The sequence below is a fragment of the Camelus ferus genome, chromosome 14, assembly GCF_009834535.1.
Source record: "Camelus ferus isolate YT-003-E chromosome 14, BCGSAC_Cfer_1.0, whole genome shotgun sequence".
Lineage (NCBI taxonomy): Eukaryota > Metazoa > Chordata > Mammalia > Artiodactyla > Camelidae > Camelus > Camelus ferus.
Window position 1 is genome coordinate 38,828,079 of NC_045709.1, and position 144,179 is coordinate 38,972,257.

A 144,179-nucleotide genomic window follows, 5' to 3' on the forward strand; every position below is an offset into this window, starting at 1 on the left:
CGCCGTCAGTAAGTCATGTTGGCTTTGTGGAAAGAAGGATCCTGTAGGTCCCTTTCTAAGCTGTCCAATTAGAGTTTGCCAGCCAGAGATTGGCATCTGCGGTTCCGACCAACACGTGCACAAGTTGATGTAGTCAGGTAACCCTGGGTAGTGCTAGGTGACCCTGGGATACCCCCTCCCTAATTTAAATTATTCTAGGCACAGGTACAAGTTTTGGTTTAGATAAGTCCTTAATTATAGTTCTCAATTCAACTGAGGTCTAAGGTTTAAATTCCATAATTTCCTGAATACTTTGCTCATGGAAGAGAAGCATCTTTAGAGGTAAATGGCATTTAGGACTTTTTCTCCACACCCTCTCCAGCAGTTATCGTTTGTGGACTTTTGAATGATGGCCATTCTGACTGGTGTAAGGTGATACCTCATTGTAGCTTTGATTTGCGTTTCTCCGATAATTAGCGATATTGAGCATTTTTTTCATGTGCCTATTGGCCATTTGTATATCTTCATTGGAGAATTGCTTGTTTACATCTTCTGTTCATTTTTGGATTGGGTTGTTTGCTTTTTTGTTATTAAGTTGTATAAGCTGTTTATATATTCTGAAAATTAACCCTTTGTCAGTTACATCATTTGCATATATTTTCCCATTCTGTAGGTTGTCATTTTGTTTTGCTTATGGTTTCCTTTGCTGTGCAAAAGCTTGTAATTTTAATTAGGTAGTTTGTAGCTTTTGATCCCCATACTCATTTTGCCCACCCCTCACCCCCCCCATCTCTGGCAACCACCAATCTGTTCTCTGTAACTATGAGATTGGCTTTTATTGTTTGTTAGTTTTTAGATTCCACATGTAAGTGAGATCATATAGCAATTATCTTTTTCTGTCTGACTTATTTCACTTAGCATAATGCCATGCATCAGTGGTCCATCTATGTTGTCACAAATGGCACTTACTGTTTTTTTTAAGGTGCTTTTCAAATAAACAATTTTTTTCAAGTCAAATGTTCCTCAGAGTGGCCACAGAAGTCTCAGTCATCTGCTAAAGTTATGCCATTTACAGAGCACACATATTCGATGCAGGGGTTTTGACTACAAAGAGAAGATTTGGATTTATATGACCTCATGAGAGCTGGCAATGGTCGAGTGAAAATGGTGTGTGTACACTTCATGTCTTGGGTCCCCAATCTAAGGGTTGGCTACCTCTGCCCACAAACCCCCAAAATCTGCACCCTGGCAGCTGACAACCAGAGAAAACATGCTCTTAAGATCAAAGATAAACTCAAGAAAAAAGAATAAAACATGAAAGGAACTGATCAGGTTTTATTGGTATCCCACAGCAAAGTTTGTCCAAATGGACACTGGTCAGTGAGAGCCACAAACTCCCCTCTCAGTGGAGCTGGCTTGAACAACAGGTTTATAGGGTCTGTCTTGTCATCTTTTGCCTATTTTCTACCTGTGATTATGACAAATGGCATTTTTAGGTAGTAAAACACAAAATAGAGGCACAGAAGGGAACAAAAAGAAATGTTCTGATTCCACCAAGGATGCCAAACAGATTGGAACCAATAACAAAACCTGGGTACCTACTATGCTGAGAATAACTAATAAGGAACTGAACTCAAAGGGAGTGAACTTCAGACCTACTTCTGACTTATCACATGACAGACTTGTCAAGCCATGAGCAACAAGACAAAAGGAACTTCTAAGGGTTCTGCTCCTGGTAAGATGCTCAGGTCTGTTGCAATGGGCTGAACATACTGTATCTCGATGGAACTTCTCATAAAGCTGTGGAAATAAACAATAACCACTCAAACAAGAACAAGCAGAGGCTATTTATTCAGAGCTTGCCATAGCGAGGGTATCAGCCACCATCATTTGTATTTGGCAGAGAGTCAATGGCAAGTGGAAATGTGGGGAAAAATGTATGGTGGGGAAAAAGAGGAGGCTTCAAGTATGTTCTGACTGGAGATTGTTGGCATGGGAAAGGTGGAGGTGAGTTAGCTAGAACTGGGCATCTTGTGTGATTGGTTTGGGGGGCATATTTGGCTTTCTTTGGTTCATCCCGAGTTGGAAGTGGAGGCGATAGAGTAGCTGACACTCATGGGCCAAGCCCTGACTGTTCTAAACCTGTTCCTGTAGATGCTGTGGTTTGGTTTCCTGAATTGGTTGTTACCGACATTGTGGGTCAAGGTTCTGATGTCATATATTATCTTTCCACTGTCTGTACATTCAGTCTCTAAGTGGTTTTCACAGTAAAATTTTTAGGCCTATGGACACATAGTACAGAGCCATCAAAGGCAACATGTGCAAAATGAAATTCATCATTTTCATTAAATTTACCAACCTCAACGCATCTTATAAAACTGTAAACCTAGGAGTCAGTCTTCCTTTTTCTCCCATCTGTCTTATTACCCATATGTAATTGATTGCCAGCTCATATTAATTTCACATCTTTAACCTCTCTCCAATCTGTACCCTTACCTCCATTCCAAAGGTCACAGCCTATGCCCCAAGTCTCCATAATTTCTTCTAGGGGTTACTACTGTGGTCTTGGTTTTCATTGTTTTCCAATACATTCTCTAGTATTTCTGACAAAGTAACCTTTCTGAACCCACAAATCCCTGAATGACAGTAGGCCAGTGTCCAAAATCATTACTGTGGCTTATCAGTTCATACATAACCTGATCCCTAACCAGCTTTCCAATGTCATCTCTCCCTATTCCCACACTATGTTCCATCATGATGAACAAATTTAGTTCCCCATGTAAGCCATGTTTCTGTCTTCCATGCCTTTGTACGTGGTGCACACAAACTGGAACTCTTCTCTTGCTCCCTCTCACCTTCCTCACACACACAGTTTTTGCCTGGATAAACGGTCCTTCCCCTTGAAGAATGAGCTGAGGTATCACCTCTTCTGTTACGCCAGTCGCGGTTCCCCCCGGCTGAATGAGACTGCTCGCTTAAGTGCTACCATAGCAACACGCACATGCATCCAGCACAGTACTTACACCTTATGTTAATTTGCCCCTGTCCCACTTAGAATATTAATGTCTGGACAGCAGAGATTATTTTGCAGCGTCCTCTCCTTCACCACAGTGCCTGGCATGTAAGAGGTGCTTAATGTATTTTTGTTGAACGCATAAACGACCTAATGAAGTTACCGTCGCTTTGCCGGATAAGCCTTGGGTAAGTAAGTGCAACTTTGATTTCCTTCCCATTGTCGCACGTACCTTTCTTCAGGGGACAGCTTTCCCCAACATGGGGAGGCAAGCAGGATGTTCAGTTTTATTGTGTCCCTGGCATTTCCACTCAGTGCCCCTCAGAACCTTGTGGTCCCTCCTCACTCTTCCCAGCACCAACACGTGCTGACCACTGGCTCGTCAACCACTAGCACGCCAGGCAATAGATCCCTTGACTTAAAGATCTTTCTTCTCCAAAGGGAGAGCAGAAAAGGAAACCAAGTGGAGCATGCCTTATTTCTCCTCTCACTCTCTTGCCTTTCTACAGCAGGGTAACAATTTGGGAAGAAATAGCTTAACGTTCTTGACAACTTGGACTCCCCCAAGGGTCCCAGCAGGAAAGCGTCCAAGGGCAGCAGGAGTATCACAGATTCAGCTTGCCTCACTTTCCGTCCCTCTTCAGAGTCTCACCCTCCCCCACGGCTTGCCTTCTAGAGAGCTCTCTGTGAATCGCCCCACCCTTGGGAAAGTCATCCTTGTGCACAGGGCAACATCTTGGTCCCTGGATCTAATGCGTCACACTAGCATTTCATAATTTTAAAATATGGAGTGGAGGAGGAAGTCTGCCCTAGGGAATTACACATGGGCTTTTTTTTTTCCATTTTAGTTTTTTCAGCACAATGGTGTTTTAAGACATCTGCTGCGATGTCTCTGAGGAATGCATCACAGCATCCCATTTGTTTCAGAACTGCAGCTTGGCATTTTGTTTACTTAGCATTTACCTTGAGTGAAGACACTTGGGAACGGCTGCAGCGAGTCCGCATCCTTTACCCACGAAGGCGCATCAGGTAATTTCTCTGTTTGTATTTCACTCTTCTGCTTCCTGATGTTGTTTCACTTTGTCCCCAGGAAGTCAGTGAAAACGGGACGGAGCCTTGTGTCAGCCTTTCGCTGCGTTTTTCATGTATGTGCTCACTCTCTAAAAATGCAAATAAGGGCTGCTCCCTTAGAGGGTGTTCGTACAGTGAAAGACAAACAAAACAAACAAACAAACAAACCAGACCCACAACGGGCAGTGTTCTTCCCTGTCACACAGTCTGGAGATGGCGCATCCTTTTCAATATTCCCCCAGGTGGGCGAGCAGGCACACCTGTTTGCCTAGCAAAGAGGGAGCCTCTTCTTTGCTAGGGCCGAGCAGGCCCTGCGCGTTTCCCAAGGACAGTCTCACTTTTTGTTTTTCTGAGAAAGGACGGAGGTATAGTGTAACCCCCTGTTGAGACCGGAAATATTTTCATAAGCGCAAAGCGCCACCATATGCACCACAGCCTTGGTTCTTTCGTTACTCTGTAAATGCGCTCTGTTGCCCTTTAATGGGAGTTTCTGTTACCCTAAAAAGGCTTGTAACATTTAGGTAAGAGATATACTCATACGTGGAATCTAAAAAAAGAAGACACGAATGAACTCATCTACAAAACAGAAACAGACTCTCGCAGACATAGTAAACAATGGTTTACTTATGGTTACCGGGAGAGGGGAAAGGGAGTGGGAGGAACAAATCTGGGAGTTCGAGATTTGCAAATGTTAACAACATTACATTTAACTAGTTAACTAGTTAACTTTACATTTGATGTAATTAACAAATTACATTTAAAATATAATATTTGCAAATGTTAACTATATAGAAAAACCGATAAAAAATAAATTTTTTCTTTATAGCACAGGGAACTCTATTCAATGTCTTATAATAACCTTTAACGAAAAAGACTATGAAAACGAATATATGCATGTATATGTATGGCTGGGACATTATGCTGTACACCAGAAACTGACATATTGTAACTGACTGTACTTCAATTAAAAAAAAAAGCGAATTTCTCATGAGAGTAGGATGGAATTATTTAGTTCTCCTGCCTGGGGATGTGGTCGGTGAGGAGTGAGTCACGCTGGTAGTGGTCATTCATCTTCTTCTATCTGCATGAGGTTCATGGTCAGAGGCTAGATAACAATGTTTGAATAACCTCCAGTTGTATTCTGGGAAGAACATGGTGCGGCTGGATCATATTTTTCACTCTTAAAAAATTTTAAGGACACTTAGTGTGTTCTTTCTCCTTCTATTTTCATTTCACCATGTAAGCAACTTGCTTTGTGGTCCAACCATCTCAAGAGAAAAATGTAGCAGTTGGATGGAATTCCTGGCTTCTTCTCCCCATAAATTATTCTTATTAAGAAAAACTGCATTTGCAGGACAGAAAAAAATGGACTTCTCCTTAGGTTGGAAACAAACTCCTGGACATGAGAGAGAGAAATGATGGCGGATCTGGGAATAGTTGGTCTTTGTTCCTTCTTTGGGTGGTGCTCTTAGAATAACTCCTGGTAACTTGTGCAGAAACAACATAATAATGGAAAACACCACCTTCTCCTTACCTATCTCTCTGGGGGAAACCAAGAAAAACTTAGATGCAATTTCCTTTCGTTCATGGGAAGGGGGCTCAGATGCAAAATTACTTTTATTTAAAGAAGTGATAGAGCTGTGATATTTCTGGCACATAAAGTTAGGGAACTAATTGTAAACTTGCTTGCCACTTACTAATTCAGTAAAAAACCTGGGCAAGTTTCTTAACATCTTCCAATCTTGTGTATCTGTAAAATAGGAACAAGAAACTAACCTGGAAAAATTATTTTAAAAACTAAAGGAAAAAAGCTAATGTTTGTCAAGGACCAGCAGGATGTTATTAAATGTTGTCTCTTATTACATTATAACTTCTTTTTGTAATAAAGTGACAATTATGATTGTGTAATAGTTTGATAAAAGGCTTGTTTGATCTGGTGTGAACCTCCCATTACTATGCTGTCACCCTGCCTGAATACCCATTTACATTCTCTCCAAATTTTTAAAGCCATCAGTAGAGTTTTATTGAGTGAGAAGCTCGTTATTGTAGATAATGTCTCAAATAGGTAAAACTCACTTGGTGTTTAAGTCAAGAACATAGGTGACACCTACCACTTCTTTGAATGGCAAAGATTTACTCGTACTGAATTCTAATTTATTGCATGTGCATTTCAAATAAATTTATGAGAAATTCATTAAAACCCGTGAAAATGTCAACATAGAATTGTAATTATTGTACTTACTACACACTTGAAATGTCACAAAATATCAGGATTATATGAGCTAAACAAATTAAAGCGTCTTTAGGGAATAAACTCTTTCTAGTGCAAAGTTATATGTTCTTATTCCCTCAATGATTTGTTGTTCCATAAATGCTAATGGATGATGACACAGTAGCATTTTGTGAATTTAATTTTCTCTGTTTCTTTCCTCCGGGAGAGTGCATGAAAAGTATTCTTTAAATGATTCTTTTTTTCCACTCATCCAACTTTCTGTTAAAGCTACATTTGCCTTTAGAGAGATGCTCTAACCGCTAGTCCATAGTCTCTAAATCAGAGTTTTGTAACCAGTGATACCCAGGGCATGAAAAAGGGGTTATGAGTGTGCCTGGGAGGACTCCCTCCACCTTCAGGTTGATGGAGCAAGGGCTCCCTGGTCCCTCCAGCTAAATCAATTGCTTCCATCTATGCCAGTGTTCTGTATGTATATTATTATTATTGTCTGTATATGCCATGAAATAAAAACTAGAAAGTCTGGCAAACAAACAAGTAAATCACAATTTACTTTGAACTAATTAAAAAAAATCTCATTTAGCCCTTTTTGTGTATCTTTTCACATCTTAAAAATTTATAGAAATATTGTCTCCATGATTTTTTTCCATAGATTCAGATACATTTTTTTCCCTAGGAAAAATAAAAAGACAAAAACCTGACAGTGGGAGGCATCTTTCCTAAGAGTGAAACATTAATAAGAACAAAATAAGATAAGACCAATATAATTTCAAGATGTACTAAACTTAAAACCTAACTCTCACATGATTTTAATATATAATACATTATTTTTTATAATTATTCATACAATATTTTCCATTTATTACAATCTTTTCTTAGAATTAAATATTTTGGAAAAATTGCATGGAATATTGTAAACAATCTCATAATGACATTTTACACATTGATTTTCATTAGCTCTTACTCTGGTGTTTCTATATAAAGATAGTTTTATTTCAAATGGAGGCAATGGTCAAACAACATGGTAATTTGTGAAGGACAAGGATGAATACAGTCTTCTAAAAGAGCTTATTGAATGGGTTATAGGTTCAACTTCTGTGAGAATGACCCAAATAATCGTGGTTTAAATAAGATTATTTCTCTCACAGAAGAATTCAGGGCAAACATGATGGTTCTGAATGTCAGGGACCCACGCTCTTTTATCATGTACTATTTTTGTATCCTCAAGAAATTATTTTCACTTCATGATTCAAGTGTCTGTTCCAACTCCAGCCATCATGTCAATGATCTAGCTGTGGAAGTCAAGGACATAACAATTTGTTTTTATTGGTTAAACTTGAAGTTTCATACATCACTTTCTCTCGCAATCTGTTGGTCAGGATTTAGGCACATGGCCATGAAATGAAGGCTGGAAATGCAATCCAGCTAAAAATTTGATCACTATGAAAGGGGAAAAGGGACATTATAAAACAATTAGCAGTCTCAGCAGCAAAGGACTAATGTGGAAATGTCCCTACACGATCACATATGAGACAAAGGACATGTTTATTGTGGACCTTAGTGGACTTCGGTTTTACTGGAGGGCCAGTGGGAATACATGGATGTCACATATAGTGTGTTTTCCTTTAATCTAGGGTATGCTCCCAGGAAATAATTGTTTTTCATTCCAAGATATATTTTTGCATAATAAAATAAATAAAAGGCAAATAAGGCAGGCCTTTCTCCAAGAAAGTTACCTTCTATTAGAAAAAAGATAAAAATAGAAAAATGAATGTCATGTGTTAATTATAATAATGGAAACATGTATAACGTTTAGTGGTGGAATAATAGTGATTAAAACAATTACTTAGTTCAAAGAAAAATTTATCAAGGATAAACTTATCAAGGATACTTGAGCTGGATTTGAATGGATAAGCACTTGTGAATTTTTAACTGTTTCTTAGAGAGCAATTATACACAAATTCAGCTTATTAAGGAATCATTTCTCATCCTCACAGTCAAAAGATCAGGCAGTGAAATCTGGAGGAGATCCTAATTTTCTGCAGGGTTGCTGAAAGTTGGCTGTGAACCTCTATTGAAGATAATGGCTTGGTGGCATTGTCCTTTCTACACACAAAACTCTCTTCCAGATCTGGGTGGTAACTTGCTCTTGCTAGTTCTGGGGTCTGCCCTATCATTGTGGTTTCCCTCCCCTGCCAACTCTTTTTCTAAAAAAAATGTAGCCCCTTAATTAAGCCTCCCTTACGTTATTCAGTTTGATTGTGTCATTTATTTTCTACTTGAAACCTGATGGGTATACTGTTTAATTATGTATTGAAATAAGGTAAAATACACAATGAAAATATGGGAATAAATTGTATTTTATTCTAAAATACAAAAGCAATATCACAAATAAAAAAACAATCAGTTAATAATGCATGTGGAAGATATAAGGGTATGATTATAGTGAGATAATTTAGTATAGCATTCTTGGTCAAAGGCATATCATATTAGCTAAAATAAACACCTTGAGGATTGAATTGTTATAATATAAAAAATTGAATTAATATAGAGATATATAACTTTGGATTTATCTAGTATGTCCAATGAATTGAGCATATAATTTTAAATAATTATAAGACTCCTAAAGTTAATCAATATTGGAACATTGAGAGTCATTTCCAATTATTGTGTGGACAGTTTCTAATTTCAGTTCAATAAACCAAGAATTAAAATGACAAACAAACAAACAAAAAATGCAGTGACCTCGTACTTTATCAATAAATATAAATATTTTCACTGCTTTAAAGGAAGAGATTAAGCTAAATCAGAAATAATGGCTTATAGTCAACAACAATTAAGATATTGTTGTTCAAAACATATGCTGCAGTACTAGTGCAACACTCAAAGGTAAATTCATAATGAAAACATTTTTCATATGTTAGTGGAATAATGAGTATAAATAAGCTAAGCATTAAAATGAAGAATCAAGAGAAAATTTTAAAAAGCCGTGTAAGGGAAATATAAAGAAAAATTAAGTAAATAAAAATAGAAATGTACATTAAATGATGACTAATTCCAAGAGTTGACTTTTCTCAGATGTATGAAATATCAAGTAAAATAATATTTTCTGGGGAATCTAATCAATTTAGAGAGAAGTTGCAGAAAATTGTGAAAAATGTAAGGAGAACAGACTTAACAAGTCAGAGAAAATATAAAACATTTTTGAGTACTGTCTTAATATTGTTTTCAAAAGCATGTGTTATAATTAGTAAAAAATGTTTAAAAAATAAATTCTGGATGAATGGAAGAGTATAATTTAATTCTGGAGAAATATAAATTACCAAAATTGATTTAAGAAAAAAAATGTGGAAAAAAGATAGTATAAGTGTTTTAAATTATAATGTCTAAACAATTCCAGATTCTCTCTGGATTAGAAAGTTTATTAAAAACAGCAATTGCCTTAAGAAAGAACAGAAAGACAAGAAGATTATACAAAATAAAAGACAATCAAAATATCACATAAGTTAGGGGATTAGATAGCTTATTCCTGTGCTAGAAGATTTGAGGCCCTGGATGAAAAGGATCTTTTTTTTTCCTTTACAGAAAATAATGCGTGAAAGCTCATTTCTGAAAAGTTATTAATGATTTTCTTGTCAAAAACTTAATCTCCATCCAACTATTGTATATTTTCACTTCCGCTTCTGGTCATGATAGTGTAACAGAGAACAGATTTATCTTCTTACTGGAAAGGGGGTCCAAAGCAGATCCTGCCCATCTTTCTGAGCTAAGGAGTCAGAGATTGAATTTCAGGGAGGTTGAAGTGACTGGAATCTCAAGGTCAGATATCCAGAGAGGAGGCACCTCTTGACGTTTAAGGAAAAAAGGATACCAATAGATACAGATTCTTCCAGAGACTTGAAGAGTACGCAACATCCCGTAGCTTTTTTGATGAGATCAACATAACTTGGAAAACAAAACTTACAGGAACCCTCCTGACTAATGTCTGTTACAGTCATTTGACTCATGAACACTGATGCAACAATTCAAACTACAATACCAGTAAACTGAATCCAGCTACACATGATTCTACACGTGTGAAAGGCTGGTTGGCTGTATATTTTTTTCAGGAATGCAAAGTTTGTTCAATAGAAAGCATTCCCTACACAATTCCCGATAGTCCCTCTAATAACAAAACGACGGAGGAAAAAAAAAATACATCACAGCTGCTGAAATAGCTGCAGAGAAGCTTTTGAAAAAATTAAACATTTAGTCATGAAAATAATTTTTATAACATTAAGAATAGAAAGGAATATCATTAATATGATAAAGGGTATCCAAACAAACAAACAAAAAACCCCCAAATCCCTAAAGCCAGCACCGTACTTATTGGTAAAATGTTGATAGCTTTTAGTTTGGGAGTGAAAAGAGACAAGGATATTTACTATTGTCACTTATCTTTAGTATTGGATTGGAGGATCAGGAAAAGATTGTTCAATAGAAGAGAATAAGTCCTAAAAAAATTGATAATTTTGACTGCATTAAAGGTAGTGTCCTGCATTCCTTAAAATAATCCTTTAAGAAAGTGAATGGCAAGCCAAACAATAGAAGATATTTGCAACCCATGTAACTATAAATGTCCTAGAATTCATAAGTAATTCATAAACACTAATGAGGAAAAAAAAAATATCTGGTAGGAAAATGGGCAACATATTTGAACAGGCAATTTGTCAAAGAAAATACCCACATTGTGCAATAATTGCCCAACAGCGTACATAGTGCTATCTTATTAACAGTAATCGGGAAGCATTAAATAAAGCCACAGTGAGATTCCATTTCACCTCACCAGAATGGCTAAACTTTTAAAAAGCCAGAAAATGCCAAGATTTTTTTTTGCTGAAGATTGTGAAACAATAGGAACTTTCATACAGCTTTGGTGGAAGCGTAAATTGGTGCAACCATTTTGGAAACCGGTTTGACTTAATAATTAAGTTGAAGATGGGCATTCCTTATTATCCATAAATTCTAAACTTAGGAACCTTTCCAGCAGAGGGTAGGCACATTTGCCCCAGGAGACACGCACCCAAATCTCCAGAGTAGCATTACTCATAGCAGCTCCAAGGTGGAAATAATTTGAATGTCTATTGTAGAGTGAGCACGTAAATGGTGGCTTATAATTACAACGGCATATTATTCGGGAAAATGAATGAACTTAAGCTATAGGCAAAAACATGGAATAAAACAGGTATATAATATAAACATGTTGTTGAAAGAATCCAGAGTCAAAAAGTATATACTATGCTTTTCCATTTACATAAATTTCAAAACCATTGTGTTTAGAGATGTGTCCTTGTAAGTGTAAAGAAAAGGAAGAAAAGGAATAGAATAAAAGGGCTGTGGGAGAGGGTGTGTGTTGGGGGTTTCTGAAAGTTGCTGGCAGTATTCTATTTCTTCATCTGTTTACACGGGGGTTTACTTGATAATAATTCATTAACCAAAACATATCTTATGCACTGTTTTGTAGGCATGTCATAATGCACCATAAAAAGTTCAAAGTAAAAAAAAAAAATTGATGATTTCTAGTCTTGAGTTTACGTCAAATGAGAACTTAATTTGTCAAGTTAAAATAAGATGCTGAATGCTACAAAGTAGAACAAATCAATTAATTAATTTACTCCTTTGCCTTTGCATTGGAATTAGTTTTTTTTTTTAATCATAAACAGTGCTGAGTGTTTATACAAACACGTATATTCTCTTGTCTTTCGTTTTAAAAATGTCGTTGGAATTTGCTTTACAAGTAATTTTGTACTGCTTTTTTTTGAGGAGGTTTGTAAAAGTGGTCATTAATCCTTGCACCTTTTCCCCCTCAGAGTGTAAGAGAATTGGAGCCCTGAGAATGACAAGAGACTTCACTTTCTGCTGTTCCAATGGGAATGTGCTAAGACTTAAATTTACATTAATTTAAAGATGATTATCGTTATGTATTTGGTGGAGGGCACAAGGAAAGGAATCTAAAGTATGTTTTAATTTTTAACTTGGGTACTGATGGCATGAATGTTTGCTATTCTCTCTACTGTACATGTGTTTTGGACCCTGCTTCTTGTTTAAGGCTGTGGTGTCTTGAAAATCGCGGCGAATGTAAGGATTAAGCTCTGGTGCTTTATTTGTGAGGTGCAATTCTAGGAAATGAGGGTGAGGGCAATGGGAAGCGAGGCAGAGAAGGCTAGACGGGAACAGTGCGAGCTGATGCAGCATCGAGCTCGCTCGCTTTCATGATGTACTGCAAAGATACAGCTGGCTGCTGGGTGGGGGAGCCTGCTGTCCCTCACAGGCCACCTGCAGGCAGGGTCAACAGAGAAACTGTGCCTTGGAATACAACATTGAAGAGAAGGAGGAGGGGGGTTTACGCTGTTTTTCTCTCCTGTCTCCACTGGTTAAAGTTCACCGCATGAGGTGCCATGTCCCTTGCACGTCTAGGCTGCATTATTTTTCCCCTTTGATGGTGACTTGGGGAGGCAGATAATATTCTCATTGGTTTCACCTGGGTTCAAGCAGTCTTTGGAGAGCCACATCCTCCTAGACTAGGGTTGTTCGTGTGACTGCGGTTGAGTTGGAATGCCATGAGAACAACTGCTGAGAAGCAAATGGGGAGGTCCAGGGGGCAGGAGAGGCCCAGAGGATATTTGAGAAGAATATATTTTAAAACAGAAAAGTAAAATAAAACTGATGTCGTATGTACTTTATCGTATATATAAAAACTGATTTGAAATAAATTCAAATTTATTGTCTCTAGCACTCACCACTTTAAAATGTTTCCTTGCATGCTGATAAAAGAATTTCATCTTCTTGATTTCTATGCTAGGAAAAAGAAATAGTATTTTTGAGACAGAAAACAAATCAATTTATAGCTTCATATTGGCAGGGACAGAAATTAGTCCATAATCATCTCTTTGTGATAGTGTCTTTAAAATTTATGCTTGCTTTCAAAAGGATTGTATCATTTATTATTATTACTATATAAATTCTTTTGATATATTAACTGGAAACTTCCATTCATACTGCAAGTTACTTATTTTCAATCACGGTACTTCACTACTGTGGTCCCAATGTCGTTTCGAGAATAATTTCCTTATTTCCCATGATGTTAGTTTTAGTTTTTGTTAATGGAGAAAACTACAATGTCAAAAACACTTCTTTGGATTTAATGATGGTTGTAAATAAATTTGTAGTTTAAAAAAATCATACCACCAACCACAGAATTTTGAAAAGGAGCAGCATATAATACATAGACCCTCGACTCTCTTGCTTTTGTCTCACTCACTTGGTAAAACCAAAGCATTTGTCAAATTCAACTCTGCACCCTCTATGCCCAGACTGTAACCAGAGAAGAAGAAAGAAAAAGGCAAAGACAAAACAAAACAAAACGTGCTTGCTGATCTCACTTTAAATTTATGATCTCGAAACTAGTAGATTCTTCACGCTGCTTATTGATCATCATATATTTTCCTGATCGATTTCCTCTTTCTCGAGCCTCTTATTTTCTCCCCTCTCTCCACACTTGCAACGTGTCTTCCTGTCCTCATTATCAGCTCATAAATTATTTGCCTTCTTCATTGGAAAGATGGAAGCAGTCAGACAGAAATTTCCAAGAGCCCCAACCCCATCTACTCAGGTATCTCCAGCTGAGTTCCTGAAACAACGTTGTCTCATGTTATTAGGAATGAACCCTCCACACTCTTTGCTGGGGTCAGCTCCTGTTTTGTGCCCTCTCTCCTATTCTCCCTCATCAATCAAGGATATTAATCTAGAAATTTTCTCATCTCTTTCCTGCATCATCATTTTTTTCTGCTTTTCCTAGATTATTCCTATCAGCATGCAGGTATGATTTTTTTTTTTTACTACCATCATGAAATGATCTTCTCTTGACTCCATAGCTCATGTTGTCTTTTGCCATTTCCTCTTCATCTTTACCTTCACACACTGGTGTCTCAGGGTAAAGCAGTTGGACATCTTCTCTTTTCTACTCACACTTGCCACCTAAGTGATCTACTCCAGTCACCTGGCTTCACCTGTTTTCTAAATGTTGATGGCTTCCAGGTGCTGGATTCCAGAAACACATATGCAACTGTCTTTTCCACATTTCCACTTGATAACTGAAGACTTTCAAAGTTATTATCTTCTCTTTCTATTGCACCCACACCCAGTGTTGCAGAAAATCTTACCAGCTCTGCCTTCAAAATATATTCAGACTTTGACCTTCATGTTATCCCCACAGCTACACTCGGTCAAAGCTTTCGACATTTTTTTTATCAGTATTGTTGTAATATGCTTTGAATGATCTCTCTGCTTCTGCCTTGACCCCACACATCTCTTGTTAACACTGCAGACAGAACGATCCTGCTAACATGTCTATTTTCTTAAAATTCTTCCACTACTTTTTATCTCATTCAGAGTAAATGCCAAGGCCTTCATGCGACCTTCAAGGTCTGACAGGACCTAGCCCAGTGTTACCCTTCTGACTGCATTTTTTTGCTCATCTGTTGACATTCCTCAGTTACCCTTAATTTCCTGTCTGTCGCTCCTTAAATACAGCAGATCCTCTGAACCTCGGGCCTTTTACTTGCTGTTCCTTCTGCGTATAGGGTCTTCCTCCTTACTGCAACAAATTACAAAGATTATGTCTTTACAATATAAATGAAACTCCATGTGTTTACATTTTAATACCAACTTCTACATTACTTATGGGATGAAGAAGAAATCAAAATGGAAATGAAAGTATGTTCAGTAATGAAAATGTTGTAGGCACTTCTTATCAAGATGTATAGGGCATAAATTAAGTATATACAGGGGAAATTATAGCCTTAACTACTTTATTAAAAGACGTTGGAGACTATAAATGAAATATTCAAGGAGAAATGTTACGAGAAGAGAAGGCCTCTAAAACGTCAGAAGAAAAGAAATAATAAAAATGAAAAAGAAATAATGAAAAAGGAAACAGACAAATGATACAGAAAAATCAGCAAGCCAATCTGGTTCATTGAGCAAATTAGCAAAATCTACAAACTTCAGAAAAGATTAATTAAGAAAATTGAAAGTGCAAATAAACAATGTTAGCAGCAAGGGTACAACTGCAGATGTTGTAGATTTTGAAAGATATTATTACAATGAAATTTTGCCAAACATTGGAAAACTCAAATGAAGTGAACAACTTCTACGAAAAATGGAAGCAAAATGGAATTAAGAGGAAATATGAACTATATAAATCATATAAAAATGAATAAAATCTAACTAGTAGTTAAGATGCAACGCTTCTCAAAAAAACATCAGACCCAGGTTTTGTGTGGGTAACACTTCTTTAAAGCAAATATGTTTGATTTTGTACATAATATTCCAGAAAAATTTATTGGCTAATGTATGTACTTTATCACAAAACTAAGCACATAAAGTGAGAAAAATGACATCTACAGGCTGATCTCACTTAATAATACAGGTATAAAAACCCCAAACAAAATACAAACAAATCAAATCCAGCAAAGTATAAAAATATGATACATTTTATCAAGTTGTGTTTATTTTTTAATGCAAAGATGGTTGTCCATAACACAACTTATTCATGTAATTCACATTAAAATGAAATCCATAGAATAAATATCGTTAGATGTGAAGAAAACATTCAGTAAAACTCAATATCCATTCATGAGAAGAATTCATAGAAAATGATAAAATATATACAAAAACTACAATAAATATTATATTTTATGATGAAACATTGAAAGCATTTTCCCAAAAAATAAGAACATGGTCTAAGATGGCCACTATACTTTCTCTTCTATTTTTACCTTGAGTTTCAAAACAGGACTATTAAAAGAAGATAATGCAAGGGAATAAGAATGGAAAAAAGTAAGCCAAAGTATTCATTAACCAATGATATGATTGTGCTTATAGAAAACAGAGGACTCTTAAGTAAAACTATCAGAATTTTAGAAGAGATTTTTAGCAATGTTGTTTGAATAAAAAAACAATAAATAAAAAAAATAAACAATAAATAAAACAATAAATAAAAAAGCATTTTTATTTCTACACATTTGTAAAATACAATTAGAAAACATAATTTGAAAAGGGAAATAATTTACAATAGCTAAAATAATGTGCAGTATTTAAGAATAAGCATAGCCAAATATATACAGGGATTTCATGCATAAAACAATAAACTTTTAAGAATATTTAAGAAAAAATAAATATGAATACTTTCCAAGTACGAGGATTCAAAGACTAGGTAGTGTAAACATGTTAACTGATCCCCAAATTGATCTACTGATTCAATGTAATTTCATATAAAATTTCAAAAATTTCATACAAAATTTTAGTTGTTATGTGAATATCTGTGTTTGTGGAAATGAACACATCGACCCCAAATTTCTTTCACATAATAACAAACTAAAAAAGAAAGATTTATAAAAATGTTTTAGTATTTAGTAGACACATTAATTAATGCAAGATATTAGTGATCTTAAAGGAAGACCAAGCCAATAAAGAAACTTGAACTCTATCAGAAGGTCTATTGGAAATTCAATGAGAGAAAGACTGAGTTTTCAATAATCAAAATGGAATAAATACATAATAAAAGAAAATGAATCACTAACTCATGCCATGACCATAAAAGAAAAGAAATAATTCCACTTAGGTTCAACATGAAAAATAGAAATATAATATTTTAAAAGATAGCAAAAGACAATATTTTATTGCCTTTTGGGTAGGGATGGGTTTATTACAGACAGAAGTAGAAAACACAAAGAAAAAGATTGATAACTTTGACACTATTAAAACGAAGAACTTCTGGTCTTCAGGAGATAACATAACGGCAGTAAAATAATAAGTCATGGAAGGGCAGAGAGTATTTGTGACAAATATTCAAAAAAGACTCAGTATCTAAGGCACAAACAACCCTAAGGGTCAATAAGAAAAAAAACCTCCCCTACTTTCTAAGTCACTAAAGGGAGCAAAGATTTGAACAGGGGATTTCACAAAAGAGAAGATAGAAAAGGCTAATAAATATACCACATCATGGGTACCCTCCCTGACAATATCACAATATAATAATATCTGATACTCACCAGACTGAAGAAAAGAATGTCTGACCATGTAGAAGTTGGCATCTGGTACAGGGGGACGTGGATGATGCTATCGGGGAGGCTCACACAGGCGGTTTCAAACACACCTGTTATGTCTCCTAAGCTGAAAAAGAGGAAAGCAGGTGTTTTTAAAAATGATTCACTATTCTTTGCACATATATTATAAATATCACTTTTTATGTATTCAGTACTTAATAAAAATACTGAAAAGAAAAATTATCACCAAAGCTGAAGAGGATTTGTAGAAATATTGAAATCCTTAACACTCTAGATTCAAATACGTCAAATCAATGAGATAAATGGTAAAATTTCCCAGGAAATCAGAGGGAATCCCTTTATGTTCCCCAGGCAATGATTTGATTTCGGCACTACTGTAGGTGCACATTGATTACCATGGGGGAAACAAACAGGTTTTCTCATGAGTTCTCTAACATTTTCTCTGTCCTCTCTCTCCCCACCCCCTAATTTTAAATGTTCAGAAAATTCCAATACTATTTTAAATTTAACGAAAGAGATTTTAGAAACTGAGTGCTGAAGAAGGAGAATGAAGGGCAGAGAAACTCAGGTGCGATAGTATAAAACACCTCCACTTGATAGAGTAAGACTGTTTCCTAGCAATGCAAGGTTATATTTCATGACGTCATTTTGAACGTTATTATTAATTAATTTTTTAACAAAAACAAAACACATTTGCGATTGGGGGAGGCAATATTACTTAATGGTAAATATCGTATTGTTGGGAGTCAGACAGATATTAGACTTAGATTCTACCTTGAGCATTAATGAACTGCTAGCAAGAACAAAGTATTTAACATCTTTAAGAATCTTATTTTAATAGTCTCAGTTTCCTCATTGGCTACATGGGCTAAATATTACCTACATCCGAGGACTGGAATGAGTTTACAATGACAGTACTTATGAAGAATGTTGCACAGAAGCTGACACTTTGTAAGCACTCAGTAAGTGAAACCATAATAATTCTATGTGCTTTCACATTCTGAATTTAAAGGATTAAAAAAGCAGCAATTGGCAACTCCTAATTAAACACCAGTTCTGGCAAGGATTATCAATTTGCGTAAAGACTATTAGCTTTGGTAGGAGACTGGATATTTCAAAGATGCCAAAGAAAAACCGCAGAGACAATGTTCTAGTTCCAAAGGGGAGAAGTAATTGAAGGAATCAGACTATCATGCCCTAAATGCTGTGGTTAATCTTAGTGTCACCAATGGCGGGTCATCCAGATGTCTCCTGATGTGATGCTGTGTACTGCGTCATCTGTGAGGCATTCTGAACCCACCAACCAATTAGAACAAAATTCAAGAAAAAAGAATAAGCTAAATTCCTCTGTGGCACCTCTAGGAGGTGAAAAACTCTTCAGTATAACTGGCAAGATCTCCTCAACAAATCAGTGCTGTAAAGAAAAATAACAGAAATGGAAAGTATGTTAGATTTAGAAAGAAGAGATACAAAGTCTGTGAAAAAAAAAAAAGATGCCAATGTGGGTCCTGGGTCAGATAAACCAACTGTAATGAGTGTTTCTGGGTCAGCTGGGGGCATTCGAATATGGATTGTATGTAAGGTAAGATGAAAAGTTATTGATAAGGAAACGTAGAGATCAAATAATGGAAAAAATCTATATGTAGGGGGTGTGTGAGTGTGATACAAAATATTTGGAAAGTTTTACGCTAGTCTAAAGTATGTGTGTGATGATCTATGGATGGTAGAAACTTGGCATTTTCGTTTTCTTAATATTGTTTATCTGAATTTTCTTACTTTGTACATTGCACACAGACTGCATTTAGATAGTAAAAAGATGTGGCCTTTGTAATTAAGCAAATTTTGAGATTTTTTTTGAGAGAAATATCATTTTAAACAATGTATTAAGGCACTTCTTTGGCAGTGTGTTGACACTGCATAAGTTAAGAATCATTTAAATTGAATTCCTAGGCTTGGGTGAATGTGAAAATCTCCTTTTTCCTAACTGGGTACCTGCTGGCCCTTAAGCTTCTGCTGTTGTTGGTTACTTGAGTCCCATCTGGGCCATCCTGAGAATACAGGTAAGGGTACAGTAGAGAGAGTAATAAGCACCATTGTTTCCAATTACTAATGAAATTACAATTTTACCAAGATTTCTCTAGAGAACATATTTAGTCTGACATTTAAATAATTAAATAAAGTCGAACTGCGCTGTAAATTGTTTTTATGTAAATCAGCTAACAATGAATGGTATTTTTTCATAAAGTCATTACCAGGAAATGGTAAACGGTCTAACTTGTCATGATTCTTCAGAATGTATTTGCTAAAATGCTGCTCTTAGAGGATCACAAAGCAACCTCATATTTGTAATGTTGTGAATTACACTTTCCTACAGTTTGTTCTTTTTCTTCTGACTGTTTATTTACTGATTTGTTGAAGTGCAGCATCCCTGACCTTTGTGTGCATTCTGGCCATTCTGAATTGCTTCCTATGAACAGCTGGTAAACATTCCAATTTTTTTCCCCTAAAATTACCGTTGAAGAGTAGGTACAGAATTCCAGGATGGGGTCCTGATGTGGTTTTGATTTGCATTTCCCTGAATTTAAGCGTCTTTTCATATACCTGTTGGCCACTTTTATGTCTTCTTTGGAGAAACGTTTATTCAATTCCTTTGCCCATTTTTATATCAGGTTATTTGTGTTTTTTACTGTTACATTCTAGGAGTTTCTTATTTACTTTAGATATTAACCTCTTATCAGAAATACAGTTTGCTAATATTTTCACCCTTCCAGAGGTCTTTCCTTTGCTATGTAGAAATTGTAGAGCTATTTGAAAGAAACTGGTAAAATGCAAAAGGTTTAAAGGAGTGTTTATTGCTTGGTTATTATTATTATTTGTGTTTTACATGACTGTTTCAGAATATTGATCAAGCCTCCCTCGCTCCATTTTTTAACAGATAAGCCCTTGTCATCCACCCTTTTCATCTTCCTTGCTCTGTTTCCTAAGACAGTTGTTCTCAGACTTGAATGTGCATCATCACCTGGAAGGCTTGTTAAAACCCAGATTGCTGAGTCTCATCCCCAGATTCAATAGATAGGTGGGGCCCAATAATTTTTTTTTTTTCAGTTTTCCAGGTAATGCTATCAGGTGCCAATCTGATGCCCAGGCTGCGAGAACCACTGCTTTTGGAGGGGAAAAAAATCAAAAGCCATTTACCCCAACCACTAGACTCCAGCTCATGGCCTATCTCTTCGCTGTTTCATTCTCTAATCCCAAATGACATTTTTCAACATCCAAGTTCTGATCTATCAGAACTCTTGGACTCAGTAGGGGTGACCCCCTCTCCAGGCACATCTACCATGAGTGAAAGTCCCTGTTCCAGGGCACAACTCCCGGACACTCCGAAGTGTCAGATCCAGCTCTTCTGCACATTTTCTTGTGTCTCCTTTCTCCACAGCTGTTGAAACGCTTTCTGCTTTGGGAATGACGACACTGTGCATCCCAGCCTTTTTTGGCTAAGGTCAAGCTCCTCTCAGCAGACCAAAGGTGACTCCTTTCCATCACGTGCTAATCAGGGCTCCTGCCAGCATTTTCGACTTCCTGGTGGGCCTGCCCCATCTCCAGCCTTGGAAGGCTCCAAGGTGAGCCTTCTGCTTGCAGGGCTCCTACAGAAAGTTCTGTGGCTTTGTGCAGCTGGCTCCCTGGTAGAGTGTGTACAAATCCAATGGCCAGGTCCTCCCTCTCAGCACTCGTTCCATTTATCCCTCATTGGTTCCCTGGATTATTTTCTGTAGCTTTGCAGAACGTGTTTCCTTTCTTTAAGACCTCACTCCCATTGATCTCTCATCTTTAATTTAATTTAGCTGTGTCTCTATATATTTATTCTTCCCTCAATTTTCAGAGGAAGATATACCCCACTCTCCAAAGTTTTCTGATGTTTCAAACAGATGTCATGTTCTTTGGCTCTTATGTCTTCATACTTATAAATGAACTTGTTTGACTTGTCTCTTAACTGCCTTTCCCTTTAATTTTTCCTGCCCTCTCCTAATCTTCCCTGTTCCCAAACTTGGACTTCTTTCCTTCTGCTTTGAAAGGTGTCTCAATCTCCTCTATAAAAGTGAAATTCTTTACTGCATCCTATTACCCGTCCCTAATAGAATACCATTTATGTTTGCTACCAATCAGGGTCTTATTCAGTTCAGCTCATGAATTTCCTCACATCTTTCCTCCTAAATTTTTGATAATTTTTTAAAATATATTTTTATTGAAACATAGTCAGTTTACAATGTTGTGTTAATTTCTGGTGTACAGCACAATACTTCAGTCGTATAGGAACATACATATATTCATTTTCATCTTCTTTTTAACCATAAGTTACTACAAGATATTGACTATACTTCCCTGTGATATACAGTATAAACTTGTTGTTTATCTAGTTTATGTTTATTACTTAGTATCTGCAAATCTCAGACTCTCAATTTATCCCTTTTCATCCCCTTCCCCTCCTGGTGACCATAAGTTTGTTTTCTATGTCTGTGAGTCTGTTTCTGTTTTGTAAATAAGTTTGTCTTTTTTTTTCTTTCTTTTTTTTTTTTTTTTTTAGATTCCACATATAAGTGATATCATATGGTATTTTTCTTTCTCTTTCTGGCTTACTTCACTTAGAATGACAATCTCCAGGTCCATCCATGCTGCTGCAAATGGCATTATTTAATGCAATCCCTATCAAATTACCTAGGACATTTTTCACAGAATTCAAACAAATAATTCTAAAATTTATATAGAATCACAAAAGACCCAGAATTGCCAAAGCATTACTGAAGAGAAAGAATGAAGCTGGAGGAATAAACCTCCTGGACTTCAGACAATATTACAGAGCTACAGTAATCAAAACAGCATAGTACTGGTACAAAAACAGACATATGGATCAATGGAACAAGACAGAGAGCCCAGAAATGAACCCACAAACTTTTGGTCAGTTAATCTTTTTGGTAATTGGAATGGGGATCCAGTCACTCCACAAAACCATGTTTTCACTTAGTCAAAACAGACTCCATCTCTCCTCTCTTCCTGTCCCTCCTGCCCTGAATGCCTGTTCTCAGCACTGATTCTCCTGGATTTCTTGGCTGCAATCATATCTATTTACTTTTTCATTCTTTAAAAAAAAGATATTATTTTCCTGACACCTGAGATACCATAGTCTGCTTTCTAGTTCTGTGTATTTCTCGCTGGTTCACTTTTCTTCCTCTGACCTAAACTGTTCTTCTCTCCGTCACCTCCTAGCACAAGCTTAATCTTTGCCTCCCACGTGTCCATTACTCTTTGGAGGTTATAACCATCTTGGCTAGACTTTCGACCCAAATTCTCACCTTTGGTCCCAAACCCTGGCACCTCTAATTACTTATTGAACTTTTCCTTTGAAAATGTTAAAAGCTTTGTTTTTTCCTATCAAATAAATTCCCCTTCTTATCTTCTCTCCTTTTTTTTTATTGTTAAGAGCAGCACCATTCACAGTGTCAATATCTTGCACTTTTTTTTTTTTTTTGACTCCTTGCTGACCTGTACCTGCCACAGGCTGCTGATAACCAGGCTCATTTAGCACTTTGGAATCTCTAAACCTTTCTTTCCAACATTTACTACCTAAGCTTTCATGAACTTGTGTTTGGTTTTCTCTCTTGATTACCTAACAAGAAACACAATACATTTTTCTTTCCAATAGCTGTTTAAATTTCTTGTCACCCTGCTTATATCATGACATTAAATTCTAAAAATCTATAATGACTCCTTGTCCCTCCTGGTGATCAAGTCCATCAGTCTTTGGTCAAAGCACAAATCAATGGGCCACCCTTGCTTGCTGAGTGTCCCCAGTCCGCCCAAAAACTATACCTGTGGTCAGGATTATTGCCTCACAGGTCCCATGTACTTGTATCTGACTTCCAGGTTTTGCTTACGCCACCTGCCTTAAATTAATCTGCCTCTTTTCTCCGTTTTTTCAGGCTTTTCTTTAATCATCCAAATGCCTGTGCTTCTGTTAAAAAGAATGCTCCTTTCTCCTGAAGCCTTTACTTATAACTGCAGCCCACGGCTATTGTTCTGCTACTCAATTTCCATAACCCTCTTAGAGGCTAGCATTTAATTATGTACTCAATTGAACCCCTTTTAAAGATTTCATATATGTATATCAATTTCCCAGTGAAATGTAAGTACCATATTCTTGAGCTCTATCCACAGTGAGTATGCATTGAGGGAGTACTCTATGGCTTGGCTTGTTCCCCTAGCTTTGTGCTGCATAACAAAAGGGGCCTATAATCGATTACTTTGCTATTATTTAGAAAGATAGAAGGGTTTACTTCCTGACTCCCCATAGGCTTCATGCATGTGCAAATTTGCATGATTGACTTTTTAAACTACAAAGTACTAGGTAATCATTATTTGTAGTTGGTTCTTAGCTTAACACTATAATATAGATCAACATCCTTATTATCAGAAACTCAGCCTAAAGAATTAAATAAGTTGCCTCAAGGCACAAAAATCCATGTCATAGATTTTGTGGACTTTTTTTTTTTTTTTAAACTAGAGCTGCAGTCTGGTTCTTCAGTCTCTGACTTCAGCACCTGGGGCCTAAGCAGACCTTAATAATCATGTCTCAGCACAAACTTTCTTCATTACATTCGAATAAAATATGTAATATTTTAAACCACTAGCTCAAAAGAACAAAGAAAGAAAAATTTTGATTGCTTAGAATAGCACATACCGTTAATAGTATATTTGATAATTTTATTGAAATAAAAATAATCTAACCTAGAGATGTCTGAAAACAGAATATTACTCAATAGTACAAGCCATGTCTGTTTAGAACTTTTTAAAAAATAACTTTTATAGATTAAACTTTTAAGTGGTAAGAGACACTAACTTATTAATGAAGATGGAGTGAAATAAAACTAAATGTCATAATCTTTATTTTTCTGATACATAAGGTAGTTAAGTTTATGAATGACTAATGACCAGGGAGTATTTTATTACACTTTTGTTAAAATGATCAGAGGTCTAAGGATATATTGTTCTCTTCCCCATGTTCTAAATAAGAAGTACATAAAGATACTTCTGGAAAGACCTGAAATCCTGCCACTGACTTGTCATGGCCACTGGATGTCACTAAGACCAATAACATGGATGTGAGCCAAAATGTTCATGAGAGACTTAAATACCAGTATTTCATTTTATTTTAAATGTATTTTATTCTCCAAGATGGGAAAATTTGAAATCGTATAAGATACAGTTGATTTATGAAGAGAGAGAGACAGCAAGTATACTCTAGATTACTAGTGGAAGTACAAAACTAAAATGCTGAAGGGAAAAGGGAGATGTGAGTTATGACAAATCTCAGTGTGATGTGAATGAACAGGTTTCACTCTAGTGGTGCAACCATTTGTCTTAGTTGATGCAGATATGACTTGAACTGAGCATCCAAGTCACCCTGCTGAAGGAAGAAGCCAGATATAAATTGCACCTTGTACTGAAACCAAGCAGGGCCGTGCAGGGTCCTCCTGGGGACAAAAATCCCTCTGTGTCCCTGGTTTCTTGGGTTTTTTTGCTTGTTTGTTTTTGCTTTCTTTAAAAAAGCTTTAGTCCCCTAGGCCGTTCCTGAGTTCCAAAGAGCAGGCTCAAGGAGTTACTAATTAGGGAAGTGAGGGAATGCAAAACAAAGGGAAAGCAGTTAAGCCAGAGAGCTTGAACAATAGTTCCCTGATGAAGAGTGCTGGTTCCCCCTCAAGGGATATACCTCACAGTCTGATGGATATCTTTGAGTTGTTACCCTCCCCAGATGGAGGATGGGGACCGCATGGGGACTACATGCTGACCACAAGCACCTAGACTCCAGACTGGTTGAAACTAGAAGGTCGATGATTGAGATTCCTGAAACACCATCCCGATTTCCACCAGCAACCAATCAGAAGAAAGCCATGCACCCTACAGTCCTCACCCCACATGTTGCCTTTAAAACCCTCCCCCTGAGAGCCACGGGGACTTGTGGTCTTTTGAGCGTGGGCTGCCTGTATGTCTTGCTTGGCGCTGTGCAGATAAACACTGTACTTTCCTCCCCCACAACCAGGTGTCAGTAAATTGGCTTTGCTGCGTGGTAGGTGAGGGGACTCAAGTTTGGTTCAGTAACAGTGTCAGTTATCTGGATTCTTGATCTCTTGAACAGGGTTAAGTCGTTTTCAGTTGGTGTCTGTTATGGGTTGAATTGTGTCCACCCCTAAAACTCATAGATGTTGAAGTCTTAACCCCTGATACCTCAGAATGTGATCTTATTTGGTGATAGGGTCTTTATAGATGTGATGAAGTTAAAATGAAGTCAGTAGGGGGGACTTAATCCAATATAACTAGTGTCATTATAAATGGGAAATATGGATACAGAGCCGTGCACCGAGGGAAGACCATTTGAAGAGACACAAGAGGGAAATGGTCACCTACGAGCCAAGGAGAGAGTCCTGGAACAGATCCTTGCCTCTCAGCCCTCAGAAGGAACCATTTCATTTTCATCACAACTTTATAAGTAAAAGCTATTCTGTTCTTCATTTAGGTAAACTTAGAGATAAGTGAACTATAAAAGGGAAACTATACCCCAATCCAAAACCCATACTTTTTTCATGACCACAATGCTTAACTATTTTTCTTTACTATTAGGCTTAAAATTAAAAGGATTTATATTTTATGAATAACATTATTTCTAATCATACTGACAATACTAAAGGACTTTTTCCCTTGTGTTTCTAATTTTAATACGAATAGAAACAAGAAACAATAGATCTAAAACAATAAATCTAAGCCATAATCAAATAGAGATATTATTGCCCAAAGAAAATTGCAAACATTTACACCATATAGAAGATATTTTCCAAATTTTGGCAACAGTAATTATTTGGATTCATAAAATTTCAATAGATCGGCCATGAAAATGGTAGAACACTTTTTAAAATCAGATACACAGTAACGAGAAAGTTAGTTGGTAGAAGTTGTTAGTATAATTGGGCTTTATTCTTTGAGCTTGCCAGATTCATGCCTGATGGTGGGGAAAGATACAATGATGCATGGGAAAAAAATTGTGTACTGTCATAGGATATGTAAATACACCATTATTATTCCTCATGTGATAGACTAAAAACCTCTATACAAAATTGAATATTAACAACAACAAATAAATATTCTCGTGTGCTTTGGGGATTCCATTACAAAAACAAACGTGCTCCTAATTTCCCGTATTATACTTACTAAAAAAAGATTGAGATAACACAGGAAACGCAAACTGTTGTGCCTTTGCAATCTCGCTGCCTACTATGCCACCTGTTACTAATGCTGATGCCAACTAGCGAAGTTTATGCCAATGCCCAATCCACCTCCGAGACTGTTCTTGCAATCATTGCAAATTTGAAAGCATCTGTGAGCTCTTTCTTTTAACGTTTGGGCTAAAAAGTTGCATTAGCAATGGACTTGAGCACCTAGGTCAATGGACTCGTATAGGTATATGTTTTTGCATTTCTACAAAGTTTTTCCAGTAACACTTAAAAATCCTAAACGGAACATGGACAATTTTGTTCATCTTCATTTGGCCCCTAAATTTTCATTAATGATACTTGGTCTGTGGTTAGATTTCAAAACTTTGCAGTTGAAAAGTAGATTCATACATCTAACTTGTTCCAAACCTACTTAAAAGTTTTCTAAATGAATTGAGTCTCAAGAAAACATTTTCTTTTAAATTTTGCATCTATGTTGACCAAATTGGTTTATCTCTTTTAAAAGAAATGATTTGACTTTGAAACTTTGAAGCAAAAGCATATCTGTTTTAAAACTATACCCAAGTTGGTTAAATTTATTAACTCTTATGCTACTTAATTAATGTTGGTATAATTACATCAAATTCAAAGAGAGATTGCATACATTAAAAGGCAACTCTAGATTTATCAATATCAACATCAACAAAACATTCTTAAGATTTTTCTGGTATATATATTTTCTGTACACACAACATTTCATGAATAAAACTATTAAAACTCAGTTCTGCTTAGAGTCATACATTGTTTTAAGGCAGCAGGTAACACTAACTTTGAAAGTATATGATAATATTTCTATTTTATTAAATAATTTTTAAAACTATACTATACATATTAGAAACATAAAATATGTATTTAATTAGAAACAATAGCTTGCTTAAGTAATCCAAGAAACACATTGAAAGCATAGAATATATTCTATTTGAGAAAGAATTTTACTTCTAATCTATTTTACTAACAAGTCTTAAACATATCTGGCACTAGGGGTGAAAAATGACAATAAATAGCAAATGTTGATTAGATTATCTGTCATAAACTTTATGGGTGGAACTAAGGGCAATTTGTGATTTTTAAAGAACTTTATAAACTCAGCCTTGTGTCTACATTTTTGAACAATTCATTCTAATTATATTTTGTGGGGGGAGATGATAAAGGGTTAGTGGTAAACATGACATGTTAAACTCTTTTTTTTTTCCTGTTTCAGAAACAAGATAAAAAGGACAGTCTAAACTTTTGTATTTATGTTTTCACAAAAGTTAAACTCAGTCTTCAGATCAGACGTGACAATTTCAGCTGAAGTGATTTTCTTACGGACGGATTGGCACTTGTCTATCGTGTTACTACGAAACTTCCTAATCGTAGGTTTTTCTTCAAAATACCAATAGTAAAATTAACAGCCTAATACTATTGGTGAGATGCCAACTTAAGGATATATAATAGTCTGGAAATCAATATTTACTAGATCCATCTGAATGTTGAGAAAAAAAAATAACTCAAGCTATAACTAAATGACAGCTAATGTTCATCCAGATTTTAACAAGTATCTGGATGTTTGGTGTCATGTATGAAAGTTCCAGATGGTTGACAAGACTTCTCATTTTTCATCTGGATGTTTTATCCCAAGGGTTTCATTCAGTTCTAATGTTCATTCATGGAGACAATTTGTGGCAGACACATAACTTTCAGGGATATTCTTTTTTTCTATTAACAGGACGTGAGTCATATTTGGGCATGCCGTTGTTCAGAAGATTAAAACAACATTAGTAGGAATTAAATTACTTGGCTATTTGAGTTCCTTGGTAACCACTATTAAACTTAACTGTGCCTTACCAGGAGCTCAAAATACCAGTTAACTCCATTTCAAGTAATATTCAGAGTCTGAAAGATCGTGGGCACTCAGTGAATGTTTAATAATTGTATACAGATAAATAATTGAAGATAGTTTCCATGGAAAACATCTATCATAGGTAAAGTCCACAGATGAGAGATTAAAGAGAGGAAACTTAAAAAAAAGAAAATTAATAAGATGTATGAAGGAAGTTTAATATTTGAACCACTCAGTAATATGCAGAGATGCTTTTTAGTCTGATTTGTGTGCTTTGTCTGTCTGGCCATGCTAAATAAACATCAGCTATCTCTGTTGGCTTTGTGCTGTGAAGCAGCAGACATGGCATGAAATACAACAATCTGGGGGTTTTCCATTTTACCTTCTGGAGTGCTGGCTGACAGCAACTGGATGGGGATCTTTATTTTTTTAAAACATGACATGAAATGTTAACAGTTTATAAATATTGTTTTTCATGGGAATAGGAGTGATTGAAAGGCAGCTCTCTTTTATGTCAAAAGCTATTAAACTGGGGATGTGTTAATAAACAAGCTCCAATTCTAACAAAATTTAGAATGCTTGTGTAGACGTGCTCAGGGAGGTTACTGAATGTATGCTGGCATTGGGAAGCCAGGTTCTGGGCAAGCCATTCAGTATTTCCAAGCATCAGTTTCCTTGTCATCTCTAACACGTACTTAGAAGTACATGTGCTAAGGAATATACAACTTAAGCTGGTCAAATGTGTGTGAAAGTTCTTTAAACAAACCCACCTTTCAAGCATAAGATGTCGGTCATTAATATGGAAGATCGTAGAACTTTCTGCACTAGAGATTCCACCTAATTTCCCTTCAGACTAAGACTGTGATGACACGTAGAGGAACTTAATAATCCATTGGTCTCTTCCACCTCCGTGTCAATAGCCCAGACATGCTGATAGGCAAGCGTCAACTTCCCGGGAATGGCAGCCAATGGTGAGGCTGCTGACTGGCAGATCTTTCCAGCCAAAGGCAAACTCATGGGACGAGTCACAGTAATTGGCTCTTACTGGATGCTTAGCCACTCATCTCACAATTTTCTGTTTTGTTAGTGAATCATCAACACCTCTTGTTAGCTCCCAAGGTTTGGTGTTGCCTATCGGCAGCCAAGAAATCCCACATTTCAATTACTTTGGCTGTTAATGCACCACATATGTTTTTGGCATTGCGAACTGAGGCAAGGAAAAAGTACAAGTTGGGCTGTGATGAAATCAACACTGCAGAGAGGAGCAGTGGATGGCTTTTTATTTGAATTTACACAATTTATAAATTTATAATTGTGATCATCAAAATCACTGATTTTCTTGTCGGTGGGATGTGCAGCAAACGCAAGTTGCTATTTAAGGACATTTAATCCACATACATTCGAAAAATTCACAATTTTTTAGAAGTGACAGTGGATTTTACCTTTTGTTTCTGGAAACAAAAAATAGTAGAACACAATAATCCAATCCTTGGAGACTGAAGAATGAATGCAAAAAATAATCTGCCTCTGGTACTTGCTAGCAGCAAGGAGAAAAATTTGTGAAATAATGCAACTGATAAATATTAACCAAGATGATTTTGTTTTAAAATGACTAGGTTTGGTAGTCAAGAAAATGACATTTTTAAATGAGCTCATCTTTATTAATAGTGGTTAATTAAAAAAAAGAGAAAACAATGACACTGGTAAACTATAAAATTTTTCATTTCTGAAGAAACGGTTGAATTGTCCTAGTAAAATCCACGAAATTAACTTAATTGGAAAAGTGGGAATCAATATGGACCCTTTCTCTCTTCCGCACCCCAAACCACATACAATCTACTCTGGGTTTATTCGTGTTTGCCTCTTTAAGAGCTCACATCCTTTGTTTTCCTCTTCACCGTATCTCTATTGACGAATTCACATGCTCATCTTCTATCTTCAGGGCTCATCAATAATCTGAGTGCCATCCTTGATCTCCTGGATTGTCCATTATATCCAATCTTTCCTCACAAATCATTTGCTTTCAATTTTCCCATTGTCTCAGCACTGGGGAGCTGGCAGACTAATCCTTCCATGATTTTGCCCAGACGTCTTTTTCAGTAATATTATTTGCTGCCCCCCCCCCTTTTTCTATGCAACCTTGTCATCTGTCACCTCTCCCTGTGACCTTCTGTGCACCAATCAAGTGGAAACACTTGCATTTCCTCTTGCCTGCCGGGCCCTTTTGTGGTCTGTGTTTAGCTTGCTCCTCTGAGGTGGAGCTGTTCTTTCAGTCCCATTCACCTGGTGAACACAAACTCTAAGGTCATCTCTGTAAAACAGCCTTTCCTGATCCCCTACTTCCTCATAGGAAGAAGCAGCCCGTATTCCTCTGCCGTGTGCGCTATTGTATTTTCTGTACATGTTTGTTTTAGTTTCTGTCCTGTACTTTCAGTAAGTACATATTTATTGGATGTTCGCCATATGCAGTAGACTATCTCATACATCTTTGTATTCCTGGCCATTGAGCACAGCCCCTGGCATACAGTAGGTAAGAGGAAAGTGACACTTGAACTGAGTAGGGAATGGTGACAACTGTTCTCTAGTCACAAAAGAAGTTGTGACATGAGAAGACGTTCTACGCAAATGAGGGCTTTATAATGGAAGTGAGCTTGGCTGGGAAGTTCCGAGTAGGGAAATTCTTTCTGGATATGGGGATCCTGAGGTTGAAAAGTAAGATTACTGTTGGAATGTTAGGCAGAAGCCAGGTCATGGAACAATTTGTTTATGTTGGAAATTGTACAGATTTGTTTCTGTAGGTTAGGCAGAGGATTTTCCGAGTATGTGAGTGCTACGACCTGAAACCTTTTTGAGATATCAGTGTGGTGGATATATTTCAAGTGGGCATGTTGGAGAGAGAATGTGGAGAAGCAGAGTGATGCAGAGACAGAAGGTAAGAGGCAGCCTGATCAGAGAGGAGCCCACTGCAGGATTGCATAAGAGATTATGCTGGAAGTGGGTAATGGCAATGGAAATGGGGAAAAAAGTGGGGTATTTAAAAGACAGGCACAAATTCATGTCCAGGTGTATGCTTTGTTATGCTAATGGGAGAAGAGAAACCTTAGCCCACTGGACTGAAGGAAGAATTTTCTATAAGCTTGAAAGTAATGGAGGAATGGCAGGTTTGGGTAAGTATGTAGATTGGGTTTGAAGAATGTTGACTTATGGGCCCACCAACCGGGCATATCTAGTGGGCAGTCAAGTTTTGTTCTGCGATCCTAAGAATGATCTGGAGTTTAAAGAGAAGAGAGACTTAGCAGTCTATAGACTGAATCGATGTACATGGGAAAAGTTGCCTAAGGATCACTTGAAATGTGAGAAGGGAAGCGAGTTGAAAGAGACTTGTAGAATATATTTAGAGGCAAAGAGAAGAGAGACCAAGATGGGGACTGGGAAGTCCCTCTCCCTGCAAAGCTGAGAACTCCAGAAATTATTGATTTTAATAAACCAAGAAAATAAATATTTTAAAATAAAGATGTGGTCTGTACTGCCGAAGAATGCAGAGAAAGTAAGAAAAGAAAAAATATTAAAGTTTGACCATCAGACTTCTTGTGATTTTAGGGCAGTTTCAGGGGAGCAGTTGGGCTTCGGTTCCTATGTAACAGGTAGATGTTCAAGTGGATGTCAGGTACCAGGACATATGGCAAATGTTCACTTTCTAAAAATGCTGCTGCAAATTAAAGGAGAAATGGGGGTGATGGTGAGGGACTTGAGGTGTGTTGAAGGAGGCATATGTAAGATCAAGTGAGAGCTTCTTCTCTTGACCACATTGTTGGGTCCCTTGCCTTGTTTCTTAACTGCCTGTTTTCTGTCTAATTTGTGGCTCTCTATTCCTAAAGGTAGGACAGATTATTTTCATGTTCGGTCTTCTTTCTTTCTCTACTAGCTCATCTTCCAGAGACTTTCCAAACCCATGGCTTACTTTAATATTAACTTCAATTTTTATAAAATCTTTTATTTCAAATTCTAATTCTTAACCTTAGGCTGCTTCTGTTTCATAGTATGAACATTTCCTCTCAGATAAACTTTTGGTAGTACCAATTTAGCATTTGTAAAACAGAACTCACCATTTCTCCCCAGGATACTTGACCCACTGCCTGCGTCACTTTTCTGGTATTGGAACGGAAATCGGCCACCCATTTTGTGTCAGGTCACCAGGTTCTATCTGTGCTTTGCACTCTGTTCCATCTGTCCCACTTTTTTCTTTTTCTATTGTCACTGTCTTCCTTAGCTTCTTATCATTTTTGCTGGGATACTGACAGCAATCGCAAAAAAATAATCTGAAAGATTTGCTGGTCTCTGATGCGTTATTTTGGTTATACCTGTTCCTTAATGAATAACCCTGAATGTAGACTATCCACAGTCCTATGTATGTTAAGATTGGCCTTTCAAAACGTTAATTAAATCCAGTGTTGGAAGGGGATTTCATAAGTAACTTAAGAAAGACTCATAACTTGTAGGCAGAGAATTAGGCCCTGGGAGAGCAACGATAATTCAGGCTTTAAATAAGCATCTGTTTAAAAGAAAATCAGTTGACTTAGTTCACAGGGTCACTTACCTGTGGTCACGTTACAAGGGACAAAGAAACATGAAAATTTCCCTTTCACTGGGAACCAGATGTATCCCGTTCGGTTAGGTCATCCGAAGCCGCTAGACTATCCTCACTGTCAAAAAAAGGGTGGGGACAGGGTGCTAAGGTTTGTGACTGTGAGTATCTGGCTCTTCAGTCCTTTTAAATTCCTCGTCACGGTCCCCATGCTCTGAATTCAGCTTTCAGAAATAGCTGGCCAAACAAGCCGCTGTCTAGTTCCAGCCGCTTCCCCATTCCTACTACTGCCTTTGACCTTGACCTGTGTCTCCATCCTGATGTCCTTTAGACTTGAACTGCGATGTTTTTCTTTCTTGGACCTTTAGCTTGAAAGCCTTTGACTTGAACTGTAGGATTGCCCCTGCCTGGGTCTCCAGCCTGCTGGCCTACCTTAATCATATGAGCTGATTTCTTAGAATAATTTATTTAAAAAGTTTTCTTAAAATACAATCTATGTATGTATGTATGTGTGTGTGTGTATGTATCTGTCATCCATCTGTCTATCTATTATTTATCTATCATCTATCTTTCTATCATGTATCTATTCTATTGGTTCCTTTTCTCTGGCGAACCCTGAAAAATACACTAAGCAAGAAATGTTGCCTCCCACCCATTGTGTGCGGGGGAGGGGTGTCCCATTTTTCTAATCTAATTTGTTCCAAAACAATGGTCACAAGATAAAGCATGGGAGTCAAGAACCTTTGGTATTGACATTTGCAGTATTTTATTCTTTGGCCTGGCCTTTTCTCATCCGTCTTGCACATTGCAGCCAGAGGGTCTTTCTAAAAGCACAAATATGATGGCATTACCTTCTCTTGTGAAATTTTTTAATAACGACACATAACCTTACCAAAAAGCCAAATTCATCTGTATGGCTTATCTGGCCTTTTGTAGTTGGACTGCTTTGTGCCTCTCTGCTTCCCCCCCCCAGCCCGTGGTCCAGCAGTGGGGAACCACTTGTGGTGTTCCACCTCCTCCGAGCCTGTCTTCCTCCTGTAAATCTTTAATCTCTAAGCTGTTGCTTCTGCTTGGAATACTCACCCCTAATTTTTCTGGCGAGCACCTACCTATCTTTGAAGTCACATCTCAAATACTCCAGATGACCTCATTTCCTACTTGTTTTGGCTAGCATTGAGTATTTCCTATTCTGTGCCCTCACAGAGAAGTTTCAGGCGGCCAGGCTTCATGATATCTTGATATCTCTGCTGCCCTGTCTCTCCATATTCAAGGCTACACCCTGTACTAGAAGTGAGGACCAGTGCTTGTTTCCCACAGCCTCAGGACACAACATGCACACCAGTCTGAGCCAAGGCTATTTATGAAAAATGGTACGCTTCCCTAATCAGTGGGAAACAGACCATACACCACTGAATCGGGCAATGGTTTTTTTTAAATCAGGCAATGATTTTAACAAAGGCAGATGGGTAAGTCTGTATGTATTTAACAATACAGATGAAATAGCAAGAGACCATGTTTCAACTGGAAAAAAGGAGAATTTGGTCATGTTGAGAGAGGGCTGTTTGATGTAACATCGGAGTTCAGGGTGAGTTGCCAGCATCATGGGAGACTCTAGACTTAGTGTTCCTTATCTTTCTTGTAGAGGAAACAATTTAATTAGAAGTTTGGAGTCATCTGTACATTATTCATTTGGAGGCTTTGTAAGGCTCCCTTTCATTTTTGTGTTAATAAATACTTTTCACTAAGAAAATGAAAGCTCTCTTAAGGGAAGGGAACATTGTCTGAAAAGAAGGATAATGGGAGAAATGTTTGTTGACTAAATGAAGGAAAGGATGGAAGCAGATAATAAAAGCTTAACTAACCAGCTTTCAGTTGATTGCAGTAGGAATCGAAAATCAGTCATTTCAATCAGTAATTGAAAATTGAACCTCAGTGACCCCCAAGGTGTCGATAATTGAAGGAATGGACTTTCCTGTCTCCTATTGATTGTCCCCTATTGTCCCGCCAGCCCGGGAGGCACTGTAAGTTATCTGGCTTGACCTTGCCAACCAGTATAAGAGGTAAATATTACCTTCCTTTTATGGATAAGAGAAATCAGGCTCAGAGGAGACAGGTGATTGTTCAAAGTCTCACACCTAATAATAGCCCAGCTCCAAATCTCATGCTCTTTCCGGCCTGTATTTAAAGACTGGCTGCTTCTGAATAAAGCCCTTCGCTCAAGTTTAATCGATCCACTTACTGCCTCTTAATGCTCCAGGCCTTCAGCCTTCTGTGTTTGTGATTCCCTACTTTCCTCTGCCATATCTTTTCTCCTCCATCCTCCAGCACTTCAGTAAAATCCTTTTTATGAAACGGCTTAGCTTTAGTCCAGGTTTTCTCAAGCTTAGCACTACTGACATTTGGGGCCAGATAATTCTTTTTTCGTGGGGAAGGGTCCTGTGCATTATAGGATGTTTAGCAGCATCCCTGCATCTATGAACGGGACACCAGTTGTGACAGCCAAAAATATTGCTAATCTTGCCTCGCTCAGCCTCTCCAGGGCGGCCACCTGCCCTAAGCTGAGAACTGGGGCGCTAATATAGTCTTTCCTACAAGTTTGCAAATCTCTCTGAGGCCTCAGCCTTTTATAGGTAATCTCTATATTTGCAATTAAACACATACTTCCTGCAGACAGACCTCTCTTCCCTGATTTTCTTTATATTATCAGTCCTACGTTGCTATTTAACTTTTCCTGTGCAGAGCTCTCTCTTCCACTTCTCTACAAGTTTCTTTAAAGTAGAAATGAAACCCTCGCTGAATCTTAATAAGTCTCTATGTTTTGCACAGAACACAGATCGGCTAATCGGAGTATTTTGTGGCATGGAAATTTGAATTAACTAATGATGTGAAAGTATTTGAAACACCTAATGACTAATGATGCCCAGCAGCAGCGCAAGTCCCAGTTGTCAAGTCACCTGGGAGGAAAATGACAAATGCCATCGACTGTTGAGTTTCATGCACCAAGTTGATTTCTTGCACAATACCACCAAAATTGGATTTCTACATAGTTTCTCTATTATATTGGAAAAGGCAGGAGATTTTAAACAATGAGGCGAATTAATTAAATCATGAGATAGTATATATACTCTCGTTCAAGAGCAAAGTCACTGCTTGCCAGAGGAGGTGTGGAAGACTTTTCGTCAAACTGCAATGTTTTTACCTGACTGGAGAACACATTAACCTTTTCCACGTTTCCACAGATGTGAAAAACAGGCAGATTCTACATCTCTCAGGAGCCTGGGCCCATGGCCCATTTTAGGAATCTTGGGTTTAGGTTGTGATTGTGATTTTGTAGTCATATACAGTCACTTTAAGTTTTGTTAAGATGGTAAATATTCCTTCAGGTCAGGAATAGAAGATCTCTATCAAGTTTATCTTATTAAAAAATTCTTAAACTGTGATAAAAATATATAGAATGTAAGATTTGTCATCTTAGGCATTTTAAGTGTACAGTTCTATGCTGCTAAGTACATTCACGTTCTTGTGCAGTCAATCTCCAGAATGCTTTTCACCTGGTGGAACTGAAATTCTGTCCCCAGTAAACAACTTACCCCTCCCCCTTCTGCCCAGCCCATGACAACCACCATCCTACTTCCTGTCTCTATGAATCTGACTACTCTAGACACCTCGTATAAGAGGGACCATACAAGATTTGTCCTATTGTGACTAGATTATTTTATTTAGCATTATATCCTCAAGGTTCATCCATGTTGTAGAATATGTCAGAATCTCCCTCTGCTTTAAAGCTAAGTTATATTCCGTTATATGTATATATCACATTTTGTTTTTCCATTCATCTGTTGATGGACACTTGGGTTACTTCCACCTTTTGGCTACTGTGAATGATGCTGATGTAAACATTGGTGCCTACATATCTATGAGACTCTGCTTTCATTTGCTTTGGGCATCTATCTTGAAGTGGAATTGCTGTGTTGTACGGTAGTTCTATTTTGAATTTGTTAAGGAACCATCATACTGTTTTCCGTAGAAACTGCGCCAATTTACATTGCTACCAGCAACGCACAAGGGTTGTGGTTCCCCACATCCTCACCCACAAACCAGCTATTTTCTGGCTTTTGTTAGTAGCCATCAATGAGTGGTATCCTTGATGATGAGTGATGACTTGAACATCTGCTGATTTGATTAAGCTTTCTTGTGCTTTTTGGGCATTTGTAGATCTTTTTGGAGAAATGTCTCTTCAAATCTTGCCCGTTTTTCAATTGAGTTGTTTGTATTCTGTTGTTTAGTTGTAGGAACTCTTTACATATTCTGCATAGTACCCTCTTAGCAGATATATAATTTGCAAATATTTTCTCCCATTCTTTAGGTTGCCTTTTTTCTCTATTGATTGTATCCTTTGATGCATATAACTTTAATTTTGATGGAGTCCGATTTATCTCTATACATTTGTTGCCTATATTTTTGGTGTCAGATCCAATAAATCATTTAAATCCGATGTCATGAAGAACTTCTACTTAAGTTTATCTTCCTCACAGAACCTAGAACTCATGAATTACTTCCATTTTGTTTGACCAAATGATTTAAATGTTAACTACCAACCAAATCTTCATAAAGTCTCTTCACGTCAATTGCACCAACTCTATAGACACTCACGTTGTATGAGCTGGGGGAGGGTGCGCTCTCTTTTTCTCTCAGTCTTTCATGCTCCACTCTGGCTTTTGTGCTCACTTGTGTGCTACATACTCTTTTATTCCTTTAATATCAGCCTGTGAGTAAAAATAAGATAATTGTACTAATTTCCTAACATTTTCTGAGGACTAAATGAAGAAGAACTGTATGAGTAACTTTGGCAACACTTGGCAATAGTAATTGCTCATGAATGGTGGTGATTAACTATTGACTAAAAAGAAATCAGGCTTGCGGGACCTAGAATGTCCTTAAAACTTGCAATGCTGATACTAAACATTTGGGTGACACTGTTGGAATGGAACCCTGTAAGGATCTTACACTCTTTTTGGGAAGATAACTTTAGATTCAAATGTGTGCTTAAAGAGAAGCATGATCATCAGTGTGTAAAGCAAATGCTGATGTCGGCCAGAGTTCCGAGGAGAGAGAGGTTACCATGGAATTGAACAGGAAGATGAGGCTTCATGGGGAAGATGAGCTCGAGCATCGTTGTGATGGACAGTTGAATTTAGCTGACAGAAGAAGAAAAGGACATGCCAAGACAGGGAACACTAGAAGGATGGCTAGTCTATCAATTTGCCTTCAGAGTGTGGAAGTCCTTTAACATCACGCTGTGGGTCTTCTACTTTCTCTTATAAACCAGGGTTGGCAAACTCGTTAACTTGTTCTGTAAGAGGCTAGACAGGAAATATTTTGGGCTCTGCGGCCACAAACGTTCTCTGTCACAGATCTTCTTTGCTTTTTTTTTTTTTCAACAACACTTTAAAAATGTGAAGCCCATTTTTAGATCTCGAGCTGTGCAAAATCAGGCCACAGGCGGATTGGGTATAGTTTGCTGACCGCAAGTCTCTATCAGAGATTTTTTGAACAGTTATTTGACACGATCAGAGATATATTCTAGGAAAATGGCTGGGGGCACTGTGCATTACCTTACACATCTTTTCTACCTGGATTTTGTATCTTCAGAGAAAACATGTTTTACAAATTAAACTTGAAGGACAAAGCTTTATATTTTCTGGCTGTGTATACAGAGCAGAGAATTCTATCACCAAGAAGATTACAGGATGTAAGTTCTGTAGGATAACATTTTCATTGCATCTCCCTTCTTGCTAGCTACAGTTGGCATCATAATTGCTATTAATAGCATTACAAATGGGTACATTGTAGGCACTTAATGGCTACTTTAAGAAGTGAATTTAGGAGGTGAAAATGCTTTATGGACTCTATAATAAAGAAGTTTTATCGCAGCTAGTTAAGAAACAAATGTTATGAGAAGAGCAGATTCTTCTAGTATGTATCATAAAGTATGACAGCCTTTATGCTAGCAACTTAATCCCACAAGCTTCATGTGTTTGCGTTTAAAGGTATTTCCATCAAAATGATGATATGGAACCAGAGGCGTATATTGTCCCTTTACAGAGCTCTTTATCAATCAATGATTACCAGGGAGATCTGGGTCAGCTTTTACAGGAAGACTGATTACATGTTTTGTTATATGAACAAGATTAAGTTTCTTCACCTTTATTTTTATTTTATTATTTTTTATTGAAGTATAGTCAGCTACAATGTGTCAGTTTCTGGTGTACAGCATAATGTCTCAGTCATGCATATACATACATAAATTTGTTTTCATATTCTTTTTCATTAAAAGTTATTACAAGATAGTGAATATAATTCCCTGTGCTATACAGAAGAAATTTTTTTAAAATCTATTTTGTATATAGTGGTTAATGTTTGCAAATCTCATCTTTTAATGTAGTATAGGAAAACCCAAGTGCTTTGAGTTTGAGATAATTAATTTTATCCATCAAATTGGCTAGGCTATAGTACCCAATAGTTAAATATTATTCTAGTTGTTTCTGTGATGGTATTTTTAGACGAGATTATGTCAATTATATATTACATATAGTTGGTTCTGTTTCTCTGGAGAACCCTAATACAGAGTGCATTTGTGTGTGTGTGTGTGTGTGTGGTATCTGACTTAGGGGGTAAGTTCTATCGTATATTGACATAAACATAATTAACTTTTGGCAATGGAGGGGCGAGCTGACAGGTAAGCAGGTATTTCTCAGAGTGACTGGAATCAAAGTCTGCTACTTGCATGCTCTCGAATGCGGTATGTATTAAGCAACTGGTCAAAGAAAACAAATATTGGTTTCAAATATGAGCCCTGAAAATTAAAGTCATCTGAACAGATGCTGGAGTATGACGGGCTGTGATGGATATGATGTCAGGTGTCCCTCATGGAGGGTAACTGAGCAGTGTGCTCTCTGAGGGGCAGTGCAGGGGGTTATTCACTGGTAGACTGATGGTTAGTGACTCTTCCAAGCCATTAACTACACCTGAAAATTTTTACTCTTTGGGACACATTAGCCATTACCAAGGGCAAGGGTTCTTTATCCATGATACAAAATTTTGGACTAGATTGGAGGGCATTCAGTTAAGTTCAACCAACACTTACTGAGTGACTACCATGTGCTGCTACTTGGCACTGTGCACAGGTGAATAAGGGACAGTCCTTTCAAGACTATAGTTTCATGATGGCTGTTAAGCCCTTAAGAAATGTCTACATTAGAGTAAATGCGTAGTATAAACAGCCTAAATTCATAAGTACCTTTCTCAGAATAAGGGACATTTCATCTTAATCTCAGATTCTTTTTCTTTTCCCATTTTTAAGAAATTGAAGTGTAGTCAGTTTACAATGTTGTGTCAATTTCTGGTGTACAGCATAATGTTTCAGTCACACATTTACATACATATATTTGTTTTCATAGACTCTTTAACAGAGTTTATAAAAGAAAGACGCTGGAGGTTGAACATCACTGGCATGTTCTGGGGGAAGAGTTCAGGACTCGTATGTTTTCATGAAGAAGGCAGACGAGCAAAGACTTGGAGGAATGGCGTGTTTGGAGAGGAAGACATGTGACGGGATCCACTGTGAGACATTAGACAGATGAGGATGAAACTGGGTCCCAGAAATTGCGACGCAATGAAGGAGCAGAAGTATGAGGTCTGAGGTGCTGCCAAGATGCTTGCCTTATTTGTAGTCTTCTCTGCACTCCTTCGAGTAGTTTGACTAAGCCGTTATTTGATGCTTCATAAGTACCTAAATTAAAACTAATATTACGAAAGTGAAGGCTTCAGTTTTGTGCTATTTCTTTCATTCTAAACTGTTACCGAGGGTATACTTTCCCAGTGTTCGCTCTCCCTGCTTCTTATGTTTTATAGATTTTATTTTTCTGTTAAAGCAACTAAATTTCACTGATAGGGTCTGAAACACTTAAGGGATTTTTAAACCATGGAAGTATCTTTTGCACAATCTCCCTGAGAAAAGTAACACCATCTTGGCATTTTATATTGTGGGAAGAGGAGAAATTTTATTTGTTCGAACACTGAAGCAGACAAAGAACCCATTGGCTCTTACTCCAATCCTAAAATAAACTGTACTGCTATTTGAACCATGGGTACAATTACCTGTTTTCTACTTCTATTCAGAGGGAATTCAAATAATTGTGAAGAAAAATATTGAACGTCAAAGTGCATTTGCCTTTGCAGAAATTGTGGTGTTATTAATGAGGATCTGCAAATAACCACAATTCTGCACTGCTCAACATTCATAAATAGCTACTGGTTAAATCAAGGGAGCAATTTCTGCTTTCATTATATCTTGCATGTGAAGTGTGCATGTTATCTCAACATCAAAGTGTGTATAGAGCTACCAAAGGAAGGAATCTGATGATGGCGGTATTTTGAGCCACAAGTTATCATGTAATAGATCACTTAGTGGCCTGGCAGTGTTCCAACCAGGCAGTTGCCTTTTATGCTGCAAACAAAGGTTGTTCTTTTGCCCATGTTTGAAATCCACACTGATAGACATGATTAGTTCTACTAGGCTGCTGGCTGATTTTAAGTAGATGAGTATTTGGATTAATATTGTGAATACACACACGTGTATATATGTACATATGTGTGTGTATACATATGTATATAATTTTTAAAAATCGGTGAATAACTTGCAGGTAACAGTACTTACCTGGCTGTATTCAGAAATCTAGTTGTTGGGTGGTGGGGCTGGTTCTCCTTGTATGAATCAAATATTGATTACTTCTGTTAAATTCTCCCCTTTTAACATTATTTATGTTTTGCTGTTTTAAGCTTGAAATTGGCAGACTCGCTGTCATTACTTAAAATGGCTCTGCTCTTGGCTTAGGTTACAGTAGTTGCAAGTTCCTGCAAATATATGCAACCTCAAATGGTTTCAGCATGTAATTTGTTGTTAGATTCTTGATATTACCAAACTTTGAAGTTGAGTGTGATCTCGGATGTGGCGACTTTAATTCTAACTGGAACCCCCCATTTACAAACACTAGTTTTTAATTCTGATTTTCTTTTTCTCTCTTTTAATCTGTGCTCATTGTTTTGCTGCCTTCATTGCCACTCACGGCGTGTTGAGCTGTTGCTGGAGGCATGAGCTGCAGATCATTGAATAATGTAATTAGAGTCTGTTGGCTGGGCTCTCAACTCCTACTGCAGGCTGTATCTTGCAAAAGTGGTGACTCATGTGTACGGTGTAGCACAGTTGGCTACAGAAAGATCAACATCTGATCTGTTAAAAGTAAAGATGCTTAAAACTGGAGCTTAGGTTTCTGGTAAAATTCAAATTTGTTAAGTTCTGTTAAGTCTGTATAATCATATAAGAAGTGACAAATTATAGAACTGTATGATGTCTTCACACTTTGGTATTATATAATTGTTTAGATGATTATAAAGAGCAAGGAAAATTTTGATAATAAAAGGTATATGGGTGTTTGGGACAAAGTTGTACCCTAGAAATTCTTGGTAAGTTTTATGGAAGTCTTTTGGGCTACTCTGGATAGATTGGCAAGAAGGATTCTGAATTCTACTGCTTTTCTTTACATATTTCATGAACATTCACTGCTTGCAAAATTTTAGACATATAATTATTTCTCTGCTCCTTACGGATAACTTTGGGATGATACAAGGTTTATACTTTTTTTCCAATGGATTTCCACTCATTATCTAACCTGAAACTGTGTAGAATAAACTATAAGCTATATTGAAACAAGAAATATATCCATTTAAGAGGTTGAAGTGGGTAGCCTTTAAGGAGAGTAGAGTAAATTATAATATTTATATTGTAAATATTTAAATATATAAGTTACAGATTAGATGGCCTAATTTTAAGACTGATAGAAATGTATGTAAATTATCCCTAAGGAGGAATCAGCCAAGGGGTCTAGTCAGTATTAATAGTGACAATAAGATGCAATCTAGTTATAAGACGACTAAGATTTTACTTGTTATTTAAATGAAGTTTTTCATGATGTAGAGTGATACAGATATTTTAATATCCAATCCAACTTGCCACCTGCAGGTAACAACAGAAATAGAAACATCATGCTCTGTGTGCCAGACCTTCAGTATTCTTTAGATGTTCTATTTTTTGATGGAGAACTTTTTTTCATTGACCCCCTGTGACGTATTTCTGTGTAGATATATTGTTATATAGACATGTACTTTTATCTTGTGGATTCTACTTTTCAGGTCTTTTAATCCATCCTTCATCCCCGCCTCTGTTGGAATCACATGCCACTGCTGTTTAGTGTGCTCCCGATGTGGGTCTGGTCTGCTCCTTGTCTTCTAATAACAGTATCGAGGGTAATGGATTGAATGGAAAGATACTAAAACCAGCTTGAATCGGTATCTTGAAATATTATTTTTTTTTTCTTTTTAACTGGAGATTTAGTTTATTCATTATGATTGATGGTATATTTAAAGTTATATCTAACTAAAATTTTAGTTTGTTCTATTTACCGTTTTTATGCTTTTCACACTCCAAATATTCTTTACTTTTTAAGAGTCTTGGTACAGTGTGGTCTACTGATACAAACCAGTGGATTCAAAATGTTATAACTTCTAAGGAATCCTGTGATGCAGGCTATCCAATGGCTTAATAGTTTTATGTTAGAGAAAGCACAGAAAAATCTAGGATTTATTAGGCTGAGTGAATTTAGTTAGAACAGCTTTGGAGCTGATTTTAACACCTAAGTTACACTTCTAAGGTTGTGATATAAAAAGGTGGACTGAGAAAATTTAAAGAACTTGATTTCAATGAGATTGTCTAAGATTGGCTCAAAGAAAATCAGGGTGCATTAAGTGGAAATTCTAGCGAGAAAGAATGAAATAAAATTCAAATGATAAAAAAAGACCTTGAAGTAGACAGCTGGTATATCCTTTAGTATTCCAAGGTTGAAATCTAAAGTACTTTAAAATTAGCAACATCAGTCTAATATTATTCAAAAGAAAGGGAATAGAGGAAATTTATAAAACTTTTTGGAAAATGGTGCAGGCAGCTAGACTAGAATAAGGGATGCATGAATCTTCACTTTGGGTGTAGGATGAGGCAATCAGGAGGAACACATGTTTGATTCGGTAAAGATTGAAGCTCAAATATATATTCTCTTAAAATGAGACAAGTAAATGTTATTTTGGAGTTTTTCCGTATCACAGGCCTTTATATGTGACTATAAGCTCTGCCTGCATGGCCCAGTGCATGTAATAATTGGGCTTCATTTCTTGATTTTAGCTCTTCCATCTCTGAGAACATTTCTTTCTTCGCTCTGGTTCAGGGATTTTTCTCTTGAGATTCTGCTTCTCTTTCAGACATATTACATTCCATGGCAATTTCATATGGTCTTGATATGTTTGCTTTTCTGAGGAAAGGTCCTTAGCTTTTCGTCAGCTTCTCAGAGGGATCCAGGTGTCCCTTTATAAAACTCTGAAGGATATAAAACAGATAAACAACAAGGACCTACTGTATAGCACAGGGAACTATATTCAATTTCTTGTAGTCATTTATAATGGAAAAGAATCTGAAAAGAAAAAATATATATGTATGTATTTGTATAACTGAATCACTTTGCTATACACCTGAAACTAACATTGTGAATCAACCACACTTTAATAGAAAAAAACAAACAAACAACAAACAACTGCCCCATCCCCCAAAAAACTCTGCAGGATAGGATAGAGATAGAATGTCCAAGTTTGTCCATGCCTCTAAAACCAATCCTTTTTATTAACTGATTTTCTGTTTTTATCTGGCTCTTAAGAAATTCAGCCAACTTTCTTAATGGCTTCCCAATCTTTCGGGACTTACTTCTCCAAAGAATGATTATTCTCAATTCTACATATATATTTGAATCACCTGGGAGACTTAGAAAAAGAAGTATGGTTCCTGGGTCCCCTGCCCAGAGATTCTGAATAAATTAGTGTGTGGGGAGTGGCAAGGGGGTGGGGACAATATTGTATATTTTTAAAAAGCTTCCTTAGATAATTCTAAAGTGTAACCAGGCTGGAGAGCCACTGACCTAAAATGTTATGGAGCTTTACATTTTAATTAATCATGGTAAACTGGGAACAATTTTGAAAATTAGCATGAAAATGTCTTTCTTTGCTGCTTGTGGTGATCAGATTTGATTATGAAGATAAAGGGGGAAAAAATGAGTAGATCAGGCTGTTATTTACATATTCCAGTGGTTAACATCTGCCTAATGTTATGTCACCTCCAAATTCACGGTAAAGTCCTGTTAATACGAGGAACTGTATCTTTTCCTTAATAAATCCTGGGCAAACAATTAACATAAATACAGATTACAGAAATTTGACTGTTTGAAAGCATTTAACCAAAGTGTAAATATTGAATCATGCATGTTATTCATGAAACAGTCATCAATAAAACATAGCCCTCCCCATTTCTTCCTAAAGAGTCTGGCTAGCTTGCAAATTAGGTCATTGACAAATCTTTTCCAACTATGCTGAGATTTTAAAATAACATATTTCTAGATTTTGTAAGTAAGTTTCTCAAAATGCAGGTACATGTATAAATTCCTCCAGTTTTAGTGTTGTAGCCTAAAGCCCCTCCATCCAGGCTTATACAAAAATCTGTATTTATTTTTTTCCATTTAATTAACATGGCTTCCTGCTTTATGAAGAGTATGTTTTCTTCCTCCTCACCCCTTTCTCCATCTCTCTTTGATTTCTAAATCAAGATTCAAACCAAGTCTTATTCATTGATGAACTAAATAAACTGTTCTCTAGCAAAGAGGCTGCTTTCTAATTAGCTGTAGAATATAATTAGCACGTTCTCCGGGCCAGTAAGAACTGGGTTTAGAGAGGTCAGCAACGGATAATGTGCACAATATTAGTGGTAGGCAGAAGTGTGGGTGGAGGAATGGGGTAAAGGAAGGGTATCCTTGCGTCAAGGGGACAAGATTGTCAGGATCTAAGTGAGGAAATTTCTGACAAGTTAGTCACTTGTCCTATTAGATATGTTAAAGGTTCAATTTTCAGTTTGCAAGTCTACCAGACCAAAAAGAACCACGCAGGATTCTGCATCAGTAATCATGTATTATGGCAATTAGTCCATGAAGTACAGAGCTGCCATAGATGCAAAGCATCTTAGCTGAAAACCAGAATCTTGGCTCTAAGTCAAGGTTTAATTTTTGATAAAAGCCTGCAGTTGGCTTCAGCGTTGGTCTAGCACCAGGACACCGTGGACCCGTGATAAAATGATATTACTTCTTAATAAGAAACTAGACCATGAAATAGTTTAACTCTACCTCATTTTCATGAAGTTCCAATTTATCTAATCCGATTGCAGACACATATATGCGGATCAAAATGAAGATCTAAGAGCCTTTTGAGCTATTTTTAAGATCCGAAATAGAAAGCAGCGTATTAGATTTGATTTTGAAATAAAAATACATTACCTACAAATAGAGCAAAAAGTGTCATTTTTGAGTAAATCCTCTGAGAAATCTCTCATGAACAGAGATGGGAATCTAAAAAGGGGGCACTGCGGTGCTGTATGAAAGTAATCCCCAAGGCCCTTGGAGCCCATTCTACTTGACCTTTCTACCAGTTCACAAATGAGAAAGTAACAGTTATTATAAATGCTTTAAAAATATTCAGAATCGCCTAGCGTTCAAAGTATAATAGTTTTATCAATATATGTTACAAAGCTTTATTAACTCCAGTTCTACTAGTGTGGAATTTATGAAAATACATTTATTCAATTCTTACTACAAAATTTGTGAATTAAGGATAAGCAAGAGGCATTGTCCAGATGTATATATATGCATATATATAAATTTTTAAATATATATATATTCCTAAATACATATTCCAAATATATATACACCCATATATGTATATGTATATTTAGTTTTAATTAGAAGACAGGTAAGGCAGAGAATCATAATTCTAATTTTCTGCACAGTCAATTCGGGGTTATTCAGACTGATAGATTCAGAACTGACTCAATGTAAAAATGTTTGAAAGAACTGACCATGTTTATCTTGAAGAAGAAAGGACTCAGTATGAATATAATAGATATCTTCAAATATTTGAAGGCCTTTCATATGGAAAGAGTTCTCAGGCAGAACTAAGCTTGGTGATAGGTTAAAGCAGACTCAGAATGAACAACCCATTCTAATCAATGTGGGCTCAAGATCTAGGCTGCTTGAGTTTGTTCTTCATTTTTCCATTTATTAGCTGCACAACCTTGGAAAAACTACTTTATTTCTCTATATCTGACATGTCCAAACCATAAAATGGGGCTGAAATGACCAGGAGTAGGGTCTTTGGGAACACTCAAGTGTACCCAGCTCTTGATCAGCCTTTGGGTAAGTGTTACTCTATTTTCCCATTGTGTATTTTAACTTAATCACTTATAAAATGAGACAAATCTCATCCCAGAGAATTAAAGGGATTGACCAAAGATTGCTCTCCATGTCCTGTCATTCTTCTTGTCTGAGTGTCCTATGGGGGTTGGTGCTTGGACTTGAAGTATTTCCCCAAAGATATGTGGAGTCCTAAACCACAGGAAATGTGAGTGTAACTTAGTGGGAAATACGATCTTTGAAGATGTCATGAAGTTCAGATGAAGGCATTAGGGTGGACCCTAATCCAATATGACTGGTGTCTTTTTAAGAAGGAAATTTGGGTGGAGGCTCAGGAGAACACCATGTAGAGACACAGAGACATCAGGAGAGGAATGTCATATGAAGACAGAGACAGGAAAGGAGAGGACCATGTGATGATGGAGGCGGGGATTAAAGTGCTGCAGTGGTAAGCCAAGGCAGACCAAGGATTGCTGACGACGGCCAGGAGCTAGAAGAGGCCAGGAGGATCTCTCCCGGGCAAGGTTCAGAGGGAGCCTGGCCCCGCTGACACTTTACTTTTGCACTTCTGGTCTCCAGATCTCTAAGACGACACATTTCTGTACTTTTAAGCTACCCAGCTTGAGGTATTTTGCTGTGGAAACCCTAGAAAACTAATCGAGGGGTATTTAATAAATTCCATGTCACTGGAAGGATTTGTATCAAGACTAATAGAACCATTAGTGAAGAATGTTATGGGGAAGAGTCCTGCCCTATGTGGAAAATAGACTAAATCTAGTCAATGCAACATATTTTTATTGAATACCCATAATTAGGGATAGAATAATGAGAAATCACTGGCCTTGTCCTTAATTATTTCGTAGTTTAGATCACGTGTAAGATTTGTATAACTCTAAAACATTTGTATTATTTTATGGTAATTTTAATGTATGTGCTGTTGAAGTGAGCCCTATTTTATAATAATTAAAGTGTTTTAAATATGGAAAATCAAGCAACTTTTCAAATTGCAGATAAATTTAATAATAAAAATGTATAAGGAATGCCTAACAGAATGAGTTTGCTTATCAAGATAGAATTTTGATCCTAAAATGAAATGTCAGGTTATTGAAGATGACTGTGTGATATATAACTTCTGTATTTTTTTTCCAGTACCAAAAGGGAGTCCCTTCTAATACAAAGTTTGATACATGCATGTGACTATGAGATAACATCTGTAATATATTAAGTAATGCTTAAGGTATGCACACAGTTTATGCTTATACAAACATATTATTTAACTTTATTTAAATAAAAGATTAATATTTTCAAACTCTATTAGCTAGGAAGTATACCTGTAATAATTGGGAAAGGTTTAGAATTTGAGTTTTAGAAAACTAACCATTGTGGACAACCCATGCTTTCACTGGTTCCATGTAAATTGTTTCATTTTTCAATTTTTATCATGAAAATTTCAAAATATACACAAGATTAGAATAATGTAATCTATCCCCATGTAACCATCACTCCGCTTCAACGCTCAGCACTGTGAAGTATTTTAAATAGCCACTTTCATGATTCAAGGACCATGAGCCCAGAATCAAAACGATCAAACTCATTTCAATAGATTTGTTAATACTTGGGATAGTCTCACACCGAGAACAGCGACAGGCTCATGGCTGAGTCAATATTTTTGCATTAATGATATTGCTGTTTTATAATCCAGGTCAGGTTTGCTTGCATTTTAGTTTATTTTTTTTTTATCATGTTTTGCATTTTAAGAATTCATTTTAGAAAGTTAGGGGAAAGACTGTAGAGAAGCTACTGTTGTGATTATCTTCAAAGATTACTCAGCAAGGTGAAAGGTGCGTTGTCTTCTTTAGGCAGGCACTTAATCAAGTGGTTAAAATGCAGGGGGACTTTCTAAAGGGTCATTCTTTTAAAAGTCTTTTGCCCCTTCAAACTGAAAAAAAATCTGAAAAAAGTATATATTTGGGATTGTAATGGTTTAAAAAATAATTATATTCACCATTTTCCTCTACCATAAAATTGTTTTTCATGCTGCATGGTTTTCCATTGTGTGAACTATTCCTTGTTCAGCCTTTTCCCTGCTGTTGGCCGTTCATGGTCATTTCTGGTCTGAGCTGTCATACAGAATACTGCTCTGAGAGTCCCTGTATATGATCTTTAATTGCATTCCTAATTATTTCCTTAAGACATATACCTGCAGGTGTAATTATATTGATAAGGATCCTAAAACATAATGCTAAATTTCTTTCTAGAAAGATTACACTACTTTAACCTTCAACCACCACAAATCCTCAACAGCAACAGGTGTTATTTTTAAAAAATCTAATTTAAAGGGAAAAACTTGTACTTCTGTATACTTTCGCTTACAGTTTTAGAACACTAGTAAGGTAGAGTATACTTTTTTCATGTAAACAGAGCATTTGTATTTTATACTATGTATTCACTTTTTAGTTTCTTTGCCTGTTTTTCTTCGAAGGTTTTTTAAAAAAAATTATTTATAAGCAATATTTAGATAATAAAGGTTCGCCTAACGGGTTATTCTGGAGATATTAATTATGAGTAGAGAGTATCATCATCAAATTAATATTCAGTAGAATTAACTGTCCCTGTGACTCCCTTGTATGAATTATCTCATTAATTCTCTGAGGCGGATGAATATTGGAGCCGCCTCTTCAATGTCTGTGTCACCCCCACCCCCACCCCCTCCCCCGGCTGCTAAGTGCTTGGGTGTCGGGCTTCCACTGCACGGGCAGCCCCAGGTGTCTCACTCACACTGATCTCATTCTTCTTGCTGGTGATTGGTCAGCGTTCCAGGTCTGAGCCAATCAGGGCATTGCGCTGATGGCGGAAACCAATTTTGGAGGAAGCAGGTGAATCCATTTGGCAATTGAGATGTGAGAGGAAGTTCTCTGGAGGCAGTGGGCACTGCTTCCCGGCTCATAAGGGAGTGGCATACTGAGAGATCATTCCCTTTCCCCTGGACGCTGCGTCCATGGATGTAAAGTCTGCACAGGGTTAGTGATCTAACGCGGAGCCTGAGGATAACGCCCGTGCAGAGAGGAGAGCGGAGCCGGGACGATAGCAGGGACCCAAGACGGAGTCACGGAGGTCATCACCAGAGTCTGCGCTACAGCTGGACTCCCAGGTACCAGAGCTATTTTCCTCGGTGTTTAAGCTTGAGTTGAATTTTCTGTTAATTACAAAGAAAGTATCCCAAGCAATACCTATTCCTATTACCTATTAAATGCAATCCAGATTTTTACCTCGCCTGTCCTATCTCCTGCTCTTTCCTGATTTACTCCCTGTACACTAGCCACATGAGAGTACTTACTTCCAGTTTTATTGTTTAAAATGTTGTTTCTCAAACATGAACTTATAAAAGCTTAATTTTTCTTGAAGTTCAAGCTATACTCTTACCTCCTCTATAGGGCACTCCATGGTAACTTCAGCTGAAATGAATCACATGCACCGGTAAATTATTACACCATTCATCATGTTGCTTTCTCATTTGTTTACCTGATGTTTATTCTATACGCTCTAATTCTCACATTTATCACATGCTTTCTCATGCAGTTGATTTCCCTCCTGTCTTTTCTACAAGACTGTTGGCTCCTTGAGGACAGCTGTTGTATTTTTCTATTTTAACGTCTCATATAGAGCATAGCAACGCACAAATGTATTTTATTCCTTATTGGTCAGGGGTTGCCATAATATTTTCAAAACCTTCTGTGATCTGAGTATAGTTGTTCTCTTTCATTTGTAAAGGTGAAGGAAGTAGAGTCATCTCCTGAAACTAACCAGCAAATCCGCGGTTCTCTTGTAAATATAGTTTATAAACTGGAGGCTTAACGACTAGAAGGACAAGCTTGAATCTGAGCGAGTCCCACTGTATCCATAATACCTTGAGCACTACTTACCATGTAGTCAGCTGTCAGTAAATGTTACATGGATATATGTATGAGGCCTCCAAGGAGGAAAAAGTAGCAAGAACTTTGAGAATCACTGAAACGATATTAATTAGATGAGCAGATTTAAATGAGTTCTGACTTGCTTAAATAACAAAGCAAAACCTGCGTGATTTAGAGCTGTAAGTAATTTCATGGGGTCTGTAGCCCAGGAAATACATCTTATTTAAAAATTCACAAGTGGTGGCGTTCCAGGTCTTTTGAGTGAACTCCTGAAGAATTACGCAAGACTGATTTTTAATGAACGCTTTTTAGGTGCCAAGCACTGTGCTCCGATGCTCATACATTTTATGGAGACAACTGAATGTCTGAGAGCTTAATCGTGTGACAGGGTTACATGGCCAGGAAGTAACAGAGCCGGGGCCGCAATTCAATCTGTCAACCTTTAAGAACCCTGCCTCTTCCACTGCGTGCTTATATCAACTGAGCAACTGCCAAGCAATCTGTGGTGATGTCTGGTGTTTTGTGTAGTTTCCTGAGGGCAGAGGGAAGGGGCGTCAGTCATGTCAGGCCTCTCCTCCTAACACTCGGTGATCTTCAGCCCCTTAACTCATTCTTCATTCATTCAGTCTGTAGTTGCCAAGAGGCCCTCGTGTGCTAAGGGCTGGTCTGTGTGTTATGCATCCAAAATGATGAAAGCACGCTGTCTTCTCTGAAGATGCTCACAGAGAATAAGGAGGCAGATGTGGCTGTAAGCTGCTAATGTAGGAATCCCGAAGTCCATTCTTCTCTCTCTCTCTCTGTTAAGGCCCTATAATCTTTTATCGTAAGCTACCCCATTATTCCTGTCTTTCCTGTTCATCCCAAAATCTTCAGGTGGTTAAGTACTAAACTGACTTCGACAGTCCTATCTCTCTCCTGCATCCTATGCACCATTTCCAACTGGATGACCCACCAACACTTTGACATTTCCAAAACGTCAAAAAGCAACACCTGAGCCCAGCCCTCATCCCCCCCAAACCCAAACCTGTCCCTTCCTGGTCTTTTACATCTGCTATGAATAACTCATTTCTTTTTTGCATCTCAGAATAAGTCAGCCTACTTATTCAGTGGCTTAGGCGAAACTCTGCCCTTCCGGATATCTCTCTTTCTCATCTGAGCCACATCTACACAGCAAATCGTGTGGACGTGACCTTCAGATTATATTACCATCTTCACCACCACAAATCTAATCCTGACTGGACCGAGGCCACAGCATCAGCATCCTGTCCCCTTCCCCTTCAGCTCCTGGTGCCTGAGGTCTTCTCCTCCTAAAGACTAAAGCAGTTCTTGAAAAACAACAGGAAAACAACAACAACAGAAACAACCAGAAAGAGTCAGAGTCAGGTTATATTATTTTAGCTCCAAATGATGTAACTGTATTTTATTTTACTTCAAATATAATCCAAAACCCTTACCTTGTTTGAAAGGTCCTTCCTAATCTGACCCCAGGCTACCATCTAATCTCCTCTCCTCTCACTCTTTTTCTTGCTTCCTCAGCTCCAAAATGGGCTTTCTTGCTAACCCTTGAACAGGTCAAGCTTCAACCTTTATCTGGACCTCTGCCTGGAGTGATATCCCCTGATAGCCATCACTTCCTGACTTCATTTAGACCTCAGTGCAAAGATCAGCTGCTTAAATATTTCCATGAACACCCTATTGACAACATAATACCTCACCTTACACCTTATCTGTATATTCTGCTTTATTCTTCTGAGTAGTTATCACCACCTAGAAGGTATATTTGAAAAATTAAAAAAAATTTTCTGTCTCCCTCTACTAAAATGTGTTTCTTAAGAAAAGAGGCTGTGATGATTAGTTTTGTGTGTCAACTTGGAAAGGTTATAGTACCCAGCAATTCAATTAAACATGAATCTAGGTGTGGCTTTGAAGGTATTTTGTGGGTATGGTTTACATTTATAATCAGTTGACTTGAAAGGAGACTAACCTCCAAGAACAGGGTGGGCCTCATCCAATCAGTTGATGGTCCTTAAGCAAAACTGAGGCTTCCCTAGGAAGATGAAATTCAACCTGTGGACCTGAGTTTCAGCTTCTCCTCAAGAGTTTCCAGCCTTATCTGTAGATTTAGGACTTGTCAGCCCCCTCGATTGTGTAAAACCAATTTCTTGAAATAAATCTCACCGTCCGTCTGTGTGTCTATCTATGTATCTATCTATCTAAATAATACATACATCTGTATGTACATGATATGTATAGTCATACTTAATATGTTTTGTATTTATAGAGATGCATGTATTTAAATTAAACATAAATATTCATTATATGTAAAATACAAATGAACACATATTTATGCAAATCTTTGTTGTGTGTATCCTACTGGTTCTGGTTCTGTTTCCCTGTAGCTTCCTGACTAATGCAGAGACTGCTGAATGTTTTTGCCTCTTCAGATCTGTCTCTGCTCCTCCTTGCTGTACTGTGGCCCTGCGTGGACCTGTACTGACTGCTGCCCTGAGTGGCTCCCTCACCTGGTTGGAGTTGGCTGATGGGAACCAGCAGGAGAAATTGAGAGGAAGCTGACAGGCTATATATTCACCAGATTCACTCCCAGCTGGTCACTGCAAACTGACAGTGACCCTTTCCTAAAGGCCATGTTTCTTGTCAGACAGCCCTTTTCCTGTGTCTTCTCCTGGGTGCTGATAACTGCTCCCTCCCACTGTCCCTTCCAGCCTAGAGATACTTACTGCTTCCCCATTATTGCTAGCTTCCGGGTATTGCGTTATCCTTTGCTGACTTCCTTAAAACCTGCTCACGTCTTTGCAGTCTTTTCATTATACTCTCCCCTCTCACCCTGCTTAGATAAGCCATGTGTTCCCTGCTGGGACTGTACATGAGATAGAAGCTTTATCTTCTTTTTTTCTTTCTTGCAACATTATCCCCAGTATCTCGACTAGTAGGATCTCTATCAATATTTGCTGAATTGATGACTGAATGAGCACATAGGCTTCTTTTTAGTCACTGTCTCGTAAGTATATTTTACTATCTCAGAAGCACCCGTGTTTGCTTCCTCTTACCCCACCTAGAACATCAGTCCTCTCTCTCTCCACCTGTGTATCCAACTACGAAGATCTAGTTTAAATTTGAACTTCTTCAGGAAAACACTCCCAATTATTCCAATAGCCAGGACTGACCTTTCATCTCTTCTGATTTCTCACTCAATGTGGAGTCAGTCTATAAAAAAGAACCACGTGCTACTCATACCTGGTCTTACACTGCTGGTTTTTATTTTCTCTGTCTTGTTCCCGCCTCCCAAGGTGACTTAAGTTTCTTGAGGACAATGATGAGTTTTCATCCATTTTTTCCCACAACCTGAGTAATGCTGACTGTTCCTTTAATTAAAGCTCAGAATAACATCCTCGGATTTGATTTCTAGGGACATGGAATCACTGGAATTTTCCCTGTTGATTTTGTGGAACTAGTTCCTTCCTCATAGTGTGGTGAGAATTTTAAAATCTATATACATCTTGGGTATAAACACTGAATTTTATTTTAGGATTAGTGCTGCATAAGAAAACTTTCTAAGGCCAACTTCAGTCTCACCTGTGGCTGCACATGGTTCTGTAAGAAACAAAACAATGACATTAACAGCAAGGATTCATTGCATTATCTCTCATTTAACGCATGGAATATTTCTTTATAAGAATTTTGGAGGCTACATGGCTTGGCGCTTAGAGCAAAGGGTTGTGATCTGGATTTCTGACTTGAACTGAGCCCCTGCATTTTGATGGGATCCCAGAGAAGTCATTTAATCTTTTCTGTATGCCTGTCCATTAAGTAAGAAAGCCTGAGTACCTTACAAAGCAAGACTCTCCTCTACAAACAAAACAAGACAAAACTAAGCATACTCTGGCTCAGTTAACAAATCTTGCTTCATTAAACTTCTAATAAAACTAAAGCCTTTAAGAGCTAACAGTTATGGCATTAAGATGGTAGTGTCGAAACTTACCAGATAAACAAAATAGGCAGTCTTAACTGTAAGCCCATGTTTACAGTGAGTAAATATGCCCAGAGGAAACGCCCTTCTTGTTCGTGTGCCTAGCTCTTTTCCCCTGTAAACAATAAAACCCCTCCTCCTCTGAAATCATCGAAGCACTGAGCGCGCGGGGCTGAGCTGCTCTGTAACGTGCTTTAAAGGAGAGCAAATGTGCTTTGTCAAATAGCCAGTGGTCGCCTCTTTCCTTTTATAAAGATCAACTTGGGCCGATTAGAAAACTGGAGAAAGGGAACTTTTAAAAGCAAGATGAGGACATTAAAACCAATATTGTAGAGAAGCAAGCGGAAAGCATTAGACTGGCGTTATTGATTGTTCAGCCTGAAAAAAATATGGTAATTATCCTGCAAATAGCAGGAGAAATGAACCGGATCGTCTACTGTGTCTCTTCGAGTGCTGCGATCTTATCTAACTGTCTCAGGGTAATAAAGATGTGAGTGGTACTTTCAGATGGATTTGGAGAGGTCTGTATCTATGATGCTTGACTCATTAAGGCTTTCAAAAATCAGCACGCAAATTCTGTCTCAGCCACAGAGCTTCCAAAACCAACACACCTGGCCTCTTTCCTTATGCCTTATAATTTAATGGAGTACAGGAAGTGCAACCTAGTCATGTTTTTGAATATCTTTATAACTTTTTGAAAGCAGTCTACTCACATAAGTTATATTTTACCTGACATTCAAATTTAATAGCAGCATCTCCCCATCTATACTGTTACCTTCTCCCTGATTGTCACCCATATAAGGATTTGAAATTCTCAGAAAAAAAGACTATGTATTCCCAAACACCATACTTACATTTCAAAATTTTGCAGTGTCTTTCTGAAACTCTCACGTTATTATCTGATTCGGTGTCATTCTGCTAAAACGGTGTACCACTAATAGGTAACAGCGATACTGTGACATTTTTCACTTGCAAAATGTTTTAAGATGTTCAAAGAAGATATCACAAAGCACTAACCTTCGATACAAATTTCCCCCTGTAGTTCCTTCCACAGAAAGCAATCTTGTTCAGGAGCCTGTTAACAGCACACTTTTTTTTTTTTTTACATGAAGAGGTAAAGCCAACTGTTGGAAACTAATCTGTATTGGAAACAATAGGGAATGTATATTACTGGGATAAAACAAAGCATTACTTAAATTTTAGTAAGAGAGATCACCAATTCACCTTATTTCCAGAGTCATCTGAGACATACAATATCTAGCTTGAGAAAGGATGACTTGGAATCAAAGATAAGAAAAGATAGGTGAAAGAAAACTAGTAGATGAGAGCCGCAGAATGATATGGAAAATTCTCCTGAGCTGTAGGGCATTTAGCCTGACAGCCCTGCTACGTCCTTCCCGAATACACACATCCTCACTGGGAATGTGGCATTTTATGCACACGCACGCGTGCAGTCAGCATAAAAGAACAAACATGTCTTAGAGAAGATTCATCTTACAGAGATAATATTCATGGGGAAGGAGGTGAGTGAAAACACACCACAAATCACCTTTTTGTAGTTCTATGAATGAAAAAGACCCCTCCCCCAATATTGTCTCCTGAGATTAAGGGATTTCCCCTCCTCCCATTCCTTACCTTTAAATGCCTATCATTTAATTTAGGAAGTGAACGAATACACTTTTGAGAAAAATCTAAGATTAGTTTAAAAAAATTTTTTTTTAATTGAAGTGTAGTTGATTTGCAATGTTAGTTTCAGGTGTACAGCAAAGCGATTCAGTTATACATATATGTACATATATATATTTTTTTTCCAAATTCTTTCCCATCACATGTTATTATAAGGTATTGAATGTAGTTCCCTGTGCTGTACAGTAGGTCCTTGTTTATCTATTTTGTTTATAGTGATGTGTATCTGTTAATCCCAAACTCCTAATCTATCCCTCCCCTGCCCTTTCCCCTTTGGTAGCCATAGTTGGTTTTCTAAGGTCAGTTTTGTTTATGATATAGTGATTCTTATGGAATGACATATTGTATTATGCCCTTTCTGTAAAGGATACAATACTTTTCACTTGTGTCATAGTAACTCACTATGGATGTTTTCCCTTCGGTTGTGTTTCCTTCCTGTATCGTTTTAGCACGAAGCGTGCTGCAGTGTACAGGGGAGGGAGGGACAGAGCAGTCTCCTGCCCTGCGTCTGTTCACTGCCCAGGCTGGCGTTTCTGCCTCTGTCTGTGAAACGGACTGGGCTCGAGGTCTGTCGTGCAGGGTGCAGGGGAGCCCTGCAGGGGGTAACCAAGCAGCTGGATGGTTACGCCTAACCACTCACAGGCACCTCCTGGTGCAAATGCAGTCTCTGCCAAAGTCTGCGGTCAGGCGTCTTGTATCTAAGCTACATTGTCCCGAACGCTAGGACCAGTTATGGCCGAAGCAATGGAGCTCCCTGTTGTAACGCATGCCTGTTCCGGAGGCCTCTCCCTCTGCATGGATCCTGCCTCTGTGTCATTCACTTTAAATAATTCAGGAACCATTCCATTGTGTAAGACTTATTGCCAATTGAAATGAAGATGTACCCTTGGAGCCGAACACTTTTAAGAATTATGATTTTAGTATCATGTTCTGGGCTCTGGCCATGAAGGATGCTTTATGACAAAAGAAAAGGTGGAAGTTTAAAAAAAAATTACTCCTAAACTAAAATTATGAACCATTCTGGAGAAAGTTAGTAATAGGAAAATTACAAACAACACAGAAAAGGCTATGTTTCAAGCAAATTAGCATCTTTGCCTTTGTGTGACTATCTGGATAATTGTGTCAAACTCCAGCCAAAGTTAATCACTAGCAACATAGTCATCCTGAGTTTTCATGATTACTTTCACTATAGTAATTGCTTGTCAAATGTCAAAACCAATCTGGCTTATACGGGGACTTTCTGCTCTCATGTGCAACTTTTCTTTCGTTATATTAATTTTCAGACATGCTCATTTAGATCCACAAATAGCTTAATTCATTCCAAAATTATACTCTTGAGATTCTTTTCTCTGAGCCTCCTAAAAGGTCTCCTTTCTGCTAATTCAATCTCCCCAAAGCATTTTCACAATCAACAAATATGAATCATGCTATAACATTTTGCTAAATCTAATAATCTACATTTTCTCAGTCTTGGATATCACTCACCTGCAATTACCCCACTGAAATGGACTTTGGTAATTCTTACAGAACCAGATAACCAGATTATGTGAATTAAAGTTGGAAGGCAGAGGCCATGTGGTGTGAGATACAGGACATAGCTATTTAAGAGATAACATCTTAGACGCCGAGTTTTCTGAAGCTCTCTCTAAACCTTTAGAAAACGAAGATACATGAATTACTTATTCTGTGGATTATATGACAATGTTGAAAAAATTCTGATCTCAGGATATTTGCATGTAGACTTCTTTCCTAACGAGCTATTTGTGTATGGCAATTTCTCCCAGATGTTATTTTAAAAATCATAACATTTCATAGAACAGAATAGTTCTTAGAAGAAGCCAATGAATGTACTTCTTGTCATATCATTATCCGTGCTTATTGCCATTTATTTAAAGAGTTGCTGAATTCTAGAATATTTTGTTTATAAAATATAGAGAAATCCACTCTCTAAACTAAATATTTCATAGTCACCATATTTGATGAGGGGAAAACCCTCTTGTATTTTCTCGTAAATGAATGTGATGCTACAATAAATCACATAATACTAAAAGAAGCAAATTGGGTTTTGATTTGGAATTCTGTCTTCTTAAATGTTCAAAGGGTGAATAATGACAACTTAAAACATTCTCTTTCACTGCTTGAATTCTTGCTTCCTGGGATTTTGTTGAGGTTGCTGGCTTTTTGTGTTGAAAAAGCTTGATCTGGACTTTGTATTGAAGAGCTCAGTCTATAATGAAATGCAGAAACATGACAATTCAAAGATAATTCAAAATATCCTAGTAAAGAACAGATTTGATACAAACAAACAGCAAGGTTGAAAGGTGGTGTGCATTTTTAGAAATATGTTTCAGTCATCCACTCAACGTTAGACATTTCTTAAACACTATCCCCCTACTGTGCTCTGTAGGCTTGGGGGATAAAAAAGATTAAGAAAAATGGGCCTCTGCCCGGATGGAGTTCAGCTTCTAAGGCAGTGTCTCAGAAGGCGAGTCCTTTGCATTAGTATCACCAGGGACGCTTGTTTAAAATGTGGGTTTTTGGCTTTCCTCTCTACAGCTTCAAACAGTAGAGTCAATACATTTAAACAAACTCCCTTGACAATTCATTTGTGCCCCAGTTTGAAGGAAAGCATTGAAAAGACCACGAATACTGCTGAGGTAGCAGTCAGAAGTACAGCCCACAACTCCGACAGACAGGTGATGTTGGGACCACTGCTCTGCCTTTCTTCACATCAAATTTGTATTCCCTAAAATGAGTGTGAAAGAGCTGACTTAGAGCGTATCTAAGATTCCTTTCACCATCAATGTTCCCTCTCAGGGAAAGGATGATACTGTGGATGGTACCCCATCCTGGGTACTCCAGTACCTGGCTCCCCTCTTCCTTGCAGCGTTATAGCTTGCTGTTATGACCTCTGAAAAGAGACAGCAAAAATTACAAAGAGAATGAAAAGAATCATATAAGACTCACTGACTTGTGAGTTTCAAAAGGCTACGTGCAGGCAAAAGACATAGATTTAGAAGACTGTAAAATGAATGAATCAGAGCCATTTTTCCCTTGAACTTCCTAGATCGGATGAAGATTTTATGTGCTCATAGGAGAGAGACCAGATTACTCAGATTAAATCACAGTACTAGGGTCTCATGGGATAACATTTGGTTATAGAAAAATGATGTTATTTCATATGTCTTGCTTCTGTGCCCTGGGATTCATGTCTCAGTGTACATTATAAATGTGTTTGCTTGCAAACTCCTCCTCCTCCTTCTAGACCCAGGTGAAGAGTTCACATTTTGGTGAGATCTTCTCATTCGCTTCTGTCAATCCACATTTTCCTCCTATATTCCCACTGCACCTTGTACCTGTTTCTATTATAATTTGTGTTTCATTTTATGACCACTGTTGCCCAGGTGTCTGAGTTGCTGTGAGTCTCCGAGATCCTCTTTCAGGATCTGCAGTCTAGCTTTTTGCTGTGTGTTCTCACTAATACCGTGGATTACCACGGAGTTAAACTGCTCAGCAGACATGCCTGGGGTGTATTCCCATAGACTGTACAAGGTGTTTTGTGCTACTGGAGAGAGGAAGTGAATCTTTTATAAAATGAAAACAAGGGAAGAATGAGACAAGTTGGGATGTGGAGGAAACTAATGAAGAAAAGATGGGAAAACATTACTTAGCTTCTAAGCAGCCAGAGTGAACAGACAGAAGTATTGAACTGAAAAATTCTCATTTGATAAATGATGCCAAATCACTAGAAGTAGCCAATATGTCTTATTCCTGAACTCAGAAAAATGTATTATGTGCATTATAAGTGCGATGGATGTTCATAGTAAACCCTCATCATGTATAAACAACCATAAATGAAATCATGGGCAGGATAGCATCACTATTTCACGTACTTCTCCAGGGAAAAGGCAAGGTACAGTTTTTCATTGTAGTTCTGAGAAGACATTTTTGTGTGGGAAGAGTTAATGTAATATATTAAGCGCATATCTCTTTCTCATGATCTGAGCTGATAAAAAGGTGAAAATTAGAGCATCTCAGGAAATAAATGGCTAGTCTATCTTTATCTGGAGCAGCGATTGTCTCCATGAGTTTTCTGATGGGAATTGGTCAAGTGTAGATGTTCTGTCTTACTGATTGCAAGGCAACCCACACGCTTTAGAATTTAGGCAAGGCTGACATTTGATAAAATAATTAAAGAGCCGAACTAGAGTTTCTTATCCTTGGAGGTCTGCTGTAGGAATACCTTCAGGCAAGGCTAAGACTTTTCTCAGAAAGCCTTTTCAGAGAAGCACAAATGCTCTAAAACAATGCAAAAGTGTTTCCCATATTAAGAAGAGACAAGATGAATTTAGTTAAGGAGATGGAGGTTCCAGAGGTTACCAGGAGGCTGCCTTTATCATGATTGTGACCTTGAGAGGTTTCATTACTTGTCATGATTGCATCATTCATGAGTCTATGAATCAGGTTTCTTATTCATTAAATTCTGTGCACAGTAAATTTCTGTGTGCTCGAAGTTTTGCACACAAATTCATGTTCTTTGGTTTCATGCATTTTTTTCCTCAAAATTATTTATGGTTCCTACAACCACAAGGTTATATATTAAATATTTGGCTCATTAAAAAAACATTCATATGCTTATTGTTTTGGCAAATATTGAAAGTGTTTATTCTTTCTTTTAGCCATGAATGAAGAGGTTCAATAAGATAACTATGACAAAGATCCTAGTGATAGAAATTTAGACAAATACAAAGATATCAAAAATATTTTCAGGATAGTTTTTAACAGTATCCCAATTCTTAAACTGAAGATACTTATAAGCAAACAAAAATAAAGTCATATTTTTGTCAAAGTTAAGATTTCTTGATAAAGAGGGTTAAAAGATACATAGACTCTTTCATGAAAATGTATTAAATGTTTTATTAAAATAATACATGGTTTGGTGAATTCCCACTCTCTACACACTCACACCCTCTCCCACCAGGAGTGTCCAGTGCCAGAGTGCTACATTTATTGCATTTGACACATTGACACATCATTATATCTGATAAAAGGTTAATGTCTAAATTATATAAAGAAATCACACAACTCAATATCAAACAACTAAAAATCTAACTAAAAATAGGTAGAGGGCCTGAACAGACATTTCTCCAAAGAAGACACAGCTGGCCAACAGGTACATGAAAAAGTGGTCAACATTACTAATCATTAGGGAAATGTAAATCAAAACCACAATGAGATGTCATCTCAATCCTGCCAGAATGGCTGTTATGAAAAAAAAGATAAGTAATAAATATTGGTGAGGTTGTGGAACCCTGGTTGACTGTTGGTGGGAATGTCAGTTTGTGCAGACACTACGGAAAACAGTATAGAGGTTCCTCAAAATTTAAAAAAATAGAACTACTGTATGATCCAGCAATTCCTTTTCTGGGTGTTTTCCCAAGGAAAATACAAACACTATTTGAAAGATAAATGCACTCTGTGTTCACTGCAGCATCATTTACAATAGCCAAGAGATAGAAGCAACCTAAGTGTTCACTGATAATGAATGAATAAAGAAGAAGTGGTATATATACACAATGGAATATTACTCAGCCATAAAAAGAATGAAATCTTGCCATTTGTGACAACATGGATGAACCAGGAGGATGTTGTGTTGAGTGAAATAAGTCCCCCAGAGAAAGACAAATACCATATGATTTTAGTTATATGTGCAATCTAAACAATAAAACAAATGTACAAACAAAACAAATCAGAAGTAGACTTACAGATACAGGAACAAAATGGCAATTGCCAGGGGGGAAGAGGGTGGGATGCTGGGTGAATAGATGAAAAGGATGAAGAGATAGATACAAGCTTCCAGCTACAAAATAAGTCATGGGAATATAATATACAGCATAAGGAGTGTAGTCAATAATACTGTAATAATTTTGTTTGGTGACAAATGGTTACTGGACTTGGGGTGATCATTTCATAATGTATTTGATTGTTGGCTTATGCTGTACAACTGATTTTAACATAATATTGTATATCAAATATGTTTCAATTAAAAAGATAAGGGAAAAGATTAAGGAAGATTGAAAAGAAAATGAATTTAAAAGTACTAATTTATTTCTCTAAATGGTGGGGGAGAACATTTGCAGTTTATAGTGAAGATTTGTGTGGACTTTTGAACATAAGTCTTTATCTTTACCTCAAATGTCATTTGGCTTGGGACTGTGGGCATAGAAGCAACATCCTGTTAGGTATTCTTTACTATTTCTAGGAAAAGTGGCTCATCTTGGGTAGTGTTTCACAAGAGAAATAACTTAATAAACAAACAAATTAAAATGACTGCTTTCTTTCCCCCAAAAGAAATTCCTCACTTGGAAATGAGAAGTGATTGCAAAAATATTAGAAATATATATTGTATATATGCATATTGCATATATATGTATATTTATTAATATGTTAAAGTTTAAAAAGTTTCCCAGTCCTTTATATCAGTTGATCCATATTGACTTGCTTTTAGGTAATAAATATTTTTGCTTGAAGTGACATCAGTTCATCACCATATTAGAACATTTTTTTGAACTATCATTCATACTTTCTCCTTGAAGATTCAAGATCATGAAATGTGTGGACCTTATCAGTTTAAATGGTTATTTAATTGAATTAGTAATTCAACAGCAGATTGTGCAAGAGGAAATCAGTACCACTGTTGATCATTACTTGATTTTCAGTCATAAACTAGGAAGGGACAGCTTTATTGATGTGGATGCTTCCAAAAATTTCCTTGTGATAATTTTTTTTTTGTAATTTCTTCACCATTTTGAAACTGAATGTCTTCAAATGAGAGTTGCTAAATAAATCACCGTTCTAGAAAAAACTAAAACCCAAATGTCTCAATTTTCTAATTTTGGTCCATATCTCTTGAATAATATAAAGGAAAGTGAGCCTACTGCCATGTGGCTGGGAAGTTTTTATAGCATCTTAGAGAATCAAGCAGTGTGCTGTGCCAAGCTCATCCAGTTTCATGGCAGTAAGTCAGTGGGTGTGGTCAGAAAGCCTGGTAGGAGTGAAAAGAGCCCAAAATAAGACAGCTCCCATCCCCTGAACACTGAGCCTATGTTCTCATTTTGAACAACCAGATCCAATGGCATAACTAACTACCAGACACGCTGTCCAGCCTTCTCCGATTCTTCTCTGAGCCACTGGCCCCTGTTACTGAAGAAAAACACAATTAAAGCTGTTCCAGCACAGATTCACAGTTGGTCACAACACAACCCATGTGATCATGTCTGTGAAAATAGCCAAATCCAGTTAAGCAAATGCTTTTTCTGATTTCAAGGAAAGTGTTTTTTCTTAGGTAATATTTCCCAAGAGAAGTAATTTGAAAACCAAAAACAGACAAGTAACCCTCCTGCCCCAAACCCAAATTCTTCACCCTGTAGCTAATGATACTGATAAATATAAGAAATATCTATTGTTAATATACAACATATGCAAGTACAATGTTCGCAGGTGGATGTGTGCTACACAATCGATACTTGACCTGCTTCACTTGCTCATCAGGACAAAATTAATTTATCCAATATATTTTTTTTCCTGAGAAAATGACAAAATATTAAGCTGTGCTGCTTTTAAAGATCTTATTCATTTAATTAGCTCATTAACCACTATTTTATTTTGCAGCTCTGTATTTTGGGAGCTAAGGAAGAGGATATTTTAGCTCGCTTTTGTTGCATAGCAAACCACCTCAAACATTAGTGGCTTAAAACAGCAGCATTTTTTGTCCTCAGTTCTGTGGGTCAGCTGGGAGGTTTTGATCTGGGCCAGCCTGTTTGGGGCTGGATCACACAGGAGGCCTCCCTCGTAAGTCTGTACCTTAGCTGATACAGCGGGGCCTTTCCTCACATGTTTATCATTCTTGAGGAACGCAGTCTGGGCCAGCTGACGTGGTGACAAAGGCGTTCCCAGCAGCAGAGAAAGAGCCAGCCCCAAAATGCAAGCCGTCTTCATCCCTCTGCTTGAGCCACATCTGTTAAGTCCTCACCAACCATCACAAGTCACATGACTGAGCCTACATTCAAACGGCAGGGAAATAGACTCCAGCTCTTGACTGGAATGAGTGAAAAATACAGTGGCTAGGTTTTTATTATTGTTGTTTTTAAAGAATCTATCACAGAGAAACCTTGCGTAAGAGACAAAGAGATGAGAAGTTACACTTCAATTTTTCTTTTCCGTAAACACATAGGAGTTTTTGTAAATGGAATTGACATCGCTTTGGGTTGGGTGGAAGGATGGGGGAGTTCTCTGAGCTGCAGCTGTACACAGAGATTCCTGGGAATCTGAAATCTAGTGAAGATCAGGGAGTTGGCTCCTGAATTAGAACTTTAAATTGCTGCAGTTAAGAAGAGAGACCTCTTCCCCACTCAGTCCCACCCTGTAGAAACGATGTCTTCAAGACATGGAGTTGCCCTTGGCATCCAGCATCGAGCTGGGCTTCCAGTGGATTCCCAGAGGCCCTTGCTGCAAACCCCAGGAGCTGCATCTTCTGGTCTTTACCTAACTGCCGACTGTTCCATCCAAATAACTCAGTGCTGCTAAATCCGTAACTCCTACCTGAGCTGGCCACGCAGATCGGGAGGTTGTTGGGAATGCTTCCGCAGTGGTCCGCTCTTTCTAGGAAGGTGACAAGAAAGAGCAGCAACTTGGCCAGGGAGCGCTCTGCATCCTCAAGCCTCTCCACTACTCAGCCTTCCCTTGGCCAGACAGTGATGGGAGTAGTAGAGAAGGAAAGTGTCCTGGGTTCTAGGTCTTCTGTGCCTTGATACGTCTCCAAAAGCTATACAAATGCTTGTTCTATCCACATGCTTACATATATATATATATATATATATATATATAATTTATAGAGGTAGATACAGTTACTCTTGTTTCTACTGGAAAGTGACACTGGGTTGGTCGGGTACAAACTGGTTAGAACAAGATATAAATAGAAATCAGGTTTTAGGGCTGCAGGTGTGTGAGAGGTCTAGAAAACCTGGATTACAGCCATTAAAAAGGAGCGGTATCAGTTTTATTGTGGCTTTACTTTGGGTGAGAGGCTTTAGTTACACACACCCATTTATTCCTCCCGATAAACCAGAGTGGTAGGTGTGACCTTAATGGTACTCGTGAGGCAGTAGGCTTGGGTTTTGATGGGGCAAAAAGCAGCCACAAGGAGACTTTTGCACATAAGCGTCCAGCTCTGCCTGTTCATCCATCTGTGGTTTTCTTTCCTGGGGTGTGGCTGTTAGACCCTGCAGCCCCAGACTCAGAAGTGCCTCAGTTCCAAAGGACAAACTGCTGGGTGTAATGCTCTTCCTAGACTTTTCACTGTGGTTATCATAAATTGATCATAAATAAACAACCAGTTCTTTGGTACAATGACCAAGTTTCTCATTCTAGTACCCCGGGTTCTACTTTGCTCCCTTGAACCTGTTTTAATGCTTTTGTATAATCTGTCTGGTCCTCTGATCCCTCCATGACTGGAGTCCTCCTCACCTCCCTGAGCCCCAGCATTGAAGCTGAGGTCCAGTTACTTGCTGTCAGACTTGATTCCTTCTGCTTGCTTGTCCTGGATTCTGAAGATACCCAGCTCCTTTTCTCCGATACTCTCTTCAGGAATTCCAGGACATCCTGCGTGTAGGATCGCCCTTTACTCAAACTGTTGTCCTGGACTATCACTGTTCATCATATTTATTGCCAGATATCATCAGTGTGTTTTGTCTATAGGATGGGTCTCTTTCCGCATCAATTTCAAGTTCAAAATTTGATCAATTCTCCTATCACCTCCCTCATTCTCGGGCCTGGGTTGGAGGTTCGGAGGAGTGGGTCTGGCTGGTTCCAGGTGTGAGGTTTGCCCCGTCTGTCTGTATTACTGCACTTAACCTCTAAGATGGGTGCTGTCAAGGTATGTACAAGCACTGCATTTGTGTCTTCACCATTTAGATGCAGAGAAATGTTGATGAAACCAGAGAAGTGTATTTTACAGGGAGGTGCTATTCATGGAAAACATTCAGAATGTTGAAAGAACAAAGGAATTTGTTCTGAATCATGAAAGAGAAAACATGTCTTTTTGAAAAGGTATGCACTAACCCTGTAAAGAAGGTGTTTCTTTGCTCTTTTAATAGCTCAGATCGAGTATTTACAATAAACCCAACTAATTACAAAACTTTAGGGGATTCTAGCCATTAATGAGCTTGTATTTTATTTCATTAATTTTACATAAATGCCTTTTTGGATCACTCATGACCTAGAAAAGTGGTCCAAGGTATTTACAAATTGGATAGATCACTTGCACACTATTAAAATGATCAATGTTGCCTTGACTTCTTTACTTGTTCCCATGACTACCATATAAATTTCCCAGCAATCATTTAAACGGCCGCATAAAATTTTAGATGATTTCCTTTGGAAGGGTAAGAGACCTTGAATTAATAGGACCACTCTCCTGGATGTTTAGGGTAAAAAAGGAATTATTCCCTCTCTTCCTTGAAATGGGAAGACTTTTCACCATCCTTCTGTCTTACACACAGTCTTATTAAGGAATAGCAATTGTAGTTTGTCTTGTTTGGATACTTTTTTTTTTTAAACCTTATAAGGATGGGCAAAAATGCTGAATTCTCTAAATGCAGAGAGATCTATTGCAGATTTCACTGAGAAAAATTATAATTATGACCTTCTACCTGGTTTTACAGTTATCATATTTTAAATAAATTAGCCAGCCAAATGGCACTGCAAATTTTACTTTTCATTTTGTAGTTACTTCTTTAAAAAGCTTATGTAAGCAGTTTAATGGGTCCACAATTTTCTCCAAAGTGTGAATATAAAAATGAGTTTTTAAATTAGAAATTCTAGTTCTATAGTGTAATTTCATTAAAACAAACAAACAAAAAACTCTATAAAAGTAAGAAATTAATTTCTCCTGAAAATTAAACATTAAACAATTAAGATCTGCCTTTTTGTAAATAGTCCAATATTTGAATGAAAATTTAGATCACTCACAAGTTTTTAGAATCTGAAAAAATGTTCTTGTAATGAAAACTTTTACTATTTGAGTAAAATTTCTGTAGAAAAATCTCTATTCAAAAATACTTTTCTGAATGTTACATGCACTACATTTAAAAATAAGATAAAAAGGCATAAAAGAATAAGAAGAATAAAAACAATATCACTCAAGTCAATATTGGACTAGATTACGTATAATTATAATTAGCCTCTAATTTCAACTATATTAGAATAAACAGAACCCAAATGAACATCAACACTTCTGCAGAGCTTATTGATGCTAAAATCTCCGACACTATAAATATTTAGGCAATAAACAATGTCTGTTTTGTCTCGAATTTTATTTTATACCACAGTCCAGAAGATATACAGTTATATGCCTATATATTTCCCAAGGCAGCCAGCTGCAACTCCTGAGGCCACATATAATATTAATTCAGTTTAGCCTCCTGAATTTCAGGTAATTTTGATGCAGACCACATATTATATTATTTTATGTTTACAGTTTTAGTCAAAGGATTAAATGATTTATTTCTGAAATAGCTGTTTATCTCTAACCTTTTCAAAACTGAACATCTTTTTTTCTACTTACATGGCAAATGCAAAGTGAGCTGGCCTGTACATTTGTAGAATCATATTACTTGCTATTGATGTTACCATAGAGTATAACATACTTTCTTCTATGAGAAAAAAAATGAGGTATTTATTTAATTTGAATAGTTTATCTTTATTTTAGCAAGCATACTTTGCGATTTCAAACATATTATTGGAAAAATTAATCCAAGAGGACCAATCATATTTTGAAAACCAAAACACAAAATGAGTTCTTTTCCTGTTTTTCTAATTGATAGGAGATAAATTACAAGAGTAAAATGTAAACTTTTCACTCAGTTTTTCTGTTTGCATTGAGAAATATGTATTTTCTGATCCCGGAGTTGGGAAACATATCCTGTGTTAGGGTTAGTCTGATGGGAGAAAGGGAGTGAGGATAATTTGAAGAGAATTGGAGAGGTTATTGGTTAAGATATCTCAACTTACACTCAGATTCTGCAGTCAGATATTTACTTATTTTTAATGGTTCCCCTATAAAATACTTAAGACTGAATTTTTTTATCAGTCTTTTAGAGGAAGCCATTGAGACTGATTATTTTTACTAGAAGATGTAAGCCATTCATCAAGATTCAATCTCTGAGCCGTTGTGAAAAGGTACTCATAGATTGAGGGTTGTATATTTTAGGACTCTGGGTGCAAATAATAGAAAAAAATGATGTAATTAAAAAAAAAAACTGAAAGAATCTGTCGCTAGGCTTGAGGCATAGCTCATTAATCTCCGTGTCAAGAGTGCAGCTAGACCGGGAAGCAAGACCTCAGATGCTGTGAAGGTTTCCTCTGCCTCCTTTCTCTCAGCATCTCTCTGTATTTTGGCTTCTGTTTCTCTCCCTGAAGACCTTAGTTCTGATGGTAGGATGAAGGCTGTTACTCACAGTCTTAGAATTTTAAGATCATGGGCTCAATGTAACAGAAAGATTGGCTTCAAAAGATCATCCCCAATTCCAGTTTCTCTGGGAAGACCAGCTGATTGTCCCATCTTGGATCCGGGGTCCATCCCTGGTTAATTAGAAAAAGCCTGGTCCCAGAGTAGGGAGTACCCACTCTCACTGGAGAGAGATGGGGTGTGGTTACCAGAAATAAGTACCTCTCCCTGATTGGACAGATGCCCCAGGGTGTTTCTCCTATAAGAACTGTGGGTCAGAGTAGGAAAAAATTGGTGGGGCACTGAATATAAATTTTATATACTTGACATTTTTTTTTTTTCTGGAATCAGTGTTTGTTTTTGCTCATCTTTTCCCAGATTTCTCTCATTTCTTGTATTTTGAACTCAGCTAAGGGAGAAGGTCTTTGACTCTTATTACAGTGGCATCCATTACAGGGAGGAGTTGCCCCAATTTTTTTTTTTTTTTAATAAGCAGGAACAGACTTACACATAGTGAGGGAGGATTAGCAGAAGGAAGTCAAGCCTTGGAGTCTGAAGACCTATATTCAGTTTTGTTTATGCCACTTACTAGCTGTGGCCATTACCAAGTTACTTAGTTTCTGTATTGGTCCAGATGGCTCCGATGGGAAATAGTGACAAATAACTTGGCAAATTTCAACTGTCCTTCTCCCTCCTTACATGTTCACTGGGTGTCAGTTGCATCATGTCACCCTCAAGCCGAGACTCACTATCTGTAACGTGTCAATAATTATCACAGAGGGAGGAAGAGCTCTGGAGGATCATTTGGCATCAATTAAATCTTGTAAGGCATTGCCTAGAAATAATTAGATGGCCTTACTTTGCTAGAAAGAGGACCCGGAACTACAACCCAATCATGTATTTAGAAGGCAGAGAATTGCAACTGTGAACAGCATGAATGACTAATACAACTTTTCTGAGATTCAGTTTCTTCACAAAGGAAGTAAAAATGTTGGGAATAAAATGAGATCATGTGTATAAAATACCTGTGCCTTGTACATAATACCTTTAATAAAAGGCAGTTATTAATTTCATCAATTATCATCATTAGGATACTTAAGCTCAGGGAGATCTAGGTATATTCTAATGCATTACAAAAAGAATCCAGGAGACTCAGGGGTCTGTAATCCATGGCTCATAGGCCAAGTTTGGCCCACTGGTAGTTTTTGTAAATAAAGTTTTATTGAATTACAGTCAGGCCCATTCATTGTGTACTGTCAATGGCTATCTTCACTCTAAAATGGCAGCACTGATTTGCAGCAACAAAGACCACATGAACTACAAACATTTACAGTTTGTACATCTTCCCGTCAGAGAAAAATTTTATAGCTCCTTGTCCTAAGGCAATAGCAGGCAGTAAACAAGTTACCTGTCTCAGTTGTGTGTTTCCTTGAAGGTGGAGCCTGAGACAAAGACCCGGATGTAAGTGGTTTATATAGGAGGTGATCCAGGAAGCCGGGGAGGAAAAGGAGCAGGGGAGATGGCCCAGGGATGAAGTTAGCCTGAGGGTGGGTAACCCAGGTAGCTGCTTTTTCTCATGCAGTATTTCCTTGGTTCCACCAGGTTGTCCTGAGAAGTAGACAGAATGTTTACCTGAATTTCCCAAATTGCCAACCTGAAGGGTAGAAGCATTCACCCACTGGCTCCTGTCCCTCAACAGTTAGGGGTTGCCACTGGGTGTATTAACAAGTACTTCGGGGTGTTTGCCTGTGGGATCAGTGGACCCCATGGTGTTGGGGAATGTTCTGGGCAGAAAGCAGAAGACACATGGAGCTTGCTTGAGATGAGTGGCCACTGGTGGGAACTTGTGTTGTGCTGTCCATCAGCTGAGGCTGAAATCAGAGTTGGAACTGGGGGACATTGGCAGGGAGCCAGAGGGCTCTCTTGCATCATCTGGTACCATAAAGAAGTCCCTCTTCTCTCAGTTCTCATTTGGCTCTTGAGTAAATTCTGTTGACCGTAGTTATAATGTGCAAAGTAAGGAGTAGTGTGCAGAGGAGCTATGAGAAAAGATAATTTCATCACCAGCATTGCACTGATGCCTACAATCTTTGTCTAAGAGGGTAATAAAAACAAGTGCTCAGAAGGTGGTAAGCGATGAAAAAGGTCATTTACCATTTCTAGTGGCTTTTTTTTTCTGTAAAGAATAAGGTAGTGCCTATCAGATAATAACTATTATACACTCTGATCCTCTTCGGTCTGATAGCAATGCCACTGATAAAACATTTCCTGTTTATCTCTGTTGGGGGTGTATGCTGCTGAAATCCGAGAGGGTATCCATTACAGAGCAGATACCATCAACTCTTGCCTAAATTTGTATTGCAACCGAAACTAGTAATTTTCAAGTACATGAGTTTAAAATAAGAAGTAAAACCATTGGAAATCAAACTGGGGATGAGTGTTATGAATAAAGGAAAACCCAACTGAAGAGCTCATTCATAGTTCATGGGAGGAGACGAAGTACTTTTCTTTCGCCATCGTACAATCTCAGTGAAGGAGGCAACATGAAGCCGTAAGTCTGAGTCAGATTACTGAAAGCATTTATCTGCTACATAAGGCTCATTAGCAATTAAAAAGTACCTTGTTCTTAAAATAAAAGGAGCAGCGTAAGGAAAAAATCACTTTTTTCTGTACTTCTGGATTTTAAGGGCTATTGTCTTGCAGTTGACTGAACTTCCGTTAAGACTTTGAAATCATACTGTACTAGATAAGCTATAGTGTGAGACAAAAATGCTTTTCTTTTCACAATAATTTTGTTTAAAAAGTTATTCCCCAATTGTCTTTGTGGGGGAAGAAGGAAATATGACTAGACACATAATTTAAAGAAGATAATAATGCTTTATAAGAGCTGGCATGAACGGATTATAATATTAAACCTTTATCTGTACAAGGACAAGCCACAATTTTTGGGGGACTATTTAAGATTTTATTTTATTTTATTTATTTTTTGGTAACCTTCATATTTTTAGTTTTCAACAGATTTTTTAAAATGAATGCATGAGTATGCAGTTTAAGATGATGCCCGATGTCAAGGGAACCCTGTGCAGTTCTTCCAGAGAGCTCTCTGGTTAAGAATTCTTACCCTACTTAAGCACACCCCCGTGCCACCCATGTTGGTCTCCTTGCCAGGTCTAGGCACCATGCCCTTTGCAGACCTGTACATCTCTTCCCCTCCAACATGCATACCTGCCCGTATTTCAAGGTTCTAGGTCAAGTCCACTTTTCTAGGAGGCCCTTCCACCACAGGTCCTGGCTACACTAGAGGTGAATGCATATTGCTTTTGATATGTATTCATTCAGTAGATCATCTAGTCCCCAAATCTAGAATTCTTTGTGCAAGAACTTGACTTCTACCTAATACTTCTCATGTGTTTACATTTTCCTTTATTTTTTCACTTTTTTTTCTTTTTTGGGGTTGGGGAGGTGATTGGGTTTATTTATTTACTTATTTATTTTAATGGAGGTACTGGCGATTGAACCCAGGACCTCGTGCATGCTAGGCATGCACCTACCACTAGAGCTATATTGTCCCCCCACGTTTTCTTCCTTTAAATTGATCCAAGTCACTGGAAGGGAGCAACCATTTCTTGTATACATTTCTGTCCCCTCACTCAACCTGTTGCTAGGTTGAATGCTTGTGTTGGCTTCCTATACCCTGTGTGTATGCTAACTAGTCAAGAGTTATTTTTAATGACTGCATTGATCATCTCTACATTGCCACAGTTGCCATGTTAACACAAGTCTAAAAGTGCCTTTGTCCTATATTCATGTGCAATTAAACAAAAAGTGTCATTTTTGTTCTTTCACTTATAAGATGATAAAATTGTCTTCTGAAACAGACAAATATGCATATTTTCCTCTCAGTTTATCTTGACTGTTTCTTAAACTCCAGCTATGCTCATCTTTTTCATAGAGAAGCTAAGTAGAAAGCAGTGTTCCTCAAATTGGCTGCATCTAAAAAAATCTTTGTACATACTTATTTAAAATACAGATTGCCCATCACCATCCCAGACCTACTGAATTATTGACTTTGGAAGAAAAGGGTCCTGGAATCTGAATTTCTATCAAGTAATTGTTGGTTCTTACACGCCTACAAATTTGAAGTACATTTGCATATGGAAAACTCTGAGGAATTTTTTTTAATTTTCTTTTTTTAATTGAAATGTAGTGGATTTATAATGTATTAACTTCTGGTATACAGCATAGTGATTCATTTATACATATACATTACTTTTCATATTTATTTTCATTATATGAAGATTTCTTTTTAAACACTCAAGTGGACACAGTAATGCCCAACTTATGGAGTCACAGTGGGGATTGGAAGAGGTAAACGTGACTAGATATTACACCTAGGAGAGCCCACAGTCCATAGAAAACTATAGTTGAGATTTTCCTATTCTTACCATACTATTTTACAAAATCTTATTTTGACAATTCAAGAACACAACAAGTAAATCAATATACACTTCCTTTAGAAAGCCCCAGCCTCATGGTGGTTCTATCACTCTCTGCGTTTATTGACTTATTCCCGCCTCTGCTTCAGTTTCATTTTTTTGGTGAAGCTGGTTTCAGTTGGATTTCTAGGACTTCCCATGGCGTAAGGTAGAGAGCAGTTCCAGAGGAGGCTTGTGGGGGTGCCCTCTCTTTACTTTTAGGAATTTTAGCATCAAACTAATGTTACTCTGTCAACACTACAAATTAAATTTTGCATACACTTTCATCATCCCTATAACTTGAAAATTATTTTTAATGAGTTCTTCTGGGACTTGTAAAAGGAATCAGTCCCCCTTCCCCCCCTCCCACCTGTCATCTTTTCACCTGTCAGGGCTATCTAAGATTAACATCCTGATTTGAGTGACATTCTTACCTGCCAAACTATTTTATATTCAAACAGATATTTACAGCAGATGTTCCAGTTATTTATGGATTTCTGTGAAATCTCTAAAAGATCTGGCCTCCACCTATTTTCTTGCAGAGAGCAAGGTTTTGTTTTTATTTTTGTTAAGCTTCCTGAGGAGTTTCTTATTTCAAGTCCACTAATTATAGACACGGGGTTTAATATAAGACATGGATTTTGTTCATGTAGGTAACTTAATTAACCATGATGAATTGAATGAGCTAAACATTTTCTGTACCCTAGGAGGCTCAGTTGATTTTTATCAATTTAATTCTCAAATGTAAAGTAGAACTTTAAAACAGTTCCTGTATTTCTCAGAGTTATGTATATATATCTCACTTGGCAAGAACCAACAAATAAACTTGTCCATGTATGTGGCTATGGATCTAAGTATCTCTGTATCTGTCATTTATCTATTTTAGCATATGCAAGAATGCTGAACAAAAAGAATATAACACAATGATAATATATTTGTTATTTAAAAAATGTTTTGACCTTTTCTTGCCCTTGTTCCCTAGAAATTATTTAAATCTAAATCCTTTGAGTACAATTTTGTACTTCCTTTATAATGATTTAAGTATACTCAAGAAAAACTACAAAGCCAGTCTCCTGATTATACTGAAGTTTGCTTGTGAAAAACATTACAGCTTTCCCTTCATGATTTATCCAGTCAAACTGTCAGAAAGAGTTATTCAAGTACCAAATGTGTATTGCTTTTTCATTTTAAAGTACGGTTGACAGAATTTAGCATTGTTTTCCAAGGGTTCTTGTAATAGGGAAGAACAAATCTGACTCCATATTAGCTCTGTTTCTTTCTTTCTTTTTTTTTTTTTTTTTTCCTTTTTTTTTTGGCTTAAAACAAGAGAAATTTATCCTCTCATAGTTCTGGAAGCTAGAAGTCTGAAATCAAGGTGTCAACAGGGCCCTGCTTCCTTTGAAGACTCCTGGGAAGAATTTGTCCTTGGCTCCGCCTAATGTCTGGGGGCCTCAGTAATCCTTGAGGTTTCTTGGCTTGTAACTTCATGCCAGTCTCTTCGACTCCACCATCACATGGTCTTCATTCCTCTGTGTGTTTGATCTCTTTCTTTTACTTTAACCTTTGTATTCTACTGCTTTTGCTACAAGTTAATCATAAAAGGGATGTTGCCTATAAGCTTAAATTATACACACTGGCCCATGTCTGGGAACCTTGCCTCCCAGACAAGGAGTGTGAAGCTAAAATACCTTTGTTTAGCTCACAGGAAATATTCTGCCCAGACCCACCTGTGAATGACTGCAGGAAGGAAGAAATTAACACATCCCCTTCAGAGACTGACTGGAACCAGGAAATGTTCTACTTTACTCCCTCCCTCTTCAGTATAAAAGAAGCCTGAATTCTAACTCAGGCAAGATAGTTCTTTGGGACACTAGTCCACCATCTTCTCTGTCTGCTGGCTTTCCAAATAAAGTTGCCCCAACAACTCATCCCTCAACTTCCTACAGTGAGCAGTATGAGTTTGGACTTGGTAACATTCTAGGATTGTGATCCAAGGCCATGGATAGAACTAACTATTTTCCTGATACCATTTTGCAAATTTGCTCTCAAGCCAGTAACTCCTAACACTCTCAGTGTACCCTGAGGCATCCATGACTCTGATAGTTCATGTGGAAGCGAACGTGAATTCTGGGAAATTTGCTGAGCCTTTGAAGAATGCCTTTGAACTATTAGTAAACATTAGAAACCCTGGATGACAAAAGTAGAATCTGATTCAGTTCTGAAAAATGCAGTGTGTGGCTCCATCTGTAGTGTTGCTAAGAATCTTCCTCAAACCCTTATGATCTTATTATCTGCCTGATAAATGATGCAAGATTGGAAAAAGATAGGGACAGCTGTATCATGGGAAAACCTAGTTAATTTAGTGGGAAAAGACTTAGTTGACTAGGTTTCAAAGGTTATGCAAAGCTATATAGAAAAGATTCTGCTTGGCTCATATACTCCCAGTAAATAGAACATTGTAATTATTTGAAGGCTTGGTAGGTTTAAGTTTGGGCAATTTCTTTATTTGTCTGATTTAGTTAGGTCATATTTTATATTTTGGTGAAAATACCTACTTGACATAAAGCCTGAACAAGAGAATGTAAGTCTAGCTGTCAGTACACTGCCTACCACCTAGTAATGAATGGATACTGTTATATGATAGCAGTGCTTATTCTTTTGAAAGATATTTCACCCAACAGAAGAGAATGGAACATATTAAAAGAAATGCTTTGATGGGAATGTTTTGCTGGATATATTCAGTTTTTACTTTTTAAGATGCTGCCATAGGTCTCAGCCCCCAAGTGATTTGTTACCTTAGAACTTGCCTCTTTAGTCATTTTTACTCATGTGCCTTAATAAAATGTCATGGAAGCTCTCAGTTTCACAAAAAAAAAAAAAAAAATCTCAAGAGGCCCATTATTGTTCCCAGACTTTCCAGGTGAGGGGGAAAAAGAAAAACATAGAAATGTGAAGAGAAATATAAAAATTATTATAGCTTTGGTTTAATGTAGATCATCTTATTATTTTAAATTAATATGTTAATACACACCAAGACACATTTTAGGACATAATCTAAGTGATACAAATATTAAAAAATTCAGTGCCTTCACATATCTACTTACATGCTTATATTTTTCCTTAAAATTTAGTGTTAGGCTGAGTAAATTTTAATCAAGAGCAGTTAGTCATACTGATGCAAGGCCTAATAAAGAACTGAAATAAAATCATACTGCTTCTATTGACATCACTTCTGATGGCAAAGAAGAGTAATAAAAGAAAAATCACTATTAGGTTCTGGGACAGTTTCCCAGTTAAGATAAAGGCCATCAATGTAATTTTTTCACAACTAGTTTCCATCACGTTTTTAGACTAGTGATGAAATCATGTGTTGCATTTAAAATTGATTAAACGGAGAGCTTTATCCTTAAAATGTGGTGATGGTCACATCACCTTTTAAATTATTTCCAGTAGAAGCAGTCTGTATATAGCCTACAATAGGCAAACAATAAAAAAATTGTAGACTGACTAACTCATACTTTTTATCAAAAGAATAAGATAACTATCATGAAACCAGAATAAATGCTAAGAAAACTGGTTGGAAGAAACGAATTAAGTTTATTTTCATTGTTTTTATTTCATATTTCTCTTCCTTTTTCCTTTTGAGCATTTTTTAATGGCAGCCAGACACCATACAGAATAACTCAAGCTGTTTCCAGTGTTTCACTATACAAAGGAACAAAGTTTAACCTTAAAGGATTTTAATATTTATTTTCTGAATTATTTATTCTATAATGATCTGTAATGATTCTAGTCTTTGCCCAAATGTTAAGTTCATATCCTCTCAGGTTTCAATAAAATGAAACAAAATATCACAGAGGACATTTAAAATATTTTATGGTTTGATCATGGGAAGAATATGGAGAGGATTTCACAATGCCAACCAAACACTGCAGGATGTGAAATATTTTTAAAGCTATAGAGCAGGAAAATATTAAATAAGTGAATAAAGTTTACTAGAAAATAGAAAGGTTTAAAGCTATTAATGTGAATTAATATGTCAAGGTCAAGTCAGGACCACCCCTACATTTCCCTCACAGAAATTTCCACACCCCTTATTCGGCACATAACTCCAAAGAAAAGAAAAGCAGGGAAAAAAGAAAAGAGGCTAGTTACTTATTTACGACTTATGTATGGAAACAGGGAGCAAAGAAACTGAGAAAAGGAACTGAAGTTCTTCAGTTTAAAAATTATATTTACACTTTAGGTGAGGCATAAGAACACCAACTTGAACGCCAATGATGATGGAGGATAATCTATTTGGAAAGGATATTCAGGGAGAAAAGTGAGGTAATTTGGATTATTATAAGCATCTCCAAGTCTTTGGTTCAATTATCCAATGAGAAAAATAGAGGAATTTTCAAGATAAATGTTTATTACTGGACTCCAAGTTATAGATTACATTTTCCTAGGACAGTTTATCTCTATATTAAAAGTACAGAATATGGTAATAAGTAAATGATAGGAATTAGGATGTGGTTACAGGTTAAAGTATATGATATTAAATTGTGTTCACATAACTCCTAGACCAGAACAAAATCACGTAAGTGGCATATATTTCTCATGTGTGGTGGTCATTAGGGCTGTTAATAATGGCTCTGGTTCCCATTCTGAGCATAAGGGAGAATTCCATTTTGTCTCTCCTTTTGAAGTTGGATATGGTCATGTGACTGTGTTAGCTAATGAAATGGGAGAGTGTTGTATATCATTTTGAGATGGAAGCTTAAAAAAACTGCAGGATCTCCATGTTCCCTTCCCTAACACTGCCATTTTAGAAGGACATGTAAAGATGGAAACCCTGTCATCCTAGGTACATGAGTCACTGAAGAATGGACTCTCCCACAGAGCAATCATGTAAGTTTCCAATCTCTTTAGGTTGTAGACAGAATGAGAAATTGATGTAACCTATATTGTAGGGTGGTTGTGAGAATCAAAGATAACTCGCCTTTGTCACTTGCCATGATGTCCAATAAGTGTTCACTATTAGAATTACTGTTAAAAATGAAAACAAATGTAAAATGTTTAAAGCTTTCTCTGGAAGTTTTACATTTTGTTTCCTAAATGATAATTTTTAAAAGTGAAGCATTTTATTTATCATATTCATTTTGTGACTTTTTTTTCCTTTTTCTTACATTGTTGCTTGATTCCAAAAAATATTAGCTTTCAAAAGTCACAGAGTTTCCAACATAGGCTTAACATAGAAACCATACAGATAACCTCACTAGACAGGAAACAAGGTATAAGGCACAAATGTGCATGCTTGTACGATTCATCCAGGAGTGACTAGCAAAAAGGGCAAAGAAGAGAATTATAGTGGGTTAGCCTCTGGCTGTCCAAGGGGTTTATGGTATTCTAGGAAGTGAGAAGTGAGTGGTCAAGAATTATGTTTCCAGCACTACGAGAAGAGCAAGGGAGTTATTTGCTGAGGTCTTGAAATTCAAATCTACTTGTACCTCAGAATCATTCAAAAATATGGTAAAATAGACAAGGTCATCACTCTAGAAGAGCTTTGGCTGTGAACTTTACAACTGATAAGAAAAGAGTTACCAATTCCTGGAAAGCAGTACACAAAGTAAGACACAATGTAAGCCAAGAAGGGCAAGTTCCTTTTTTTTTTTAGTAAATCATTTTTGTCTACACTGTAGACTTTGGACGAGGCTCAAGGATTGGCTGGAGAATGCATTTCATAAGGAAGTTGCTGTAAATAAAGTCTTTCATCCAGGCTTTTGTTGTTGTTGTTGTTAAGGCAGTGAAATGCAAAATGGGGCACTTAAATCAATTTGTTGGCATATCATTGATTAATGAGGACAGTATGACTTAGATAAATTAAATGGTGACAATATATAATAAAGCTATTTTAAAAATTAAAAAATTTAAAAATATTATTGAAATATAGTTGGTTTACAATGTTTGTGTTAGTTTCTGGTGTACAGCATAGTGATTCATTTATATATATATACACATATATTTTCCTTTTCATATTCTTTTTCATTATAGGCTATTACAAGGTATTAAATATAGATAGTTCCCTGTGCTATACAGTAGGACCTTGTTGTTTATCTATTTTAAACATAGTAGTTTGTATCTCCAAATCCCAAATTCCCAGTTTATCCTCTCACTGCCCCCTCCCTCTTTCCCCTCTGGTACCAGTTTGTTTTCTATGTCTGTGAGTCTGTTTCTGTTTTGTAAATAAGTTCATTTGTCCCAGTTTTTTAGAATCCGCATATAAATGATATAATATTGTATTTTTCTTTCTCTTTCTGGCTTACTTCACTTAGTATGACAATCTCTAGGTCCATCCATGTTGCTGCCAATGGCATTATTTTATTCTTTTTTATGGTTAAGTAGTATTCCATTGCATATATATATATATATATATATATATATATATATATATATATAACCTCTTCTTTATACAATCATCTGTTGTTGGATATTTAGGTTGCTTATACAAGACGAAGACACAATCAAAAAAGAGAGTTATAGACCAAACTCTTTGACAAACATAGATGCAAAAATTCTCAACAAAATATTCGCAAACCAAATCCAACAATGCATAAAAAAGGTTATACACTATCCCAGGGACACGAGGATGGTTTACCATATGCAAATCAATCCATATGATACACCACATCAACAAAAGAAAGGACAAAAACCACATGATCATCTCAATAGATGCAGAAAAAGCATTTGATAAAATTCAATAATCATTCATGATAAAAACTCTTACCGCAATGGGTTTTAGAGCGAACATATCTTCACATTACTTTTAAAGTGAGGTTTTGTAAAATGCAGGATGCTCAGAAGTTATTTTAAGAGTCATTTCTGTCTTAATATTTAGAGCAGCCTCGTAAATTTTTCTCAAATTTTTCCATTCCATACAAACATTTTATCAGCTCACTTAGCCAGTGGAGAGTAATCTGTTAAACAAGAGGAATAAAACCACTATTTTATTTTGTTTGTTGCACATATAGTTCCTCTCCTGTGACTGTTCTGAGAAGAAAGCAGGACCTGATTCACTTTGGCACTGAACCCAAGTCCTCAGCTGCCTTTTTCTCTACTCTGCTGTTTCTCTGCTTACCTCACTAATAAAGCAAATTTACTAAAGTGGGCTGCAGGCAATAGCTTTAGAGTGTTAAAGGCAACCACTGAGGTGGCCCAAATATGAAAGAACCAGGCTTTTTCTACCTTAAAAATCAGCACTTTGGACCTCTGCTATGAAACAGTCTTTTGGCATTCTGGAAACTTCTGGCACACAGTTCAACAGCTTAGGGCCAACCTTGCTTTTCATAGTGATTCAGCAGAAGGACGATTATCTCTAAACCTTCACTCAGCTTACAATTCAAATGTACACTTGATTGAAAATAATATATCTGGAAAGAACTTTGAAAGGACTTTGGGGCTTCTGAAGACCTTTACATAAGGTATTTTATTTAAACCTTACAACAGTATTGTTCTTTCAACATTATTACCTCGATGTACATAAAAATAATTAATGTTCAGAGAGGTTAAGTGAATTGTTCACGCAGGTATAAACTGAAGGATCCCAGGCTTTAACATAACTCAACATCGAATTTTCTACATATTCTCCAATACTAAATTTCCCCTTCACTGCATTACTGTCTGACAGAAACAGAACTGGAGCCACAAACAAGATTTAAAATTTTTCCTGGAGCCACATTACAAAAGGGAAAAAGTACTCAGTGGAATTAATTTAATGATATATATATTTTACTTGATCCCAAATATCAAAAATATCATCATTTCAATATGTAATCAATTTAAAAATTGGTAATGAAATGTTGCATGCTTTTTTTCTGTTGTTGTACCATATCTTTGAAACTCAGGTTGTACTTAAATTGCATCTCAGTTAGGATGCTAAATATTCGTGAGAAATGCTTAGCTTGTATATAACATGTAAAATTTACTGTCGAAAAGCAGATTCACATACCTGACTTTTTTCTGAGCATACTTAAATGTTTTCCAACAATGGCATTCAGTGTTAGTTTTCAAATTTAAATTTTATTTAAAGGCTTTGTTCTGCAGTCATACTAGCCATGTGTGATGTGCTCGGAAGTCACATGTGACTGCCATAAAGACAGAGACATTAGAGTGTCTGATTGCGGGTTAGCAGTTGAGTTTATAGTCACATTCATACTGTTAATTTCATCTTTCACGTACATCAGTGATCAAGAAAGAGATAACATGTTAAAGGTGGGTAATTGCATGTTCAGATAGACTGAACTTCTTTCTTCTTTTTCAGATAACTTTTTACAGACTGAGCTTTTCACAGAAACACTCTGACCTAAACGGAAAAAAAAAAGCGCATTCCTTTCTAGGTCAACTAAACAAACAATATTTAAGAAAATACAACTCATTCCCTTTACCCCTCAATCAAAATCCTGGCTTTTGGCAGCCACTTCATAAATTTTTGTTGAAGGTGAATGTAGTTTGCCTCTCCCTCGGCACCACTGCACCCTTTTGTAGCTGCTTCCCTCAGTGAAGGTAGTATTGATAAGAATCTTTGTGAAATGATGGAATGTGACAAAATAGTGAGGTAGGTGAAATTTGCCTTGCAAGTTGGAATAAACTTTCCCTTGCCTGTGTCTCCTCCTCTGTGCTAACTCCTTCACCACTTAAAATGCCCCGTTTCCTTCCTGCCTTAGTCATGAATTCAGATAATTTTGTCCTAAAGTGTCCGTCCTCTTTCTTTTCTTCATTTGACTCACACTATGATTTGTTTCTCTCAAGGAAGAATGTTATAAACTCTTCCTAAGGGATGATTGTCACCTTTCCTAGAGATACTAAACATGAGATGAGAATTTCAGGTCGCAGCAGCCTAGCAAGAATATATTTGGGGGTGAGAAGAGAGGTGTGAAGTTATAACACTTTGTGAGGAACTCCTCCCTGCCCTCCACAGGAAGGCTTCCGCCAGCTTCTAGCGCACAAACTTTAATACAGAAAAAATTGCTTCTCTTTCTTCTCTGAGTTTTAATATTGAAAAATTAAGTTACATCAGTTGTTAAGAAGCCAGCCCAAAGGGCATCACCTTTGGTTCATAAAATTAAATTTGTATATCCATCTCCAGAAGGCAATGCTCTAATATCCCATAGGTTTGGGTTCTAGGATGCCCCTTTAGAATTCACTCCGCCCAGAGAGGGTTGTCCTTCTTTGTGGATACATGTCTTTAAAAATCCATGACAACTCATGCCTAGCTATTGGATAGTCCAAGATCCACTGGGAAGGACTTCCCCTTAATTAGCAGTTATAGCCTTCTGCCAACAATACACTAAGTAAGTTTATAAAAGGGCTGGGGTTGCCAGAAATTGCTGAGTTTCAAATATTATGAAATATTCTGTCTAGGCTGTGGAGCCAGTGTACCATTTCTGGGAAATTATTGGCAAACTATTATGGCTACTTGGAGTCAGTCTAGGAGGATAGCTAAACTCTTCTTGAAAATTGTGCTTATTAACTATTTGAATAGTTACGGAGGATTTATTTATAAAAACAGACGTCAGATATCAAGAATAATGCCATATTGAACTAAGTTTAAGAAAAAGAACACAGCTATTTTCTTTCAATTCCCCAGTGTTTCCGTCAGAGATAATCACTACCTGGATTGTGCTTTAATCATTATCGTATACCTTGTTTTTCTGTATGGTTTTGCTTTATATGTTTATTTCCCTAATTGATATATGACTTAGTTTTCTAAGTGGTTGAACCTTATATAAATGAAATTATACTGTACATTTGTTTGCAATTCACTTAGGTTTTTATTCAAGAATATTTTCTTTTTTATAACTTTAATTGCCTTCTAGTAACTTCCTTCAAATTATTCTAATATGCTGTGACCGTGGCTAATTTAAGCCTTTATGGAATTGTAAGAAAACTGACATTCTTTTACTGCTGCTGTCACTGATTTTTTTAATTCATCAAAATCTAAGGCTAATCAGTATCATTAACCTCGTAAATGAACACAAGAACTGAAAAATCTTTTTCCTTGCCATGAACTTTCTGGATTTATATACTCTTTTTTTGTTTCATACTCTCTTTTGTATTTACAAAATCCTCAAGACGTAGCTACTAACATTATAAAAAGTTAATCTCTGTTTAATCTTACTTACATGTTTATTGCCATTTGGTTTTTTTCATGTCTTCTTGTGAATCAAAATATTTCATGTTGGGTCACTTCCTTTTTTCCTGAAGTGCAGCTCTTAGAATTTTTTTTCAGGGTATCTACCTTGAGGTTGATGAATGTTTTCTTTCAGTACATTGATGATATTATTTCACTGTATTCTTCCCGTAGTTGCTGTTGACAAATTAGCTGTCAGTCTAAATACCCTCCCTTGAAGCAATCTGTGTTTTTCTGTTTGACTATTTTATGATTTTCTCTTTTAGTCTGTGTTCTTCACTGTCATTATGGAGTGGTGGGATATAGATTTTTTAAATTTATCCTATTTGGAATACATTAGCTTTCTTGAATCTATATTGGGGATTTTCAGCTTTTATCAAAAATTTTTGTCATTACTACTCAAACTGTTTCTGCTTTTTTCTCTTTGTTCTCTCCTTATGCGATTGCAATGGAATCCAAGTTGGACTTCGTCACTTGGTCCGTGTCTTTCAAACTCTATTTTTTTAATCTACGTCTTTGTATTTCTGTGTCGCCTGTTTTTGGCTATAAATTGGACTTTACTAATCTTTTAATCTCATTCATTGACCTTTTAATGTCTATTTTAATATTTTTTTATTTCTAAAGCTTCTATTTGTTTATATTTCAAATATATTTGTAATTAATTTTTTCCCTTTTGTTTCTTTGTCATCCTATCAAATTATTACTTTAAACTTTTTAATTATATTATTTCTTTAAATCGTGTAAAGCACAATTACATGGTATTTTACGCTTGACAATTTCAACATGTCAAGTCTTTTGAAGGTCTGATATTGTTGTCCCTCATGGTGTCTTGTTTCCTTGTTTGCTGGTTTTTTTGACTGAAAGCTCCAATTTATTGACATGTTTTTGTGTTCAGTGTTGAGAATTTATATGAAAGTTTTTCCTCTGGTAATGATTTATCTTTGTTCCTTCCAGAGGTCTGAGGCATGTCCAGTCCATGACCACTTTAAACCAAACTCCGAACTTGCAGCTTTTTGAACTACCTTGGTTGTAAACTGAGGGAAGGCACATTTATGGTTACAAATTCCCAGCAAATAGCATCTCCAACTCAGCATTAAGTTTTCACTTGGCCAGTTTTCTGAAAATCTTCCATAGCAGACATTTGGGGTCCAGGATTGTTTCTAATTCATCTTAATTCATCTTTAAATCAAAGGTGTTTGAGTTCCCAGGAATATCTGGAAGTTTTCTAGTAGCCTCTCTGCCTGGGATGTTTCTTGGGCTTTTCTTCAGGCATCCATTTCCATAAAGCCGATGAAAACTAAAGCTACATTTCTCTTGGTCAGCAAAATCTTTCTCTCTTTTTGTAAGTAAGCGCTAGTGCTCTGCTTAATTATCTGAGATACAGCTTCCACTTTCTTTTTAACCTGTTTGTATTTCTCAGTGCTTTCGTCAGTTCATTAACGTGTTTTAAAAGATTCAAAAAATATTTTATTCAGCATTTTTAGTTGTTTTCCATGACAGGAGCAGACAAAGTATCTAATCCACCATTACTCTTGGAAACACAGTTTTAATTTTGTGGGATTTGTGGCAATACTATATGTATATTTCAGTTATTCAAACTCTTATGTTATTGGCATGATTAATATTTAATTTGTTTAGAACAATATTTAGAACCTATTACTAAGACAGACACATTTCTTTCTGATTATTCCAGTTGTTCTTTTATCATTGCTGTGAGCAATGGATCCTCCTGAAATGTGACTTCACACGACAATTTTCTGTATTTGTCTTCTGTGATTCACTAACAGCTTGTTTGATTTTCATAACAGAAAATAATTCTCTCCATATGCCAAAAGACAACTCATATAAATAAGCCTGGTTCATGGTTTATCAACTTGATTACATCAGTTATTTGAAAATACAGGGGTTTATACTATGGTTTTAGAAATAAATTGCTTTCTCTAGTGTCATTTATATTTTACTGGAAAACAAACATATAATTTGTAATGCTGTGGCATCAAACTAATAGAACAAGGAGGTATTTATCCCTCTATTTTGTCAAAAAGTCAAATGCATAACAAATCAGTGTTAATGATAAAGTGTTTCTCACGCATTGTAAGGATCAAAGTATATGCAGCGACTTCATCAAGGCAAGGCCATTGTCACCGGTCATAGGGTCATGATATAGAATGGAGAACGCTTTTGTGTTTGCACCTGTAATGTCTATTTAAGTTAGCTATTTCTGCCACATAATTCATATCAAGGGAGTGCGAAAGCCTTTCCAAAATCAGAACACAGAGTGTATGTTGATGAACTGTTTTTTATAAAAGTTATACACTCTTGCCTTTCCTTGTAGAGCCTATGACGACTAAAGAAGTTATCCTATTGGCTTTTTCCACAAAGAATATGAACAATAGGAACCCAAATGTCAAACATATGTACCTGGTTAGAAACAGATACTGCATATCTGAGTCAGATATTGCTGTAGTTTTGAAATTAAGAAGTTCAGAAATCTCTACGTAAGATTCTCTGATGGTTGTCATTACAGGTGACTGATAAAAAAACATGCATCCATTTCTGCAGTGGTTCTTTTCCATGAAGACTCTCCTCCTAGTGTATATTTTATATTTTATTGAGCCTAATTCTTTCCACAAATGGACAAACAGGAAGAAATGGTTGTGTAGTTCATTTGTTGCACATAACATAACTTCAGTGAAAACGGTTATTCAACTGAGAATCTTTTTATAGATTAATATATTCTTTTTTATTGAAGTATAATTGATTTATAATATTGTTAGTTTTAGGTACAGCGCAGTGTTTCAGTATTTTTGCAGATTATTCTCCATTATAGGTTATACAGGATCATGGCTATGATTCCCTGTGGTATACAGTGTATCCCTGTTGCTTATATATTTTATGTATAGTAGTTTGTATCTAGTTAATCCCATACCTCTAACTTATTCCTCCCCCATTCCTCCCTCCCGTCTGGTAACCATAAGTTTGTTTTCTGTATCTGTGAGTCTGTTTCTGTTTTGCTATACATTCATTTGTGTTATTTTTTAGAGTCTACATAGAGGAGATATCATACAGTATTTGTCTTTCTCTTTCTGTCTTATTTCACCAAGCATAATATTCTCTAGATCTTTTCACGTTGCTGCAAGTAGCAGTGTTTCATTCTTTTTTATGGTTAATATTCCATCGTGTGTGTATGTGTATGTATATATATCACGTCTTCTTATAATTATCTGTTGATGGACACTTGGGATTATTCCATGTGAATATTCTTATTGTAAAAAACAAACACCAAAGCAAAGCCAAACCAAAAACTTAAAAAATAATTAAGCCAGTCAGATTCATTATAGCCTTATGAGTACTATGTTCTTAAAAAGTACAAGAAGTCCTGCATAACTGTTCAAATTCTGTACCAGTTTGAACTGTTTAATCTAACATAGTCTATGAGATAATAATGAAATAAGTAAACACACAGTTTATTTCAACGAGGATCTAATGCCTCTCACCCCTCTTCCATCCCAGTCTTGAATCCATCATGCAATACTAGCTTTTCTTGAAATTTTCTTGGAATGGCTTTTTGGTATATAGAGACCATTTTAACTCCCTCATTGTTATTGGTTTTTCTTCCTAAATTATTTCTTAGTAATTGTCATAGGGATCACAATTAGCATCTTATTTATAAAAATCGAGTTAGAATTAACATCAACTTAATTTTAGGGTATACAGAAACTTTGTTCCTTTCTAGCTCCATTGCTCTTCCACTGTTTAGTGACTTTCTAAACTAATTCTATGAAGTTTATATTCTTTGTCAGTATGGCCACTGAAGTCTCTGATCAGTTAGTTTAGCAGTCAACTAATGAGTCAACAGATTTCCTTATAAATCCAGAATCAGTAAGTCTCCCAGTCTTTGCTAAGGGCTCTGTGTGAATGTTAGGGTTGCCTTCGTGAAAAAATAATAAAGAGAAATCTCAATTAAATAGAGTTGGGAGACCAGAATAGGGATCTCTCATATTCTGCGATGATAGCAGAGTCCAACAGAAAGAAGAAAGACTCCTCTTCTTTCCTGGCAAGGACTCAGCCAATGAAAATCCAGGGACTCTTTGCCTACTCTAGCCTCCAAACTACTCCCCCTCCCCATCTATGGAAGAATTCTTCTTCCCTTGCTGTTTGGGGACTTGCATGTGGCTCACTGTGACTGTAGACCCCAAACTGCAATTCTCTGCTGATCCCAAATAAACTCATCTTTGCTGAAGAAATATCTGGCAGTCTGTTTGTTTCAGGTTAACACCTTCTACACTCAGCTGACAGTTAACACCTCTGCCTTAGTCTTCACTTCCTGCCTGTGAAGAGGTTCAAGTTCAGGCAGGGACTAGAGAGAACAAAGGGTCTTCTCAGATCTTTCTTGAACACAAGCACAGCTCTGAGCATATGTACAGTCTTATCTACGCAAATGACCCTCTGGATTTCCAGGAATATGTTGGAACTTTTCAAAGAGCTTGTGGACATCTTATTCCTCAGCTTTTTAAATGTTTGGTCACTTTGCTGTTTGCTCCAATTGTGATCCACCCTCTTCAGGCAGTACTGAAGTTAAACAATAGCCTGTATTTGTTTTTGATAAATGCTTCCAGGGAAAAAGCTTTTTTTGTACTGTAGGAGTTCTAACTCAGGTCAAATGAAGACAGCCTTACAAGTAAGGTCTTCCAGGAAACCACCAGACCAAATGACAATTCTCTGGGAATGGAGCATAGAAGAAGCTCAGTGCTATCCCATCCCCTCCAGTGACTGCTATTGCTGATGGTTTTCACCATGATAGGGGCTGTTGGTTTTCAAGGCTGCAGTGGAACTGGGTAGCTGGGAATGGGACTTGAGTAAGTTAAAATGCCACTAAATTCATTGCTCTTACTAGGATTCAGTTGTTTTCCTTGAATAAACACTCTCTGGATTGCTGCAAACCTTGGGTTAATTTCCAAAGTCCCAAAAAGGTTAATTCTTACATTTTTTTTTCCTATTGTCTCACTGCTTTGATGGAGGTCATAATTTCTCAATGTCCAAACTCTATTCTTTCACCACTGTCCTCGTCCTAACTTTAATGCTATTCAACAATTTAGAATAGAAAATTTTATACTTGTTTTAGAAAATCATTTATGGATTCTCAAGTCTTAGTTTTTGTATGTCTGACAGAACAACAAAAACAAAAAAAGTTTATTTTAAATGTATCTTTTCCTTCCTTCCAAAATTGGCATGAAGTATAGGAATTATTGTGTATAAAGTAAACTCAGAGTGATAAATTCTTTTTCTTTTTTTGGGTAGATGTGGTTGGGTTTAATGCTTGAAGTAGGGTGATAATGGCAAGGGTGTATTCAAACCTTATTCCTTAAAAAAACTGTAAACAGAATCCTTGACCTTTTCCTTCTCTTCTAATTGCTAGATTTTCCTAACTTTTAATAACACACACAAGACCAATCATGTCTGCTGAAATAACTTTAAGTTGGCCAGTCTGAATTTTAGAGAATTATCTTTTCAAGATTCATGTACAGCATTTAATTGCTTAAAACAGTAGTTATACAGAAAAAATCTGGAAAAGATTTTGGTTCAAGACAGGGCAGAAATAGAACTATTGAGTTGACTTCCTCCATTTTTTTTTTTTTTTGCCAGATTTACTTTAAATTTGCACATGAGCCCTTCTCAAAGTTGCTTCATGTGAAACTAAATACGGGAGGAGACCCAAATTGGTCTTCTTTATTCCTCAGATGAAAAGAGAGCCCTGTATGTGAAGAGAAGAATACTGATCTTAAAGTAATACGTGCTGCTAAGACGATTTTGGCCAGATTTGTGATGAAGACTCCAGTACACACTCAATAATGCTTCCTAAATGCACAGCCCTCAGGATATTGCTGTCCTTAAATCACTTCTCTGAAGAGTGGATTTCTTGCAAAGTGATACAATCTAGTGTATTCATGTGTCTGCCACATGTTCACTGGGTAGATCTCTGAAACCCCATCACACCTATTCTGCAACTTTACAGATGAGCACATCTGGAGTTAGGTTCCTCAGTACAAAGAGATACCTATTGCACCAAAGCTGGCTTTACTTTAAATCTTCTGAATGTGCAGACTTCATTTGATGCTTCTGTCTTTTGACAGGAGAGCTCAGCTTCCTGCATAGTAGTGCACCATAATAAATGTGGACTTGGGAAGTGACCAGCATCACTGTGTATGCTCTCTACAAGCCTGGGAAAATGAGACTGACAACTTATAGGAGAATAATATTATGTCCAGTCCCTGTACAGAAATTAAGTATATAGCTTTTTAGTGGGTATTTCCAGGAGGCTGTCATGTTTAAGAATTTTGAGAAATGATGATCAGATAAAGGACTCTTAAGAGGTTTTAAATAATGATTTAAATAGGAGGATAGGAGCTAAGGGGGAAAATTTTGAACGATCCACTCTACAGAAGATTAGTTGAAAGAGAAATTAGATTCTAAAGGTTATGATTATACTTTATATGGCATACAAAAACTCCCACTAAATCTACTTAAAAATTCTAGCCAGGGAAGAATGTGATGGCACAATTATTGTTAGAAAAAGCACAGAGAACAAATGCAGCAGTTTCATTTAATGCTAACATCCTATCTGTATTGAGTTCTATCCCCTTTGTCTTTTGGAGAAAACTAAAAATATTGGAAGTTGTGTTAATTCAGGTTTGCAAAAGATCGCTATTATTCTCAGAGGAATGGAAAGATTAAAACAAAAAACCCACAAGCCATGTTTTTATCAACATAAAAATCTGGTACCCTCATATGGATAATGTTAGCATATGTTTATATACTGAGAAGACAGTATGTTCAGTATTCTCTAAAATGTATTTAAATGTATGAACATTACAATGCTGTTGTGGATTTTAAAAATACTATGCATAAAAAATAAATCTCTGACCATGTACTCATTTTGCTCTAATTATATTGCTTTGTGTAATATAATTCCGAAATATAATGAAGTTTGAATCCTAAGACGTTATTATTGATATGTTAAAAATTACACTTAATTTAATGACTTTTATTCTCTTAAGGAAAATCACTTGTTTCATTTCAGTAGAATGAGAAAGATGCTTCTGTTCTCATCATAAAATAATATTATTTTATTATCTGTTACATTTATTTATTATATCATATAAAATATAATTTAAAGTATATTATACATTAAATTAATTTATAGTCACATCCTTATGATATAGTTATATATTATATTTATTTAATAATAATAAACAATATGTTTAAACAAATGCATATTATCATCTTTACCCCGTTATCTTGCCTCTACTTCTTGCTTTCTTGATGTTTTCTACTACAGACTCTTTTTTTATTCACTTACATTTTGCCTTCCATGCTAGATTTTATTCTTGTTGAAGGTACAGCCTGTGATTTGTTGTTTTTGTCACATTCACATGGTATTAAGAAAATAGCTGTTTTAAGACATGATTGTTACCTCCAGCCAGCTTCTTTGATCATAGATGAAGTATCACAATGGAAATTATGATATTTGCTATTCAACTGGCTTCTCTTTTATCACCAAATTTAGCATTAGGGTGCTAAATCTCAGTGAAATAATCCCCATCCCCCTCACTTTCTTTACATTTTTCAGTAATTCTATTTCCCTTGACCTAATCTTTCATTCTTTATGCCAGTTAATCCATGGCTGTTGAAGGCAATAGAGTGGATGGCATAGAGTTCAGCTCTGCTTAGTGTCAGAGTCTGGCTCTCACCTTTATCTCCTTTAGCCTTGGGCAAATTTCTTAATCTCTCCTTCTCTCTGACACTTCCTACAATTCATATTTACAAATTGTACAGAAAAAAAAAGATACACATATAAAACATTCATTGAAAAGTTTATTTTTTATAGCTAATATGTAAACTATAGAGTAGGACAAACCATGGGTCTTATATAGGATCCAAGAAGAGAGGTTTTTTTTTTTTTTTTAATAGTCTTTGGATTTTTTTCTCTCCTGCATTTCTTTGAATTTTATAATAATGGGAAATTATATAATTCTTTATCTTTTATACTAGAACTTCTTTCTTATGAAATGGCCTTTATAAATTATACTATTCTCTAGAAGTATAGTTTTATAGATGATTTAGGGGAAAAGATCAAATATACTATCAGAAAATGATTGTTATTGCACAGTTAATGATATTTAAGTAAGAGCTCAAACATTTTCCAAAAAAGATCATTTTTTCTCAAGAAGACAATATTTGGCTGTTTTATATGCTTGAGAAAACATACATTTGTGAGCTACTTATGCACTTGTTTCTCCCAAAGTATCCTAGAGGACTTTTGACAGTAAACGCCAGAATTACTGGAAATTTTTAACTTTTACCTTATTATTTTACTGTTATCCAGATCCTTCACCTAAATATTAAGTTTAAAAGTAGAGCATTTTAAAAGGTTTTAAAAAGAATATTTAAAATTTTTTTAAAAATACAGCTTAATCTTGCATTAATTCAAGACATCTATACAAAATTTGATTAATCTTTTGGAAAGTACTCATTCTAATTCTGTGATGACTCAATTGATATATGATCTAAGGAATACTACTTTCATTCATTAACCTTATAATGCCAGTAGATGGCTTCATAGTTGTTCTTTGATTAATGTTGTAACTATTTATTTACTCCAGGGATTAATCCTAAAACTATGTAATTTTAGCAGGAATTGTTTATATGATTTTGGGTGAGTGATATGAAGTAAGATGTCTTATTTTGTTTTATATTTTGCAGTTACTTTTTTTTTTTTAAATACAGTTAAATGGGGCCCTTTGGGAGACAATTAGATTTAGATAAGGCCATGAGGGTGGGGCCCCACGATGGGAGTAGTGTCCTTACAAGATGCAGAATAGATATGAGCTGCTTTTCTCTACCTTGTGAGGGCATAGCAGGAAGGCAGCCTTCTGTAAGCCAGGGGGAGGGTTCTCACCAGATATCTATTCTCCAGGCACCTTGATCTTGGACTTCCCAGCCTTCAGAGCTATAAGAAATAAATGTTGGTTGTTTAAGCCACTCAGTCTATGGTATTTTGTATGGCAGACCAAGCTGACTAAGACATAATTTTAGTTCTGTTTGGGGATTAATATTTTGTAATTGTAGTCTGAAGTCAGGGAGCATGATTCCTCCCACTCTGTTCTTTCTCAAGATTGTTTTGGCTATTTAGGGTCTTTTGGGTTTCCTTACAAATTTTAAAATTATTTGTTCTAGTTCTGTGAAAACTGTCATTGGTATTTTGATGGGGATTGCATTGGATCTGTAGATTACCTTAGGTAGTATGATCATTTTAACAATATTGATTCTTCCACTCACAGTATATTGTTACAGCTGTTTGTGTCATCTTCAATTTCTTTCATTACTGTCTTATAGTTTTCAGAGTACAAGCCTTTTGCCTCCTTAAGGAGGTTTATTCCTAGGTATTTTATTATTTTTTGATGTGATAGTAAGTAGGATTGTTTTCTTAATTTCTCTTTCTGATACTTTGTTGTTTGTGTACAGAGATGTGACAGATTTCTATATATTAATTTTGTTTCCTGTAACTTTATGGAATTCATTGGTGAGCTCTAGTGGTTTTCTGATGACATCTTTAGATTATTCTGTGTATAATATCATATCATCTGCAAACAGTGGCAGTAATACTTCTTCCTTTCCAATTTGGATTCCTTTTATTTCTTTTTCTTCTCTGACTGCTGTGGCTAGGACTTCCAAAACTATGTTGAATAAAAGTGATAAGAGTGGGCATCCTTGTCTTGTTTCTGATCTTAGAGAAAATGCTTTCAGCTTTTTACCATTGAGTATAAATGTTAGCTGTGGTTTTGTCATATATGGCCTTTAATATGTTGAGATATGTCCCCTCTTTGCTCACTTTCTGGAGAGCTTTTATCATAAATGTGTGCTGAATTTTATCAAATGCCTTTCCTGCATGTATTGAGATGATGATATGGTTTTTATTCTTCAATTTGTTAATGTGGTGTATCACACTGACTGATTAGTGGATATTGAAAAGTCCTTACCTCCCTGGGATAAATCCCACTTGAACGTGGTGTATGATCTTTTCAATGTATTGTCGGATTCAGTTTACCAGTATTTTTGTTGAGAATTTTTGCACTCTACATCGGTCCCTCTGAGGAGTTGGCATTTTAGGTGGAGCTGAATGGTGGAAGAATGGGATGATAGATAGTGAAGAGTGTTCCCCCTCTAGGGAGGGGGAAACAAGTGAGTTAGGAAAGAGAAATGGCATATACGGAGATAGAAATGAAGCCGGTGTGGCTAAAGCACAGTGAGCAAGTTGGAGAGTGATGAAAGGTAATAATAAAAAGGAAGACAGGGGTTAAATTATGCAAAACCTTATAGGCTATGAGGAGTTTAGATTTTTATTACAAATGCAGAGTATTGTAAGTGGGGAGAGAGGTAACAGGACCCAATTTGTACTTTGAAAGATCATTCTGGCTTCTGTGGGAGGGGAACAGGAGTAGAGGCAGGAAGACAAATTAGGAGGCTCTTATGGCAGTCCTGGTGAATAATATTGGAGGTGTGGGTTGACATTCTACCAGGAAGCAATAGTTGGTTGTGGTCTGATTCAGGATCTATCCCTGGAGGACTAGCTGATCAATTGGAATTGCTGTGTAAAGGAAAGAAGGAAACCAGGGACAATTTAATTCTGAGATTTACTATGTTATGCAGTCAAGTGGAGATGTCAACTAGGCAGCTGGATATAAGAGAAGGTATAAGAGAATGGAGATCTTTGATGAGGCAGGAGATAGAAAAATAATTATAACTTAACTGGAATGATTAGGGAAGGGGGAGCTCTGATGAACTATTTTCTTCTGAATAATAGAGAGTTGACAAGACATCTTTTTGGCTTTTAGAAAATCTTTCCAAAATATGTATCTCTGCTAACCTATCCTAGACCTTCAAAATGCAATATAGTATGTATTCAATGCACATAAAATGTCCAAGGAAAGCTTACTGACTAGGTGATTAACTAGTGGTTTTATCACACTGATACCACCTTTCAGTGTTGATTGAGACATCTCTTTGGACAAGGAGCTTACCTGGGCAACTTCTTCATCTATAAAATGAGTATAACAGTATGTTCTTGCAGGGTTATCATGAGTAAGGGCCAGGCACATAGTAGGTATCAATGTGTAATAACTATTATTATAAATTGAATTCTGGTCAATGTAGATCTAAGTAAGGCAATCTGAGAAATTGTTTCTCCGAATGGAAAGGGCTCCAACTGAAACTGCCTCAGAAAAAGTATCATTTCAGGAAATAATACTCAATAGACTAGTGTTTTCTTTCAGAATCAAGGAAATGGCTTCTGAGAAACTTGCAGTTTATTCAGTCTTTGACTTGTATGCAACACCCTGTATTGTTTACTCCAAGAAGCGCAATGTTAGCATGTTTGATATGTATTTTTATTAGTCACAGTTTTCCAAAGATAAACAACTAGTAAAATATGTGTTTATAAAAAAAACTATAATTGACTTCAAGTCCAGATGATCCAAGGAGCACAGTGTGGATTTCCATGGTTCTAGTGTTTCATAGCCCAACAACTTTATATGTTATATTTTATCTATATATAAAAGAGGTAAAGTCAGATTTGTCTAAATAAATGAATAAATAAATCAAAAAGACGTAAGACAATTTAAAATGGGGGAATAGAATCGAAAAATACCTGTGGAAGATTATATAACATACCATTATTTTTATTATTACTAATAGTCTGGGCTGTTCCAGGGACATTGTATGTAGCAACTGATTTACAGGGTGTGAAACTTGCAGAAGGTCAGGGAAGGTGATGATCAGAGTGACCTGAATAGAGGATTATACCTTTTTTTTTGAACATGAATTAGGTACAGGTTACTTAACAATTTTCTTTTCACAGATGTAGAGAAGAAATTTAGAGAGATTAAGCAGTTTATCTGAGGAGACACAGTTTGGGAATAGCAGAGGTGAAGATTTCAGCCCATGTTCTTTCTGTAGTGTCATGTTTTCTTGCTATTTTGGACACTCTACCTTGTTAATCCTTTTTCTCACTTCTTCTCTAATTGGTCAATAGCTTTCTCTCTTAACAGTTAAATCCTCAAAATAAAGAGAGAAAAACAGATAAAGATTCCTGGCATAACACAAATAGCAATTGACTCTATTGCCAATAACATAGTAATTAATTCACATCTTTCTGACTCGGGGAACACACAATGCACTTAGATTCTCTTACTCTTTCTTTTTTCTTTCCATCTAAATACTATAATTTCATTATATGAAAAGTAATGTTATCATGTTTGTGCTGGATGAGGTTTAAGGGGTTAACTTTGCTGGATTTGGAATATGTATTTTTTACTTTGTTCAGTCTCCTATTGCCACAAAGATGACAAGGGTATTGACTGAAAGGAGAAAACACCTTGGTGTCCACTGTTTGTAGCTTCCACATTCTGGGCTCCCAGAGTGATACTGGGCACTAGCATTTGGGGAACCAAATCTCAATCTTTATTCATATAACATGTAGTCGCTTTATTCTCAAAACTCTTTTATGTGTGTATGGTTTTTGCAAACCTTAAGTTTTTCTCCCTCAGCTTTTCAGGTTTATATCTTAAGACCTGGAACGTTATGTTTTAGAGTCTGGAAAGCCAATCCTCTTTCAATTTCTTTTCCCATCTTTAAACATTGGAAGTTTGTTTTAAATAGATATCTTCCATGGTGAGACAGAGGGAGTATTGGACTACAAAGCAAAAGGTCAAATTCTAGTTCATTTCTAACACTTTTTTTGCTTTGTGACTCTACCAGGTCAGCGGTCTATGAGCTTTAGTTCCCGAGGCTGTTTAGAGGAAGTATGTGTACCACACACAAAGTTTTGTTATAAACTGGGACGCAAGATTGAAATTAGGTAGGGCTATGAAGTTGCTGGTTTAGATATTTGTGGTAATTGCTGGTGCATGAAATGTAACCAAGTATTTTGCTATACACTTAGAACTCCCAACTGAGTTGGCATCAGGTCCCTTCCTTGTGATTTGGGTGAGAGAAGAGAAGGAAGCTCTGCTGCAGGGACTCAGAGGAGCTCAGGCTCGTGGGGTATGGAGGGCTCTCTCCCCTGAGGACCCAGCCAGTACTAACCCACTACTGCGGAGCTAAGAGTCAGGCGGAGAATTCTAGTCATCAGGGACTCAACCACAGCACATGACCTATGATTTAATTGTCTTCGTTTATGTTCCAGACACTTTAGAAAGCAATTGGCAAACATGTTTCCATTTCATGTATTCCCTCAGTGCATATTTCAGAGTGTGTACTGTGTCCCAGGTACTGTTCTGGGCACTGAGATTGTAATGATGAGCCAGGCAGACAAGTCCTTGCTTTCAGGGGGCTTAATGTTGGTAGGAAAAATAGACAATAAATAAGAAACAAATCAACCAAAAAAGAAGATTATTTCAGAAAATGCTGTGCTACTAAAAAAATAATACAGGTAATGTGATAGAGAGTTAAGAGGAAGGGGAAGTAAGTAGTAGATTGGGTGATAAGGGAAGACCTGCTTTACATGCAAAGAAGTATTTGAATTGAGACCAGGGAGATAAGATGAACTGAAGAGGGATTCTCTTTGGATGATCAAGGAATTCAAAGAGGCCAGTGTGGCTGGAACACAGTGCATGAAGAAGAGAGGGATGGGCTTTGACACTGGGGAGGTAGGCGGCAAAGGTTAGATCATACTCGGGTTTGTATGCCACGGGAGAGAGTTTGGATTTTATTTTAGGTGTAAAGGAAAGGTTTATACAGGGCGATGGCATAACCTGTTTCATGTTTTAAAGTGACCTTTCTTTAGTTAGAGAGAGTATGGCTTGTAGAGGGGTCAGATGTGGAAGTGAGGAGTAAATGGGAGGCCACTGCAGTACTCTAGGCAAGAGATGCTGGTGGCTGGAGTTAGAGTGGTGGGCGTGGAGGGAGAGAGAAGTGGAGGTGTGAGGATGAGGTTATAAAGATTGCTGATAGGGTGTGCTGAAGGATTGAGTGTGGTTTTTAAGTGAAAAAGAAAAAAAAAATCTAGAACAAGAGAGGTAGACACACTAATTTTGAGATGCAGTTTTAGTTAGGATACTGGTTGGACTGTTGAAAAACATCCAGAAATAACAGTGGCTTAAATAAGATAGACTGTTTCTTTGTAACAGTCTGAATGTAAGTAGTTCAGGACTGAGGTGATAGGGAATGATGGGAACCTAGGGTTCTATTATTTCGTTCTCCTGTTATCTTCAACATTAAATTTCCTTCCTATGGTTTATGGTAACTGCTTTGGATCCTTCTGTCACTTTCCAAGCAGTGGGAAGTGAGAAAGGGAAGAAAGAGGGTAGCATTTTTTTCTTCTTCTTAAGAATACAACTCTAAAGTTACATTTATCACTTCCACCCTTATCCCATTGTCCAAAATTAAGATAAATGGTCCCACATACCTGCAAGCCAGCTTGAGGGGTAGGAAAATGTGTCTTTAGCTGGGTGGCCACATGACTGAGAACTGAGACCACCTACATCAATATGACATAACTGTTAGGACTAAGAACTGCGAGCATCTGTGTCAACATGACTTAGTTGTTTGTTCCAACCCAGGAAAGATAAGGCTATAAATCAATAAATAACTTTACTATCTGCTTCAGGAAATTCTTATAAATCAATTTGTCTGAGACAACAGTATTCTGCACATCTGTTCAAACAGGTTGCTTATCAAAAAAGTTTACTTTTCAACACTTACTTCAAGACCCTTCCCTGCCTATATCCACCAATCCCAAGCTATATGTCTTAAACTTTGTCTGATCCCAGTCAGTTTGATCACCTCCTTTGAAAAGCCTGCCTTGAACCAACTGAGGCCAGAATCTGAACTGTATAAATATCTCATTTCTAAACTCCCCCTAATGATACAGTAACACTTTGTCAAGGTGGTGTTCTTTCTTCCTTACTGACATGAGTTTAAATAATGCTAGTTTTTGCTTTACTAAAACTAGTTAATATTTTGGATATTTCAACTATCTTGGAGTTCACCCAGATCCAGCTGAGATGCCTCTTAATGTCACAGCATAAGATCTTGAAGCTTCTTCTGTTTAGAATGGCAGGACAAATCTTGAATTGGATCTGAGTTACAATTATTTTTCATTGAGCCACAAATGATAAGCTTATATTTCTCCCAAGGAAATTACTTCTCCTTTGAGAATCCTTTGATAACTAACTGAATTTGTGAACTCTCATCCTTGATTGAAACTTGCCTTGTGGCTAATAAAACTACTGTTTGCTTGTCCCTATCTGTTCTTGTCTCTGTATGTTTTAAACTTGTTATGGCAGATGTACAGGAGGAGAATGGGTATAGACTTAATACGTTCATCTACAAAAACAAGTTCGGAAAGCCTTGTTGGGCATCCCTATACACATTTCCACTTGGCTCATCTTATCTAGACATGATAAGACTTTCCTCACCCTTGTCTTTGTATCCCCTTGAACTATTTTACTTAGTCCCATCTCCACGGAATCTGGACTTTTGTCAGATTTTCCATCTCGGTGATGATCCAATTGGCTAGATTCTGGAGACCTCAAGTTGCACACTCAGCACTCTTCCTGACCATGGCAGGACTCCTGGGATTGTCTTAGTCTAAAGCTAAGGTCGATTCCTCCTCTGGGCTCAACCCCTCATATATATTTATACTGTGAGTCTACTCCATGCGACTATCTAGCTGAATGGCACAATCTCACCAAGCATCACTTAGAATAATAGGAGCCACTTTTGTGGATCTTTGATATGAACAAAATTCACTTGAGACATGTCATACTATGAGAAGGGAGTAAAATTCCAAACATTCAATGGCCTTTAATTTTTTGATTGGCATGAAGCCTTTCAAAATAGATTCTAAAATTGCTTGCTTAGAAGAGTCTTTGGCAAAGGCAAATGAAAAATGTGGACAATAAAAATCTAAATTTCTTTCAATCTCCCCAAATCAAGACCTGAACCTAGTGGGATAAATATTATTATTATTGTCTTAAATTGGCAGAGGAAACAGGCTTAAGGAACAAATAACTTATCCAGTGACATAGAGTTAATATGGTAAGCATAATAATGACCTCTCCTCACTCTCAAAGATGTCCATGTCCTTATCTCTAGAACTGTAGATATGTTACCTTATATGTCTAAAGGAACTTTTCAGATGCAATTAAATTAAGGATTTTGAGATGGGTGATATTTCCTGGATTATCTGGGTGGGCCCAATTTAGTCAAAGGGACCCTTATAAGTGAAAGAGGGAGATAAGAAGGTCAAAGTCAGAGAAAGTTTTGAAGATGCTACACTGCTAGCTTTGAAGATAGAGGGAGGGGACCTGATCCAAGGAATGCAGGTGGCCTGGAGAAGCTGAAAAAGGCAAGGGAACAGATGCTTCCCTAGAACATCCAGAAAAAAACACAGCCTGCCGACACCTTGATGTGAGCTCAGTGGAACACATTTTGAAATTTGGCCTCCAGAAATATGGATAAAAATCTGTGTTGTTTCAAACCACCACGTTTGTGGTGATTTGTTATAGTAGCAAAAGGGAAATAATATGGCTAGTTAGTGTTGAAGCAGGAATTTGTCTTGTCTGACACCAAAACACCTATTTTCAACCAGCCCAGATAAAAGCTCCCCAAAATGAAAAGCACCAAATGAGCAAACCTCACCAACCCAAATGGGGCTGAAAACAAAATGGAAGCCAATGTAAGGAACTAGGAATCCAAGAGTGAGAGTGTGTGTTTGTGTTGTGTGTGTGTGTGTGTGTGTGTGTGTGGAGTGGTGTTGTGAGGGGAAGCTGTGTAGTCAGGGAGCAGTTGTATTTTTAAAATGCCTCAAACAAACATTGGTTTTATTACACTGTGTTCAAAGTGTATGAGTGGGAAGTTCAAGTACAAAGTGTCCAAACAGGGCAGGCACTTCCAAAACATCTAACACTTCAGAAATGTTTTCTTGTGAAACGTCCCCGTCTTATTGACTTGCCTCTCTATTCATTTCAGGGAAGCTCTCACTTAATTTCATGTGGTTCAGTTTAAGTTATTATCAATAGAAAAAATATTTTTTTGTCATGTTTTTGCTTCCTCTTCCAGGTGCTTCTGGTAGACAGAAAGGTTTTTGACATTCGCTACTTCAGGCAGGGGAAGGTCACACAATAAACTGCACTTGGAAAGGAATACATTTTGTTTTCACAATATTATATCCTTGTACACCCATGGTGATGCAATAGCAGGCTTGCTAATTAGTCTAAAGACCTTGGTTGCCAGCGTCCTCAAGGTTCTGTGAAACTGCTGCGAGTCACCTCTGCCCTGTTGTGATAACTGTCAACAAGTATCTATCACCCGCTCCCTGTTCACTCACACATCCCTGATTTCAGTTACATCCACAAAAGCTAGAAAAAGAGAAATCTTACCATAGATCCTACTCCATACTTCTATGTGCTGTTGGCCTGTCCCCTTATCCCTGACTTGTGTTTATGAAGACAGATTTGGAGAATCTGAACTCCTACCAAGTATTTATTTTCACCTCTGAGTCATTTCTTCTCTTCTCTGGTTCCTAATTACATCAAACAAAAGGTATCTGAGAAAATAAGTGTGTGGGATCATGCATGTGCATATGTATATACATATATTTTTGAACAAGGTTTAGGTTTAATTTAAATTCCTCTGAAGACATCAGAATTTATTTTCAGTGACAGTGCTCATATTAGTACTATGCACAGGATACTGTTTTATGAAACTACAATAAAAGAGCCACATGCTCTCAGTAGAAAAGCAAACTCTAATCCCCTCTATTTTCCAACGGAAATTTTGGAAGATTGTGCGTTTGCGTCTCTGTTGGTGAAAGATACAAAGCATGTACTCTGGTGACCCTTTTCAGCACTGAGTGTGGACAGCACCAAGGATGACAGCCTAGCTCAGGCAGGCATTTGTTCTCCCTGGATAAAACAGATGTGAAAGTAGATGCTGGTAATTATAATCTTCTTCATGTACTCTGCTTTTTGTACTGGCCACAAGTCGGAAGCCATTCTTCAAAACACTGTTAACAGGGAGAATAAAATGTCCTTCTTTTAAAAAAGTATTGCTTTCTTGATTCAGTAACACATGCAATTGATATAAAATTCCCCAAAGTTCAAAAACTTATTCTTCTGTTACCTAGTCACCTTCTTCCAAGCTTGCCACTGTAGCCATAAGGCATATATTTTTCTCCACAGGGCATATTAAAGCCTTTTTGTGCTTAGAGTACTAGCCAGAGCTTGAGCATTGGGGCCATTTTAAACAGCAAAGTCACCAACAAAAAGCACAAAAATCTAAAAAATGAGGCACTAAAAAACAGAACCCCCAAGAATAATTTTTTTTATAGAAATGAAACAAGAAGGCAAAGTCACCTTGTTTGGACTTAGCTAAGTACATGTGCCCTGGATGACTCAAATGTTTTGCTGCTCTGTGCGTATCCACAAATGGACACAAAAGTTCTTCGAATATTGATTTTGGAGTTACAAAAATTTTCACCAAGGAGGTAAATCTGCAAATGTGGAATCTGTGAATAATGTCTGATAGCCTTAAAAATATACCTTGGCAATCTCTCCTAATAGTGCACAAAATGCTGCCCCATTCATTTAAATAGGTACATTGTATTTATAAATGCGACACAATGGATTTAACCAATCTCTTGTTAATGGAGTTGTAGATTATTATTTTTCTGTTGCTGTTGCAAACAATGCAACATTCTTGTACAAGTTTTTTTTTTTTTGCACATATGTGAGTGCAACTATAGTGTATATTTCTGGAAATTGGATTGCCAAATCAAAGTATATGTGAATTTTCTATTTTGATGTTTTCCTTTGCTACTTTGTTACTTGTCAATAATAACACAGCTCCATTAAAATATTGCTCTCCAGATTTTGTAAGCAAACATGTCATCTATTGATAATAGAAGTAAAATAGTCCGTTAAGAAGGAATATCGTATTTTAAGTGGAAAATCTAAAACTTGAATTGAGTTCCAGCCTGTAGAAAAAAAAAACAATTCTTTTGAATTGATTTTGATACTGTGAGACAAAAGTAAGTTTAAAAAAAAATGATGGTGTATTTTGCCTCATTTCCCACTGGCTGCTGGGACTTGGTAAAAGTCCAACGTGTTTCAAGCAGAACATGATGATTAATAAGTGATGACAAGGTTCAAAGGCAGTCACACACCCAGGCTGCTTCAGGCAGCTCCCATCTCACCATGCTTCTTTTGGCAGCAGACTTGTTGGTACTGGATAATAGTAACATGAATTCTATGGCTGTCCAGGGCAAGAGATATGCTGCATATTGTTCCTGTCAAATAAAAATGTGGAAGGAGATATAGAATGACCTTGTTCACATTATAGCTGGCCTACTGAGGACTGTAAGATTACTTATAACTGTGAGAAAAAAGAGTGTATTTTGGCATTACTGTTGATCAAGGCACTCTACTGTTTTCAACATAAACCCAAGCAGGATTTGTTAATAATATTTGACCTGACTGTTGATTTTTCCATCCTTTGACCTATGTGACTGAAAGAGTGGGGGAATTTGGCTCTTGTCAGTGGAAGGAGAGAGCTTGATAAGACCACTAGTTATACAAGGATCTGGGGGAATAAGAGGTTTGAAATTCAAGAAATGTTCTTGAGCTAAGAAGCCCAAGGCAAAATGCAGAATGTAGATTTAGGTAGGTGATACATTCATGAGTTATTTATTCCAAGAAAATAATCAAACCAGAACCAGGTTGCTGGAATCAGATTAACCACCAGAAAGAAGGTGAAATATAAGAATTAGGCAATAGGTCAGAACACATAGAACTTGGAGGACCAGGAAGGCAGTGAATCTGAAAATGAGCCTATCACATGCCGATCCACTAAAAACTGAAAACAGTGCTTAAGGAAACCAAGTCAATTTGTGTAGGTTAAAAATTTAATACAACGAATCCATATATTGACTAATGAACTGTCTGATCCTTGGTATATCTAGATTTCTATCAAAGTAAGAAAAATTTCCAAGTTTGGCTCTCCTGGATTCTATAGCTGAATTGAAGCAGGAGCACAGGGTGGTGAAGGAGCCTCAAAAGCTTTAGGTACCATACTTGCTATGTGCTCCGTCTCAGAAAACTTCTATTATATCAATATTATAAGTTCTGCTTAAAAAATCCTTCAGAATTCTACTGCCTATAGGATCAATTATAAACTTTCGAATACAGTCATAGAAGGGCCATCATTTTTAGCCCCAATCATTATTCGTGATTCAACTCCCAGCGCTCCACCAGATCCACCCTGATCTCCAGCTACTCCAAAGCATTAGTTTTGTTTTTGTTTTTGTTTTTTTTTTTTTTACGGTGCCATGTTCTCTCTTGCCTACGGTGTTGTACATTCTATTCCTTCTGCCTACAACACCTCACCCTTCCTCTTGTCCACTTGTAAGGCTACCTACAAAGGCTTCCCTGATCATCCACTAATGCTAAGTGCTTCGCCTCTCCTCAGGACCCGTAACATCTTGCACAGGTCGCTCTGTTTATTTCATCTCTGCTGCTGTTGATAGCAGTGGAAATTGAAGCTCAGAGAGATTACAGCAAACAGACACCTGCCCTGAATATTAGGTCTTCCCAAGCCATGATCACGAATTGACCTTCTTCAAGAGATTTAATTGTCTATACTAACGTGGTGTATTTGATACTCAGTCTCTTTCTGTCTGAATGAGATAAGCATATTTAGTAACATAGTTTTTAATATATTTCAGCAAATATGGTTATCATATCAGATATTAACAAACACATGATTTTAAAACCTAGACTAATCAGTTAAGTGTGCCCACAATATTTTAATGAAATTTTAATCACTGAATAAAATCTAGTTTCTGAGCTTCTATAATTGATTTTTTTTTTAGGAAAGAAGTGATTTCTTTCTAAACATTTGATGCTTTTGTCCTGTGTAAGTGTTGAACTCTAGAACTTTTCATTCCTTTATGAACTTTAGTTTCTTTACGTTTGGGTGGGAAGGAAACTTCCATGACAGTGTCCACGTAGGAGGGTATTTTTTGTCTAAACAATCTCAACCTTGGATTTTAACATATATTTCTCCCCAAGGAGGTGGAGAGGGTTCCTTTGTTGTTGAATTTGGCAGAAGTGCTGGGAATCCATCCTTAGCCTGTCCCCACCCCTCTCTCTGGGGTCAACCTGCCTGTAGAAAACAGGCCTTCCGACCTCTGCCTTGAAGTGAGTTTGACAGGGAATGGCTTCACATGAGGGGTTTTGCCTCGTTCAGCCTCTGAGTGGTTGGGTGAACTGTCCAAGTCCAGGCAGCCTTGAGGGAGCAGTTGTAGTTCCCTTTTAAAGCCACATTAATCAGTGTTAGTTTTATCAGTAATACAGACAATTTTTTAAAAGCTTTACTCTGTCTAACTTTTTGTCTTATTTCTTAATTGGTTCACCCCTCAGGTATGGAAAAACCATAATATAATTAGTTGAGTCTCTTCTAAAATACCAACAATCATGTTGAACAAGCTCTTTAGTTACTAGAATTAAAAGCTGGGCCTCACATGGAACAAGAGCAACTGCCTGAAAAGTTCAAAGGGAAAAAAAAAGAAAGTAATCAACTTTTCAACACATTGCCAAATAAAGATGGCTGTATTGTTTTTTATTACTTAATTGAATTTCTAAATTGAGGTCAACTAAATTTACTATTCATTGTGTTGTCATAGTTTCAGTGTCTAATACAGTTAAATTTATTTTGGGTATTGCTTTTTAAATTTCTAATTAAAAGGCAATCTCACTTATTTCACAAATATTTTTAATATGTTTGAACGTGGCTCAGACATGCACATTTATAGCTTTAAACCTAATCATCTCTTTTTTCCTTCCAGCTCTTCCATCAGATACATTTCTTTACAATGATACCGGTCAGAGTAGTCTTTGACTTTTGGATATTTTAAATAATATTGACAGTGGAGAAAAAGGAAATTTTGACTTGTCTTGACTTGTCCATTCCATATCTTATGAATGTGGCTGCAGAACCATTTCAGAAATAAATAGATAAAATCTTCCCCAGTGTTAGTAAGCTATGGTCTCAAGATGAAGTTTTCCACAGAAGTCCCCAAGTGTTATTTGGTCTTTTTTGTACTAATTAGAAAGTGATCAGTTTGAATGAAAATACTAAGAATCTAACTTTATGCATTTTTGCTGGGCTTACAGATAGCCCAAATGTAGAGAATAAAGTCAACACAGGTGGGAGGAAGTTGAGTTTGTTCTTCCCAATAATAATTAACATTGACTTAAAGACAACCAGAATTTTTACAAAGTGATTAGGGCATTGAGTATGGCTATAATTTCAGACTTTGCCTATACATATGTAGACTGTGTGTAAACTTCTTAGCTACTTAAGATTTCAATGTTAATACTGTGTTGCTTGGTGTACAAATGTACTGGGAAAATAATAATATGAGAATGCAGTTTAAAGGGTTCTGTGCATGTACTTTCTACATCTCATCTTTTTTTTTTTTTACTAACTTTGCACTTAGGGTGACATCACTGAAGTAAATCAGTGGTTTGTTTGGTTATTATTTAATAACAATTTAAAACCCTAGTTCTTTAACAGTGGTGGCCACACACAACGTTACTGTTGGACTTAAGACCTTTTTGTATTATCATCCTACACCCTGACACACTCCTTCAACACTCATCTGTTTATTTTCGTGGTACTGAGATTCTTTTATGATACTTTTTATCTCATTTATGAGGCTAACCATGATTGTTCACTAATGGCCCTAATAAGTTGGCAGTGGAGAATGAGCTCTCTCCAGCATATTCTTTAGAAATGAGTGATCTAGTAGTGAGGTTTTAAAGTGTTATATCAGATGAATAGAAGACTTGCTTGTGGCATTTAGGACATAACAGCCCAATAGAAGAGGTATTTGAAGTAATTTAGAAATTTCATGTTATCATTTAGCCAGTCATTTATACATTGAACAAGCATTTTTTCAGCATCAACTATATATCAGACACGACTGCACTAAGAGTTAAGGTTGCAGGGCCTCCTGCATCTTCTCAGGTCATCAATTTTAGTATCCAGTTCGTCTATCCATCCATTCATTCATCTAGCCATCCATCCATCCATCCATCCACTATTGAACGTCATTCAAGTGTCAGTCTCTTATTCAATGTTTGTCTTTCTATTAGAGTATAAATTTTATGGAGGAGTTTCCAGTATTGCATCCCCATAACCTAGCATTATATTTTGCTCATGGGAGCTCAATAAATATTTGTTGACTCAATGAATGAATAGGCTAGGTCCTGCCTTTGGTGATGGGGAAATAAGATCAATAGAGCACTGCATTTGCATTACTATATCTTAATGCCTATTTAGGACATTATAGTAAATTCAGTTGTTATCTGAGTGATTAAAGGTAAACCTTAATGTTATTTCTCCTAAAGAAGAACCGAATTTCTTATAACTAAAATTTCCCAACTCTTTACCCTAAACCAACATTATATTCTCCATGTCCTTCTCATTGGCCCAAGAATGCTTTACCATATCTGACTTATTGTTTACACCTTCTTTTAGTCCTCTCTTTAAATTAATATAAATCAAATACGTTTATATGCTAATAGCCTTTTTTTTACCTCCCTCCTGCCCTCCTTCCTTCTTTCTTTCCTTCCTTCCTTTCTTCTTTCCCTCATTTCCCCCCCAAAGTCACCATTGAACTGGAATAACTTAATATAGTTCTGAATTAATACTTGGTTTTTAGAATATATGTGAAGGTTGTATGATAATTTGGAGGTCATCATTTAAAAAAAGTTTTTATATTTCATTGTCATGTTTGTGTTTACTGATGTTAGAGTGTTGATTAAATTTACTTATTACATCAAACAGTTAAAGGTAAATGTGACTCAGAGATTGCACTGGTCTTTAAGTTTTTAGTTCAGATGTGTAAAAATTTAGCAGAGTAAACCATCTCCCCAGTACCTCCCTTGACAATTCATAAAGCTTAACATCTCATCGTGCACATGTTGAAAATGCATCTGTACTGAGGCTTGACTAAAAAATACACCTAATAAAACATATATCTGTATTGTGTGTGTTCACATTTAGAGCTAGCCCAGGCAATAAGGATGTCTTCAGCGCTATCTCAGAACAGTTTTGATTTTTCTAGTTAAAGTCAAAGTCCTTGCAAGAAGCTGCTATGATGAGATGACAAACTTCTTTGAGAAAATGTAATATCTGTTACTAGGAAAGTACCATTAGCAGAACAACCACTTGCCAGGTGTCAACCTGAATGAGATCGCAATTAGAGCTGGGAAGTCTCAGGAAAGAATGCTGAACTGTTGGAGGGGGTGGGGGGAAACTCTTGGCTTTTTGGCCTCTTTGGACCTTTGCACAATTCAGTGACTTTTCATTAATTATGTTGTCAGTGCTGCAGACCGTGGTAACCTGAAAGAGCCTGTCTGCTCCTTGGAGGAAAATATAATGGAAACATCTACAAAGTATTTCCAGACAAGTACTTGTCAGAAATATTTACTACCTACCTAAGTCGGTGTGAAAATAAAGGAAGTCAAGAGAAAATAAGGAATTGTTTTCTGACTGGAGATCCTTGTGCTCACAGTGTAGAAAATTTGAAAGGACTTGAATTGCTGACGTGCAAGTTCTTTTCCTTCCTATCCTGGGATCCACTTAGCTTATGCAGATTTGGAAACATGATATCCTAACACTGTATACTGCCGTGAGGTAAATCTTATTTTCTACTCTTTTTTCTTAAAAAAATATGAAAAATGAGCATTTCTACAGTTCATAATACAGATAGATGGATTAGATTTTTTTTAATCCATATTGTCAAATGGATCAAAGGATGAAAATTTAAACCTAATTTGGGTAAATTAACTAAAAATATAAAAGGTTAAAGTCAACTCAAATTCTAGGGCATTCGCATTAATAAGATAATCAATTTGAATGGTATTTCCTCACTATGTAGCCATTAATATTAGCATTAATTAGGTTTCCAGAAAAAAATTAGAACAGTATATATATACTATATGTATATAACACACACACACATATATACATATATATATATATACATTTGATGCATATTTCATGTAATATCTGAAATGTAAAATATATATTAATATCTAATAAGCATATCTTTTTGAATTAGTGTTTTTGATTTTTTTGATATATACCCAGGAATGGAATTGCTGGGTCATACGGCAGGTCTATTTTCAGTTTTTTGAGGAACCTCCACACTGTTTTCCACAGTGGCCAATTTACATTCCCACCAACAATGTACAAGGGTTCCCTTTTCTCCACATCCTCACCAACATTTGTTATTTGTGTTCTTTTTTTCTGATAGCCATTTTCACAGGAGTGAGGTTATATCTCATTATGATTTTAATTTGCATTTTCCGAATGATTAGCAATGTTGAGCATCTTTTCATGTGCTTATTGGCCATCTGTATTTCCTCTCTGGAAAATGTCTATTCAATTCTTCTGCCTATTTTTAAAATCAGGTTGTTTATATTTTTGAAGTTGAGTTGTATAAGCTGTTTATATATGTGAGATATCAACCCCTCATTAGTCATATCATTTGCAAATATCTTCTCCCATTCAGTAGGTTGTCTTTTTGTTTTGTCAATAGTTTCCCTTGCTGTGCAAAAGCTTTTAAGTTTACTTAGGTCCCATTTGTTTATTTTTGCTTTTATTTCCATTACTTTAGGAGATGGATCCAAAAGAATACTGCTGTGATTTACGTCAAAGAATGTTCTGCCTATGTTTTCCTCTAGGAATTTTACAGTGGAGTTTTACTTATAGGTGTTTAATCCATTTTGAGTTTAGTTTTGTTTATGGTGTTAGAGAATATTCTAATTTCATTCTTTTACATGTAACTGTCTTGTTTTCTCAGGATGAGTTAGTAACAGACAGTCTTTCCTCCATTGTATATTCTTGCCTCCTTTGTCATAGATTAATTGACCGTAAGTGTGTGGGTTTATTTCTAGGCTTTCTATCCTGTTCCACTGTGTCTGTTTTTGTGCCAGCACCATATTGTGTTGGTTACTGTAGCTTTGTAGTATAGTCTGAAGTCAGGCAGCATGATTCCTCCAGCTCTTTTCTTCTTTCTTAAGATTGCTTTGGCTATTTGGGGTCTTTTGTGCCTGGCACATACAAGGATCTCAAATTGTTGTTAAATTAATTACTATTATGGAAATCAACCCTATTTACATTTATTGTCATAATACATTATTGTCATAATAAATAAGATTTGTTATCTTCCATCTTGTTTATGTTTGCTCTAGACTTTGTTGGCTTCAATGCTTTCTAAATTTTGCTATGTGGTCTGTTACCCAATCCCTACCCACCATTACCAGTAATGTGTTATGTAGGCTGCATGCTTTCAGTTCAGCTAGTTACTACTTTTCTAACTTAAAATAATAAACCTAAATATATATTTAATATATATCCTAGTTTATAAACACCTGAAGTTAAGCAGTAGAAATTGAAATTCTTTATTCCAAAAGATAATGAAATTCTCCACTTCTTTTCTCCTCTTTTGGTAAAATGACCTTGGGTTTTGGTGCCAATTTATTATTCAATTTTATTACTAGTATAAAATTAATTCCTTCTTTATAGCAGTTTTTAAACTTTTACAGTAGTTCAGCTATTGGGTAGATAATAAACACTATCAAAATTTAAGATAAATCTATGCTTGTATTTATTTCCTGATTCCCACTAGCCTGTTCATATTGTGAGTTCTTCATTTGTGAGTTCTTTATTTGAATATATTGGCTGCCTGGATTGCTTTGAACATTTTTTACCCCAGGAAATATCTTTCTGTCTGTCTGTCTATCTATCTATCTATCCATCTATCTGTCTGTCTACCTAATTCCATAGTCCCTGACATTTTGAGATTGCCTATTTAATTCCTTCAAATGTGATTAATAACTGGACTGATCCAATATATGGTTTTTTTGTCAAAGACTTTTCCCATCAAAACTTTGTTATCCAAGGTTGCTGAGAATATTCAGGCCAATCTTGCTTTTCTTCTCTGATTGGTAGATAATCTCTTCCATTTTTGCTCTCAAGGTAAGGTTTCCTTCTTGATTCTTGAAGCTAAAGGATATCATCATTAAGGTAAATCTTGATACTTGTTGCTTTTTCTGTGATGGGAAGGCCTGTTCAACTAGATTCGGGTCTTCCTTCATTTCTCATGTTTGTTTGTTTGTTTTTCCTTATTTAAAAATACATTTTGCTTCCTTGTACACATTTCTTGTTTAGATACATCACATAGCTAGATGTTAGCTCATATGTGTCTGACCTCGATATTTTTCACCTCTCTTCAAATTCTTTCTTCTCTTTCATTTTTCTTTCTGTGATTCTTCTCAAAACGTCTTCCCCATCAAATTATAGTGTATATTCCCTTCTTTTCTGTAAAGTTTCTCTTCTTTCCCAGTTACATGACAATATTATCATTGAATTTCTTTGCTCAGCCAGTATCTGTTTGTTCAGTCTGTAACTGCTTCATCTTGTTTTCTTACCTAATAATTCCTTCTGAATCTTTTATTTCAGTGTCCACAGCTTCCCTCATCTTTGATAACATGGATTAGTTATATTAAAATTTTTTTCTGTTTCCCGGAATGGTAAATTAAATTTCTCAAAGTATGTTCTTAACCTGTATTTCTTCACGGACTCTTTTTTCTTCCCCAAATCAAATATGTAACTATAACCCACTCCCACTATACCCTTTAATTGTCACCCATTTTATCTTTATTTTATTTGTTTAACTTGTCTTACAATAGGAGATGTTTTCCCTTGAAATGTTACGTATCTCACTTCCCTGTTACTTAAATCCTTCTCTTAAATCTAAACAGAGCTGGATATTGACAGTTTATATCATTTGTTCAGCAACTCATCTGTGTAAGATGTTGGATTGTATTTTGGGCAGTGAATGGTTATTGGGGGTCATTATCTCTATGCTTCTCTAGAATCATCTGATTAAAGACTGCCTTTCCGAATTTTTGGCATACAACTGTGAATCAGATAAAATCTCTTATTAAAGTTTTCCTTAATATCCCTTTATTCAAACATGGCTCTCACTGGTAACTTGTTATTTGACTCTAAGTCTGATTTGCAAGAAATGTTATGTTCCATTGGGTTTTTTGGTAGTAATTTCAAGACTGTTACTGTTTCCCCTGCTTGGTGTTAAGAAACAGTAATCCCCATTCAAATTGTTTCCTATGTATACTGCTTACCCATTCCTCAGTTAAATTATAATGGTGAGAAATTTTTGCTTTTAATAAACAGTGGAATAACAAGGACAATATTTAACCTCCCATCATAAGCAACTAGAAAATAAGAAAAAATATGAATGGTTTTCACATATTGGAAAACAAGCAATGTAACACTATGATTCTTGAGAGAGGATGAGGAAACAAGGTTGGCCCAACAGTCATCTTGGCTTTCTTTCTCCTTGGAGGCACGATCTAGACCTTAGAGCAGGGAGGAGGATCCCAAGCAGATCATGGTGGATGGTTGTGGGAGCAGATTTTGAAAATGAGGGATTCACATGGAAAAAGTGCTCCATAAATCTGCCTGAGTGCCCTACTGATTCTCTTCTGAATATTAAATTGAGTATCTGGAGGATGAAACTTCATAAGGTTGGACAAAGAAGTATGAGTGAGCTGTGAGCTGCATTGTTTCTGGACCTTGCACCACAAGATTGAAAGATATTTAATTTCCTGGTAGCCAGAGTTGCAAGTCCTCCATGATCACTCAAGGCATTCACTAAACATCCAAAAAGTGATTCCTTAGAAATATGGCTAAACATTCCCCAGAGTTTCAGCTGCTATAGAAGTAACCCCACAAGATTAAAATTAATCTTGAAAGGATCAGACTTATCTTTAAATAGCATAACTGATACGCAGAATAATAATCAAATCCCTTTAAAGACAGTGAGCAAAGACCAGACACTCAACAACAAAGTGAACAATGTCTGGCTTTCAATTAAAAGTTACTAAATATGCCAATAGGTGAGATGTTTTAGCATAAAATCAGAAGAGAGATAAGTGTATAGAAAAAGGTCCACAAGTGAAAAGTGACAGTCTTACTAATATTTTATTTCAAACATGCTCAACTACATAAAAGAAAATAGGAAGATGGTAAAGTGTGAAATGGAGAATGTCAAAAAGGACAAAATAAAATAAAACTTATGGGGAAAACCAATATCTAAAATGACATAGTCACTGATGGTATTAGCAAATTAGAAACGTCAGGAGAAAAATCAGTAAATTTAAATCCCAACAATAAAACATATACAAAATCAAGTAAAGTGAGAAAAAAATTCTGAAAAATAATGAACAGATCTTTAGTGAATTGTATGACCATATAAAGTATCCTAACATATGTGTAATAAGACTCCACAAAGGGAGAGAGTCAGAAAAAAAGATTTAAAGGGATAATGGCAAGTGCATTTCAAATTGGATGAAAAGTGAATACAGATCTAAAAAGTTCAAAAATCTCCAAGCAGGATTAAAATGAAGAAAAATACACAAGTCACATCATAATGAAATTATAGAAAACCAGTGATAAGTAGAATTTCATAACAGTAGCTAGAGGAGAAAAAAGTACACACTATATATGGTAGAACAAAGATAAAAGGACCATAAACTTTTCATTAGAAACTATGCAAAAGAGAAGACAATGGAAGAGAAATTTATGTAAAGTACATAAAAACAACAACAAATTGCAAACCTAGAATTTTCTGCCCTGTAAAAGTGTCATATAGCATAACATATATTTAAACCCAATCATACCAATACTTTCATTAGATACAAATAATCTAAGGATTTCATTAAAAATCAGAGATTGTTAAATTGGATTAAAAATCCCGATTGAACTGTATACTGTCCTCAAGAAACTCTCTTAATATATGAAGAAATAGCTAGATGAAAATTAGAGGGATGAAACAAGACATAATAGGTAGACAATAATCTTAAAGCCTTTAACTTCACAGCAAGGTATAAAGAGATGCATTTCTAAAAATAGAAGGTCAACTTATTAATTAGACTTGTAATTCTAAATGTGCATACGATTAATAACAGAACTTTAAAATGCATGAATCATATACTGACAGATAGAATGGAGAAATAACTAAATCCACAATTATGTTTAAAAAGTACAGCAGTCTTCTGTCAGTAATCAATAAACAAGTAGGTGGAAAATCAGTAAGGATGTTGAAGACTAGAATAACATAGTCAACCAAATTGACCTGACTGATGTTTTAGAACATTCCACTTAGCAATTGCAGAATACACTTTCATTTCAACTGCACATGGAAACATTCTTAAAGCTAGACTACATGCTGACATTAAAAAGTCTCAATAAATTTAAAGGACTAAACCCATACAAAGTATGTTCTTTGTCTATGATATAATTGAATTAGACATAGACATAATAATATATCTAGGAGAAATCCAAATAACTGGAAATTGAAAAACACATCTCTAACTAATGGGTCAAAAATAAATCACAAGGGAAATCAGAAAATATTTAGACATGAATAAAATCAAATATATAAAAAAATTGAAAATATAGGATTCAGCTAATGTGATACCTAGAAAAATTGTTCAGCTTTAAATATTTGTAGTAGAACAGAAGCAAAGTCCAAAATCAATTATTTATGTTTCCACCTTACAAAGCAAGAAAAGAAAGGGTAAATTACATTTAAACTAAATAGAAGTAAGGATTTAATAAGAAATCAATAAAGAGAAAATGAAAAGACTCAGTGAAAACAAGAGCTTGTTCTTTGAATAGAGTGTTTAAATTGAGAAACTTCTAACTAGATTAATCAAGAGGAAAGAGAAAAAACACAAACTGTCAATATCATAAATGGAAGACAGGATGTCAACACAAGTTCAACAGACATAATAGGGATAACAAAGAAATATTGTGAGCAATTGTATATTAATAAATTGTACCACCTCCATGAAATGAACAAATTCCCTGACAGACACAAATGACCAAAACTGACTCAAGAAGAAATAAAAAATCTAAATAGCTTTACATCTATTAAGGAACCTGAATTAATAATGAAGATTGTCGCACAAAGACAACTCCAGGCGAAGATGCATTTGCTATTAAATTCTATCAAACAATTAAAAACATAATAACACTAATTCTACCAAACTTTTCCAGAAAATAGAGCAGAAAGGATTTCTTTTTAGCCCATTTTATGAGGGCAGCACTACTTAGGTGTGAAAATCTGCCACAGACTTTAATAAAAAAGAAAACTATACACCAAGATTCCTCAAAAATATGGTTGTAAAAACGTTTAAATATTAGCAAATCAAATCCAGCAATATGTAAAGAAAAGTTAATACATCAAGTAATTGATCAGGTAGTGTTTATACCAGGAATGGAAGTTTGGTTTTACATTTGGAAATATTTCGCCATATTAGCAGAAGAAAGGAGAAAGTTACATGATCATATAAATAGAGGTAGGAAAAAACTTATAACAAAAATTCAACAACCATTCATGAGAAAAGCTTTCACCAACTTAGGAACAGAAGAGAACTTCCTCAGTCGGATAAAGAGCTTCTACAGGAAGGCACCGCACTGAGGCCATGCTTGGTAATCACAGGGAATACTCTTGCTCTAAAGTTGGGCATCAGGCAAGATTGTCCTCTCCCATCACTCTTCTTCAACATTTTAGCAATAATGTATAAAAAAATAAATAAAAGACTCAGATTGAACAAAAAGAATTAAAGGTGTCTCTACTTGTAGATTTCATAATTGTTATTTAAAAAAATGCTAAGAAATATGTACCAAAGCTATTGTACTTAATAAATAAATTTAACAACATTACAGGACAATAGGTCAATATACAAAGATCAATTTTATTTTTATTTACTAGCAGTAAACATTTGAAGATAAAATCAAATATACTGTTTATAATAACGTCAAGAACAGAAAATAATTCTAGTCAATTTTAAGACAATATATGCAAGAATCATATGCTAAAAATTACAAAACAGTGGTGAGAGAAAGTAAAGAAGATTTAAATAAATGGAGAGTTATACAAAATCGTGAACTGAAAGACACAAATTTTTAAGAAGCCAATTCTCCACAAATTGATCTCCAAATTCAATGCAATATTTGTGCAGGTATTTTTATAGAAATTGATAAGATGATTCTAAAATTTATATAGGAAAATAAAGGACCTAAAATTGCCAAAAGAATTTTGAAAAAAGTTTGGACTAACACTAAATGATTTCAAGGCTTACTATAAAACTCTATTAATCAATATACTGTGGTTTTGACAAAAAGATCAACACTTAGAAGAATAGAACAAACTAATTTTCAGAGATGGACGCATGCATAAATGGTCAATTAATAATTTTTACAAATGTACCAAAGTAATGTATTGCGGAAAGAATAATCTTCTAGTAAATGTGAGGGAACAGCTGGATGATTATCTACAAGCAAAAAAGAAACTTAAGTTGTAACTACATTCTTCACAGAAAACTGAAACCGAATCAGAGAGCAAAGCATAAAATCAAACAGCATAAAACATATACAGCACGAAAACATTTTTCTTGATCTTGGGATAGACACAGATTTGTGGAATAGGACATAAATTCACAAACCGTAAAAGAATAAATTGATAAAGGTACTTTATATTTAAAAAAAAAAAACACTTCGTACAAAAGACAATTAAGAAAATGACAGAGGGGAAAATGTTTTCAATACATAAATCTGATGAAGGGTGTGTCCAGAATATGTAAAAACTCTTACTCCTTCATAGTAACTTGAGCCAATTAAAAACAGGCAAAAGATTGAAAATACATGACATACAATAATATCTACAAATGGCCCATAATCACATGGAAAGTTGCTCAACATCACTGGCCTTCTGAAACATGCAAACTAAAGCCACAAATAAATACCATTATATAATACTACAGTGATTAAATTAAAATGTAGAACAAGTAACTATGTAAAAACTTGGGCAAAATTGTTATATCTACATTATTCACGACATCTTTGATTGGAAAAATCTCAAATGTTCTTCAGCAGTTGGATAGATAAACAGATGGCTGTGTATGTGTACGATGGAGTACTACTCAGCAGTGTAAAGAATGTACTGATACAAGCGAACTTATGAATGAATCACAATTAAATCCTGCTGAGCTAAATAAATCAGATGCAAAGCCTGATGTACAATTTCATTTATGTGAACCTCTAAATAAAATGCCAGTTTAATCTAGAGTAAAAGGAAGGTGGTCGATGTTTGCCTGGTGCTGGGGGCAGAAGGAGAAGGCTTGATGGAAAGGGGTGCATGGAGCCTTTTGGGGGTGATGGAAATGTTCTATATCTAGATTATGGCTAAGGTTACACAGGTGTATAAATTTATCAAAACTCATTGACCTGTACACTTAAAATGGGTGCAGTTTATTTTATGTCAAGAAGAGTTAAAATGCTGTCCTTCAATGTATTTGAAGGGACAAGGTATCAGTAAAGATTCTGGAGCTGGAGAATATAAGTAGACTTATTTATCAGCATGCACAGTGCAGACTGGGGACTCTTAAAAATGATTCAGTTGTTGTGTAGGGTGTGGAGGTTGGAGCTATAGCAATTTATACAGGTGGATTACAGAACCAATAAAATGTGATGTGGTAAAAAAAAAAATCTGATGTGACCTCATTCATTTCTGCAGGCTGGTAAGATCTGAAGATACATGAATTATGTCCCAGGATACAGAATCCTGTTTTCCTTTTAAATTTAAAAAACAGTAGTTAATAGATTTTTCTAATGCAATTTAATTGTGGTCGTCCTTGGAAATAGAACAATAATGTATTACATATCTTGAAGTATCTGTAGTGTGTTAGAAATTCATTTTTGCCCAGATATCTATGATTAGTAGAGTAACAAAAATAATTTGGAACTGTAAAGCATGTTGAAAAGTTTATACAGAACCATAATTTTAGACCCAGAAAGGGCCTGAAAATATCAAATCCAATTTTGTCACTTCAGATATAGTGACAGCAGTGGTGAATTGCATTATGGTCCCTGATTTTTTCTCTATCTGTGCCCTTTGACATGTGGCCTTTATTTTCTCATGTAAAAGTGAAGTGTATTTCCTGATCATTGGCTTTTGTGTTTGGCCATATGACTTGCTTTGGATAATAAAATAAGTCAAAAGTGAAAGGAGTGCCAATGCCAAGCCTTGAGAGAATTCAGAGTGGTCCTGTTGTGTTTCTGTTCTCACCACAAAGAGAACATGCCTGGGTTAGCCTCCTGGAGCAAGGAAGTGGTTGAGACAGGTGAGCCAATTTACCCCAGTTGAGCTGCTCCATCTAAGCCAATTTTAGAACAGCAGATCCCTGGGCAACTTGCAGAAGCAATGTCTTCTCATCAGTGTTTCCTTATTGCGTTTTCAGTGTCTAATAAAATAAGTTACTTGGAGAGAGTCTGGGGTTGATATAACATAGGCCATGGGCTTAGAAGCACTCAGTGAATCTCACGTTTCTCCATTAAATGGAGAATGGACTTTTACTAAAGGATACAAGAGTAGAAGGCCCAAAGCAAAGATGTAAAGAAAACAAAATCAGCTTTGATGCATATTTAATCTATTAGAAGCTAAGTATTTTCCGGTGACCTTTAACCTGGCTTGTGGGGGGCCTTGGAAGTCTGTGTATGGCACAGTAGGAGATCCTGGCTAGGTCAGCTCAAATAGTAGGAGATCCTGGCTAGGTCAGCTCAGATAGCCACATGGTATACCTGAGCTAAGCACAGAGAGTTCAATATATCAAGAGATAATGATGAAAAAATCACAAGTTTCTGATCAGACAGAATAAAGCATCTCCTATTGAAGTAATGCCAAATGTGAAATAGATAAAAGATAAATAGAATTAGTAGCAGAATAGCAGCTATAAAAGCACATAAAGGATAAGCCTTACATATTCGAAATCTGACTTCAATAAAGCAAAGGGGAAGGAATTTTGCAGTCAGCAAAACTGAAAAAAAAAAAAAAAAAGAGCGAACGGAAGACAAAGAACAGTCTCGTGAGAACTCCCATCAAAAGACTTGGCCGGGGGCATGTGGTCACCTCAGTTAACTGGACGAGGCTAACGTTAGGGAATTAACTGCCCGAAGGGGCTGGTCTCGAGGGGAGTGGCTAGTTGCTGCCCTGTGCTTCTGGCTTTAGTAAAAAACAAAACCAACAGAAGCTGGCTTAAGCTACTACCGCCGCCATCACCATCATCACCACCAGAAACAGAGAAAACACTTGTGAAGATGCAGAGTTAGCTTTTACACAACTGCAGGGCCGTGGGGTGTGGTTTGGTCTTGAGCAGGTTGGATGGGAAGTCCATGAAGTTGTGCTGAGTCTCATTCTTCCTGGGTCTCATGACCTCTTGCCTCTGATTTTCTCTGCTTACTGGTGTCATTCTCCATTCTCTCAGTCTGGCTTTACCTGCTCCTCTGTGATCTTAGCAGATGATGCTAACTGCATTCCTGCTGTTTTTGCGTGATCTCAGATCAAGTGGACTGTCGGCCTGACCTAGGATCTCAACACTGTAAAGTTTGAGATTGAGTGGAGTCACGGATGAGTGGAGTTTGTGTCTCTGAGTTTCATGTGTAGGGTATCTGTCCAAAATTGCTGTCTAAACCAAACTTTTGCTTGAGTGAGAAATAATCTTTAAGTATGCTAAACTTCAGAAAATTTTGGTGTTTGTCACAGCAGTTAGCCTATCTGCTGATTAGAGGGGTGAAGCATAGAATTTTCTTATAAATTTCTTGATCTAGGCAGCAGCCATCTCTTTGTATATGCCCTAGTTTTCTCCACCTTCAGTGTGAAAAGCCTGGATTAGAGTTTGTCTCTTTTTTCGGTTTAGTAGACTCAAAATCTCTACGACTCACCAAGCACATTTTCATATTCTTCCAAGATACTTCCCAAGACTGCTAGTTGCAGGCTCAGCCGGGGAGGCATTCTCAGAGCTATGCTGTTGTGGCCCAGCCAATACCATCCTTTCTTTTAGAGCCTGTTGCAAGAGATGCCGCTTCCTGGTATGGCGAGGATTCAGAGGTACTTTGTAGACTGCAACAGTAGAAAATATAGAGGAACCTTGAAACTGGAAAGTCGTCAGGAAGTGGCAAATAATGAGGAAGCAGGACAGTCTCTCCCTGGGGCTACCTGGTCATTGCCTCTGCTGCTCCCTGCATGTTTCCTCCTGTCTTCTGACACTTTCCTGTTTTCTCCTTCTGGCTGCCCTGCAGTCCCACAGTGTCCATTACTTCAATCCACGTGAATAGCTCAGACTGGAAGAGAACCTCTCAGCTCTGATTCTAAATTCCTAGAGGGAGAATCCCGTTGGTCTAACTTACTCCATCTGTAGCTTATAGACTGGAAGGTTGGTTCACATAGCACGGCTGTAAGAGGTCCAACCCTTTGAAATGTGAGGGAAATTCCCAGCAATGAAAAGGGGGAGGTTACCGACCAGACAGATACCGTGTAAGATTTATATTCTATCCACCCACAATGCCCAGGGAGCTGATATGCTCATATTTATCCTGGGATGACGACTGATGTCTATGTTTGAGAAAAAAAAAAATGGAATTGGCGATCCTATGGTGTGGCTAAGAATATTCAATTTAAAGTCAGCAGACCTGGTACTAGTTATGGCTTTGCTTCTGCTGGAAGTATGACAGTAGACAAAACATTTAACCTCTTCAGGTCTCATATTTTAGCTCTTAAAATCGGGCTAAGGGCCTCACAGTTTCTTTTTGTAGATTTGATAGGCCCTCACTGGTTGTTTTGACTCTATATTTTGATAAATACTAATTGTTGCTGTGCAGATGGTGACAGTTTTCTTTTTAAGGCCTCAGGCTGTCTTTCTGATGAACCGAGTGAACCAAATGTATTCTAAACACCCAAAGTCATTAGCCTTCTACCAGTCCCCATGGGCTAATTTCAGGGCAACAGGATCATTCCCAAATGGGCGCTGCCTTCCGAACAATCCAATGTGGAAAAACCTATAAATTAAACCTTAATTCATTATTGAAACCATATTTGCTTAGATCACACAACTGCCAAATCTGAAAGTCTCATCTCCCACAAATGAGATTTGCCTAAATGTGTTTTTAATCACTTTGTTTTCAGTGTACCATAAGTGTCTTATCTAATCTAAAGTAATGTTGCTCCTAACTCATAGAGCAGTCGAACAGTTTCTTCCTCTGTATGTTGAGCGTGCCCAAAACCTCTCTGACTGCAACTACATACTGTTCAAAAGGACCACCGGAGGCTCAAGGGGGAAGATGGTGAAGTGGGCAGTTTGCCTTGTGCAGCTTTGATTCTCCGGCCCAGCCAGAGGCCCAGGGAAGAGCTTCCAAATTACTTTCTCTCTGGCTGCACAGGAGAACCTCCACCTTTCCGGGGATGCCAGGCATTACAGAAAATGCTGGAAGTATCTCCTTCCCCTTCATGATAATTGATCAGTTTCTTGGGAGCCAAGTGTTCTTTCAGGAGACTCTTCTTCAGGGGGACAATGGTGATAAATTAATCTGAAGCTAAGTGGATAATGCCATTCCCAGGATGGCACCTTGTTGACTATGGATGTTAACCTGAACCTGTTATTGGAGTTTCCCATGATCCACTGTTATGATTACAGTTATAGTTATGGTTATGGTTATAGTTATGCTCAACTCTTAAACTTCATCTCTTGCCACTAAAGTCACGATGCTTTACCATCAATTATTGCTTAACTCCCTACACTTTATAGGTTGTCTCAGACAGATTTGTACATTATTTCTCCTTTTAATCCCTTCTCCATATTTTCTACTACGTGGACAAGATAACACTCATCAAAATGTATTGCAATTATTTATTTTCATGTTTAACATCCCACTAGTTAATGTGGACTATTGAGAGAAAAAACATCAACCTCATTTTTCAGTAAATACCTCATCCCTGCCAGCTTACCTGACACTTATACAGTGCCCAAAATATTTTTGTGAAATAAAACAATAATAATCTTTGTTAAAATTCTAGAGAATTAGCACATAATCTCCAAGAAAACAATGTTTTGGCCAAGAAAAAAATAAAAAATAAAATCCCTCAGGAAATTGTGGTCTTTAGATCCAAGTTTTTATCTAGAAGCAATGTTTCCTTCGTCTATACTTGTAAAATCATAGCACAAGTGTTGATTGCTGGGTTTAAAGTTGTTACTAGCATTAAATATATGGAAAATAGTTGAGAGGTTTCATCATCTATTGTCAGTTCCTTGAATAACTGATACTGTACAGGACAATTGGTACTTAGACTTTTATCTAGGTGTTTTGAGAATAATGGCAAACACAGTCAGTGTCCCTATATTGCTTTGTATACACAACTCAGATTTGTTTTGATTTAACATTTTCTCAGGGAAAGAAGAAAAAATGTCTAGCTATTGTTGACAACCAATATACATAAGGAAAGTAAGCCTATAAAATGACAGAACAGTGTTAAAACATTTTTTCTTGTTTGTATTAAATACATAGAATAATAACTGAGAAAGTGTGTAATGGGGTTTTTTTGTGTATGAAAGAATGTTCGATGATTTTTAAAAACTGCATTTTATTTTGTTAGCAGACAGTGGTGATTGTCTCAACCCTTCCCCAGCATTTTTCCTCTTAAGGGCAAATAAAATAAAACATTTTCTTTAGACGTCGTAATCCTTTAGGTAATACACAATTGTACTGTTCTGATTAAATGTTTAGAAGACCACTCCTGTAGATCAGTAATGCACTCTGCTATGTTAGCTTGTAACTGTGGTTGCATGAGTAATTTGGGCTTAATTTTAGCTCTTTCATGGTAACTTTCACTGTCTTAGTCACAGTGTTGAGCTAATAATTTTTTTAATTGCCCAGAAAAATGGCTAAACCCAAAACATTATAATTTAGGGACAAAGGCCAACGTATCTTAGCACGAAGTGTTGTGTTTTGGATCTTTGGAATCCTCTGTGAGCGTAAAAGAGTGTTTTGTTTTGTTGTTTCCATGTCTGTGTGGGCCTCTGAAATTGTCCTTCCTTGCTGAATTCCTATGCTCTTTTATAGTCCTGAGGATCTAGAAGTTATTTTTAGCCATGTGACCATGTGAAAATATACTATAGGGGTGCATTAGTCTGTTTAGCTTGCTATAACAAAAATGCCACAGACGGCGTGTCTTAAACTACAAACGTTTATTTTTCACAGTTCTGGAGGTGAGGAATTCCAAGATCAAAGTGCTCGCAGATTTGGTGTCCGATGAGGAGCCATTTTGCCTGTTTCAATGATGGCCATGTTGTCACTGTATCCTCACGTAGGAAAACGGGTGAGGGAACCCTCTGGGGTCTCTCTTACCAGGGCACTAATCTCATTCATGCAGGCTCCAACCTCATGACCTAATCACCTGGCAACGGCCCCACCTCCTAATACCATCACTTGGGGGGTTAGATTTCAACACATGAATTTTGGGGAGACATAAACATTCAATTCATTGTAAGTGATTAAATCATCATTTATTAATTGTTTTTGCTGAGTTTGTTGAGGATTAAGGGCCTGGTTCCAAAATTTCCTTAGCTACTATTTTATTTATTTTCTGTTTTTTTTTTTTTTGTTTGTTTGTTTTCTGTACTGTTAGAGAAATACAGCATTGAAATTTTTCTTTTTCAGTTTAATTTTTTACAAACAAAGTCCTGTTGTTTTAGTTTGTATTTATTTTCCTTAGTAGTTCTCAAAGTGTAGTTCCTGGAGCAGTAGCCAGCATCCTCTGAAAATTTGTTAGAAATGCAGTGCTTCAGACCCCGACCCAGATTTATGGAATCAGAAACTATGGGGGGCCAGATACTGGTTTTTGATGATTCTGATGGTGTACACCAAAGTGAGAGAACCACTGTCTTAGGATTTTTTTTTTCTTCTACTTTTGTCCTTCTTTCATTGATCTATTGGGTTCTTGTCATTTTAATGTTCTCCAATTTTGTTCTATACCTGTCCTTGGAAGTCACATGGTGTCACTTCTGATGCATTCTGTTGGTCACAGTCACAGAGTTCTGCCCAGGTTCAAGGGGAAGGGATATTGACTCCATCTTTTGATGGAGCGACAAGCTCACCTTATAAAAAGAACATGCAGGATGGGAAATTGCATCATGCCGTCTTTGAATAGTACCATCAGCAGCACCCTGTGAACTCTAACCATAATTTTAAATGTAAGACAGAATAAATGTGATTAGCCCTGCTTAAAACAAGGCATCGATGAATGAATAACTAAATATGGAATCGATCTTTATGCACAAAGGAAATATATTGTGGTCAGTGGAGACATTTTGGTTTAGAAAGATTAGATGTTTCTTTTCTCCTTAAAAGTCCCTCCTACTGTATTTAAGGGATTCAAATGAGACGATAATTTACTAGTATTCTGGGTATAGTGTATAAAATAAGAAAAATATCTAGAAGAAAATAGAGAAACTGAAATCTGCCCTTTAATAGAAATTGATTTTATAGTTTTATGATTTCCGTGGAAAGGAGTACGTGGGTCCCATGAAGTGTTAATCAGAGCCTGTTAGATGATACAAATGGTCCTTCAGAAGCTTGAGCCAATGTGCAGAAGAAAGCAGTCCTTTGAGTAGAGGTCCCTGGCAATTGAAACTAGCCCTACAATTATGGCAGAAGATGTTTCCAGGCCGTTCTACTTGCAAGCACAAAGACACCAAAACTCGGCATCTTGGAATGAGAATCCAAGTGGGAATCAAACAAGTAATTGAATAGAATAATTGACTCAATGGGTTGCAAAGAATGAGAAAATCAATGACCATGGCCGTGGAATATAATTAATAGTCCTAAAGCAGAGGGGGCAATGGGGTCTTGGCAGATTCCTGGGGGCACCCGGCGAGCTCTGGGCCTCTTGTGCCCTTGTGGCCCTGTTGACGATGGATGAGCTACTATGTCAGAGTGAACATTCAGTGCTGTGAATAGGTTACAAGCGCAAGTTCATGGATCAGCGGAGCATTTCTGCTGATCTTGGCCGAGCTTCCTTGTGCATCTCTGATCATGTGTGCAGAGGGGATGAACAGCCTTGTGGTTCTGGTCGAGCATTTAACATACCTGTGGCCTTTGCTGGCAAAAATGAGATAAACCAGCTCCGACCATGGGGGCTTCTTCACTTCTCAGGAGCCTGAGAGATATATGGGATTGTGCAAGGCCTTTTGAGGCCTCACACTGGGACATGCACAGCCTTATTATTTCATCTCCATTCCATGGACTCAAGGTCAACTTGGATTCAAGGGGTGAAGAGAAAGGCCCGACTTCTCGGTGGGAGCTGCTGCAATGTCACAATGAAAAGAATGGGTGTAACAGAGAGTAACTGTGGCCACTTTTACAACTGGCCACGGTCCCTGATAGACCTGAGTTTACTTTCTAGTGAGGGGAAGATTGACAATGTTTCTGCAAACATAAAAGCAAGGAAACAACAAATAAATAAACAAAGTAGTAGTACATTTTAATAAGTAAAATGAAAAAAAAAAAAAACCAAAAAACACTTGGGGAATGAGCATGCAGACAGAGGAACACTTGTATAAGAATTCTGAGTTAGAATGAGCTTGCACGTTGGAGCAGTTAAAAGAAAGCCAGTGTGGCTACAGCATAGAGATCCAGGTGGGAAAAGTAAGTGAGGTGGGCGCTTAAGGGGGCCCGGATTACATTAAGCCACCAAGGACTGCCTCGGATTGGTGCTGTATTCTAAATATTGGAGGTTTTTAATCAGGAAAGGGATCTGTTCTAGGTTAAACCCCTCTCTGAGGCTTCAGCAACGTAGATGTCCTCAAATGACCCTTATGGCTGAAAATATTTATTCCTGAGTGTTCTTCTTTACGCTACTTGTCATTTAACTTTCAGTTGCAGTCTTGGCTGCTGGGAGTGCTGTCAGCAGCCCCGTTGCCTGGCAAATGCTGCTTTGAGTTCGGTGGCCTCATGTTACCTCAATGCACCCAAATTGCCCATAGGGCCAACGTAAGAGAGATAAGACTGGGACTCTGGAGGAAAGGGAGAAGGTATTATAATCATCATAGGTAGCACTTCATGAAATCTTCATTTTTTTTTTCCCTGTGGCAAATAACCAAGAAGGATATGAATGAGCAAGGACATTTGCTGTGAAAAAAACTTGTGATTAAGTTCCTAAGTATAGACTCAGTGGAAGCTATAAAAACTATCAAGTTTTCTCTTGTTGTTTTCACCCACAAGAGATCCAGAGAATGAAATTCTTCTAGATAGAATACTATTCAATTGTAACATGGAAGTCGCTTTATTTCTCTCAGAGGCAGCTGTTAGAGAGACACTGACCAGTTAAAGAACATTTTATTTCAAGCTGTACCTGCACAAGACCAAAATGCTAGTTAGGAACAAAGGGAGAAACCAAAATATTAATAAAGCCTGTTTCCTAAAACAGTTCCTCCTGAATTTGTCACATCATGGCACACCTAGAAAATGATAGCATTTGGACAGCACACTAGTATGAAAAGGGAAGGCTGCTGGTTGAAGTGGGTGACCATGACACAGTTCTTAAAAGGTGAGGGAAATCGGGAGTGCAGGATTTGCAGATACGCATTACTATATATAAAGTAGATAAACAACAGGGCCCTACTGTACAGCACAAGGAACTATATTCAACACCTTATAATAGCTGATAACAAAAAGGAATATGAAAAGGAATCTATATGTATATGAATCACTATGCTGTACATCAGAAATTAACTCAACATTGTAAATCGACTATACTTCAATTAAAAAAAAAAGAATGACTGTATGTTTTATGGCAATACTCAATAGACAACCAAAATACAATAAATACAGTTTGGGAACATATGAATGGGGAAATGTATTTGTCTCTTTGCCATGTTATTTTCATTAGCACACATTTTTTTGGCTAGTTCTATAAAATGAACACGTCACTCTTGACGTGCTCTTCCTGTCACACTTGTTTACAGTCAGTAGCTCAGTGAACATCAGGATGCAAGCTAGAAGCAGGCTGTGCATAGGATGACTTTTCGCGCCACACAAGTAGCCATGTTTACATAGTCTGGAAGACAGCACATTAATTTCCTAGTTAAATTTCTGTCCGTGAGTCGGTAATAGAAACTGTTTTCTTGGTTGCTGCTTTAACATTGTAACTGTTGTTTCAGTCACTCATTGCTAGCCTTATTTTCCTTTTTTCTGAATTTGAATTAGATACTCCCAATTATGCAGAGGCTTTGAGAATATACCTTAAAGGGAATTTTCTACCTTCCTAGACAAGTTTTGAAGCTCCTCTCTGTGTTCAGGTAACTATTTCTTACAGCCTTATTGATTTGGGTCTAATTCTTTGCTCCAATTTGTGTCATTTCTCTGTATTAAGGATGTTTTATGGCCTTTGTCCCAGGCTTTTAGTCTATACTTCATTAATGATGTTTCTTTAAAGGTTACAGACATTTTCTATTGAAAGAACTATTTCTTAATTCATCATTTCAAAACTTGCAAGTGTATTTTCTAAGCATTAAATATTGCTAGAATCATTAATATTACTAACAGGATACTAACAAAATGTCAGTACACTGGATAATCTCGAGCACATGGAAATAAGCTTTGTCCCTCCACAGCCAGCTAACAGTTGGTAGGAAACATTATATTCTTGTCTCCCATTTAGTTGAGAAAATGCAACTTTTGGGTGGATGGAGAAGAGGCTCTGACGTTTCATGCAAAGGTATTATTTCTTCAAGTATCTATGGTGTGAGTGAGCCAGTTGTACATTCTGGGCCATAAAGAGGCAGCTGGTGCCAAGAGTTGTATTTTATCCTATTGGTAGCAGACTCAGATTCTCCTTTTTTTTTTTCTGTGTTCATTTTTGAATGGGGCATAAATGATTGCAGCAGTAGGAGGAGACAGAGAAAGAAATATCCTGCCATAGAGAGGATACAAGTGGACTCTGACATTTGCTATGGAACCACCTGCCTTTTCACCTGTAATGCACTCTTGAGAAACACACACTGAGGCTCTCTGAGCTTGTGCATGGTAGAACGCAGCTGGTCAAGCTTCCTCTTCAGAACATGTAGGAAAAGACAAAGAACTTTGGACCAGGTATTTCCAATTGCTGTGTCTCAGATTCTCCATCAATGAACTGGTTCTTAGGAATTGGAAACATGGGTGAACGACAGTCATGCAAATCCACTGACCTCTAAATTGTTCACCAAGGATGGCAACTGAACTCATTTGGGGCAGATACCTGGATCCTTGAATACTGTTGTGACGCTTGTGGGGCGGATCAGGGAGTTTGGGTTTTCTTTAACTCTGCTCTCTCCCTTATCCCTGATCCAAGTATCGTCAAACCTTTATTTTATTGCGCTTCACTTTACTGAGTTTCAGAGATACTGCATTTTTTACAAGTTAAAAGTTTATGGCAATCCTGAGTTTAGCAAGTCTATTGGCACCATTTTTCCAGCAGCATTTCTCACTTTGCGTCTCTGTGTCATATTTTGGTAATTATTGCAATATTTCAAAACCTTTATTATTATTATATTTATTATGGTGATCTGTGATCAGTGATCTCTGATGTTACTATTGTAATTGTTTGGGGGTACCAAGAATTGTGCCCATATAAAATGGCAAATTTAACTGATAAATATGTGTGTTCTGACCGTTCCACCAACCAGCCATTCGCCCACGTCTCTCTCCCTCTCCTAGGCGTCCCTCTTCCCTGAGACAGAACAATATCAAAGTTAGGCCAGTTAATAACACGAGAATGGCCTCTAAATATTCCAGCGGGAAGGAGAGTTGCAGGTCTCTCGCTTTAAATCAAAAACTAGAAATGATTCGGCTTAGTGGGGAAGGCGTATTGAAAGCCGAGGTAGGCTGAAAGCTAGACTTTTTGTGCCAAACAGTTAGCCAGGTTGCAAATGCAAAGAAAAAGCTCTTAAAGGAAATTAAAAGTGCTACTTCACTGAACACAGGATAATAAAAAAAAGCAAAACAGCATTATTGCTGATATGGAGAAAGTTTTAGGGGTCTGGAGAGATCTAAACAACCGCAACATTCCCTTAAGCCAAAGCCTAATCCAGAGAAAGGCCCTACCACTCTTCAAGTCTGTAAAGGCTTATTGTGGTGAGGAAGCTGCAGAAGAAAAGTTTGAAGGTAGCAGAGGTTGGTTCATAGGGTTTGAGGGAAGAAGTTGTTTCTGTGACATAGAAGTACAAGGTGAGGCAGCAAGCGCTGATGTAGAAGCTGCAGCACGTTGTCCAGAAGATCCAGCTCAGACAATTAATGAAGGTGACGACCTTGAACAATAGATACAATAGATTTTCAGCGTAGATGAAATGACCTTCTATTGGGGGAAAAAAATGCCATCTAGGCTTTTGTAACTGGAGAGGAGAAGTCAATACCTGGCTTCAAAGTTTCAAAGGACAGGCTGACTCTCTTGTTAGGGAAAAAGCAGCTGGTGACTTTAGATTGAAGTCAATGCTCATTTACCATTCTGAAAATCCTAGGGCCCTTAAGAATTATGCTAAATCTACTCTGTTTTAAGCTCACTGTTGAGAACTACTGCTCAGAAAAAAGGAACCCTTTCCAAGTATTAGCTCATTGGCAATGCACCTGGTCACCCAAGATCTCTGATGGAGGTGGACAATGAGATGAATGCTGTTTTCATGCCTACTAATACAACGTCCATTGTGCAGTCCATGGATCAAGGAGTAATGTAGACTTTTGAGTCTTATTACCTAAGAAACACTTTTCATAAAGCTGTAGCTGCCATAGCTAGTGATTCCTTTGATGGATCTGGGCAAAGTCAATTGAAAACCTTCTGGAAAACATTCATCATTCTAGATGGTATTAGGAACATTTGTGATTCATGAAAAGAGGTCAAAATATCCACATTAACAGGAGTTTGCAAAACAATTGACACCTACCCTCCTGGATGACTTTGAGGAGTTCAAGACTTCTCTAGAAGAAGTAAATGTGGTAGAAATAGCAAGATAATTAGAAGTGGAGTCTGAAGATGTGACTGCATTGCTGCGTCTCATGATAAAACTTTCACAAATAAGGGGGTTGCTTCTAATGGATGAGCAAAGAAGAAGTTTCTAGAGGTGGAATCTACTCCTGGTGAAGATTGTTTGAAATGACAGTAAAGTAATTAGAATATGACATTAACTTTATGGATAAAGGAGAGGCAGGGCTTGAGAGGAGTGACTCCAATTCTGAAAGAAGTTCTACTGTGGGTAAAATGCTATCCAACAGCATTACATGCTGCCAGAGAGATCATTCGTGAAAGGGAGAGTCAATCAGCATAGCAAACTTTATTGTTGTCTTATTTTTAAAAATTGCTGCAGCCTCCCCAACCTTCAGCAACCACCACCCTGATCAGTCAACAGCCATGAACATGGAGGCAAGACCCTCCACCAGCAAAAAGATTACAACTCACTGAAGGCTCAAATGATGGTATTTTTTAATTAAGATTTTTTTCATATGTGATGTTACTTCACATGTAATGGACTACCTATATTTATTTGTACTGGGAAACCAAAAAATTCATGAAACTCACTCTGTTGCAGTATTCAGTTTATTTCAGTGGTCTGAACTGAACCTGCCATAACTCCAAGTTGTACCTGTAATACAAAGCCTTGCCAATTTTGTCTTTAAATTTTCTTCAAATATATCCCTTTCTTCTCCATCTGTGAGTGCTATCTTGGGTGACACCGTCATCATCTTGCAAGCTGACCAATGAAACTGTCTATCAATCAGCTTTTCCAACTTCAGTCTTGTTGCCTTCAAATCAGACCTTCACTGAACCATCTGAAATAGAAATCTGGCCCTTTTAAAACCCTTGAGTGGCTCCTATTGCTCAGAGGATATAGGCTAAGTTTCTTAACGTGGAGATCAAAGCTCTGGATGGATATAGACTTTCCTTGCCTGCAACTTCACCATCACTCTCTACTCAGCAACACTGAACATGTGTTGTGCCATTTTATCTTTTTTATGACTCTGCTCATGATGTCCTATCTGCTTGGAATATATCTTTTCTCCTATTTGTGTTCAACTCCTCTTCATCCTTTAAAACTCTGCGTGAATATCAGCTCCGGGAACACTCTCCACTCCCTACCAGGCAGGGTGAGATACGCTCACTCTCTGCCCCATCTGCATGTAATGCACTTGCTTTGTAAAGACACTACATCATCTGTCTGTTCATTTTCACCACTGTACTTCAAGCTCTTTGAGAACAGAGGATCTCTCTTATTCTTTGAATTCTTGGCTCCTTATCAAATACATGACTTGTTAAAAACACTCAGCACATGTTTGTAGAATGAATGAACTAAAATGCCTTTGTGAATAGATGAAACCCCTATGAAGTAGGGAGAGAGAGAGAAGAGGAGAGAAACCTGGAATGAGGCTTTGGAAATTCCAACAAATTGTGTTCTTTATTGGGTTCTATTTCATTTCTCTGCTCTTCTTCTTATCTTTAGATCAAGGGCTATAACAGATTTCCTGCTTTCTCAGAACCATTTCAAATGGATGGTATGGTTGTCAATACCATACCTCCTCCCCCCCACACACACACACTGTGTGTTCAGTGAACATTTGTGATGGACTGATAATCGTACAGACACCACTGAGCTATTGCTCGGTGTCAAGACTTAGCAATGTGTAAGAAAAATTGGTTCAGAGCAGAGATATAAATACTCAGTATTATATTGCAAGGAGTGTTATTGTGCTTTATAGAAAAACATATGAGAACATTGGTGAAAGAACGAAAAATGAAAAGCAGACATCTCCATCCCTTCAGTCTGTTTATCTTATAATTTATCATCCATTTGTTATCTTCCTAATCTATCTCACTTTACCCATCATCTGTTTTCCCATCACCAAACATTGCATTAGTTTAACGCAGTGGCATGTATATTTTATTTCTGTAGCAGCAATTGGATATATTTGTAAATAGGAAGGAAAATGGACTGCCAGCTGTAACAGTTGATATGCAACCTACTATACATATAGAAGCCACATCATTTTCTTCTTCCTGTCATAACGATATAGATAGACAATGCTTTCCCTGGTGAAATGGGAACGGTTATGTCCTTCTTATGTACCTAGAAAATCAGAATTAAGTGCTTTCCATAAAATTGTTCCATGTGAAATTGGCATTGGTTAATATGCTGAACTATTCTTTTTCCCGGATAAAAATATCATTTAAGAAATATGAAGATATTATTTCATTGTCCTAGAAAAACTAGGCACCAGGAGGATTCAGACTCAAGCACAGGCTGCTATTAAAACCTTACCTGAGGTGCCCTGTAGCCGGGCCCCTCTCACTTCCTGTCTTACCTTTGACAGCCTGTCCTAATGCAGAGTCTTAAGGCCAGAGACAGGCCACAGCTCAGAAGGGTGAAACTTGTGTATCTTGCTGCAGATTCTATTGTAAATTCTTTCATCCATGAATCCCAACAGTCTCTAACTTCCTTTATGGCTCTATATGTCTTTGAAGCTCATGATGGTTGACATGTGTCAATCAGAAAAGGCTTACTCTCCCCACCCTTGCCACTTCCAAGGCACTTAGAGAATTGAGGCCATGGCATTGTACATTTGGCCACAAAGGGATGTTTCACATTTATCTACGGAGCAGCAAGCTAGCATGAAATGAGGCATGGTTAGTTCCAATATGCAGATGATCTTGTTAGCAGAGACAAAATTCCTTGCTGGAATATCTGAAATTCTTAATAAAAATTCCTGGAAGCCTGTGAACTTCTTGGCAGCATATCTGAATTTAGGAGAAAGAAATAATCACAAATCTGTCATGTTAAAAGGGCTGATTAGGGTTTGGGGGCAACAATGGAAGAGTTAATGAGCACCTGCAAAGCTCTTGTCTCTGAATAATAAGTATATTCATTATTCTCTGAATATTGCGTATATTCCCCTAAAATATATAGAATATATGAAAGGAAGGAAAGACTAATCTATAATAAAACCATGAACCTTGAATAACCTCTTGACACACTACAAAGAATATCTGGCAGATACAGGAAAATTTTGAACGAAATGAAAAAAGACTCTGAGACTCATAATAACTGCAAAATGGTGACTATGATGTTGTTTTCAATGAAGAGAATGACAGAGTTGGGGATCATAAAAACAATTATCCTTATCTTGGAAAGACAGAGACTAGACACACGAAGGAGCCAAGAGTCAAGTGCAGTGAGGGGCACACTGCTTGAGGTCTGCTGTCTTTTTTTTAGGAAGAGCTCGGAGTTGGACCTGAAGGAGCTGTTGAGCTTCAATGTCATCTTAACTCTACATAAGACTTTTTAAACAGAGAGGTGGCCTGGTGTCAAATGATGTTTCAGAGAAAGCAGGAAGAAGACGGACATTGGTGAAGGAGCAGTAGCCACCTGAGAAGACAGAGTCTCTGGAGGAAATGATAAATGCAATGACTGGACGATGAAGGACGTCACCTAACCCCGAGGAGCTGACCGACCCTCTGCGCAGAGGACAGGACAGGTTTGGAGCGTAGAGACAAATGCTTGTATGTTAGCTGCGTGTTGCCCCAAAGCATTTGCCATTTCCATTGTTTTCATGCCTCCAATACTCACAAGCAGTTAAAGAGTGAACCAGAGGAATAAAATAAACAAACATTGAGTTCCCCAGCTGGAGAGACGAAAGAATGATTCTCCGAACATCTTATTTAAAAAGGAGGCTAACCAGTGAGAGTTTACCCACACTATCTTTCTGCACATTGTGACTCAGACACTATGGTCTGCATTTAAGGATGAGTAATAAATACAAAAGACCTGGTGTGCAGAAAACACCACACAGACAAAGGAAGAAATGGGTTAACATTCCAAAGACTATGAAGACTGAATTTTAGAAGGGGACCTTGGGAACGAAAATAATGTTAAATAAAAGTTACCTGCATTCTCAAGGACATTAAAGCGAGTATGGGATTTCTATGTAAAAAGATATCATATAAAATGGGGTCACTGACAAAGTCAGGGAAAGAAATGGAGAAGAAGCATAAAATAGGAAAGTAGTTAAAAACCACAATCGAAGACACTAGATCTGATACAGTAAAAATCAAGAAAACGGTCAACACCAAAAAACAAGGAAGTGATATAGAAGGCAGAATAGGTAAGACCATACATGCTACAAAAGGAAAATTATAAGAACAAAAAATGATTAGAGAGAAAATGAGAGGAATGTGGAAATGGCCATATATATATATACACATACACACATACACACACACACATATCACAATACATGGACAATTAATGGACAGTTAGGGTTTCATAGGAAGAGAACTCAACCATGAAATTACAAAAAACATTTAAGGAAATATAGAAAAAAATCTTTCCTTAAAGAAAGGGAGATTTGAACATGTATATTTACCATTATCTATTGATATATAAGGAATCAGTCCAAATCTTAAAGGCTTAAAACAATAACAATTTCTTAAAAAAAAAAAAAAAAAAACCCTCCCATGGTTTGCTGAGTGGTTCTGGCTCAGGACTCGCACGTGGTGGCCGGAGCTGGAAGAGCTGAGGCTGGTCAGGCCTCTCTCTCTCTTCATGGAAGGACTGGGTCCTCTCCCTGTGGGCTCATGGTGGTCTAGCTTGGTATTCTTCAGAGCATCAGGGCCTCGGGACACTTGGACTGCTTACCCTGTGACTGAAGACTTTCAAGAGATAGTGTTTTAAGAGGCAGAAACGCAGGGCATTGTTATCATCTACTCTCGAAAGTCACTGAGAGTCACGTCTCCGCGAGTCGAAAGCCTGCCAGCATTTCAGATCAGGGAACACACACCACTTCTTCATGAGTGACAGAGGCACATTTTAAGAGTGTGCGATAGATGATGCTGTTGTGGCGATTTTGAAAACACACTGTCACACATACTGAAAGGGTTACTACGAGTGCAGTAAGACGATGCAAAATTAGTGGAGGATAATGGCCAGAGACATGCCATGGTGATGCGTTTGAACTTTAAGGTTAAGAAAGAAACAATATAATCGTTCTGGAAGATGAGAGACTTCCTTGTGTGGGGAAATTCAGGCTGGGCTGGGCTTAAGAACCAGAAATGATGAAATGCTTTCTTTGGAGTTAGGAGAAAAGACTTCCCCCCACCCCGTAACTTACATCTGGCCCATGCACACAGGTGTCAGGTATGAAGATGCCAGGAAGAAGTGTTTAAATATGTAAAGGCTCACAGTATAGTCATTTATTAACCATTATGACAAATCCTCCTGAAGACTAAACCTAGCCACATTAAAAATAGAAAAATGAAAATTCAAAATAAAAAACTCATCAATAGGTCCTTTGGTTTAAACATTGACATATAAAACCAGCAGTTTCCCCATATCTTCTAGAACTCATCCCAAAACACCAAAGAGAACAATGAATGAAAGCCAGAAACACCATGTTTGGTGGACTAAGAAGACAGCTAAAATCCAAGATCCCAAGATATAAAAGATAATAAGTAAATAAATGGAAGGGAACTGTTGGAGATGATGAATGTGTTTATGACACAGATTGTGGTGATAGTGTCACACATGTCTGCCAATCTCCAAAGTCATTTTGTTGCATATTTTAAATGTGTACAACTTTTTGTATGTCAAGGATGCCTCAATAAAATGGTTAAAAAAAGATGTCTGGAAGAGAGCCTTAGAGCAAAATCATGCAGTGGGGCGAGTAGAAAGAAGCTAATAAATGATGCTGTAGAGATGGTATAAGAGAGCTCAGATCAGAGAAAGAACCAGCAGAAAATGCAGTACCAACAATGAAGGCTATGCCAGGGGAAAACCCAAGGGCCTTATTTTTCAGCAGCAGATAGAGTGATACATCTGGCATTAGTTTTACTGGACTCAGTGTGGTCCTAGAAAGCAGAGGAATTGGGACTGGATGAGCAATCCTAAGGGCCGTCCATACGTGCGAGCAGAACTGTGTTTGCTGAAGCAGAAAAAGACACTGAATTAAGAAAATGTCCAGTGTCGCACGGGAAAAGTCACACCCAGAATCCTCGATCCCAGGAATTCACGCTTGTCCTGCATACGGTTGTTTCCTGTCTTCAACATATACTCCTGGCAAATAGCTGGTAAAGGAAAAATTCACCTTTTTCAATAATAAATAATTTAAGGAAAGCAGCAGCACAGGATCTGTTCAAAAACAAAACCGGAAAAGAAGGAGGATTTTCACTATAAATTTAAAAAGTCATTAATAAATTAACTCTCCTATCAAGGGTACAAAGCAAAAATGCAGAAGCTCTGGGAAGACATGTTGAGATGATAAAAATGATCAGCTGGCTGAGCTCAGGGAAGTATAGAAACACCCTGAAACTATTAAGCAAATTAAGCTGAACTTGCAAGAACTTCACTGAAGAACAGGCTATTCTGAAAACAAAGGATACAATGGAAAAAGTAAATGAAATTAAATAGAAAAAATGGTACTAATGTGAGAATTATACAATTAAGGAAAAAATAACATTTAAAATATGACTGACTTGGAATTCATATGCATAATTGGAATCCTCTATGAAGAAGTGGAAACAATGAAACAGAATGAATATATAAGGATATAAGTTAATAACTATTTTTGAAATTAAAAAAACATGTGAACTTGCAAATGGAAAGGCTATATTATGTTGTTCCCAGAAGAAAATGGTGGTTAACAGTAAGGCATATTCTAGAAATGTTATTTGTCCTTTAATGTACAAAAAGAATTCACTGTAAAGCCAGATGAGAGTATAAAGCAACTTATTAAATAAATTACTTCAACTTATACTGCTCCACAGCAATCTTGTATGCAGGTAGTCAGTAGAACAATGCCTATAAAATGCTAAAGGAAGGAGAATGCACCCCAGGGTTTTATGTCTAACAAACTGTCATTCAAGTATAAAGGCACTAGACATGGTTTTGAGTATTTCAAATACTTTTTACTTACTCTCCCCAATTTTATTTTAGAAATTAAAAAAAAAATAGTAGAATAGTTTGATAAATACTTGTATATATCCTCCACTTAAATTGAACAACTTTTACCTTTTTTGGTATATTTAGTTTATCTCTAGCCTCATCTCATCTTTCCGTTCTTTCCACTCCCTTAACCCCTCCCCTTTAAGTATATATATTTAAAAATTAGTATAAGACTTTAGGTCACTTCATCCCTGATTACCTAAACGTTCATTTTCCAAGAATAAGGACAATTTCTTATACAACATTATGCTGTTAGCACACCTAAGACATATAAAATAATTCCATAATTTCACTTAATATCCAGTCCATATTAAATTCTTCTAAATCATCACAATTTATGTATTTTACAGTTTGCTTTTGTGGGAACTGAGATCCAACCTAGGTTGGCACAATGCAATTGGTGGTTTTGTCTATTTATAGTTTTTTTTAGTAAAAAAAATCTCCTTACCTTAAATTTTTTTCACTACATTCACTTTTTGAAGGATTCGGGAGAAACAACATACATATTTTTCCAAGTCTGCATTTATCTTATTGTTTCCTCTTGCTGTCTTCTAACCTGCTCCTTTATCGCTCCTGCTTCCTGTAAACTGGAAATTAGATTTAGAGGCTTAACAAACAGTTTTATAAGTTGCACAAATGTAGGGAATATTTTCCCCATGAGTACTTTTTGAGGAATTAACTGAAGGAAAAACTTTATCAAGATGTGATTGGAAAATGTGCCCCCAAAATGATCAGGATAGTCACTGGATTTATTTTAGCATTACTTACAGTAGAGGCTAAGCCATTGTAAACAAATGACCCCAAATTCACTGGCATAAGTTGGTTAAAAGTTTTGTTTTGTTCTGCCTTCATGAAATAACCCAGGTGTGTGTAGTCCAGGGCTGATGCGGTGGCTACAATCTAGGAGGACTCTCAGGGACCCAGGTCTTCATATCTTATTTGTTCACCATCTCCCAGGATGGCTACATACTTCATCTGCATAGCTTACACTGACTCATTCCCAATCCAGGCTCCCAGGAAAATATAGAAGTCAAGAAGCTGTCAGCTTCTTCTTTTAGGAAACATCCTGGGGTGTAGGTGTAGGACACATTACTTTAGTTCATACTCGACTGGCTTGAACGTAGTCAAAAAGGAATGTCATTCTAAGCGAAGTAAGCCAGAAAGAGAAAGAAAAATACCACATGAGATCTCTCATATGTGGAATCTAAAGAAAAAATTTAACAATGGACATAAATACAAAACAGAAACAGACTCATGGACATAGAATACAAACTAGTGGTTGCCAAGGGGGTGGGGGGGGTGGGAAAGGACAGACTGGGATTTCAAAATTTGTAGATACTGATAGTCATATGCAGAATAGATAAGCAATATTATACTGTATAGCACAGGGAAATATATACAAGATCTTGTGGTAGCTCACAATGAAAAAAAATCTGACAATGAATATATGTATGTTTCATGTATAATTGAAAAATTGTGCTCTACACTGGAATTTGACACAACATTGGAAAGTGACTATAACTCAATAAAAAAATGTTAACAAAAATAAAAGTAAAAAAAAAAAAAAAAAGGCACACCTAGGTGGACTGGTGCCTGGGAAACTTAGCCTATTGTTTGATGACTATGAGCCCAGCAGAAATGAAAGCACCTCATTATTAAAATAGAAAATGATGATATTCCTAGAGGCCACTAGCAATCCTTACTGATAATGCTGGAAAGCATTGGGATGGGGGGCAGAATAGGATATAAATGTTAAATGCACTGGCAAGGTAGAAAATAAAAATTAGGAGGGAAAAGAGCAAAAGGTAAGATGTGGAGGAAGTATGATTTCTTCATCTCTATTAACTGGAAGTCAAAGGAAATTATTTAAAATTACTAATCAAAAAAGGGATAAATAATCAAATTTAGAATATCAAGGTGAATATGAAGGTAATTATTGACTAAAAATGAGAGTGGAGACAAGGAAAGAGAGAAAAAGAAAATTAAATTTATCACTGATTGTAGCACGGAATTAATATATATTTTCTAACCAAATAGAGTGTTACTGTATCAGATAAGACTGTATGCGAAGTTATAAGCACAAATATAGGACATATAAAAACCTTTAAAAGTTGATGTAGTGAAATGTTTTAAAGTAACAAAATCAGAAAGTGTAGCATAAGTTAAATTAATCAATTAAACAAAATCAAATAATCTCATCAACAAATGTAAATAACTAGGTGTATCAATGAAGAAGACTTTCGGATTTGATTACAAACCAAAATCACATACCATGCTGTTTACAAAAGAATTGACTTCCAAAGTAACTTGGAAAGGATGAAAAATAAATACATGGGGAGAGTTATGTTTAGCAAATGCAAACAAAACGAGGCAGAGTTATGATTTTACTTTCAGTCAAGTTTGGATGCAGCACTTGAAGAAATAATTGAGACAAAGAAGAACCTGCTAAAGTGTACAAATAACAGTGAAGAAGATCTAAGAGCTATAAATGTCTATGAACGACCAAGCCCAACATCATTATGCATAAAGCAGAAATTATAGGAGGTACAGAGATAAACAAACATACATCATTGGCAATAAAATATTTTAATTAATACATTTTAGTCCATGAATAGATGTGAACAGAAATTATGTAAAGCTATTAAAAACTCAAATGGCATAATTAATAAGGTAATTATCCTTGATGTATATCAAATTTTGTACCTAAAAATGTTTACCTGCTCATTAAAATAGGCCATGTATAGACTTCAAAGGAAATCCTAATAAATTTAAAAAGTGTCCATTTAAGAAAATGCTGAAACACTGCAAATTGAAAACAAAGTGAAACATCTAGAAATTAATTAAATATACTGGAAGTTCTACTTTGTGTATTATAAGCAAATAAATCAAAAAACAATAAAAATTTATTTCACTGATTCTTGTTTTAAGAGAAATTAGAATGTTATAAAAATGTAACATTACTCATTAGAAACTGCAAAAGAGCTAAGGGAGATCTTAGAGAAAATTTTATGTCCTTAAATAGTTACATTAAACAAAACATAAAATAATTCAAGATTTAATTTAAAAAGTAGGAAAAGAACCATATAACAAAATTTAGGATATCATTAATGAGGTTAATAAATATAAAAGCAGAAATTAATAATTTAGGGTATGAGAAAAACTGGATGCAAGAAATATATGTAGAAGTATGTTCACTGAAAGAAAAGTAAGACAGGTAAACTGCTAATCTGATTGAGAAAGAAATGAGAGGAGACACAAATATATAAAATAGGAGAGATATGAGAACCACAAACATAGGGAAAATAAAAATGCTTTTTGTACACTACATAGTAAATTCTACTCCAAGATATTAAAAAATTGACCAAAACTAACTTTTGGAGTAAAAAAAAAAAAAAAAGTAAAAACATTATCCATGAAGACATAGAGGAAGATGTCAAAGAACTACTGCTCAGTATAACACTGGGCTATGGAGTTTCAAGGGAGAGTTCAACCAAATCTTTGTTACCAGTCTCTCCATGGCCATTTAAACTGTTATAAGACACAGAAAATTTATTTTTGAAATAAATACAATATTAATTGGATAAACAAAGAATCAAACTTCCAGCAAGTTATTTTGTGGACATCAACACACTGATTCTGAAGTTTATATAGAGCGGCGAAGACCCAGAATAGCCAGCACAACTTTGAAGAACAAAGTGGAGAACTGACTTAAACTTACTTTACGGCTACAGTAATCAAGACAATGTGGCGTTAATAAAAGAGCAGACAGGCTGGTCTGAGTGCCGTGGTGTTTACAATTAATTGACTACAGCCAGTTACAGATTTCTTTGTTCCTTCTCCACTTCCACTGCACTGATTGATGCAAAAGAACAGAGAGCCCAGAAATGGACTCACATAAAGTGTCAGCTGATCTTTGACAAAGAAGTAAAGGCAATCCGATGGAGCAAATAGTCTTTTCAACAAGTGGTCTGTAACAACTGGACATCCATATGCGAAAAAAGAAATAATAAGCTGGACTTCATTAAAATTAAAAACGGCTGCTCTGCAAAAGACAATGTCAAGAAACTGAAAAGACAAGCCCCAGTATGGGAGAAAACATTTGCAGAAGATAAATGAGTAATGACCTATTATCCAAAATGTACAAAGAACTCTTAAAACACAATAATAAGAAAACAAACAACCCGATTAAAAAAATGGGTCAAAGACCTTAACACACACCTCACTAAAGAAGATATACAGATGGCAGATAAACATCTGAAAAGATGCTCAACTTAATATTTCATCGAGGAAATGCAAATTAAAACAACAATGAGATACCACTACATACCTATCAGAATCTCAAATACCGACAAAACCGAATGCTGGCTAGGAGGTAGAGCGGCTGTATTTCTCATTCAATGCTGATGGGCATGCAAAATAGTAAAAACCACTTTTGAAGACAGTTTGGCAGTTTCTTACACAATGAAACATAATCTTACCATATGATTCAGCAGTTGTGCTCTTAGGTATTTACCCAAAGGAACTGAAAATATATGTCCACACAAAATTCTGCACACAGATGTAGAGCAGCTTTATTCATAAATGCCAAAACTTGAAAGCCACTAAGACATCCTTCAATAAGTGAACAGATACATAAACTGCAGTACATGAAGACAATGAAATATTATTCAGTGCTGAAAATAGTATGAGCTATCTAGCCATGAAAAGACATGGAGGAAACTTAAATGCATATTTATTTCCAAGTGACTTAGTGATTTAAAACAACACAAATTTATTATCTCACAGTTCTGGATGTCAAGTCCAGAATGGTTCTAAATGAGCTAAAATCGGGAGGGTGTGGCTTAGTGGTAGAGTACATGCTTAGCATGCATGAGGTCATGGGTTTGATCCCCAGCACCACTGTTAAATAAAAAACTAAATAAATAAACCTAATTACCTTCCCCCCACAAAAAAAGACTAAATGAGCTAAAATCAAAAGAGCAGTCGTGTTGCCTTTCTTTTGATTGCTCTGGGGTAAAACACATTTCTTGCCCTTTAGAGCTTCTAAAGGCCACCCACATTTCTTGGCTTATGACGGCTTCTTTTATCTTCAGAAGAAATAGCATGTACTTGAATGGGAAGAAACAACATCACAAAGATATCAGTTATCCCTAAATTAATCTATATGTTTAATGCAATACAATAAAAATTTAGCCAACTGAAAAATTTTGGAAAGAGATAAAGTAATTCTAGAATACATATGGAAACCAAAACCAAGCAAGAATAAATAGGAAAATTCTGAAAAGGAAGAGTAAAGGGGTGTTACCAGATGTTAAAACAAATTATTAAGCCTCAATAAACAGTTGTGATATTACTTGTAAATAAACAAACACATCAATGGAACCACATAAAATGTCTTAGATATAAGCCTTAATCATATGGGAATTTACTAAATGATAAAGATTGCATCTTGGTGAAAAAATTGTTCATTAAAACCAAATGGTGTTGGGACTTCTTGGTAGCCACCTGGACTGAAAAGTTTTCTTCCATGTCTCATATTTTATACCAGGGTACCTTCCAAATGAACACAAAATTTAAAGATAGAAATAAAACTGTAAAGCTACTATAAGAATTCATGGGTGAAAATGTTATAATATCAGAACAGGAGAAGCCTTTCTGTGACAGAAAACCCCAAATCCATAAAAGAAATTATTGAAATTGTCAACTACATAAATACAATAAAAACAGCAATTAAAAAAAAAAAGAAGTCAAAATCACAAGTAAATTTAGAATTCTGACATCTTAAAACTGTAACTTATAGACAAAAGTCTAATTTCCCTCATATATAAAGTATTCCTACAAATTGAAAATATAAAGACCAATAAATAATTACAAAAAATTTTAAAGATTATGAAAAGCTAGCAAAGAAAAGGAAAGACAATTTGGGTTCTAGAAATGTGGAAATAGCCTTACCCAAACTCACTCAAAATGAGAGAAATAAAGAGTAAATCTACAGTCAGATACCATTTGTCACCTTTCAGGTCATCCACAATCCAAAAGGTTAATAGCCTGTGGCTGTCAGTGAGGGTGAAGAGAAATGCCACACCCATTTATTGCTTGGGAGAATGTAAATTGGTATAATCTCTTTGTCGGGGAGGTATTGTTGATCAGAATTACACATCACATATCCTAACACCCAATAGTCCCACTCCTACAATGTATCCAATTACGTACAAAGTGAAAAAATGAGTCACTGCAGCAATCTCCTTTTAATGGAAAAATATTACAAAAAACCTAAACATCTATCCGTAGGGGACTAGTTCATTAAATATGGTACACGAGACAATGGATATTATTTAGGTATAAAACACAATGATAAAAGTCTATATGTAGAGTACGGAAAGACCACCATGATATATTTTTAAATATAAAAAGCAAGGGGTAGACCCATGTGCATAACATTGAGTTATTACTTGTGTGACAAAGAGGAAACAAATAATATAAATGCAATAACTAACACTTAAAAGCCTTTCTTATTCATTCTAGTCAAAATCACCCTGTAAGGCAGGTACTCCTCTTTTCCTACACCACAAGCCACACATCTATTATCTACTGTGTTGTCTTCAGTACCTACCACAGAGCCTGGCATACGGAGTGCTCACTAAATATTTGGTCAGTAAATGAATAAAGAATTTCCTATTTAAAGATGAAAAAATTAAAACTCAAGTAGGTTAAATAGCTTGACCCACATCATACAACCAGTAAGTGGAAGAGTCTCATTTCTGAGTAAAATGTCTTTGGGAGTGTACATGCTAACTCACTCACACACACAAACTCATCCCATTAGTAATCGGTGAAGACAAGAACTGGCTGGAGGGAGCTGGGGACACAGGTAAAGGTCAGACATTTTCTATATGCCCTTTTATATTTTTTGAATTGT